The sequence below is a fragment of the Stegodyphus dumicola genome, chromosome X1, assembly GCF_044657685.1.
Source record: "Stegodyphus dumicola isolate Sdum_Otavi_A_Nest chromosome X1, ASM4465768v1".
NCBI classification, from domain to species: Eukaryota; Metazoa; Arthropoda; class Arachnida; order Araneae; family Eresidae; genus Stegodyphus; species Stegodyphus dumicola.
In genome coordinates this window covers 65,861,482-66,005,660 of record NC_140780.1, presented here as the reverse complement: position 1 = coordinate 66,005,660, position 144,179 = coordinate 65,861,482, and the positions used below count along the sequence as shown (strand labels likewise).

Here is a 144,179-nt window from a genome sequence, read left to right as displayed (position 1 = left end):
TGGAAAAAGCACACAGTCCCACAACATAAAAGAACCTACTGTTTTCCTTTGACATAATATTACAGGTGGCATTGTTGGTCCTCACGCTTTGCATATCGTCTTCAGTATTAATCACTTGCATGTTCTATAAAGATTTAAGCATAGTGCAAATTTCAAGTTTGTTGGAAGCTTTCTTCATAGATGGGGATTTGGGATGGTTAGCAGTGTATTAAAGAATTAAGTTTGTAATTAAGGGGGCCTATGTCCTACGAATTTGTCCTATGACTATACAGTAACTGACTGTAAATAAATGGATAGAAAATAACAGATTTTTAATACAAAGACCATTCGAAAGGATCAATAGTTTTTAAATTATTCAATATGGTACCGTTTTATGTTAATAATAATGTTATTTCTTATGAAAGGGTTAATTCAGTAACTTTCAGTACCATAATAAAATTTTGCTTCTTTGTATTTGAACGAATGAAACAGCTATGTTCTCTAACCATAACCATTCAAAGTTTTTTCGACTGAGTAAGAAAAGAATATTTTTCAAAGTGCAATTATTACATAATGAAAAGTGTAATAACCTACATTAAAATTTTCAGGGGGAAATTGTGTTGTAGCTAGGAGAATTTCCATTGCCATTCAAATTCATATCCCGTTTCAAATACATTTTTGTTAATAATGAGCTTATAAAATGCGTCCCATTTTGAATGCATGGAACTTAAAAGAAATTTAAATATTCATTAAAATAGAAGAATTCTGAAATCTCAATGCTAATTTTCTACAATCGTGAACCTATATATATATATATATATATATATATATATATATGAGATAAAAATATGTAAATCAAAATTAAAATTAAAATTAACTTCTTAACTCTCTCTCTCTCTCTATTCTGATAATCGTAATAACTTCTCTGGATTGCATATAGCATGGCTTGCGTAACGCTGATGACGTATCTCTTGGGAACTGACGCTTTTCTGACCTAAACCAAAACTTTTCTTTTAACAACTTGCCATATCGGATAAATGCGCTACTTTCAGCTTGAAGTTCTGGGATGCTTGGTTGCTCTTTTGTTGTGCTCGCTTCCTATCGCAGTAATATAAAAAATGTAAATGTCCTTAAATAGGCACGACTAGAGTGCCAAGTGAACTGTGGCCACAAATGTCAATTGAAAATAAAAATGGAATTAAAACTGCCTCGACTGCTAAGTTTGTTACATATTACGAAGTCAACACATTAGCATACTACGCGATCAGAATTCTGCCTCTTCAATATGGATCTACGATCTATCCTATCCTTTCTAGGTATATTACGCATCAACACTGCTCCATCTTTTTCTTGTTTTCGTTACACACACACACATATATATTTACTTCTCTTTCACAACACTTTTGCAGACCCAAACACTCATATAGTAGGTAAGTTAGAATTAAAACTTACTATTTACTTGCTTTAAGTATTTTTTTAAAAAATTTTTATGTAGTATCTAAGTATTTTCTAAATATGAAATTATATTTTTATATATATTTATTTTAAAAATTGTGAATTAGTTCTTTTTATTTCTTTTTGTTTTTTATTTCTTTTTTTTTTTATTTCTTATTGGTTTATATGGATTATATATAGTTCTTTTATAGTTTCTTTTTATTGATATGCATATTCGTGTAGGGGAAGTTTCTGTAGACAAGGATTTCTAAAATACATTGGTTTCTAGATTTTTTTATTATTTTATAAGAAATTACTTTTAAAAAAATTTAATTTTTTAAGAAAAAGTTTAATTCTTGACTTTACTTGCTTGTTTCTCAAAAGACTTAATCAGTAATTTTCCTTTTTGAACTTTAATTCTTAAATGTTAATTTCTAAGGGTACTACTTTATTGGAATTACTTTTGGTTTTGATTTTTACCCTTGCCTGCATGAATGACGAAACACGAATTGAATGATTGGAGAGTTAGGTTTGGAGGCAACTTCCCCTTGATAAGTCTGTCTCCTGCCTACTCTACGATCATTCACATATGCATTTTTTTAAAAAATTGTTTAATTTAATTTTAATTTATTAAATTAGTAGATTTATTTTCATGGATAGATTTTGCACTTGATTTGCTTATGCTTCTGAATTTAAATGGTATTGTAGATTAGTTCGAGAATTAAATCTTTTATATGTTTGCATATTTTTAAATTATTTTAAATTATTTTTAGGTAAATATGGAAAATTTCTATCTAAATTATTTTGATACTTCTTTAGGGAAGTGTGACAATAGCTACCGCGTCTAAAAGTACAAAAGTGAATACTAGATAATAAAAATTGAGTCTATTTTCAGAATTAATATTTTTTCGCTTTGTGCGTTCTTTCGCGTATAGCTATCATTCAGACAGCCTTATGGCCCAACAGCACCCGAGAGGTAAATTTGCTGATCACGAGTGGTTTGGTCCTAGGTTTGAATCCTGGCGAACGAACTAGCTATATGGGAGTTTTCGTTGTTTTCCCCCGTGTAACGTGTATACGGGTCAGTTTCCCTTAGAAAGTCCTTCTCTTAGGCGGATCAAATAAACTAAACCAAATAGCCACATGAATATAAAGCTTTAGAATTTTTTTGAAAATTCTATACGTTGCAAAATTGTTTAATTGGAGAGTCCATTTTTAACTTATAAAAATTTCTACAAATCGAAATAAGTTTTCTAAATTAGTTTTACAGTTTATTTGAATAATGAAAGATTCGTACATTTTTATTTGTGATAAAAATAATTATATAATTTCTCAAATACATCATTTATTTTTCCTTTACTGGAACTGTTTAATAATCTTCAAAGATTGTAGGATTTCATAATCGATATTATTCTTAAATCAGTACATTCTGTTTAACATAAAGCTTCATTTTTTGCCTCTGAAAAGCGGAAAAGCGCTCTATATTTTTACCTTTTTGCATATATGTTTAAAAGTATTAACACCATAAAACCTCGTATGCTTTTAAACTCTTCTACCTTGTTTCTCACATAAGTAGTATTCCTGTTTGAATAGACAATTTTGCCTGCTTCTGCATGGCACGCAAAAATAAGTAGAAGCGCACTGATTTAGAGAGCGCTAAAGGATGGTGTTTAATGTTTGTGAACAGCAGTGGAATCAGTCCACCATTAAGAAAAGAAAGTTGTCTGAATGCTTCTGAATTGCGGAATGCAATAAAGTTACTAGTCAAACGTGTAGAACATTTTGAGTTTTAATCTGAAATTAGGTGCCCGCTGTTGAAATGCCAAGTTCCAAGTAATAGTAAGGTTCTTAATAGTTTCATTCCTTAAATGTATTTCTTGACAGAGATAAGCTTTTACGAGTTCATGGGAGATTAAGTCTCTCCACTCTTTTAGATGTTCAGAAACATCAACTTCTTTTAGCAATAACAATAAAATAATAAAGTCTAATAATAAAGTTTAATAAAAAATCAATGAAGAGAATTTTGCTAAAGGTCACAAAAACAACAATTTTAACCTTCGAGGAGCTTTATACGTTGATTACAAAAATTGAAGCTTGCTTGATCTCTCAACCTCTATCACTTATTTCTGCTGATCCAAAGGATCTTCAGCCTTTGATTCCAGATCATTTTCTAATAGGAGCTCACTTTTGTCAATACCAGAATGAAATGATACTGTTGACAATCTAGATTATTTGTCCTTGTCCTCTAGGTGGACCTGAATATAAAAACTTAGAGCTAATTTCTGGAACCGTTGAAGTGTGAAATTTCTCAACCGTTTGCAGACCCGTTCAAAATGGAATCAACCGAAATCCAAACTCTAAGTAGGACAACTAGTTTCCCTGCAGAATAAAAAGGACTCCCATGAAGTAAACAACAGCTCGCATTGAGGACACCTTTCCAGGTTCGGATGGACTAGTACGAGTCTTGAGCGTCACAGTATCAGATGGAATCTTTCCTAGAGCCATTTCCAATATCAGTCTACCCCAGTACCTAAATGATGTTGGACAACCGTCCAACGGCCATCGAGATTTTTCGGTTTGAATAGACACTTTTCTCTGCCTCTGAATGGCAGCTCAAAAATCGGTACAAGCGGAAACTGGTTTCAAGAACTCTAACTCCCAACAGCGTGAACTTTAGAACTTGCTTTCGATTCGTTTGATGAAGCTCGAATGCTGCTGATGAGATGTTAAATAGATTCGAGATTAGATTCATTCGTTTGGTATTTTAATAAATTCTCTTATAAACAAGTTTGAATGTTGATTTACACTGAAAAGCCAAAGCATTATGACTACCTACTCAATAACCCTTTGTCATGCAAAACAGATGCAAATCACCTTGGCGTGGATGCCACAAGTTCTTGGTAGATACTGGAGACAGGTTATATTAAATGTCTAAGCAGCGAACACGCAAAGTCTAGATATTCCAACATGGTAGTGTTTGAGCCCTGAGCTGCAGCTCCATGCCATCCTAAATATGCTCTATCGGGTTAAGATTCTGCGAGTTCAGTGGCCAGGACATTAACTGGAATTCATTCTTATGCTCCTTGAACCATACTAACACAATCCGAGCCTTGTTCGGCCCATATCCCACGGCATTTGTTTCAAACGAGCAACTGCTTCGGACAATTTTTCTGCCTGGTTTACTATTGAAAGAAAGACGTGCGACTTTTTCCTTCCCTTCCAAAAAAATTTCAAGTTGTTCGTTTTCAAACAATTAGCTATCAGCTTGGAATACTATCAGCTTGTTTGTAATGGGGAACAAGTTTCTCCTGTGTTAACTTCCAAAGCGATCTATGGTGATTGGCTGTTGTGACAAAGCAGAAAAATTGTTCCAAACAGTTGTTCTTCCGAAACAAACCGACGTGTGATAGCAGCCTTACGGGACGTTTTCCTGCTGAAAGATTCCATTTCCAGATGGGAAGACAGCCACCATCTAAGGGTGCAACTGATCCGAATTATGTTCAGATAGTTCGCAGCTTTCATGGTCTGTTCTACTACAATTAAGGGTCCCACGACCGTCCATGAGAATGTCCCCCTGAGCATACTATCGCCACCACCAGCCTAGGTATGACCTGCTGTACAGCGCGGGAGTAACTGTTCGCCTGAAAGACGCCGTACCTTGACACGATCGTCTACGTGATGAAGGAGAAACCATGATTCATCCGACCAGGCAAATGTCTTCCGCTTATCCATGGTCCAGTCTCGATATTCCCGGGCTCACTGTAAGCGTAGTTGACATTGACGCTTGGTCAACAGAGGCAAACGAGTGAGACGTCTGCTGCACAGTCCCATATCCAACATTGTCTGCTGAATTGTGCATTCCAAAACACTTGTACTTTGACCTGCACTGTATTGGGCTGTCAACTGAGCCACAATCTGACGCCTATTTTGCCGTACCAAGCGCGAGAGTCTTCGACGTCTTTTTTTTTTTTTATAACGTGTGGACGCCCAACACCTTGACGTCTCCTGCTGGGTTCAATGTGATTTATCCACTTTGCATAAATACTAACAAGGCAGATCGTGAACAACCTACCAGTCATGCAGTTTCGGAGATACTCTTCCGAATCTTCGGGCCATTAGAATCTGTCCTCTATCAAATTCGCTTAGATCAGCAGCCTTTCTCATCATTCGCAAAAGTAAGTGCAAGAATAATTCCGTACCTTCTTCAGCAGCAGTTAAATACCATTCTCACTTTATCACATGCCCTTCACTTCATCTAAACTAGTTAATTGAAAAATGTGGGGATGGTGACATCCCCACATTTTGACTCGTCAGTGTAGACAGAAATGCCGCTGAAGCACACATGTAAAAATTTAGATTCGGCATCTAGATTTATTTTAGAACTTTGTTAGGTACGCTGCGCCATTTCTGTATTGAACATTTGGTTGCAGTGGCACGAAGTTTTACTCTCGATTCGGCGCTTACTTGTGTTTGGATTTGTGTTGGTTCCCTTCAAATGAGCTGAGACTAGCTGCATTTGAAATAAGTATTTACACTTCTTGTTCTATTTCATCTGAACTGCTATAGGTACCCCATATAGATCTATTGTACAAGTAACCCTGAAATCAGTAACAAGATTGAGACAACACTGCAGTCACCGTCCTGATGTGAAGATTACCGGAAATATCTTCAACAATTAATATTTTTACTTAAAAAAAAATTAGGAATCATTTCAAATGTCTTTACAAAGCTACTTACGTTTGAAACAAGTTAAGACGAAATGAGCTTTGCTTGATTATAAAGAAAAATTAGATGTTAACTAAAACTCAAAAATGTATTTGGAAACAAAGTTTTTCTATAACTTGTAATAATAATTTAAATTTATTGTTACTGAAGGTAAGGAATCTTTGGCGTGAATTTATTTTTAAATGCACTATAATATGATTAAGATCACTGAATTTTCAATGCTTTGAATCTATGAAAATGTGTTTTGCTAAAACTAATGTAAAAATGATAAAAGTAAAATATTTAAATTTTGCAAAGCCTGCTGTCGGGAGAAAAGGTTTAGTCTGATCTTAGAGTATTATTCTTTCATTTTTGAAAATTATCAATTGTAGATTAGATCGAACAACTGAACACTGGTAATTTCATCCGGCGTCGGGCTTCAGATGTCTTATACGTGTAAGAGTTTTCATTGCATGTTATCATCTAATGTAAATATGAAAAAGTTATTCTAGAAAAATGTTATGTAAAACATTTAATCCAACACAGACAAACTTCTTGTGTATTGACATTGTAAAGACATTAGGTGTTTTTGGAAGCAGGCAAGATGAAAAATTAGCAACGCCTTCGCCGGAAGTCTAACCGCGGACCTCTCAATTATGCGCTGAGTATGCTGACCACTACACCACGAAGGCTCGTTAAGAAGGCGGGAGAAATACCCTATAGCATTATCAATCACATTTCCCTCTCATATTTTAGTTTAAACCATACAATATACAATAAAAGGTACTTACAATCACCTTTGCTTTTTTTTACTTAAAGATACCCTTGCAATTCCTTCAAAATTACTTATGAAACTGATTCAAAAATTTACTGTTCAAAATTACTATTCATAATTTAAACAGCAATATTATCCATATTTAGGTTGAATGAATAAAGGTTTAAGCTTTGATCAGGACTTGATTCTATGACTTCAGCAGAAGACAGTATTTAATTGCTGCGTCTGTGATCAGTGATTAATTTTCTTCTCACGTCTACTTGAATATTAGTCAATTAGGTGAATTCTCACAAATGTCCGATGTTTTTACATGTTTTATTTTGTAGAGTCATTAGGATATTTTGAAGAAGGAGACTTGAAAAATGAGCAATGTCTTGACTCGAACCTGGACCTCTCGAATACGAGCCGAGGGTGCTACCATTGCACCACGAAAGTATGCTGGAAAAAGAAAGAAAATACCATATATACTCTCCCTTTTAAAGGGCGACTGGGGATTAGGAGATCCAGTCGCCAAATCCTGGGGGTGAAGAATTGTCATCCACCACCTTTTAATTCGGACGCCACTGTACAGTCATTAGAGTTTTTTGATACAGGAGACGTGAAAAAGCAGTGCCCTTTACGGCACTCGAACCTGAACCTCTCGAATACGCCCCGACAGTGCTAACCATTACACTCCGAAGCCATGCAAAAAGGAGGGAGAAAATATATACTCCTATTTTTTAAAGGGCGACTGGGATTAGGGGACCCAATCGCCAAATCTGGTGGTGGATCAATCTGGTCAAATCTCTTCATCCACCACCTTTTTAGTTCGGACGCCACTGTAGGGAAATTTAGAATATTTCGATGTTAGGAAACTGAAGGAATGAGCAATGCCTTCGCCGGGACTCAAACTTTGGACCTCTCAAATACGCGCCGAGTGTGCTACCACGAAGGCATGCTGGAAGGAAGGGGAAAATATCTTATAATTTTAATGCGCTCAAATACACAGTAAGAAAAATAGCTAAGAAATTTATATTCTTTCTTCAGAACACGGCTTAAGAATGTGTACCCAAAAGAGAAGAATATACGTTAGTGACCTGTAAAAGCTCATTAATGACGGTCTGCATCATTAGGTCCATTTCGGAGCAAGAAACATGAAAAATCATAAATGCTCTCCACGGGATTAACTCCGCAATATCCGAATGCTAGCCTGACATGCTTCCAATTACACTATAAAAGCACGCAATAAGGAAAGAGAAAATCCCTCACATTATCCCCCATTTAAAGGGCAAGCGGGAAGGAAGGGACCACATTTCCAAATCAAGATGGTGATGAATTATCCTCCAAACCCCATCTCTGTTCGGGCAACCTTTTAAGAGTCATTAGATTGATTTCAGAGCAGGAAACCTGAAAATCTGAAATCTTATCACCGGTATTCGAACTCCGGATCTCTCGATTGCAGCCGAACGTGCGTCCATATACAGATTGTTTCAAATTGTCGTTGCCAGACTTAACATGCTGGTGTGTCATACCATGACAAACAAGATTTACAGGAGCGTGTGCCCGAAAATGCAAACGGCGACTGCTAGAGGGCAATGTTCGCAGGCTTGTGGGAGATTGAGAAGATATGGGAGATTCGAAATAATAATCAAATTTTGGTATTGAATTGCAAAAGGAAACATGATCATAATTTATTATCTAATACGTCCAATGTGTCTACAGCGCCCGCGAAGCCACTCAGCCCTCTCAAAATTGAGAGTTGGAATTCTTGAATCTAGCTCACAAGAGCTCTTTTGTCCTAACTGTAGAAGATGCCTCTCCTGTGCATGAAAGAAACACCAAAGCAAATACCTCCCTTAAAACACCTAAACAAATACCTCCTTTAAAACACCAAAACGTCAAACATAAATCTCCGCCCCACAGCCACAGCATGTCTGCAAACTTTTAGAACTGAAATTTTTTACCTAACCCCAGCCAAATAAAAACTAGTGGCGGTGATTAAAAATGTAGCTGGATTTTTTTACAATTTTAAAACACAATCTCTTTGAAATTGCTTAATGGAGTTCTAATAAGATTTTTTTTAAATTTATGCAGCCTGTATCTGCTACCACAGATTTTATAAAGTATTTCTTAATGATTTGATTGAAATGGCAGACAATAATCCTTATTCGTTTAAGGAAGCAATCATAGCGACGGAAGGTGGTATTTTGTTGGTTACCTAGACACCTGAATGCTCAATCTATAGCATCTAGTTCAGGGAAACTTCGCTTGTAGAAGCTTCAAGTTAAATTCGGAGTAATAACTTGAGAAAAACTGTAAACTGTGTTACTGAGTTTTTTTTTTTTTATTGACAAAAGATTAATTCAAGAAAACTTTAATTATAGGGAAAGATTATAGAATATCGAGATATTTGACAAAGAAACAGCAGACTTGACTTCAAAATATAATAATCGTATTATGCAGAAGAGTTTCTGATAAGTTAACAATTTGTTTTTTACAATGCAGCTACTGCCAAGTTTTTGACTCCACAGGAAAAGGCAGTTTATGTTACTCAGCTTCTAATTTTCTACCTATAATATTTTGAAGACTACTTTTTCCACTAAAATGGAATCTTACTTTAAAGGATATAATTTTAAGAGTTTTTCAGAAATTCAGATGAACGTAGCAAGGAAATGAAACAGAATTCGAATAACTGGCATCTGCGTAAACATCCGAAAGTTCTATGAATATACCAAGAGAGGCATATCATTAGACGATGGAATGCACACTGGTGTCTGGAATTAAAGTTAAAAATATATTTTTTGCAATAATTCAAAACAGCTACCACTAAAAATTTAAAAATTGAGGCGGTATATAATTTTTGGAAGATTAAATATAATGTATGCGTCTAGGTGGTTGTTAAAACGCTAAAAAGTTACTTTGTAGAGTCATTAGTAGAGCACTTTGTAGAGTTTCGAAGGAGCAGACGTGAAAAATGTACATTACTTTCGCTGGAGTACAAACCCTGGACCTCTCGAATATGCGTTGAGTACGTTACCAATTACACCACGAAGCCATGCGGGAAGGATGGAGAAAATACATTATAGTGTATTTAGGAAAAACGTAAAAGTGACCTGATTCCTCTGTGTGAATCTCCTGTGCTTCTTGCAAAAAAAAAAAAAAAAAAAAAAAAAAAAAAAAAAAAACCCTCACAAGACTGACTTTATTTAAAATGATAATAATTTCATAATCTTTTTTATATGATGGATTGGTGGTTCTAGTTTAGACAATGAATTGAGGGGGTGAACCAATGATTGGCGTGAGGCTAGCGAACTTCAAGCGGATGTCACTCGATGGTTGTTAGGGTCTCGAATTGTGGTATCCAGATGGCGGCACGTATTACAAACCGTGGGCACTATAACCATTAAGTGCGTGACTCTAAAGATGGTGGAGTGTGTATTTAATTATGGCAAAGCACACTAGGGCTATCTGCCTAAGGGGAGGGATGCCTTCGTGGAGGACTTTCTAAGGGAAACTGGCTCGTATACACGTTATACATGGGGAAAACCACGAAAACGCCCATGCAGCCAGCCCGTTCGCGGGATTCGAACCTCGGACCGAACTGCCAGTGTTCAGCGACAGAGTCGAAGCGACGCGGTTTTTTGCATTTTGTTCAGAAATGTTCATAGTATATTCATAAAATGTAAAAATCTGAAAATCGACTTTTTGAAGATTTAAAGGTCCTGTGTCCCCCAGAGTCGTAGCTAGGGTTTTCAGCGCTCAGGGACAACTGAAGATTTCGCGCCCCCTACTGCTTGCCAAGGATGGAAAACATTTAATTCTAAAATGGCGTATCATCAGTTTGGCGCCCCTTGGATTCTGCGCCCGGGGACAGATGCACTCCCTTGCCCCCCCCCTCTGGCTACGCCCCTGTTCAGCGACTTTACCGCTCGGCCGCTGGTGGGCAAAGATGGTTCAAGACGAGGAAGCTGTCTCTGGAGCTCACTGAGTCTGGAAGAGCAATTTCGACTCAAGCTTTGTACACAGGCGCCTAGAAAGAAACGCCCTGTGTGAGTAAACCTCACAAACTGCAGAAAGAGCTTGTCTTCAGTGGAGCTAAATGACTACCATTCTTTTACACAGCAAGATTGAGGCCATATCTTCTTCAATGATAAGTACAGAGTCTTCATTTCGTCATACATTTCGACGAATCTTCATCTGGAGAGAGGGGAATGTCGTCCCTGCCAGGTCCTATAAAGGAATAAACCACTTTGGTGGAAGTAATCTTTGAGTAAAGACACATCCACCACTGCAGTCCAAGCACTGTGAGCTTTATAGAGAAGAGGTTCTTGAATTTTACGTGAGGCTTTTGGGGAAGCTGATGAAGAGGATTTTATTTGTGAGGACAATAACGAGAGCCCTTAGTTCAACCGGTGGAAGATTTTCTAGAGAAATAGTGGTACGATGTAACCAGGGAAACTTCCAAACCTAAATGTTATAGAAACATGCTTGAAGGTCTCTAGAAAACTATCTCACGTCATCAAAACCCTTACAGAATTCAAAAGACATTAATATCCTTGCTTTTAGCAGAACTAGCTTTGCTAATGATCAGCAATCTTATTTACACTGTGAGGCTATTTGGTGAGGCATGCAAAGCCGTGAGGGGTGGCCATTTTGATATGTTACTATTGGCTGTCTCAAAATATTGGGCTTTTGTATACAAAATTTTATAAAGTATTTCTGAAATATAATGGCAATTATCTTTCGGAACATGAAATGTTTTATATTCATAACCTTCGTTGAGTATATACAAAAGCTAAATAATGATGAAGTTGTTTTCGTCAAATATCACAGTTTTACGAATTCGGCCCCGAAATTTTGTATGTGTCCTAATAAAATTTATTTTGGTATACAAGTTGTTCAAAAATATAGTTACAGACTTCAGTTCTTTAAATCTTAGATTTCAATTACAATTTCAAATGCAGAGTTCCTTGCAAAAAAGTTTAAAAGAACTTTATGGAAATAGTTTCAAAACTGAGGGCAAGAGATTGCTGAAAAAATAAAGTTTTTCAGAAACCTTTTAGGAAGAATTTCACCTATTCTTAAATTGTAAAAACTCCTATTAGTACAGTAATCATTATGCTTGGATGAACTCGAAACAAAAGTATGCATACCATTGAAAATAAAATTCGCTTCTTTCAGTTATGCTTAATAAATATTTTCAAGGTGCCAGCTATAAATTTATTAAAAATATTTTTTTACTCAAATAACAAAATCAGTAAGCAGATTTTGCTTTGTAGCTGCTCCCTAACTTAATTCATGACAGTCTTGAATTAAATTGGTAATGGGTACGGGAAAATAGCCTAAATCGATTAATTCTTTCTCTAAGATACCCATGGATTTTATACTTTGTGGTATGGAACATTTTGTATTTAACTTTTTAGTAAATAGAATGCTTTCTCAATAGGATCCATACAAAAGATCAGTTCGTTAACAGAAATCTTCTTTCCATAGTATTACAACCTGTTTCATTAAATTTTCTATTTTTCTTCGAGAAGTCCTATTAATTTTATAATGACTAAGTTTAATATTTAAGGAACTACAGAATATAACCACTTTCTTTAAACAACCTGCATATTAATTTATCACATTAAGTGCGTTATAAAGTATTTCTGAAATATAATGGCAGTATATAAACTTCAGACACTCATCATCGGTTTCTTTAGAGGGTGAATATTTTTAAACCTTCTCGTATAGAGAAATTTATGGATAAGACTTAATATATATTCCGACAGCACAACTTAAATGCTGCATGTCTAAAAATACCAGAGATAATTTAGTACTCTTGACTTCCGTTTTACGCGTGGGGTTTCGGAAATGATTTGCCAAGGTGTTGAAATATATATAATTGGACATAAAGTACCTCTGAGAGAAGCGTGAAGTAACCCGAGTTTCAACATTTGCAGATTAATCTTTTAACCTTTCCAGAGAATCGTGAGTTTTTAAAAGGGGCATAAAATTAGATCTTTCATTAGTTGGATATACGATTGAGTTTCATAACGGTATGAGAAATAACACTTTCGACTAATTACTCGTTACTAAGCGTGAAGCATTATTAGCATATTCCTAGGACAAAACTGTATTTTGTGAAAGTACCAAACAAGTGATGATAACGATACTAATTATATGGACGTATATTTGCACCACTTTTCCTTGTTACGCAATACAAAATCTTCAATAGAATTATATACTATCTAAATAAAAAAAATATATTTGCATTAATCTGATTCCTCAATACATAATATGTGTTTGAATCCGATATATCTAAAATATAGACTCTCATTCAGCAGTATTTCTACATTTTCTTACGTTTGAAACATATCATTACACAATTATATGATAATTAGAGCTTCAAAAATCCATACCTTTACTTTCTCTCACCTTCTCAAAGATTTTATTCAGGTGTAATATTTTTAAATCTAAAGGAAACGTTGTAAAGCTATAAAAATTAAATATTTATCCGAAATTCTTCAGTATTTTATGAAATAAGTTCTGATTTATTCTTTATACAATGCAAATAACAGTATATACATTTTTCTCAATTGTAATAATTTGTTACGGCAATTTTACGCAGGAAATGTAATATCATACTATATTATCGAACCAAGAAACGGAAGTGTGAAATGAAACGGTTCTGTTATGAATGTAGTAAATCTGGGAATATAATTTTCGTTTTTTTAAAGTTTTCATTTTGATCGTAAAGAAGACATCTAATAGCTGAAGTATGTGTAAATTATCAGGCCTCTTCTTAAAAAATGTTGTATATTCAAAAATTAGGACGTTTGGAAATGTATTTTAATATAATGCAAGTTTCGAAAGCCCTCCCTTTGTTGCATTCCACGTTATGAATTCAATGATGAATTCATTTTGCTCTTTTGGGAAAAATTTCCACGTTGATAAAAATAAAATTATCAGTCTATAAAGAGATATAAATGTATCAAACTGGGGGAACTGATTCTTTGATTTCTGAATACACTATGTATAAGCAGGGGAAAAGCTGCCACTTTCCTGTAAGTCAATTATTTTCTTAAATGAATTTATAAAAACCGCAAACTAGTTTCACGATATTCATATTTTACAGTTTGAAAACCAGTGGAGCTGAAAAAATATTCCAGTGAATGGAGGAGGAGTGCAGTAAAATACATGTAAACGAGAATTCTAAAAAATTCTTCGTATATTTTCTCTCGCAACAACATAAGCGAATTGAAAAGTCTTGATCGATTTCGTCAAGTATGGCGATTGCAATCATTTTGATGCAGCAGACACATTAGAGTGCACATTTACGAACAGCAGCTGTCAACAAGTAAGCTTTTAAGTCCCCTCTTTAGATAAACGCCAAGCCCTTGGTCTTTGGCGGCCGCCGGGGGTGTGTTGTTCTAAGGAAAATTACGCCATTAAATTCAGTGAAGCGTCAAAGCGGCGGCCTGCACCCAACCATGAGAGTGGCAGGCAAGCTCTCATCCTTATTATCCATGAAACAATGGAGCTTGTGGCCCCAGCGCTGAGCGGGATTTATCTCCCCAGCTTCAGGCGCAGAGGAAGATAATATAATACTCACTCCATTCCGCTGCTAGTTTCCTTTTTGGTGTACTTTTGTCACTAACTTTTCATCTGTTAGGAATCGCGGCAACCGGAAAATTTGCTCGGGTTAAAAGCCGATAATTACGTATCTCTGAAAAGTAAAAGGGGTTTTCGATCGCGCATTGTGTTTAAGAGTATATAAAATAGGACTAGATTTTTTGCTCCCTCAACCCGTAATAAGCGTTGCTATTAATTCCACAAATACGCTTACGCTGGGCCGCTTTTTCTTCTTTGCTTGTGATACTAGGGGGTCGTTCTTTGTAAGCACCTCGGCACAGGAAGCTATTGTGTTTTCAAATTCTATTACTTGACGCTTCAATAAATGGTACAAATTATTCTTTTTATTTGCAGTCAATGAGTTTAATAATAAGTTAAAGAAACTGTTGAGCAACTCACATAATCTACCTCGTTGTTAAAGATAATATTCAATTTCTAGTGCCTGTTTTCTTACGTTTAGTCTAAGAAATAATCATTTTATTTACCTCTTTAAAATTCTCACTCTGATTCTTTCATTCCTCTGAATTTCTGTAGATTGTAATTACCTTTATACAGATCAATAAACGGTGTATTTATCCGCCAATAACATTAATTTAAGACATCTAATGTGGAAGGAATATCCGTACTGGGGAAAATCAATTCTAGTCAAAGTTTTAAAGGCCACATGTGGGCCACGATCACAGCCCACATGTGGTTCTTTAACATACAAAAGCCTCCTGCATATTGGTTTACTGAACTCCATGTCTAAAAAAATAAATGAAAAGTTTTCAAGCGTTCTAATTTTTTGTTGGTTTAAATTGGGAGTTCAGAGTTAGTTCAATGCTCGTGATGAATACTGACATTTGTGATTGGCGCAGCCAGTCATATTGCTGAATTTGCTGTACATATGTCAATAAGTTCCATTTTTAGGTTTGCAGTTCTGAATTTCCTCCCTAGATATAAAATTCCGTATTTCTCAGTGAGGAAAAACAGCATGTCTACAAAGTAGTAGGAAGCGCCTGGGTTCAAATCTCAGTCGGAGGCCAAATCTTTTCACAGCTAAAGATAATACATTTGAGTTTCAATATCATATATAAACACTTCGATGTAATGGGAACTACATTGAAATTCCTCTGACGAATGCAATTTGTATAACTTTTAGGCAAGCAGTTTTAGATCAGTTTTTGTGCCAGGAGTGACAACTGTGTTTGCGTAATATTGAATGATGAAGATGGGTCCGCTTTATAAGAGTGTCGCGGCATAAAGGAGTATGCACAAACTAAAGCTCAGTTTCTGTCTTGAAAAGTGATCACCGGCACTCTTATGTCATCAGACATTTTTCATAAAGGGGTACGCTTCTGTGTTCCGTTATAGAAATAGCTGGTCCCGCTTCTGAAAAAGCAGATTTCAAACACTGAGCTAGATCTATAGTTCCCGAAACATGGCTTGAGTAGCGAAATAATTTTCGTTGAGGAGTGAAAAGATATTTGAACATTTTTTGTTTTGATTTACGGTTATGTAGATTTATATAAATTATTAATTAATTTATAATTATTGACTTAATTTAATTGATTGTTAGTTATTATTCATATTTATTTCTTACTAATCCATTATGACATTATTTTCTTTTGGATTATTTTTTTCCCTTTCACAGAGAGCAGCTTTTCCTAGAGAATTTTTAGCAAGCAATATTCTTTTTCTTCTAGAGAGCTTTCAGATTGCAGGGGGCAGGGAGGGTTCCAGTTCCACTGCTAACAGTATGCTTTCTTATGCTTGAATATGTTGATAATAATTTGACCAGATGGGACAGTTAAACTATCAGATAGAACTTACGAAAAATTGAATATGTAATACAGCACTGAAGATTTAGTATAAGACATTTTATTAAATTTACGGTGTCTTTTCATTCCAAATCCTCAAAATAAAATGAATATTAAATGTATCCTTATCCCACTTTATGTCTATAGCAGTTCGCCATTTCATTAAAAATAAAGTTTTATGTGTTGAAATACCTGAATCCTCTTCCGAGAAGCACAATTTGAAAAATTATTCTGATTGAAGAAATCTTCAGCCCCCTTATCTCAATTCGGCGTTTGTCATAAAAGCGCGGACACTTACATGCCAATCCGCCGAGGTGCGGACAGCCTTGTAGCAATTCAGCGTTTTCACAAAGATGCCGAAGATTTATTTCATCACCTTCTTAATTAATTAATCAGTAACTGAAACAAAAATAGGACTTACATAAATGTGCGCAACGTTATGCTAAACGCCGGATTGCCATAAAGACCCTGACTCAAACGAGAAATTAATGTTGAGTTTGTGCACGCTTCCTTATACCCCGTCACAGTTGCGAAGATTACTGTCTTTTCGAATAGCGATCGACATGCATAAAGGTGTAGCTTCTCTATGCCGGGCGCCGTTATGGAAACATCCCGATGAAGTTTTGCTAGTGTTGGAGCTATTGCTGTTTATACTATCATAAAAATATTATTACTAAATACTATTGGTGTTGTTGTTTTTGTTATTATAGTTATTATTATGTTGTTGTTGCTTATGCTCACTTTTCTGACGTAGTCAGCCCAAGCCCACGATATTCGTCGTGGCAAGGAGCGCTAGATTACGCCTGCCGTTGGCAACAGCCTTGAGCACCATTCAGGTGACAGTGCGATTTAGCTCTGTTCCGCTCCCAATTTTGATGGAGAGCACCCCGGGGGTGGACGGGTCCCACGGGCTCCACCCGTCCACCCCTCTCCCCTTACACCAAACCATACGAGAGGACTTTCTTCTCTCCGAATACTTAGTGCCGCCATGCCGCACCGACACTATACATTTACAAACATCCGTGTCTTCTCCGGGATTCGAACCCGGGACCTTCGGCACAGCAGTCAACGACGCTAACCTCTCTACCGGTTGGGCGACAGTTATTATTATTTAAGCGTCTATTAAGCTTTGTGAAGAAAACTGCAGTTTATTAGATTACGAAAATGTGGCCAGAGTAAAAGTAAAGATATACCCACAGTGTGCCACTAAATTATTTCAAAATTTTGCAACAAAAAACCAAGAAACGAATTACTAGCATTTTTTGTTTACTTATTTACTAAAATTAAAAGTAAGCAGTAATAAATAAACCGTAATGAAAAGTATTACTCAATAGTCAGCAAACTTAGATAAATGTGCAGATAAAAAGGTGGAAGCTTATACTTGCAGCATCAAAAATTATTGCTCATGTCTTGCATCCACATTCAAGCAGCAAATTTGTTAAGAAGAAAATAATAGATCCCCCTCTTCGGTGACTTGACAAAAATCTTCAAATGCAAATAAACGTAGTGCCAATTTTTAATAGTACCTTACAAAAAAGTTTGCTTTAAATCAGTACTAATCCTGCAGATAAAGTGCAAAAGTTAAGTTTTCCGAAAATTTTGGAAGATAGAGAGCATTATAACAGCCAAATTAACTATCAATTATAAAATTATTGAATCATTTGAAGCCAAAGATAAAAAAGCAAATTTTTTTAGCATGTAGAATAGATACAGAAAAATAAAAGAGCTATTTAAGGCCTTTTTTTTATATTATTATTATGTGCATTACTACCTGAAAGAGCGAACATAGTTATCTAATAATTTTTAAGTCTTTCTTACTTCATTTAAAGTATTCATGAAATCTAAATCAATATATTTCTTGTTTATCACTATGAACTTTGAATGAAATCAAACTTTGCAGGATTTTATGTAGGTTTTTTTTTTTTTTTTGTCACTATTTTGTCATACTGAACGAATTTTTTAGTTATTACTTTAATTTCTCTAGTTTAAAATTCTTAATAATTAACATAATGAATTAAAATTTTGCAAAATGCTTAACACAGGATTTTAGCCTTTCAACATTATAGTAAGTATACAAATAAATATGCAATATTAATAATCTTATTAAATCTATTAGTCCCTTAATAAGATTATTAATGCAATATTAATAATCTTATTAAGTCTATTAGTCCCTTAATAAGATTATTAATGCAATATTAATAATCTTATTAAGGGACTAAATACATTTCAGTGTAATACTCTGGTGATAAATGAATAGAAGTATGATATAAGATGATGTATCATATAACTTATTTAACATCAACTCCTTCGTATGATTATAAGAAGGAGTTTCTTATGACGAAATAGAAAATTTCTAAAATCAGCGTTAAATTTTAAATCTAAAATCGGAATGAAATCGCTGTATACCGCCTTACTTTACTAGTATCATCTGTGCACGCCTTCTTTCTTTATCATAAATATTTAATGTTTCAATATTTTACTTCTTTACTCTTAATTGAAAAAGTTAAATTGTTAGTATGTTTTTATTTTCCACCATTTGTTTCCATTTCATACGTATGGGCTTAAAAGGAATAGCTTCGAAAAAATAACGCAGATTCTTTACACATTAAATATAATACTGTTGACAAAATTTTATCTCGATACGTTAGTTACAGCTGTAAGGATTAAGTAAGCTCTCAACTCCTTTTTCCTTCAGACATGCTTGGCACTTCTTCATTTTTATATTCTTTTGAATCATTCATTGAAGCATATTAACTATAACTGGAAATTGACGAACTCCATGAACAGGAGAATGATTTCGCAATTTTTCAGAGCTGATTCTGGTGTAATCATAGAGTAAGTTGTGCAAGCAGCTTGTTAGAAGTAGTTTAACTCTACGATTAAAATGCATTTATATTGAAATTTTGAATAAATTAATGATTGAATAGATAAGAGTAACTGAAATAAAATGTTTATAATTTATTATGGGTATCTTTGAGTAATATTATTACTTTGTTGTTTTTTAATTTTCCCCTCTTCTGCACGAAATAACATTCACGGGCCGCCTAGACGGTATAGTGGTTAGGGGAGGTAAACCGCTGAGTTGGCATCCGACCCAGGTATAGATATATCCATGCAGAATTGGTTACCAACTCGGCGGGAGTCAACCACTAGCTACCAGGCCGCAGCCCTGGGCAGCCCCGGCTGAGCAGACGACATTTATAAAATGCAAAAAAGAGCTATACATATGCATACAAGGCACTTGAAGAAGAGTACAACAATGTACAAAGAAATATATACATGTGCATACAAGGCACTTGAAGAAGAGTACAACAATGTACAAAGAAATGTATACATGTGCATACAAGGCACTTGAAAAAGGGTACAATCAAAATATATCTATATACATATAAATACAAACTCATATACAGATATATAGTACACACTTACATACATAGATATTCCGAAACAAATAAAAGTATACATACTCTCACTCATATTGATATATACACCCATACATATATATAATGATAGTTAAAATTTACAAGAAGCATGCCATTGAGGTACGCGTGATCCTTAGTATAAATTAGGTACCATAAATAAAAGATATAAACATGTACAGATACATTACAGCATTCAGATACAGTACGAGCTTTATGTATGAAAACCTGGCACAGCATAAATACAAAATTACTTATAGTGGTTAGGGAAGCCTGACTGCGATACCAAAGGGCCCGGGTTCGAATTCCGGAGAAGGCATGGATGTAAAATTGTCTATCCCTTCATAGGAAGGTAGCGGTGGTCGCCTATTAGGTGCCTCCACAATAAAATGGGACCGCTTCTGGCCTTAGTAGTGGCCAATGCCGTTATAGGCAAGTGCCCGCCATTTGTAAAAGAATAATAATAATAAAAAAAAATATGTACAAAAAAGGATAATCTTGAAAATTCTATATTACTTGTGATGGGCGAAAAGGAATATCTTTTATTTTTACAATAGTAATAGACAATAATTTACGGAGATATACTACGTTATTTAAATATTGCAGTGCCGCATACTAACATTTCGAAGTGAAATAGTATATACGTGGTTAGAAACACAACAAATAGTGGTATCTCAATTATGTGGATAGAAACGGTCATATAATACGTAACTGCCATTAACCGACAGACTTTTAATTAAATCTTGTAATATTTAAGCCCATTCTTCTAAAAGGATAAATTTGAGCTCCTAGAAGTTCAGAAGAGAGGATAGACATGTTGCGACTGGACGTCTTCAGACATCTCAAACATGTTCAGTAAGACTGAGTTTTTAGAGTGTATCAAGAGTTTTCAGACTAAGACGGCTTTGCAAAGCCTTTTTTTTTTTTTTTTTTTTTTTTTTTATATATATAATTAACGTTTTGTGTGTTTACTTTATTTACTGAACATCATATTCTTGGCGCTTACACCACATGAAGTTCGATTTAACAGCAAAACCACAATATATTTACAAACAGCGTATCTTTAGAATTTCCGACAGATAGTCTCGCGTGTAGGAGATAAAAATGCTTTATTCCGTACAGTGTTTCCGTACACTGTTCGCTTTGAAATTGTTGAGTTTGTTGATCAAAAATTTACCAAATATGAAACATATAATAAAACAAATTGGAAATTCAACATTCGGACTTTCAGGTACCCATGTTCGGGTGGAGGACTATGTTATTCGGAATTTTATGGCTCTAGCTACCGTTTTTTTTTTTTTTTTTTTCACAATGCGGGAAACATACATAAACTCTTGCAGATTCTTCATTATTTAATTTCTTCAAATATAATATCAATTTGAGATGTGATACAACGCATTTAAGTGTTTCGACTCAGAATGCCGTTTTTAAACTAATATCCTTTTCGGGATTAACGTCCTTTATGGGCTAAAAATTTGTGACAAGCTAACAAGTGCAAAAGCAGAAAAAAAAAAATGCTACTAAAATTTGGCCCTTTATATAGGACAAAAGTAGTTGCATGAGTTTCACCTCACTGGTCTAAATGACTCCCGCAAGTTATCTTTAGGAGTACCCAAATGCTGCTACTAATAAAATTACTGACAAAAATCTTGAAAACGTAATCGCATGCTAATACTTTGGAATTAATCAGTTGTCCTTCTCTTTACTTGCACGTTCTATGCGTTAGTACATGGTTTTCAAATTTAAACTAGCTTACACGTTTACTTCATACAATTTTTTGTTGATAACTATGTGTAAGCTAATGTGACAAGCTAGGAATTATTACAGTAATGTCAGTCTGATGATCAAATATCTGGTAAAGATATAATTATTTTACTTATGGTTCCATAAAATGATAATACAATTGATGTCCTGTGAATCCTAATCTGTTTCTAATTATGCCTTAATCAAAGTTCTTCACTAATTCTTTCCTTAATACGTAGCACAAGAAGTTTACTTTCCTTAAAATGCATAAGTGCTTCTTTGTTGACGTTAAAAATAAACAATCCATAATACTTTCCGATGCGGGAGTTAAAACTACATTTCTGGATCTGTTAATGACCTCAAATGTACTAGAAAGAAATAACAGCGTTTCGACTCTTTTAAACAATGCCTGTTCTTTAAAAGAAGCAAAGAATAAGCAGAGGAAGTCAAAGTATTTTAAATTAACAGAAATACCAATGTAGGAAAACCATAAAAATAGTGGACAGGGGTATTAATAGCAACGAAGTTTACCGAAATCCTTAAATTTTCGTTTTATTTCGCAAGTCCGATTTGGGATTATACGGGTACACATTGCAACAGGAAAAGGAAAGTACGCATAGCTGGAACTATAAATATTTTCCCCAATTTAAATATCAATACACCAATTACCAATTTAAATATCAATACATTGAAGTTTCACATCATTTAAACGTCAATGTACCTACATTTACTTAGAAAGCATTAAACGCTGCTACGTGGCCAGGATTCAAAATCTGAGGGGTGATATTAAATTCTAAGTGCATATCAGAAATTTATATGAACAAATATGCAGGGAGGGGAAGGAAAAATTATTTTCTTTTATGATAAAACCTTTGTTGACAAGCAATTTTTAAATTTTAACAATTAAAAAAATTCAGTCATCACAAAATGTCAGTAAGTTTGTAACGTCGTGTATTCTTAGCTATCATAAAATGCACGCGATGTTGAAGCCCGTTTAGTGAATTAACACCAAGTCTTTTATAGTAAAAAGTCAGGAGAAAGGTGTATAGATCCGTTTATCAAATTAAGTAAGTTTAACAGACGGCACCAACTCGTGGTTACAAAAGCCGACACCTTTCGCTTAAGTCAAAAGATAATGAATAACTTAAAAATTGATGAAGTTAAGTATAGCCTAACGGCTTAACATATTAACTGTCGCGCAAGCTGGCTCTGACTCGAAGCCGTCTTAAACAAGCCTAATGGCAAGAATAACTTAACTCCTTGGAATTCTAATCACTAGGGAATCAAAGTTAGCAACGTGGTCTTCAAGCAAGCAGAACACATTCTGATTTCCCCTTCGAAAACCTTCCTTTGAATACTTCCTTCTTCTTATATAATTTGAATATCGCGCATGCTGGAAATTTGCATTCTGGAAGGGAAATGAAATGATGTAGGATAAGAAAAACACTTAAAATAACTGATTAGAAAATTAAATGATATTCTACAAGTTTCGAATCGTTTACATTTTATCTGGATCACACGTGTTTTCAATGACAAGCTGAAGTTTGCAGTTATTCTTGGAGGCTTAAAACTGCAAACTGCGAAACAGACTAAGACTATTATGAATACCTGTGGTTATTGAACGATATAAAAAGGGTAGCTATAAATAAATCCCCGGGGCTCTTTGCTGCAAACAGCAGCTATGCATTGTTCCAGAAAATAATCTTTAGAGCAGTGAAAAAATCCCTACAGTTACAATCAGAAGTTTTATAATCAAAGTAAAACTGGAATGAAAATTTATCTACCATTACAGCAGCGTAACAGCATTCAATAAAATTTAATCTCTCAAAATGAGAACCTAACATTTTTTCACCCTTACTTTTCAGTGCCATTTAATTCTTAATGATGCTGGTGAAGTTTTAATCAATGCAAATTTTCTGAAGCTTAGTTAGTAGACATATTAACAATGCATAGCTTTACAATTATATAATGAATCGGAGTAAATTGCCCGTTTTTAACGCACAGAAGAGGCTTGTTCTTCTCTCCCTCTCTTTAGTAGCCCAAGATGAAAACGGCGCCAGTGTTAAAATTTGTCTGGTAACGACACATTTACATCGAACAGTCTAGGCCTTTCTAAGATTCCATCTACAATAGACGTCTTTCAGCGAATACGTTTTTCAATTATATTAATTGCAGTCGTCTATTAACAAAGTTGGAGGCACATCTAGCTGCCATAAAAAATTATAACTGGCAGCTCTCTGAAGTTCAGAAAGGGGAGAGGAAGAGGAAGAGCGAAGATGGGATGTAATCCGTAAAAGAAACTTCTTATAGTTTGGCATGGGGAGCTTTAACTCGTCTTCAATTTGTTAACGGGCGAGACCCGACTTTCAAAGAGCAATAAATCACGAAACGTGACAAATAGTAACCTCCGGAAAACACATATTATGAGGGCAGCGAAGAACCGAAAATAAACAGCGAAACGGGTGAGTTGCCAACTCTGGAAATTTTCCCGAAATGTAGGGAGATAAAGATTTCATCTCTGTTTGCTCCCCAAGGATTTTGTCGCCATTCTTTAAATATTTATGGAAATTTTTAACTTTATAAGTAATTGTTTGCATTTGCTTTTCATCTGTCCTTGCTTGCACAAGTAATTTTGGATGATTTGGAAAACAAATCCTAATTCCTGACGATTGACATGGAAGATAAATTTCCTTAAAATCGCTATATTTTCTTCTGTTGATACCGCCAAACAGCAAATTGTATTTTTGCAAATTCTAGACAATATAAAAAATATGGGTTTTATTAGCTCAGAATTTTCATCGTTTTTATACTTTATTATCACAACATAATTCTCCTTCTGCTTACTGGAGGAAATTTGGACCAATTTCATCTTTTATAATAGCCTAATATTGCATGGCAATGAAGACAGGAATGGATTAATGAGGAATTTATGCTATAATCAGAAGCAATCAATGCCTACTTTGTCATAATTATCAATCTGCTTAAGCGAAGGAATACCTTCGGAGATGTTATTCGAAAGAAAATCTTGTCTTATTTATGCTATGTTTATTCCGAAAACCAAGAGCACTCCATACAGTCAAATAGTTTAGTTACTGATAAGTGAAGCCAGAACAAACTGCCAGGTTTTCATACCTTAAAGCCACACGGCCCTTGGTATGCTTGTATAATAATGAGATATCATAATATTATAATTAAGGTTTCCAACCATCCTTTTCTAGAAAGGACAGTCCTTTATAAGTTTAGAAATAGTGCCAAATATCATTTAATCCAAAATTTAAAAACCTCTTGTGGCTCAGTGATGACATTTGGCGTACAATTTTTCTGTCAAGCTTCCTGTGTTTCATTTAGCACACGTTCTTATGTAAATATTCTCCTCAAGTTTCTTCTCATTTATTTAGTAATATTATATTTAGTGATCTTTATTCAATTAGCACCATAGTCAGAGAATGTACTGTACTGTAGAGTATGTTATGAAAAATTTGTGTTCTTTCATACGTTTAAAACTCTACACCACCTATCAGTTCACTCAGTTTCCATTCTTTTTTGATACCGACAGTTCAGGACTCTACGAAGGCAAGCCAACCTATTGAGGCCTAAATTTAATTAAGACAGAAAATGCCAACAGACAGAAATTAGCGAGTAAACTTAGCATCCAAGCCCAAAGTCGCTGCTTAACAGTCACATGGTCTTCTGTCTCAACCTCCGTGCAGAAAGTGCTTTGTTTATATTTCCTTGGTTCGTTCTAAAGTATTTACTGGTACTTCTAAAGTTTGGCTGTCTATATATAATATTCACTTTTGTAATCTGGCACTTTTTTGTTAAATTATTATTCGTATACCTTCTGTGTTAATCGTGTCACTTTTTATTAAGTGCTGTTATCCCCATAAATAAATTATGGAACCGACATGAGACAAAGCGATTATGTCCGCATAACAAAAATTGGGGAAAGATTATGAATGCTTAGTGGCAATTATTAATCCACACAAAACAAAATCTACTATATGTCAAAGTGTTTGTAAAATCGGGTGTATGGTTATTTAACAATAAGACAACATAAACGTTCAGACTGTCATAAAAATAAAAGCAGTGTATTATCATTTATCTCTTTAACTGAGAAGAGTTTACAGTTTTGAAGAAGATATAACATTTGCTTTGGATATTATTCATGTGTACTCTGTAGTTAAATACAATCATTCCTGTAACTCACTTGACTTGACTTCAGTTTGAAATTTAATTAAAAATATTAAGATTGCAAAGCAGGTCAAAAAATATTATGGTAGACCAAAATCTGAAGCAATGATTACAAATATGTTTGCTGAAAAGACCTTAGGAGTAGTTCTGAATGACATAACTTTTACTTTACATATTTAGAAGAGTACTTTGATGAAAATTCTACATTTGGCAAATTGTGAACTTCAAGTCCGTTAAATTATTCATTTCAAGCATACCGGAAATTTGTTGACATTATTGAGATTCGAAACTAAACGAAAAGCTGGATTTAAATATAGATAACATTTTTGATAAGGTAACATTAATCCAAAAAGCAAATTGCTCCATTCAAAATTTTCAACATTTTCCAAGATGCGAAATGTCAAATAGCCAATGGCACATTTAAAAAAGTGCTAATTATAAAAGTATGAATATTTTGTAAGCAGTTTCATATGCGTTTCCAATCCCTACAACTTCCATCATACTGTGAGAAAATTTTTAGCGTTACGCCAACTAAATGAAGAAACAGATATTCTGCTGAACTTACCAAATATATGCTTTAATTTGAATAAAAATTTCTGAAAAGTTAGAAAGTTATGCATATTTTCTAGTTTGCTAAAACTCAGAACAAATACAATTTTTATAATTAAAAGTTGACTTAGCTTTATTTTAAAAGTTTCAAATAGTTTCTATATATTTTTAAAATAACATTTCTTAAAATCCTAATACTTGTTCTAATAATGCATGTTTTGTCTTTAATGAGTCCGTATATTATTACCAAACTTATTAAAGTAAAACTTTTGAATATTAATTCAAATACTCTAATAATTTACAATAATAATATAAAAGGAAGTAATATAAATATTTCTGTAATATCGTTTATTGCAACTCGTTGGAAGAGATGGCTACAGAATTGACTCTAATTATAATACAGTAGTTACAGAATTACAGTTAGAAGTTTAATTAGTGAATGTTAGACCTCTGTTTTAGCTATGATGTAATTAAGGTACTAAAGAATAAATTTGAATGAATGTAAATTTCAGAAAAATTATCACTCTCAACCTTACAGACTGATCAATATTTTACTACTACATACTAATCACTAATAGTTCAACTTTGGGTAATCAAAGAGCTGTAATAAATTTTATTTTAAAATACTGGACTAAATCTTGAAAGTAACAGTTGCTAATCTTCCCTTTGAAAACCTTCCCAGATTTCAGCTTTGAACATTTTTCTTGAGATAAATTTATTTAAGAGATGATCCAAAAGTCAGTAAACATTAAAAAAAATTTAACTTCAATAAATTTTCAAAATTTTGATAGGGGAGAATTAGCAGATTTTTTAAATGTATAAAAAAAAACTCCACTCCCGTCTTTTTTTTAACCGTTCGAATTTATTTTTAATGGAATTATGATCACCAGATAATAGTTTGCCTTGGAATTCTAAATAAACTAAGTCGGTTTTTGAACTAGAACACTCTGCGCTTGAAATGTTACTGTCCAAAATACATATTTATACCGGTTTGTTGCGAAACAATGTTAAGTCTGTAATAAAGGCAAGCATTGAATTTTAGGACTAGCTCTTATTTTCAGTGTTTGGCTATAATGGAATATAAGCTGTCAGTTTCAGTATGAACAGTCATTGCAGATCTTAAGTTCTCAAAATCTAGTTATTGTTTCTTAATGTGCTATCTTTTAATCTTATCTTTTAGTCTATCTTTTAATCTTATCGAATGGGCTTTATAAGTCACGGGTTATACAGAGATGAAAAATGTCACTGGCAATATGGAAAGCTATTTTGCGACAGCCCATATCAGTGATTCCTACAGGAATACTGTTTCTGCTCCTCCTTTCGGCAGTGCTCAGAAATACGGATGCTGCACTCAGTGTTTATTATGAGATATTTTTTGTTCTTTTATCGTTGATCGCCATTAAGCGAGAACAACTATAAATAAAAAATTTCCATAATAACATTTTTCTTCAAATCCCCTGTGATATATATATATATATATATATATATATATATTTTTATTTCTGCATTAAAAGTATCACTATACCTAGAACCGTTACTGAAATTCGGCTTTCATTTATAGCCTTGACTTTTGAATTCTTTGATACTTTTGACAAATATCCTGCTGATTCTGATTCTGACTCGACAAGTTTTCAGGAGATGCAATTAAAGTTTACAATCATTCTTTTCTATGAAATTGAAAAAGAAATTAAAGTTTAAAAGTGCCTTCAATCTGAGTTATAATTCATTCATATTTAGAAGGTGTGTGATTTTAGAAAAGATGGTTGGTAAATAGCAAGAATAACTGAGTATTACTTTTGTTTATGTTACACATTTAATAACAGTGATGAGAAATTACAAAAATGAGAAAAGAACTGATCAACGCGTAACAAATACAACCGGACCATGGTATACCGCTTAAATAAAGTCTGTGTTTTTCATTCAAGAGAATTCATAACCATATTTCACAAAAGAGAAAAAAAAAATTTACTTTTGTTTCTTCGAAATAAACTGAAAAGACTTTCCTATACTTTATATGTATATATAAAGCTAATGTTTTGCACTTCCGTTAACTGACATTGTATTTTAATCATCAGGAATATTGTATATTAATTAAGACTTTATAACAAAATAAAAAGTTTGAACTAATAATTGGTTTGTGATTTCTCCTACGAAAAAGAATAAACGCAACTGGTTTCAGAAATTATTGTTCTAAAATACGAATATTCAAAGTATTATACGTCCCTCTCCCCCCCCCCCCCAATTTTTTTTTTTTTTTTTTTTTTTTTTTTTTTTTTAAGTGAATGCCTTCTCAATAGCTTCTCTTGATAAATGCAGTCAAATGCAAATTGCAAAGGGGCTTGCAAAATTTCTTTTTATAACATTTCTCTCTACATCAATAGAAGGTTGGGTTTATTTTGATTATGGCAAAGCACTCGAGGGCTATCGGCCTAAAGAGACGGATGCCTTCCCGGATGGATTTCTAATTAAAAGTGATTTGTATACACGTTGCACTGAGGGAGGGGAATAGAAAAAAGGCAATGAAGCCAGCCCGTTCACCGGGATTCGAACCCGGATCGTATTACCAGCGTTCAGCAACTTTACTGCTCGGCTACTGGTGGGCCTTTATTAGTGATGACCTAGATCTGTATAAGAATGTGCCTAAATTAAAATCAGCTGTAATATTGTTATATATTACTTGCAGTAAACTAATTTGACTGTATTTTCAGTAGCTATGATTTATTTAGGTTTAAACTTAGTGTTCATATTCACAAAGTGAAATCTCCTCGTATCTCATTCTTTAAATGCATACAATTAATCAAGACAGACCCATTCTAAGTTTTCTTTGATAGCATAAGAACCTAAACAGTGGGTGGATACGTAAATTTTCATCCCACATGTTCCAGCTACTCACTTTGATGATATCATAAAAATCATTTTCCATGTCTATTAGAATCAATAAAAGTATTAACTAAAATCTGAAGTTAAAAGAACGAATGCAGAAAGGCTTTTCCTATACAACTCCTTGCTATGCATATAAAACCAGCTTTTTAGCAGATAATAATTTATGAGCTATTTATCTGATAATAATTAAAATTATTTATTAACAGATAAATATTCAACCATTAAATTTTTAAGATGTTATATAAGATAATAAATGATAATAATAACTTAAGATATATAAATGTTAAAATCATTTCTTAGCTGAAACACCTTTTAGACAGCAAGAAATCACTTGTGTTTAGTTTAGAAAATTGTTGCATGCATATTGGTTCGTAATGGATTGAACGCACACAGAGCCGATGATAGCTTGATAATTTCTTTTTTTTCCCGAAAGAAACCCTTTACAATTCTGGAACTTTCCTCAAAATTACTCATAGAATTAGTCTCAGTACGACAGAGCACAATCAGTAGTCAACACTTCAAACTACTGAGAATGTTAAACGCAATGCAATGTAAAGCGCACTTAAAGAGCGAAGCTCGCAAGGAGATCTCTCAGTGCTCCGAAGTCAACTCTGAGCTAAAAACTGACAACTGATGTTTCCTCCGGTCAAAGAAAGTCTATGTAAAGAAGGAAAGGCTCCATAAACGTAATGTAAACCAGTTTGTCTTCTACGCCGCTAGAAAGAAGAGGGACTATTCGCAAAGGGATTTGGCGACGGAAGCTGTTGGCGAGAATTTTCCCCTTTGTGATGTTACCTGGCCGAGATTTTCCACCTCCGCCACGTGTACAGGAAATTTAGTAACACGGGCTAAGATGAATCGTTCTTTGACTTTTCGCGATAATTTAAACTCGAATTTTCGTGCTTTTTTGCTTTACTAGTTGAACTTGTATTATCCATATCGCAGTTTGATGTCTGATTTTATATCTCTCAATATGTAGGGAAAAAAATGGAGTCACACAGCTTTAAACTCTTGATAAACATGACCGTCGAATCTGTTCGAACTTCGACATCAGCTTCGAGCTTTGGCGCTTTTTGGCGACAGATATTTAACGCATACACAGTTGTATCCCTTTTCGTTCGGAGGGAGCCACTCCTGCTGCTGCGAAGCTTTCCTTCTTAACAATACATATTCTTTGCTCCGGTCTTATATAATTTTCCCTGGCGCTTCGAGAATTTTCCAATACTTTCTATTCTCAAAATTGCTGGATAGCATATACGGTTGAAGTTACATATAATTGCCGAATATGGTTACAGCTACATATAGGGATCAATAACAGTTACTGGTTGACAGTACCTTTACAGTTATACAGGTACCAGACCAAAAGACTGCTAACTGGCTATTTCTCGCCAAATTTGGCGATACCAATTTGTCGCCAAAGTACAAATGTCTTACTGACAAATTATTCCTCAAATTCGAAAGTAAAATTTATTCCAAAATATTTCTGTAAGCGTTATGATTTGCAGTTCGGATATCCAAACGAAGTTTACTAACGCGGTGAAGGGTTTAACTTCAAATCATAATTCTAAGAAAATACTTAATGCAGCCTCAGTAAAAATTTTGCTTTCAGTATTTTCTGTTCATGACCTCAATTTATCCTTATAACAGATATACATAAGACCTTGGTCCGAAAAAACTATCCTTTACCCTTTATTTTCGACACAGTTCTTATATCTTATCTAAGCATGTTTTTACCAGCTTTGAAGAAATATGAAATTTCAGAATGTATTATCTGCTACATGCAGGGTAAACCTGTAGAGTCATTAGGTTAATTGGAAGCAGAAAAGATGAAAAATATGCAACCGCCTTCGCCGGAAATCGAACCACGGACCTCTGGAATATCGGCCCAGCGTGCTACCGTTACACACCGAAGGCACGCTAGGGAAGTATGAGAAATACCTTATATACTCCCCTTTTTAAAGGGCGACTAGGGTTTTAGGGGACCTAGTCGCCTAATCCTGGGTGCAGAGAATCATCATCCACAACCCTTTTAGTTCGGGTGCCACTTGTAGAGTCATTAGGATTTTTTTTTTTTTTTTTTTTTTTTTTTTTTTGAAGCCGGAGAGATGAAAAATATACAACCTCCTTCGCCGGGAATCGAACCACGGACCTCTGGAATACCGGCCCAGCGTGCTACCGTTACACCACGAAGGCACGCTAGGGAAGTGGGAGAAATACCTTATAAACCTACCTAATTTCCTGCTATTAAGGATTATGATTGAAAAATGCATGTTTAGAGGTATGCTGGAGGCTGAGGGTTATTTGTTAAGGTATAAATAAATTTTGGATTTTATGGTAAAAGAAAGGCGGGCATTACATAACTAATATCATGAAACTTTTATTGCATTACGATTTTAGAACAAATTTATATAAAGGCATTTAAAAATGAAATCACTCGCACACTAAATATGTTCTTCTTCGAAGATAACTTGACGGTAAAGCATTTTTTAATTTCTGTGGCGCTAACACTCTGAGTGATGTCATCATTGTCATAGTTGTCGCTGAAATGTTTTTTCACCATATTATCTTTGCCATTCCTTAAGAAGTAATGAAACTCACTGTACAGTACTTGCTTTAATAATGTGAAAAATATATGTGTCGTATCTCGACATGAGAGTCAAAGTTAGGTAGGTACCTTTCATTTGGTTTTGGAAGACATCTTCATTTAGTACTGATTAAATTTTTTAGCTGATGTAATACGGTTATAATTTTCAAACACTTCTAAAACCTTATCTGTATTTCTTTTGTTAAATTTATTCTTGCCACTTTCAAAAATCTTTTCTTCTTAACAAAGTTTGGATACTTCTTTATGTCGCAGTGATCAAGCAGTGTTGCTAGTATTTACATAAGGGTACTTTTTCTTATTCTACATAGAGATTATAATGCTTTTAAATCTTCTAATTTATATATATATATATATATATATATATAATATCCTTTTCTACTAAGCTGAGTAGTCAGATGAAAAATATCAGATATTAGATATATGAATTTTAAAATTAATTATTGATTGTCATATATCTCTCTTCGATGTAATGTGCTCTTCTTTTATCACAACATTGATTTCACAAATGTATTTTTTAGAAAATGAAATTTACATTTTACGTATTTTAAAGCGCTGACTAGTTTTTATATGCCACATTCATCAGTAACTGTAAAAAATTAAATACATATATTTATTTGATAAAAAATAACTTGAATTTAAATTTCACACTTATGTAAATTATAATGGCAGTGCTTAATATGGAGCAGGTGTTAGAATAAAGTGACTAGACGCGAAAAGCGCATTCTGTATGTGAAGATAAACAAGTAATGTCTTTTGAAGACATATTTAGCAAAGCTAGTTTATTAACCACGGAACGTTTAAGATAAGTAGCAGGAGGATAATCACGTCAGCTACCCTCACCTTGTCGCTGAGTATCCTGAGACGAATTTCAGCATCTCTTGAGTGTCTCGATCCTTTTTTCTCGAATTCAGGTGACATGTTCGAGGACGTTGTCCAGAGGGTCTGCGACACTCAATACGGAAAGACAACTAGGGCTCGCGTTCGCTCATCAATAAGTTCAATGCCTGGAGACTTGTACTCTGTACATTTAACATTATATGTTCATAGGCACTTAGCTTATCTTCGAGCATAGAATACGCTGCCACTTGGTGAATTTTTTGGACATTCTGTACATTCGCATCCGTAAACTATCGTAATACATCGTTGTATGTATCGTAAATCGTAAACTCGCATTTCTTGCCTTTCATAGGATATTTTTTGCTTATCTTTAGAAAAGAATGCTCAGCCGATATTTGCCGACTTTGACACGCTGTATATGGAAGAGTTTCTATAAATAGGAATGGAAATACCAGCATTTTACATTCGAGACAGATATCCATTTCTTTAATTTGAATTTACCTAACTGTAATTATTTTAATTTTGAATTTTAATAAGATTACCCTTTACTAATTCAGAAGTCAAACAACAAAAATCAGCGTTATATTTTCAAAATTTTCGCAGGACTAGTTTCGATGGTTTTACCGAACCACCATCCTCAGCTGCAAAACCGCAAATGAACAAGATAGGAAATAATGATTAGATAAGATAAGAAAGTCTGTCGAAAATTTTTATAATTAAACATCATAAATGTTTCCGTATTATGCATAGCGATTTTATTACTGGAACACACCAGGAATGATACAAATTAAATAAAATATTAAATTCTAATGATTTTTTTCATGGTTGAAATCAAAAACTTATTGTACAGTTTTGGAATAATTAGGCATTCAGAAATTAATATAAATACATTACTATGAAACTTAAGGATTGTATAAAAACGGAGGGAAGGCGAAGTAGTTCGTTATAGTTCCTACTATGTGAGATATCAAACCATTCTTAAGAGCTAAACCATAATTTTCTTCCACAACTTTCCTTACGACATTTTCATGTGTCCTTACGACACTTTTTTGAAATACCCCGAATATACTAAGTAGTCCTTCAGTCATCTAATTTGTGAGTATTGTTATTACTTGCTATATTATATATTATATTTCGAGCATTATAATGACTTTTTTCGATGATGTTGATTGTGATTAAAAGAAGTCAGTTGGGGAAAATAATTACTTGTGCTATTAGCAATAGCAATAAAATCCAATATTATATCCACAGATTATGTTGAAAATTTTAGCGAGAACATTGTTCTGAATATTTAGCGAGAGTTCAGCTGTAATTCTGTCTATTAAAGTTTGATATATCAATTCCCCCCCTTCAGACTTTGGGTAATAAGAATTGAAGGTGAGTTATTTTTCACCTGAAGCATTATCTGACGCAATTTTCTTAACAGGAAAAGTGTTTATGTGATTGCCACTCAGTACTAACAGTTCTCTTTAATCAGCTACTGAAATAACTTTAAGTCACTAAAAAAAGGTTCAGTTTAATTACCGAAATTTTAGAACTGATTTTTCGAAAGCACTAGTTTGTTATTATATGCGTTTTTTTTGGGGGGGGAGGAGGGCGACAAGCTAAAAACTGGTAGCTACCTTTTAGTATTGAACGTTTTTATGAATGACACAATGTAATCTTTCGATCTACAGAGGACATAAAATCTAATAGTCACAAGATTTAATTCTAGCAACTCAGAAGTTTAAAGTTTACTACATAGAGAAGTTTCAAATTTTAAAGTTATATGCTCAAATACAATTATCGGATAATAATAATAATAATAATAATAATTTGAAAGAAAGAGGGGGAAGAAAATGCTAGAAAACTGCAAAATTATCAGACAGCTTAAAACTTATCCGCTTTATTACTTAAACTGTTAAACTCATTAAGCAACTTATAGATTTTCTTTTCCATTTTTGAATTGTTGCTACTAGTTAAAAAATATTTCCCCACTTCGCTTCCTTTTCGTTTAAATTTTATTTTATTTTAAATTGCAGTTAACTCTATAATTCATTTCAGATTGCATGGTAAACAAACGAATGACAAAGCCTTGCTTCTGAAACATTTCGCAATCTCGTTCAGAAATATGAAGGAATTTTCTCCGCGTCGCGCGTATTTTTCCCTGCCGTGAAAAAAGAGAGAAAAAAATAGCCCCTGCATCCTCACAGAAGCTCATCTGGACTCACGCCAGGCAGAGTCACTTCTCGCAGTGTGGGAGAGGAGTTAAAGGTGAAAAGAAGAGTCACGGATATCTAAATGTGACAGTCACGGGGAGGAAGGGGGAGTTAAAGCCAAGAGATTGCGGAATCCGGTTTCACTTAGGTGATCTTGACAGCGTAATTTTCGGCTTGACATTAGTCTAACAATCCAGTTGGACTTCTAAAGTTAGGGACGCTATGCCTCTGAACCATGCAATTAGTTGCTCGTGTCTGGGTTACTTGTCTGCCATGGAACCATCGGGAGTTGATAGAGATGTTCATTACTGAGAGGAGACAGATCTGTTTTTGCAACACTGGAAACCCAGATAATTCCCATGTCGAACTTTTTTTTTAAACTCTTTTCGTCTTTTTTTGCTTTTTATCTTCTGTCTTATCCGACATTTCCTCTCCAGCTTTTGACTTTTTTATTGCAGCTTCCCATTAGGAAAGATTAAATGTAAGAGATTTAATTTGTTATGCATTACGTGAGTTAGGCATTAATTAGAAGAAGTTTATTTTTTCTGCAGTAACGTAATATCATACTCTTTTATTAACAGAGATTCTCTTGCCGGATGTATTTCGAAAATTGTATGCGATAAGTACGGTTAACTTTAAAGATTCTCATATATTTCAAACTAAAGAATTTTTCACTAAAATCATATGCTTTCTACGAAAATCCTTGAAAGTGGAAATAATACATATTTAATTTTACATATGTAAACCAGTGTATGTGGATTGAATGCAAACAGATATAGTATTTCAATCGTAACTTCTAGCACTGTATTATAAAAGTAATGCTATAGAAACAGAGTAACAAAATTCTTTAATTTGTTAAATACAGATACAGCTAACTAAATTTTGACAAAATAATGAAATAATGCGAGGAATTGTAAAATCCGTTTACTTTAAATTTGAATTATTTTATTTCGTTTCATTATTATGAATGGATATTGAATGTGAACTCTAAATTTTCAATCTTTTACTTCTTACATTTAGCGCATCTAAACATTGCGTGAAGTATTCTGGGCATTTTTAGTGTGAAGTTGTTTTCAGGGTATTTTTAGTCTGCTAGAAACTTGCAAAAGAGAAATACGTATGGAAATTACACAATGCTCCTGTGCACAACAATAATAAACTGTTATCTAGAGTGGAAAAAATTACAGTTGCTCTGTTTCTATATATCCATTGATTAGCCTTCCATAAAATGTGAATTATCTATCCTAAATATTCCTACCTCTCGCTGGAATGACTCGTCGTCATCGTATGGATATACTTTTTTTCTTCCTTTTAGTCCAAAGGAGCTTTGTCCCTGAAGGACTATTGTTTTCGTTGAAATTAAATAATGAAAAGTCTGCATAAATGTATATATATATTTCTCGCATTGTGACAAAACAACGGTACATAGAGCCATCGAATTTTGCATGACGATATCTGAAACCTTTCAGTTTTTTTTTTTTTTTTTTTTTTTTTTTTTTTTTTTTTTAAGAGGACGAAAAATAGTGGTGTTACATTTAGACTGTTTAAAATTGTAAACAGCCAGTTTAGCAAGATTAGGACCCCAGAAAATTTATTTGTAAATCATAAGGTGGTGTTGCATGCTAGGTATCTGATGCTTGAACATTTACAGTGAAAATATTACACAGTTTCCCTTTCGAGTGCACGCTTAATGAAGAAGCCGCTTAATGCAGTTTATCATCTTTGAAAAATATTACAAAAAATCTTGTGAACTACTTTTCTATTCATCGTGTTTTTTTCTTGTAAGTAAACTTAATTGTAAAACATGGATTTGTTTTACATGGAACAACATGTAAATCTTTTTAATGAAATTGCATATTATGAATAGTAATTTTATATCGGAAATCTAAAATGCATTTATTGCTTTAGAAGTTTTCCTTTCTCTTTCTTTCACCCAGGCTACTTTAGATATCCCGTGTTGCTTAATGAATTATATTTGGTTTAAGAAGTTATAATAATATTGCTGCTGTTAATGTGACTTATTTCACTTGTTTGACAGTAATTTTAGAACAAGCCCAGGAATTTTATCATGGTGAGAAGCGCAGCATTGCGTCTGACATTGCATGGGCCTTGGGCACCTTATATGTATGACTTTGCCCTGCTTCGTACTTGTTTTAAGAGAGAACTCCTCAGAGGACGGATCCGAGAATGTCACACCCATCTTTCCCTATCGCAAACCACTTAAGATGTAATTTCTTTTTCTTTTCTTCCCCCTTTCTTTTTCTTTTTTTTTCTTTTCTTCCCCCCTTTCTTGTTCTTTTTTTTTGGGGGGGGGAGAGTGTGTGTGTGGTTAAATCTCAAGTAAACTCCTTTTCATTCTCTGCCATTCCTTATTTTTAGTTACGATGCGATTCTTTTCCACCAGGGTTTGCAAGATGTCCTCGTCGAGCTCTACAGATTTTCCAGGAGGAAGCTCATTTCCTAAGCAACAGTTTATGGCTTGGAATTCCGGGACGCCTCTGATATTGGCTTATGCTTACTATTCGATTCCTACATACTTATTCTTATTCATTATTATTAAGGCAAAATATGCCAGATATGCTCCTTTGTAACTTCCACATACTTTTTCCTATTCATTATTATTAAGGCAAAATATGCCAGATATGCTCCTTTGTAACTTCCACATACTTTTTCCTATTCATTATTATTAAGGCAAAATATGCCAGATATGCTCCTTTGTAACTTCCATTTAACAACGAAAAGTAAATGTTAGATCCAAATGCACTCCTCAAAAGTTTCCCTAAGAATAAGAATAAAGTAAAATTACTACCTGCTTTTATAAAAGGTTGATGCAAGTAGTTTATCCAGTCCACCTTCAAATTTTAGTTCAATTGAAAAAAACTATTACTGGATGACTCAACAAATTCTATACGAAAATGGAAGCTACTTTTCTAAAAATAAACAAGAAAAAAAGTTAAAATATATAAAATTTACAAACTTGTTTGCTGATGAAAACAAGGGCCAGTCACAGAGCCAGTGAAAACAATAAAATAGCACAAGAGGCAGAATTTAGGAAAGTTAAAATTTTTGTAGTATTGGAGCGGCAGAAAGCTTAGCGCCGCCTCTGAGAACAATAAGTAAAATTTATATTTTAAGGGAAAATAATGCATCTTAACCTTTACCCTTGCTTATAAAGATATGACTTAATATCATTCGCCAGACTGAATGCAAAATTTTACACTAGTTTAAAATATTCAAAGCTAATTTTTATTGCGCATATTTTTGTAACGTTTTAAATTATTGTTAAATTTCTATTTAGAACTTAAAATTAAGTAGGAAACTGCTTCAAAATTAAAGTATTTTGCTCAATCAAAGATGAAAGAAACTTAGTTTTACGAAAGGAAAGTTTACGAATATTCATTAAATGGTAATATTTCCCCCCCCCCTCGACACCAGGGGGAAAGTAATTTTAAGACCTCTGTCAAATAGTATACATAATCACTGGCCTTTGAGAAAACATGCTATTTACTTTAACCTCAACTAATGTTTGACAGGAGACTGAGGAGTATATAGGAGTAATTCTCGGTTCCTCTGAAAAAGCCAAAATTCAATTTTAGATCAAATATGCAATTTTAAAGAAAAGCTCTAATCATTTTAAAAGATTTAGCAAAAGTATCTGTAGATTAGTTAATTGATTACGACAGAACAACAGGAGAACTAAAAAGGGACTTCACAGGGAATCTTAATGGTTTTCGGAGTTACTCAAGGATAAAGCTACTCAAACCATATAAAGCAGGCCATTCTACCTGGAATAGAATGTTAACTGAGACATCAGTAAGCAACTGCTCACCACTGGAGAAGGAATAACTCAGTCATTTAACTCTTGTCACTGGTGAGTAAAACCACGGTTACACATGCCAGTTACACTCACCTATGCATGGAAAGAAACATTTCCAAGAATCTTCGCTTGCAGGATATCTAATTGGTTGACAGATCGGCGATGAAGGAAGATCGGCAGGAGAAACGTTTTCCCGGCTTAGCAAACTCCCCAGGTACGTACGCTCAATAAATTATCGAGTGCAACTGCTTCGACCAAAAATCGCTCAAACATGAGCTGGGAAAAACACCTTTATCGTAAAAGTTTCTTATAGCGTCGTCGCGTCGTATGTAATCTTCATTTACATTTTCCAGTCATATTTGAGTCGAAAGAAAACTTTAGTCACATTACTTAGTAATTGATAAAATATTAAAATTGTATTTTTTTATTATTTTAGATTTAACTTTATTTTACATTTAACATTTTCATTCAGTTTTTAATATCAATTTTCGCTCACCCTGATGAAATAAATTAATAAATTAATTTATTTCATCAGTGTTTGTTTTATTAGGGCTTCATCGTCATTCACTATGAATTAAAAACTCATTTTAAGTTTCTGATGACATGTTTAATAAACTATACATCAAATATAAGCTATTTACATCCACATGCGTTTATAAGTGAATGTAAATAATCTATATCTTATTCATTTTGTCATTGTTCCTTCAAAAAATAATTAAGTTTAATTTTAATTGAATTTCTGCTAAATGTTTAATAAACGTTTCACAGTTTACTGCTTAAATGGAGAGAAGTAGAAAGACGATTCTTTGTTAGAAAAGCAAGATCTCTTTCTTTGAAACATTAAAATAAATAAATAAATAAAAAATAGAAAAAAGAAGTCTTTATTGTTGGTAACTTGAGGATTGAATCTTGCCATAGTTTTAACGCAGGATTTTTATTTAATGTTCTTGCAAAGAAAGCATGAACTCCTAAGTATTCGGCTTGTTTTTATTTGTCATATATACTGAATTCTTCTTTTAATTCAATTTGCTTGTAATTGTTTATTAACATTATTCAGATAATATATTAAAATTAAGACTATACACAGTTACGTTTCTGAAAGATTCCTTGGGGAAGGGGAATGCTGGGGAATAATATCTTTTATCTATGACATTAAAATTCAAGATTTTGTAAAAAAACTTCTTTAATTATCTAATAAGATTCCAGCGAAATATAGTAAACTGAATATTAGGTGATAAAGAAGAGGTAGCTGACGTTTCTTTGCTTTAGCGATTTCAGATATCTTTTTTCGTATTAATGTTACTGGTAAAATATTTCATTTATACGATTCATAACTTTGGCTATATGTTATTTCTCCTTGACTCATTCATCGATTTTTATTTTCTCAGCTCAAAACGGTTCCAGAATTCCTTTTTTTTTTTTTTTTTTTTTTTTTTTTTTTTTTTCTCGCGGGGTGGGGAGTATTTGGAAGTTGTACGTGAAGATGTACGTGAAGGAGGGGATGAATATTTAAGATATTTCAGTCCTACGTAAGAGCTGAAATCCTCTTCTGTGGAGCGGTGTTTGCTACACCTGGGTGCCTGAGCTCAAGGCTCTACCCCATGTAGAATAAGTCAGAGATTAAACCATGAAATTCAGTTCAACAGCAATATCGCAAAATAATTTTAAAATGAGCATATCTTTAGAATTTCCGATACACAGTCTCGCGCCCTGGAGATAATTTTTTCCCCATGCAGTGTTGCCATTGCTCGCTTTTAAATCGTTGAGTTTGTTAACCAAAAAATTGCTAAAGTTTTACAAAATATGAAATAGATAATAAAACAAATTCCAAATCTGAGCCTCCAGATGCCCGTATTCAGGTGGAAACGTACGTTATTCAAAATCTGATGGCCTTTAAGTGCCGTCGTTTTATCACAATGCGAGAAACATACATACATTTATGCAGATTCTTCATTATTTAATTTCTTTAAATATAGGGCTCTAATATTTGGTGGAAACAATTTTAAAAGTAAACAGACATTTATGAAGAATGAACGCAAAATGTCAAATAGTCCTTCTGGGAAAAAAAAAAAAAAAAAAAAAAAAAAAAAAGAAGAGAAGACGAAACAGAAAGTCTGATTTTAATGAATCAATACACTAAATATCTGAAAAATAATAATAATAACGTTTATAGCGCCAACATTTATGAAAACAATGTAACTTTTAGATTTGATCAGATTCAATTTTTCAAATCGCCTGCAACACTGCTGCAGGAATCAATCAGAGAAAGATAAATATCTTGAAGCTATGAATATTTTAGGACTCAAAGACTCAAATAAAATCGGAAGTAATTAAAAATTATTTTATGACAGAGAGGTTTTCAAATCCAGAATTAGGTAAAAATGTCCAAAATCAGTGAAAGTGATGATTTTTTTTTTTTTTTTTTTTTTTTTTTTTTTTTTTTTAAATGAAGGAAATGAGGAATGAGTAAACTGTGATGCCAATAAAATAGTGTCAAAAATTATGCGAAGTTGAAAAACGGATTGATTTACGTTTAAATATTTAAGCAGCGCGAATGGAAGTAGGAAGTGAAGAAATCAGTTTAATTTTAAGATTTTGTTCATTACGTTGGTACGCTTAGAAATTTTTTTCTTTGTCATAATACTAATGAGAAAACAGTTAAAGAATTTAATTAAATTCATAGAGCTTTGCTTAAGGCTGAAAATCAAATGGCTCATCAGATATCACCTGAAGATTTTTTTTTCTTTAAAAGATTAAAATCTGTATCGATGTTAACATTTTTTTAGATAATAATGCTATTTATTCTTGAAGTAAAATATAGGTACAGTCTTTCCTATTTTCATTTTAAATGTTAATTGTAGTTGCATGCTTTTAAATCCTTACGATTTAAAAATGAAGTATTTTAAACATTTAAAATGCAGATAATACATTCAACAAACTAGAAGAAGAAGAATAAAGATAAATTTGTATAAAATTAAAAGTATATTAGTAGAATTAACATTTTCCTTCTAAAAATTCATTAAACTAAATTCAGTTATACGACTTTCTTATCCGTATATCTTTTTTGAAGAATCCTTTGCAAGACCAAACTGTATTGCTAGAAACGATGCCTAACTGTATTGCTAGAATATCGATATTTTTAAAAGAATTGGCTGTTTACTTCTAAACATAAATACATAATTAATGTTTTTTATTCTATTTTAAAAGAATTTGTTTTTGATGTAGCAATATTTGTAAAACATACTGATTCAGATTTTAAAAATCTAAATATAAATTATAGTTTTCAGTGATTTCCATCACATGACTGTCTGATATAAATCAAGAAGAGGAAGAAGAAAAGAAAAATATTTTAAGCCATTTATATGTTCCTTGTTTAAACTTGGAAACTTCTTGCATCGTTAATTAATACAAGCATATTTATTTTAATTAATATTATTATTATATATATATATTTATTTATTCTCACACACTAGTGTAAGTAACTATAAAAATTTTAAAAAAATCTAAGAAAATTTCAGTATTTTAGATGTTTCTGGGAATGTGATAAAAAAACAATTCTAAAAATCAATGTTTAAACGAGTTCGTGCTTTCAAGTATCCATTACGAAAATTATTTATCCTGACGTTTAAACGTATCTTATTTTCTTTTGATATAATTCCAAACTGTTAAGCCAGTTCACTTAGCATTTCGACCCTCTGACTCCTTTTTGAAGCTAATTAATTTTCCAGGGTTTAAAAAAGTGAAATAAAAAAATGGTATTGCTTTGTGAATGGAAGAGCTAACAAAAGCAGCAGATGGCTGGCGGGGACGTTGTTTTCCGATCAAACATAGATCCGGATGAGGATGATTACCCAATGGAAGGACAGACGACCCGTGAAAGACGCTGTCTAAACCATCCCTCACCCGCCAATTTTCTACTGAGTCTCAAACACCCGATAATGGACCAAATGAGCGGCCATAGCGGGTTGACCGGTCTCACTCTTTCCCCCGCAGCATCGCGCAGTAAAGCCTCGATGATTACCAGCTCAACAGATAGGATTTGCGGTCCACTGTCGACTTCCGGAGCTCCACCTCCATTGACGTCATGTCTGCCACTCACAGGGGTGGGAATTCAGAATTTGGACCAATGACGTATCCCGAACGAGAGAAGGCGTATCCCGAGCTCCCATCGCTTCTGCTTGTAGGGCCGACACGCGCCTAGTCCACATGGAGTTTAAGCAAAGGAAAGTCCCTGTTATTCACAAGCTAAACGAAACGCGGAATTTGCTAATTAGAGTAGCCTATTAAGTACTGAAAGACTGTATGTAAAATAAATAGCTGTCATCCTCCGAAAGGACTTTGATTATGGACTTCCCACAAGCATCTCACTGAGGCAATCCTCAAAGTGCAACATTACTGGTCGTATTGACCGTTTTGCCATGGATGGTGGTTCCCCGCCTGAGAGATCGAATCCAGAAGTGAGTTTAAGAGATTTCGATGCTTTGGGGAAAGGGAAGCGTGGGATGATGCCAGCTTTACAAGCGCAGACCTCCATGTCTCATACTTCGTTTTCCGTGGACGATATTCTCGACCCGACTAAGTTCACGGGATCCAAGTCCAGCCGGCTCCGAGAGAGCACGTGGCATCCTTGGCAGAAAGGGACGTTATCAGAGAGTGAATCCGAAAATGATCAAGACTCATTACGAGGTGAGTCATTTTATTTTCCTTTCGTTTAATCAACTTCAATTTGAGTAGTAAAATGCTCTTGAAATGATCTGATGTCAACGTACTCCTTTTTAATACTTTTTAAAAAATGAACAGCAGTTATGTATAGATTATGTTCATATAACCATCAAATATTTGTGACAGGAGCCAATTTATTTGGATAAAAATTCTTGCAAATATCAAATAATACCCGCATTTTATTATAAATACATTTTATGCTTCTAATATTTGTATAAAAGCTATGAATTTCTTACGTAGTTAGAGTGCATTACTGAATTTTATGCTAATTTTTCTGAATAAATTTTGCACAATGTGTTTGTTTCATTCTAAAACGAGTAAAAAGAAAAAATTAGTAATGCTATATTTTAATGACATGCATATGTTAAATCATATTTCATATTAATGTGACTTTTACAATAAATAATATAGAGTAATCTCTGACAGTTGCTTTTTATTGTGCAGAGGTTTAAGAACCTTACCTGAAGTTTTCGCTGTGAAGTATCGAAAAATAAGAAATAATTATAAATATGCACATTGTGTGTTGTTTTATAAAGAACTTCTTCGCTAATATCTGAGTATACAAATATAAGACTGTGCCTGAATGCCCAAACCCAGAGGGTACCAATGTCTAATGCCATCAGTTTCATACATTTGACTCAAAAAATGAAATTAAGCGTATTAAATAAATTTAAATAATAAATAAAATTATTTAAATAATAAATAAAATTATTTAAATAAGATAAAATACATTTATACTGTCATAATGATGCAATTTTTTGTTGTTTGATACGAGTCCCTGTTAGAATGTTTATTGCTAACAAATAATTAAATAAAAATAATATTCATAAAATTTTTCTTTATAGCAATAATAATAATAGTAATTAATACATAAATGAGTGAATCGGAGTAATAGATATAACTTATTACGTTTGAAAAATACCGTGCACAAATAGTATTGTTAATTTGCATCTGAATTCTTGTAAAAGTTTCTGAAAATAATTTTTGAATGAAACGTATTTATTCTTCCTTAAGATAACAATACTTTAATCATTTCTCCTATTTTGTAATTCTAAGAACTATGTTAAAAATTTTTTGGGATACGAAAGTAATAGCTTCTCAAATGTAAGTGTATTTTTGTAAATTATATTCAAGAATTTAAGTGAACACAGTGAAAAAAATATAAATTACCCTGTGCTTTGAGAATTAACATCTAATCTATACTACACTGAACATGATATGAGCATTAACATGCTATGAGAATTCATAATATTCAAATTTTCTTGCATTTAAACTCTTTTAATATCTTTTAAACCAGGCGGATTTATACGCTTGAGTAATGAATGCATTTTAACCTTGCTATGAGTATATATACCTTTCAGTCTGTTGCATCCTTGTATTTTAGATGCCTTGATTATTTAAAACATGGACAAACTTTGAACACACACAAATTTTAAATTCAAAAGTCGGGACGTCCAAGACGAATCTTGACATAATTGGGTTCTAAACTTTAGATGCAATTAGATATTTTAAATGTGTTATGTCTTTAAGCGTTGTTCATGGCCTTAAACTGGATTTAAATCCTTGAGGTTTATGTCTTTCAACATCTAATACTTAAGTAACTAGAAATAAAATATTTCTTAATTTGAATAAACACTTTTCATCCATCTATTTGAGTAAATTTTCAGAAAAGGTTATCTCCCTTAACTCTTTATAAAAAGTTTAATTTTGCGTAAACAGCACAAACAGTTTTGTTAAAAAACATGAAATTTAAGTGTAGTTGCCTTATCAATGAAGATATTAAAATGTGCGTACATTTATCAAAACCACCAACTGCAAGGGTTTTTTAAGCAAAGGTTTGGATCATTCATAAATTCTCTTTATGGATAATTGACAGATCCCAAGTTAAAAGACTCAAACATATTTTAAGCCAGTTAAGTCAGATGGCGGGGGAAAAATATCTCATGTTTAGTAAGCACCATTTAATGCTACTTTAATTTTATCACACTATGGATAAAATGAATATTGCATGAAGACCACAGCTTGTACTTAGAGAGTGCTTGCTCATTTTTTTCTTAATAATTTGACACAAACGTGACGAAGACTTAAGTCAGATTTTTAACTCAAATATTATTTATTTTATTATTCTTTATATCTAGAAATATTTTTGTATACATTTAAAATCACAAATTATTTTCTTACGTAAAAGATTTTATTTCAGTTACTGATGTTTCCTAACTCATTCGCGAAATTTATTCTGTTTTCATACTGTACAGTGATTCGAATCTTCATGAAATGAAAACAATAGCAATAAATCACTAATTAATGACGTTTAATTTAGCGAAGAGAGAAACTGAAGCAAATTTAAGAAGCAAAAGTTGTAAATAAATTATTTTAAAGAAGTTAAAATAACTTGAGTTTATAGCAGAAAGAAACTGATCTTGTTTCATTCCCACATGAGATTTTACAGTCATAAGACGATTAAAAGTCTCCCTTTTTAAACTGAACAGAAATGGCTCATTGTCCATCAGTTCTGAATTATAAAAGTACTTCTCACAAATTAGCAAGCAGTTTAAACTATTGAAATCCTTCGTTTTGCTGACCGAGAGAGCTGTATAAAATTCCGAGCTAAAACTCTTATATCCCCCCCAACCTAAGAACTTTTAATGGATTTAATTTCCGTAATGGTAGAACTAATTCGTTTAAGGTACAAGTGTTCATTCATATCAAAGGTACAGAAGGGTATAAAAAGGGAGGCTAAGAAAAGCAAATGAATGGAAAAATAAAGTATTGATTACTTTATTGCATGTCTTCCTAATAAAATTAAATTAATCTAAAGTTTTACGCGCAGAAGCTTAAGCGAAAACTTTAAATCCAAGTGCCATGGCATATTTGTTGACCTGTAAATTGACATCAGATGAAGTTGCAGTGAAAGAGAGTAACCTAGTAACCATTCTTTTTATATGATGTGTATAAAATCTTAAGGAGAAAAGGTTCAGATGTAGATAAGGTAGAGAAACGATGAAGTCAGTGCAAATGCATAAAATAGTTCTCTGTAGAAGAATACAGTTTATTGAAACTTGTTTATGAGAAAATTTTAATCCTTCAATGAAATAGTAATAAATATTCTGGTAATACATGCAAATTGTATAATTTATTGCATTAGTAGGTTTCTGTAGTTTAAAAAATAATAACACTTTGCATAAAAATATAAGTTGATAAATAAATTACAAAGTGGCATTATTCACATTAATACACATATCTGCTTTAGTATCTGAAAGTCAAATTTACCTTAAATGGCCCGAATCTATTGCGATTTTTGTTCAGGGGATGCCCATCTTGTTGCTATGGTTAAAAAACCTGAGCTCATTTCATTTAAGAACTGATAAAACTTTCGATCAGAAACATTAGTAATAAATCTTAATATGCAAATATTTCCAGACTATTACATCTTATTAAGGAATTTCATTTTAAAACTTCCAAAATAAGGTAGATTTTACAATTTCGTTTTAAAACTTCCAAAATAAGGTAGATTTTACAAAAGTAATATCGTGTGAGCTAGCTATAAATCTTTTTAGCAAAGTTAATAAGTTCATAAAAGCAGAAGAAAATTATGACCCCTTAAATACGTTTTCAATGATTCAGTTGCACATGCTTGCTATTTATGATACAGATAAGGTCAAATAAATTTTTGCAAGCCCTAAAAAACATTATCAGGATCTAATTTTATATGAAACTGCCAGAGATCTTCGCAAATTTTTCATTATATGATTTAGAAGATGTGAAATTTTGACAAGATAATTATATCTCGTAATTATTGAATAAAAAAGTTAATTTAACTGAGATTCATATTATTTATTAATTTTTGTATATATATATAATTATTAATCTGGTGTTTTCATTATTTGAATGCATTGTTTTGATTATAATTTAGGATGGCCAGGTAGTAATCGTAGTCTGGTAACAACAATTGAGGAGGAAATTTAGAACGACGTCATCTTTAGTTGCTTGGTCAGCTATGAATAATAGATTGGATCATACATCAGCATTCAAATTTTGCACGGTAAAATAAGACTTCTTATCTGAAATAACTTTTATATTAGATTACTTAAAAACTTTTAATTTCGGATAAATTAATCATATCTGTTTTTATATCAAGCTACTTTCCGTATTCCATTATCAGAAACTGTCTGCAATATTTTTTCGAAGAAATTACAGAAGTCATAATTTAAATTTAGTTTTCATTTTATCTGTTAAAGCGTGAATGAGCAACAGTCGAGCTTTGTTTACTTAGTGGTTGTTTGCCATATACAGTTATATGGTGTTATGCATATAATTACTCTTTCTAAGAATACAACAGTGCAGCGAAGTAGCTGCTCCTCCCACAAAATGAAAAGCTCTGTTAGTTTCCAAGCAACCAGAGGTGACGGTTAACGCTGAGGCTCATTTGCATACCTAATCTCCTAGAAATTAATTAGTCGTCTAGTGATTATAATTATGAGCGTCTCTTGCTGTGTCAATACACAGTTTAATTATCAGTATTTGTCCAATTTCTAAAGCGTTTTACTTAATTTAACACATTTTCTAATCTTTTCAATAAGAGCTGTCATTTAGCATGATACACTTCTAGAATTTCAATGGGAAAACTGCTCGCATCAATAAAATAAAATTATTAATAAAAACTTTGAAAAACAAAGAAATGCAATACATGTTATGGGGTAAAGTGTCTTTTTTACTTCCTTAAATGTAAAACATTATATAATAAATAATATAAACAATGTGGATCTTTAAGTTCTGATTGAAAGCAAAATTTGCGTAATCTTCATGGAAAAAAAATCATTTCGTTAATTTAGAACTATGTAAAAATTACATTCACCTTATTTAGACGATTTGCGCTAAATTTCTGCTACTATTTAGGTCGCAAAACTTTTCTTAGTATCTTAAAACCTTTAAAAGTTTAAATGCACAGTTTGGAAAATGTTCCTGACATTCTCCTGGAATATGCATTTACGAGTTTTCATTTATATTTTCATGTTTTCATATATTTGTTGTTATTTAGTTTCACATCTTCCAATCCCAAGAAATATTTTTTTATAAAAAAATACTCATTCTATATGGAACATTTTACTAATATTATTCCCTAGCTTTTTTGCAAAATAAACTGATTTTTCGTTTTTCTACAAGACTGTGTAACACCAGATCATTTTTGCAGCATTTTAATATCGAAAAAGTAGATTTCATTTTCCAATTTCGAATGTCATAAAGAGATAATGATTACGTATGTGATTTATGTCCCAATATTATTTGACGTATTAATCTTCTGGAAAATATACAAAATAAACGTGTCAAATGTAGTAGGATGTCAAGTACCTTGGGAGACTTTTGAAATAATAAGCATAAAAACATTTCCTTAACATTTTTATTAATTTCTTTGGCGATGCCCTTACTTTTCTCAAAATTTAAATTTACAACCAGTTTGCTAGATAATTACAGCTGAGAAGTGTATTCTTGGTTTGTGTTTACTGCTGATGTCATTTATTAGCTGAAATATGTTGTGGCTGATACTTTTTAGAACAAGCTGATTGATTTCATAGTTTTGTTTATTTTGAGCCATATGTGTGGTGTTCCATTTAACTACTAGGAATTTTAACTTCTTTTGAAAAATATCGCAAGCAAACATTCTGGTATGATTAAATGTCAGCTTTACAGTTTATGCTTTTTGAAGCCATTAGGATTCATTTCATGTGCATCATACCTGCGTGAAGAGAAATAGTATATCTTTAAATCTTTCGAAATAAAAACCATTCGCACTGTCAGTGGTAGGAAAATACCATCTTTAAAAAATGGTGAGTAATAAAACGCTATCATATATTTCATTAAATAGTCTGTCTCTCTCAGGCAGTCACAGATGACTGTCGCCTCTGTGAAACTTTACTCCGATAACTTGTGAAAGATGGAAAAAGAGAGGTAAGTCATTTTTATTTACAGTATAGGAAAAATGAATTTACTCTTAAAATTTTTAGACTGAATTAAAATTTATTTTTTTTTTAAATTTTTAAAGTATTAGATTATACTGCGCGTTTGACTTTTTCAGTATCTGAACTTGATACCAAAGCAGTTTATATTTGATGGTTGCTAAGGTTACAAACTTTCAGCTGCATTATTATTTGACACAGTAAAAGCGTTGCACTCTAACATATTCAGTAAATTTCAGTAAAATAACTTTAAATGAATAAAAATGAAACATTAAATTCAAAGTGAAATATTACATATAAATATATATAATCTCAGAAAAATGTAACTAGTACACGTTTGCATAATTTCAGAAGTATATTAAAATTGTATAATACTAAATTAGTATTTATCTCAGTTTACCTGTTGTACCGTTTTTAAGAACTTGAGTTGAGAGTGAATAGCAATTATTGTTAATTAAATATACTTACCAAATTAAATATATTTACAAATTTACCGTACCAAGTTCATTTTATAGTAAAAATAAATTTAAGACTTTGTCTTCAAAAACGATATTACTTTGTCTATATAAGTGAAAATAATATTTAAGAAAATTTCAGAATGAAACGACTAATTCTCCTTTTCAAATGTAAGTGCAAAATTTATTCCCAATAAAATAAAAGAACATCGCATTCCGGTTAAATATGTAAATCTAGTATTATGCAATATATTCATGCTTTTCCGTTTAAACAATATGTATTGTTATTGGATTAAGAGATGTAATTATAATTTTATTTGCGACGAAATTTCGAATATTTCGGCTATTCTCATCCAGTTAAGCGATTTATTTAATTTTTTAGTGTAATATTCCAAATTTGGTGAAGTTCATGGACAGTAAAGAGCTTTATAAAGAACAAACTCGAATCCTTACAACCACATATTAAGAAATGTCGTTTACAATAACGGAATTTATATTCTTCAGGTAAACGTCTTGATACTACACCTCTGTTTACAAAGCGTGACAACAAATTACAACTCTTTAATATATTTCACACTGATGTATTTCAATATTCGTACAGATAAATATTCTTCCTTGTATACGCTTACCACTTTTAACCAGCTTCCAGATAGATCTTATAAACAGGATATGTTAGGAAATTAAACTATTTTAATAATTTGCGTAATTGTATCAAAAATAGCCAAACTACTCCAGGTAAAAATGATACGACTCTTTCCCCAATGGCAAATCATATTGTTAAAAATGAAAAGCATATAAATAAATATTTTCCACTAATTACACTTTTAGGGCACATTCAGATGAATCTCAGACTCAGGAAATCACGAATTAAATTTATGAGAAATTTTCTTAACCTAAGAAGGTTGGTTTGGTTTCGAGAACCCTGTTCGACTAATTAATTTCTAGAAGGATATATAACTGATTGATTTGCTTTAAGTGATTACTGTATCTACTAAAAAATTCACACAACTGGCAGTTTCATGTACTTAAGACACCTTTTTCCTACAAAAGAACAATCTAATAAGGTCTGTTTACTTCGCAAAATGGGTAGCAAATTGAGTATTTTATGTGCAAAAATAAAAAAATGCGGATCTATTAAAACTTATGTTCGTTTCTGAATTTATTAGTGGACTAATCTCTTGCCATGAGAGCACTGTGGCATACACAGTGTAAATAGCGTATATTTTCGAATTAACCAACCACAAACTTACTTTAAGTATCAAATCCTTTAAGAATACCCAACACTTTTAATATAGCCTATTTTCTTGCAAATTTTATATCTTATTTGAAAGCAAATTTTCATAATGAAATCTGCCCAAATGCATTGAAACTGTTGTTAAATATTTCAAAGTATTTAACTGATTCACAGGAATATGTATTTGGATAAACCGTTTGGAAAAATGAAATGACAGAGAAAAATAATAATTGTGCTCTGTAAAATATTTGTTTAAAACAACAACAAATTAAACTGAGCTCAAATACTTTCGCTTTAACTGTTCTTTATTCATTTTGTGAAGATCCAAGAGATGAAAAGCAATTCAATACCCTGGAAATTGATTTTATGGCGCGAGTCATATCAAAGCTTTAAAATGAAAAGAATTTTGATCAGTCTGCTGATAAAAGTGACACAAGTAAATACATACTGATGGCTTTAAAATGCATCTTAACCTCTATTCTAAAATTTTATTCTGGCTGAAATGGTTTTTTACCTTTAGTATATAAGAATACTATTTTTTTTATTTATATGAGGCATAAAATACTAAATACTAATTGTAAAATACTAAATTGTATAACTGTAAAATACTAAATTCTATAACTGTAAAATACTAAACTGTAAGCAGAAATATAACAGCATATAATGTTTAAACCACCAACAAATGAATTTCAACTTATAGAAACCAACAAATGAAGTAGAAAATTATTAAATTAATGACCATGACAAGTAATGAACGATAACTGCGGTTTTGTATAACTTATAATTCTTGCGTTTGTAACGATCATACGCATAAAATTGATAAGAAATTAAAAAAATTGGAAGTAAAAAGTCAGTGTAACCAAAAAATATTAAATAATTACATTCGTATAAGGTGAAATAAACCATAACAACAGCAGAAATTTAAACTCGAAAATTTTTGCAAGCGAAGTCCTCTTGAAATATCGTATAAAATCATTCAGTCATTTCCCACAGGATTCACCTTTTCCTATGCTTTTACATACATTTCTAAAGGTAAGTACAAAAAAGGTTAAAACTACGGAAACACGAGGTAAGTAAACCTGCAATGTTTGAAACCTCAAAATGGATATCTGCGTTAAAAAACAAATGATGCAAAGCGTTTGGAGCAAGATAAAAGGCAAGTTATATAAATACTTTATAAGTTTTTTTATCAATTGTTGCAACAAAATTAGGAAAACTTATAAAAGTTTAATTGCTAATAAATATCTTTTGACAGTGAATATCACTTAGATGCTCGTGCTAATTTCTAAATTGAGAAGCCAGTTGCCCTGTATTTCGTTTATAGATTGCTCTCTGATTTCTTACTCTCAGTGTTCTTTTTTTCATTTAATGCAGTTTGTATTTAAGTTTCATAGTGATATTATAAATGAGCTTAGCATGAGTCTTTGGTCACGAGACTGATTTGTAGAGAATAATTGATAAGAAACGGTATAAATATAGAAAAAAAATTAGGACTTATTTTCTCTTCTGGTCTCCTTATCAGAAGTGATGAGTTTAGTTTAATGTCAACATACTTTATATCTCCATGATTTATTACATCAGTTAGGGAAAAGAAAATTTCTTGTTTGTGTAATTCCAAATACATACGTTTTATTTTTTAAATAATATTCAAATTAGATTTTGTGATTAAATCTTATATTAAAAATAAGTTAATTGTAGTTTAGTTGAAGCCTAAAGCAGGAACCGTTTCGGTTTCAACAGCAATATTAGGATGACGCCTAAATTTTCAGCTGTGTGTGCAGGGGAAAGGAAAGAGAATTACGGAGTTACGCAAACATTATTACTTTATATTGTTCTCAATATTGTCCGTCAATTGTCCGTCAATTTGCAGCAATACTTTTTTCATGAAATCTTTCAATTATCTTTATGCTTGTTAAATATTTTTAAACGTACTGAGAGGGTGTAGAGTATCTTGAAATAAGAAAATTGAAAAAATAAAGAAAGAAAGAAAATAAAAAATGTCTAATGTTTATACGAGATCGGCGCTAGGCGTTTTACCTCTCGATGCAATCTTAGCAAGTCCTAAATTCTACTGCTCGGTGCTTCCATTTTCCATTCTTAAAAGTTTATTTGCCCCTAAATTTTGCTGGCCAGTGCGTGCCCTAAATTCTAAAAATTTTGCCATCCCTAAATTTTGTTGCTTTATGCTTCTCTTAATTCTAAAATTTTTGCTGCCCCTAAGTACTGCCGCCCGGTGCGGTCGCACCAGTTGCACCGGCTCTGGCGCTGGTCCTCTTTATGTTGAAGTGCATTACGAAAATCTCAAAATTTTATGATTCTTTCTTAATATCAAAGACGTATTTAAAATGCTGAAAAATATTGAAATATATTCTTTTTCTTTCCAATGAAAATTGTTACACGTTAATTTTCATTAGCAATGAATTTTTTCGTGACAAAGGGAAAAATGATGGTATAAATGGATGACAATAATGTATTCTTATACTAAAATATATGTTGAATATTACTTTATATAAAAAGTAATTTGAATTTCTATTTCAAATTAACTTCCCTGTTCCATAATATTTGTCTAATTATAAAACACTTTTGACTATACAATCAAAAGGTTTAATTTTTCTTGCGTTACTACCATGGAATATTAAAATATTTTATTTTAATTAATAACTTTTAAATGTTAAAAAGGGCATTTTTGAACCCGATTTCTATATTTCAGATAATATGAATCAGAGATATTGATTTCTTTTCCTAAACTATGTCTAATTCTTAGCAGATTTCAATTTTGCGAGAAGAAAAGTTAAGATTTCAATTTCATTTTTATTAATAATTGGAAAACTATCCAACCAGTTATTATTTAAACTTGGAATTAAAAATTAAGGAATAAAAATTCTATAATTTGCTAAAGAAAATATTTTTATTCGTGTCAATTTATCTTAAGTATATTTTAAGTATGTCTATTATTGAATTCAATGTCTGTAACTGAGGAAAATTTGAATAATACAGAGCAGTTCATTTCAAAAGCCCTCGTAATTCAGAAGTCACTTATTTAATATCAATAAAAAAACAACTTAGTTTGTTTATTCCGTGCCAAACGTAATTTTATTCCCTCGCAGAATGAACTAACGAGTTTGAAGTTTAAAAAAAGTGAAATAAGATATAGCCGTAACTTGTAACAGAAAATTAAAATTGTTTTAATTATTTGGAGATTAAATGATTTCTTCGCGGTGTTTTATTGAAAATCTTTTATCGCATCTGCGTGACTCGAAGTTCAAACAACTGAAAAGTAATTGAAATAAATAAATAAAAGTGCTTTTATTCGTATGAGATTAAATTCATAGATTTTTTAGAAAATACTCAAGCAATCCCACGTGTATATTTTATCTGCTTAAATTTCCTACCTTCACTTTTGTTCTTATACACGAAGAAATATTTATTTTAAGACACGAGTTTGGTTTTATTTCAGGGTTTTTATTCGCTTCCTCAGAAAAAAAAAAAAAAAGAGAACAAAATCAACGAGTTTTTTTATACACATACATCTGTGAACTTCATATTTGCCGGCCTGTCTTCGAAATATTTCTGTATTTAATCTTTTAAGCTTTTCCCTTTTACAATACTAAGAATTTACTAACAGCACTTCAAGAATATTAACTTGAATTTCATGATACTTTTCCGCATGATAAGTATTCCATAGATTGCAGAATAAAGCTGATTCGAAATCTATAATCAGACTTTATCTGTAAGCTTAAAATGCATGAAATAAAGGGAATTTTCTGGATTTCAGGACAGCAATTGTAACAGAGTCATTTTATTCAGTGATGGTCTATTAAAATGTAGGTTAACTGCACAAATTGGGAGAGAATTTTACAATTCCTCGCTTGCGATGTGTTTGTTATTTCTTGAAGGTATTAACCATTAAAGCTGCAGTTTTAATGGCAGATTCTTATCGGTTTAATCGTAGAATCTTAGGAATCTGATTGACTCGAAGTCAGACGCAAATGGCTTTTAAAAGAAAGTAGGCGGTAATTCTACCAGCAGTATGCCATCGATAGCTTATGTATCGTTAATCCGTCTTAGCAATGCATTATTCTACTTTATCCTTTAGATAGATAAACCATTAAGTTATTGATGGGTTTACCAATGATATTAGCGTCTGTTAATTCTGTTTGATATTTTATTCATCTAAAGGTATGGTTTGGTTAATTAATTGTAGCATAATATTAAGATCTGTTTGCTTAAGGGGGAATTATTTTGTGAACAGCATTATCATACCTATATTTCTGACTCGACTTTGAATGCCACTTAAAAGAAATTGGGAAAATATGGACTGTAATTCACAAACTATGTGAAATAAGTATAAACAGTTTCTGTTTGATATTTTGCTTATTTTGAGACTAAATTTTATGTTTAATGACTATCTAGAATTATAAAAAATTCCTAAAATATTTTGACATTTTTTAAATTTTAGCTTGAGTTTCGTTGATGAGGAATTAGCGTTTAAATAATTATTCATTATTAATACGAAAACATTTGAGTGTGTGAACACCATATCATGACAATGACGGATAAATTATAAAAACATATAATTAGAAATATATTTAATATAAATGAGACAAAGAAAAGGATACGGTTAAAGTATTAATTAAAATAAACGAATTTTAAAAATCGATGATTACACTTATTCTCTTAGATGAAGGTCAAGAACTAGTGTGGGGTGAAACTATCTAACGGAAATAATTTTACCCAGTTTTATGAGTTACTTTAGTTTTAGTGATAGTAACTCATTCGAATGAAAGAGAATAATATGTAATCAGTTACATTTTTTTTTTAACCGTGTCAGTGAAGACCATCTATATAGAGAGATGGATAGATAAGTAATAAAAAGAAAGCTAAATCACAATACATTTTTTGAAATCTCATTCTCGTACACACAGACTTGCCAAAAATACCCAAAGAGAGTGAGACAGAACGGGAAATCGTACAAATTTTTAATTATAAATATATTGAACAAAAGGATAACGATAGTACTAACTGAGAGTTAAATACTTTTAATGATATCAAAAAGAGGGGAAATTTTTATTATTACAAGTGAGGTAGATTAATTTAATATGCTTCTTGATTTGGAACTATATTTGTAACATTTATAATTTGGATGATTTGTTGATCAACTAAATTTTCCTTTGTATTGATCTTAAGAATTTTAAGCCTTTCCATGACAGAATTTCAATTTGAATTTCAGGTCAGTTTCTCATTTCTGAAATAATTCATTATAATTTTCATATCAGGATGCATTTCTCTAATTACTGATTCAGTGCAAGTCGAATGACTATACAGACTGAATCTTAAATTTTTAGGAAATAAATCAACATTTTTTGTGAGGTTCTCATAATATTTTGTTCATCATTTGAGGCATTTTTTCCCCTTCGGATATTATTAAGCGACGCGAATTATCACAAACTCACGGATAATTATTTCAGATTCAACAGCCTTATTTCTTGATAAGTACTTAAAGTAAAGCCCTCGGTTTTTAAAAATAAAAATTTAAACTTCTGGATCCATAAAGTATTCCTTCCCTTTTCGGCCGGAAATGTAATCTAAACTTTATCTCTGTTTTACTTTTCATCTCGCTATCTCAAATCATTTTCCTTCCCCCAGTCCATGTTATATACCGAACTTCATCCCCCATAGAGGAGGTAGCAGGCTTCCAGTTCCTATATAGCTCACGTACGAGACTTCCGCAAGCCCTCACAAAACAATTTGATAAAGATTACAAAAATAAAAAAGTCAAAGCCTGGAAGAGAAGCAATTTTGATCGTCGTTAGCATTTAACTCGAGGTTCAGAATCGACATTTCCTGCTGAAGCGAAATATCTGGAGTGACTGCAAAAACAAACGATTCTTTTATTCTTTTTTCTCCTTTTGGCTTCATTTTATTTGCTCTGACTTCGGAGCTCGTTTATTCTGGCGAGTTTCCCACGCTACTGAAGATTATAGGAGGAAAAATCTGTAGGAATAAAACTGCTTAAGTCGTCTACTAACCGGAGGTCATCAGTTCCCTACTTACACAAGGGAAGGGAATTTATTTCTGTAAGTTGCGTTAACCTAATTTTCGATTGATGCTGGTCGTTGTTTGCAGTTTTAGTTCCAGAACATTCCTCATTTCCTCACAGTAATATTTTAAAAATGATTTATTAAGTATATTTTTCATTCTTGGAGTCAATATTTTCCTTTATCTGCCTTTTCTTTTTGCCTCTTGCTTTGTTTTGATCTCTACTTTTTTATTTTTAAAGGCGATCCATTTAAATTCTGTACATGTTCAAAGGCTTTCACTTTACAAAAGATTAATTACAAAGAAATGTAAATACAGTAAGACCCCGCTTAACGCGGGGGATACGTTCCATCAAAGTAGAGCGTAATGCGAAACAGCGCTAAGCGAGGCTATCTTTACATGTAAATATTGGGGTTAGGGGAAGATGGCTAGGAAATTGGTTAGGTATTAAATTTAAAAAGTATGTTTTTTTAATAAAAATAAAACCAAACATTTATTTCTTAAAGCCCAGATTAATACCACATTATTATTTCTTGCAAAAATAAAAACAAAATATAAATAACAAAACGAATATTCTTAAAAAAAAAAAAACAAATAAAATTTTAAGTCAGTCATATTTAGTTAGCCTTCCGCGTTTTCAGTGTTCTGCCTTTTTGTGACAAAAGCATCTAATGTTGTTTGCCTTTTTCTTTTGCGTTGTTCTCTTAAAAGTTCTTCATAAACGGATAGAGCATCTCTAACACCACGCCTTACTTTTGAGCTCCTGTCAAAATTCGGATCATTTTCAATGAATTGATCCATTATTTCAGTTATGGTAGACAAACTCCTTTTTACAAACGTCATCGAAAGTTCTTTTTGCTCTTCTTCTGAATCACTGCTGTCAACATTTTTGTTTTCTTCTTGTTCAGTTAATTCCTTGAGTTCCTCATTAGAAAGACTAGCCGCTGCTTCTTGAATTATTTCTTCGACATCTTCCACATTTACCCCTTCAAAATATGTCTGTACAATACCGCACCAAACAAGAAATACAAGTACACTCTTTCGGATATGTATTTGAAACCTATCGCTGCATAATATTTCGGGGAATCCCCGTATGCTGCGAGCGATTTCGTGGAATCCCAGGGTTGAAATAAAAGAGCGCTAAACCGAAACAGCGTTAAGCGGGGTCTTACTGTACGTAGCAGGTTATTTAGGAACTTAATTTGTTACATTAACAGAAAACTACTCTAATAAAAACAACACGGTTAGAGTAAAAACTTCTGACTTATAATACTCATAAACAGAGAGATAAAAGAAATCCAAATGATGAGGAAATGCTTTTACTTTTTTAATTTTAGATTGCTTTTTTACTCAGTACTTCGCATGACATCGGTTAAGAAACTATAATGGAAATACAAAACTGTTCCAATATGAAGCATTAGCCATTCTTTATGTTATTAAGTATTCGAATAACTTTTGTGCTATATTTTCTTCAAAGTTATGCTTAAGTAATTATTAAGAAATATAAATATTGTAATATTTGTAATAATATAAATATTAAGTAAATATTTTGCATTTAATATGCTATTTTAAACACACAGATCTATAATGACGAGCATACATTAAAATTATTAGGAATAAATACGAAATGTTTTAGCATTCACTTTCTAAAATGTACTTACTCTCCTACTTTTAAGATAAACTTTTAGTTAAACATCATAGCCTAAGTCTTTTATAAAACTTAAGTTAGAAATTTAATTATAAGATTTAATAATACTTAGAAATTAATTCATTTCTACTTCAAAGTGTTGTTAGCTGTAGTTAAATAGACATTGTACTAGTATGGTCAGACAAATCTCCCATATTACAGTAATCTATTCATACTTTTTACTTTATGACTTTTGTATTATAATTAAATGGATATATTTCTGAAATAAATAAAATATTTTTTACATGAAGTAAATATTTTTTACATGAAGTAAATATTTTTTACATGAAGTAAATATTTTTTACATGAAGTAAAAATTTTTCTTCTTCTTAATTACAATTATAGTACGCTTTAAATAGTCTTATAGCATCATTTAAAAATGCAAATTATTCGTCAAAAATCCAAGCCTCTCGAAACATTTATAAAGACACCTTATGAGCTAATATTTAGAGTAAAAGCTGTAAGAAAAAAACAGTAGTATTTCAGTAGACACAACATATGTATATATTCTTTTACTTGCATTACAGTAGCTTATTATTATAACAATATTTAAATGATGCAAGAACTATTATGGAGAAACATTTGGAATTCATTCTGCCCGCGATCTAAGATTCACTAGAAACCTTTCTAGAATTGTGAAAATTTTAAATAATAATTTACTGTTATTTAGGGATGGGAAATTACGGAGAAGTGTATCCGAAAATTACTTCTAGATTTTTTTTTTTTTTTTTTTTCAGAAGTTAATACTTTTATTCCCTTTTCATGTGCATTTCTCCTTGTTTTTCAACAAAGAGACAACTGAATTCTGGTAGTTTGACCTCGGTACGAGCCCAGACGAACGGTCCGAATACATAGTTATTTTTTTTCAAGTGTAACATGATTACAAGCCAGTTTCCCTAAGAAGTCCTGCACGACGGCAGATAGCTCTCACTTGTTTTTCTTATAATCAAATAACCTAACTTGAAAAAAAGAATATTTTAAAGCATTAAGTAAAACTTTGTGAAATTATAGAGAGAATTATCTGGAAAGTTACATTAATAAAATAATTAGAGGGATTTAGGATTATTATTTTATATGAAAATTTTCATCTAAAATTTAGCGAAACGTTTCAGTATATTTATTATAGGACATCAGTTTATAAATAAATTATAAATAAATCATATTAAAAATATTCCCTCCCTCTGTTTGTTGGGACCCCGATCATGTAATATTCGGATTGCTTAATTTTTCTCAAATAGTTCTCGCTTTAGTTCGTTTTTCTTTTTATTTAGCAACTCCAACATCTTCTCTAAAGCCATCGAAGAATATATAAATAAGTGGCTGTATAAACATGAGTTGAAAAAGAGCTGGTTAAGAAACACACTGAGGTTTTTTGTCGATAAGCTTCTTCATTTCTGGGGTTGTTGTGATGTGTTTGCTATATTTGAGAAGAATTATTTCGGTTGTTGATGAAGTCGCAGTTTGCTTGGTTCCGGGTAAATTGTAAAGCTCGCCTATTGGCAGCGTTTTTTAGGATGAACTTTTCGTCCTTTTAGATTTTGTGTTAATATTGAACATATAGTGGTTCCCAAATGTAATGGTATGTCTTCAAGTTTGCAGTAAATACCAGTAGCCCAACATTACTCTCGCATTTGCTGACTGAGTGAGGTTTGCTTTACTTGCGATTCAGAGCAGCAGACAGAATGGGAGAATGCTGTCAAATTTAAACACACCCGTTGTCCTCTTCCCACACATTTGCATGATCGTTTGGAGTTAAAAAGCTGCAATAACACGTTACCAGAGAGAATAGGATGAGTGCTAGAAGCAAGAAAGGAGAGACATGGCTATGGAAACCAAGATAGACCAAATACTCTCTGACCACTCATAGCCGAGCTTGAAAACCAGCATATTCGTGACCATCAAGATGAGATTTATTAAGCTCAGAATTTGAAGTGTTAAATTAGTGCTCAGAATTTGAAGTGTTTGAAGTGTTAAATTAAAGTTTTGTTTACAACAACAAGGGTCCAAAATATTAATAATGCTTTTAAGCTACTAGTGAATTATTAGTGCTAGGAAAAAGAATAATTCTTATTTCCATCATCCTTTGGAACATTATTGTTAGGTTGTACAGAATAAAAACTGTGTTTTGACACTTTTTGCGAATTTAGTTAAACTGTCAGAATCCTTTACTGTCATACAGATGCGAGAAGTATACTCTAGTATACAACGCATTGCGTCTAGTGTAAATTATTGTTATGTTGTACAGAATGGAAACTGTGTTTTTACATTTTCTGCAAATTACATTAAACTCACATAAACTTTTATAGTTATACATATGCGAGAAGTATGCCTAGTTTATAATGCATTGTGTCTTATATAGACCATTTTGCATTGCTTTATTTAGTAGTAAATCGTGTGCTGCTATGTAAATACTTTATTATTGCAGTCATTAATGTTACTAATATCTTAATTGCATAACTTTACAGTAAATCGTAACGTTAATTATGTATTATGCATAGAGATCCTGTTTTAATTACCGTTCTGTATTATTCGCGGTAAATCTCCGAACATACTACACTCAGAAATAGGAGTACTATTATATACAAATATTTCATGCAAACATTTTTTCATTAATTCAAATTTTTCTTTATCTTGCCTCTTACAAATCTGTATATGAAACTTATCCAAATAATAAATTAAAAAAAAAAACATTATTCAATAATCCCCCCCCTCTAAAAAAAGTCCACAAAGATACTGAGAAAAACTGCAAAAAGAGTCGAAAATGTTCAATTTCTAAAAAGTGTAGTACTTGCTGAGTCATCTTTTTGCTTTTATTACACATAGTTGATCCTGAGTGAACTAACTTTTTTATGATTACGACTTACTAATTTAATTATTCTTACTAATTTACTTATAGCTGTAAATTTTTATTTATTTATTTAATTTTTTCATCACTTTTCTAATTCAGCTTTTGATTGTAATGCCATGTTTTCTAATTTGTATTCAAAATTTTATCCATTTATTTGGAATGTACTCGTATTTAATGAACTCTTAAAAGAGACACGATTCTTGGCATTACCTTGTTGTTATTTATTGACATGCCAAATTTCTTTCTGTTACGATATTTTTATGCTGATATCTTCAGCTTTTTTTAAATACGTTCATATATTTTGCATGATTAATTGAAATATTAATAAGAACTCAGTTACATAGTTCTACTGCAAAGCTGCAACCCCATACTAAAATACCTTCGCCTTAATGCTTTACGTTAGGTGCCAAATGCTTTAGAGTTATTTAATTTTTTTTTTCACTGGAAAATAGTGTAATTATGCGAATAAAAGAATATTAAACTTACTCTCATCCACAAAAATGACATGATCTTAGCATGATATAAATCAATTTTTATTATTGATTTTGTAAATCAAATTCGAGTTGTTTATTTTTATATTTTAAGAATTTTGTTTCTTGCTAATTAAGGATTGCGATTTTACCAATTTTTCAATTACAGGGAATTCAGTAAAATTTCCAGTCAAAACCGATTGACTTGGAATTCATCAGTGTTCCCTGTTTCGAAAGAATTATTAAAAATATTAAGGTAAAAAGTGTATGAAAGTGTTGCATTACATTATATTATACTTGGTATACTACTATTTTTATTACAGAATCGAAAGTGTCCCAAAAGGTTTGAGAGCTTGTGTATATTAAGCTTTAGTAAATGTTCAAGTTTCAATTTTTAACTTCTGATAAATCTATGAGCTGTAATACTTCTGTTTGTTGCATTTGCTTTGTATTCAAAGTAAGGTTCTAACCTAGATAAATATATTTTATTTGCAAATTTCTGTGATTACTGAATATTGGTCTTACGCGATAACTCTCTATAAGAGAGAAATAAAGCATTTATGTAACAACAAGGATTGGCAGTTCCTTTGCAGTGTTACCTTTAGTTCTTTCAGCTAAAGGTGAATAGTCTTACTTTGATATAGCTGTGTAGCATTTTTTCATATTTCATTTATATGACATCTTTTTCTTTGTTTTTAGCATAAGAACTTACATGCTTTCAAAATTAAAGAGATTGTAATATGCGCTATAAAACTAGCCTTACCCGCGTTGACCGGGACTGTATCGGCTTCATGACATGATATCTGCGTCCCGGTCAGTTTGTCATTTTGTCCCGATTATTAAGCAAAATTTTAAAAGTGGCGAATATGCAAGAAGTAAAAACTGTGCAGCCTTAAATAAAATGGCAGTTTGAAACTAAAATATCCCATCTGTTGCACTCACTGTTGCCAATCTAAATATTTTGTATCTGAGTACTTTTAATGTTATCTAGATATTTCCACACAATTTACATAGTCTAATGAATTTAGAATTTCTGTTTTTTTATTTAGATAGCTGTTCATAGAATTTATAATAGCATGCAGCTAATGAGATCCAGATATTTTTATTTCTTTTTTTAGATATTTTATCTCAGTTAGAATTGGCAACACTGGAACTTACACTGGGTAAATCATTCTTGCTCATGTCCTTTCCTACCTGAGCTCAAATAACGATTTGTCGTTTGCAATTATTTTGTACTATACACTGGATTAAGGATTATCCGTTTCTGAGAATGGTTTGTTATCGTACTGACCATGTGAACTGTGTTTTGTTTTTCACAATTTTCATTAACTCATAGGGGATGTTCAGACATTAAAAATTTCCTGAAGGGCTCGAAACATAAGGCAAGCTTATAATCAAAAGCAAGAAGGTCCTCAAATATATTATATTTTAAACGTACAAATTTAAGTGACAGAGAGTTTTTGATAGTAACTAAAGAAGCAACGTTTCATATTTCTAAACAGAATCTCAACTTTAAGCCAGCCAATTGTGCATCTAAATTAATTTTGAAGCTCTTCGAAGCAAAATTTAGAATAGCCAAAACAAAATATGAAGTTCACCAATTGTTAATGAGATTGGCTCAAAATGGCTCAGTCACATTGTTAATGTAAATGAACCATTGTTGTTTTAGCAGCGTTGCAAAGATTTAAATAAAATGAATTTTGTTCAGCATGTAGCGTACAAAATATTATTGCATTTAACATTTCTTTCATTGAAAATATTTTATTTGAATTCGATAAAAATATCTGTAAGCGCCCAACTGCCCCCATCCGCTACTGAATATCTAATATTACGCTAACCTTAATATTCACAAAATAATTAGTTTTCAGAAATACTTTCCAGTAAATTACGAAATTGTTGATATATATTTGACTAACAGATGTTTTCTAAATTTATATCATATACCTGATTTTCAAAAATTTTGCGTGAGAGGCAAATCTATTACTAATGAAAAATAAATAATAGAATTTTTATTATTCAGAAACAACTTAGACATATTGTCTTCAATTAATTCTCATCTCGTAAGAAACAAAATATCATTTTACGAATGTGCAAATTCGGAGTACTCTAATTTAATATTTAAAAAATTGCAATTAAAAAAAATCTTTTAGCAGTTCAATAACCTTTTCTCTTATTAAGTGCAGTTACGTTTTAATAAGTAAAATTTAAAAAAAATTAATTCAAGTGAAACTTTGCAAAAATACCTGTTACTCCACAAATCAAGAAGTAAAATCCATAAAATGAGCTATAATTTTCTTGTGTATATATTAAACCAGTTTTATACTGAGGAGGGTGAGGGTCAGAAGAGAGAACAAATGAAAAAATATCAAAAAGTAAGCTTCAAACAAAAATATTTTGGTTATTTAGTATTGAGATAACGTTTGCAAATTTGAAAAATTTATTTCCTTAACATTAAAAATCTTAGGCTTTCAAATTTTTCAATCTACAGTTTTTCATTAGTGTAACAACTGACTATTTAAATATAATGTATTTCTTAATTACGTCTTGAAGTTTTCCAGTTATGATTAAAAAACACATTATATTTAAACAGTTTAACAGAATTATGTACTGTTGAAATCGTCCTTCCTGCTGTGATTACCTTGAAATTTGTGGTTGCTTTATAAACATTTACACCAACATCATAGTATCATTATAAATAATGATGCAAATGTTAATATCATATATCCCAACTACGGAATTTTTAATTTTATTGGCTTTGTTATGAGCAATAAAAACAAAACCTAATAATAATAATAAAATTCTGTCATAACATGCAGACTTTGATTCTTTTTTACTTTTTTAAGCTGTTTTTCGCTTTATAAATTGTGTGATAAAGGTTTTGTTTCGTTAGCTAGTAGTAATTAATATTCTTTTTTCTAAAGAAAGGAAAAAAGAATCTACGGAGGATTTCTTGTCAGTTAATGTTCCTGAAAACTGGTTCATAGAACTGTGAATGTTTAGAGTTCTTATTTGATCAGACTTTACATATTTATATATTTATATATATTCAGACAGTATATGATATTTATTACTGTTAAAAATTAATTTTGAAATTTTGACGGATTATTAGCTTCCAACTTTCAGAGTTCCCAAAAATTGTTTTCAAAATTGTTTTGACAAATTTCAGAGTTCCTTCTCAAACGTTTAAATTTCTATATTTTTATAATTATATTTTTAATGTATTTTATGAACATCGCTTGCTTATATTTTGAGTGGTTTTCTTTGAACTTAACAAGAAAGAGCAACGACTTAATATTATGTTAAGTAAGAAGTGCTAACTTTACGGTCTTTTACGAAAGGTACAGATATTTGGTAAACTAGTTTACCCACATTGTAGCACAGTTCTTGAGTCTTATAAAAAATGACAGCTTATATTTATAGATATCATGTCTGAACCTCTCCCCATTATCTTTTCTTAAAAAATAGTTCCTAAATTTTACTAAAATTCTAATTTCTTCAAATTTCTGTAAAAATATTGATTACCAATCTTTAAATTTCATAACAAAGTGCATAAAATAATTTAGAATTGAATGAAACTTAAGTTACTCTCCTATATTTGTTGAAATGGGACTTCTTTCTTCTAATATACGAGCTTACTAGCAACCTAATCGATAAAACCTCTAACCGCTGATAATTCTTTGACTCGAATTCGAATCCAGGCAAACAGACTGCCTGAGTGGGAGATTTTGTGGTTTTTCCCATGTCTAACGCGAGTACAATTTCTGTTAGAAAGGCCCTCCAAAGTCCCTTAAGTAGATAACCCTAGCTTGTTTTGACATAAAAAAGCAAATCTAAATTTGATATGTCATTTTAACATTTTCCGGGAACAGAGAAATATACTCTATTTTCTAGCTTCACAATTTTTGGGAAAGAATAAAATATTATAAAATTTTCACACACAGTCACACTTCACAATTTTGGACAAAGACTGCAATTATAAAATATTTCCGAATATGATAAAAAGTTATGACTGCCCTACCAATTATTCAAAAGCTACGTTTCATGAATGAATATATAGGTTCACATATATATAGGCATATGAATATATAGGCAGCGGTTCAGAACCCTTTTAACCTCTAGAGTTTCATTGGGAATACCAGTTCATGGTATTTAGAAGCGATACTATACGGAAGGGAATGCAAAGTCAAAAGATATATAAATAATTGCGCAGTGTCCTTTCAATTAAAATTAAATTTAAAAAACTTTGAAATTTGCTATAATATCTCAACTTATTCTTACCTACTACCAATACATATGGTTAGCAGCGGCCGAGTAGTAAAATTGTTGAACACTGGTAGTTCTCACACGGATTCAATTCTAGGTTAACGGGCTAGCTGCAGGGCGTTTTTCCCTGTGTAACGTATATATTAACTAATTTCTCTTAGAAAGTCCTCCACGAAGGCATCCCTCCCCTTTGGTAGATAACCCTTGTGTGCTGTGCCATAATCAACCTAACCAAACCAATACAAACTAATAAATATGGTATTGTCAAATCTTGAACATATATAAAAGCACTTCCAAAAAACCATTTCCGTTACAGCAGATTTTATATTATTGGCCAGAGCAGCAATAAAAGTTCTATGCAATCCAGTTACTTTAAATATTCCAACTTTATTTAGTAAACTAAAGCATGTTGTAGTGCAACAGTTGGTCTAAATTAAGACTTAATAACGTATAAGCATTTAATGGAATACCAGCGACTGCACATTTTTGCATGCTTTTCTGATTTCAGTAATTTTGGAGCTAATGACAGCAGAATGACCACATGCCATCTGCTAGAGAAGAGGCTAAATTAAACTTGCCAAAGTTTCATTGAGAACACAATTTCCAGCTTTTTTACGTTGATTTCACATTTTCTTTCTTATTATTCAGTTTTATTCAATTTTTATTTATTTTATTTTCCTGGAAAGGCTGCGGAGTTCCTACGAGGTGCACGTGGAGCAGAAGTTGCAAACTACTGGTCTAGGGTATTGGAAACAAATGTGTTTCGGCAAAATGTAAACTTCAGGGATTAATTTACTTCTAATAAAAGTATGTTACAAAATGATAAATTAATTCAATGTGTTTACAACTTTTCTTTTTTTTTCCTGCAGGGGAAAGAGGGGGAATTATTTTATAAATATCAAATGAACTGGGGGAAATGAAAAGGGAAGAAAAGGGCATTAATTCCTAAAGTTGAAGATATTTTGTTATATTTCTTTGATCTTCTGCCTTTTCTATCCAAAATGAGTTAAATAGCTTCTAAAAACTATTATTTCCCCACAAAGTATCTAATTTGCAATGATAAAATAATCCGCATCTTTGGATTACGAAATAAAATGCTTATTTTCATTTGACAAAAACTTCATGGTTATAAACAATGAAGAATAAATGCTTAGAATAATAATTCAAGCGGAAAGTTTGTGTGTTTGTATATTTTTTTTTCGAATAAATATCAAGTTAATTAGTGGATTAAAGTTAATTAATGGATTAAATACTAAGTTTAATTAACAGATTAGCATTTTAAAGAATACCCGCTGTAATACCACTAAGTATTTGTTGTCTGTATTTAATATCAAAAATGAAGTTATATCCAATTTAATAAAGATGCTACACCAGTGTTTATTTCAAAACATTTTGTGGAAAATTCCATTTCGTTTGTCAATGTATGTTATTCGTCTCTTGAAAGATAGCCAATGAATGAAATATAACTAATAAAACTACCTATATTTCATTTCGAATTTAATTTAGCTTGTAACATTTTATTCCATTATTATTATGTTGCTATATTTTTTGTCTAAACCTTGAACTTAATTTTCGATAACTTGAATTCAGTTACACTATATTTTGATGGAAGCAAGCATTCACAATAGATTCACGCATAATATAGAACATTCTTGATTAAATGATATAAATCAAGTATTGCTCTAAAATTTTCCTGGAAAAGCAAATTCAGGCTCCTTGCACTTAAAATAGAATTTCTGCTAATTACAGTTATTCATCTGAAAGGTGACCATCTCGAACATTAGTTTTTACGTTTTTAGGAATGTTTCGAAAAAAAGTATTGGGATTTCAAATTAATCAAAAATGTTAAAGAAAACGATTTTTTCCTACCAAGTTAATAAATATGCGTAATAAGCACTATTAATAAAAAAATAATAGTGCAAATGTTCATAAAAATTATTAATTGGATATATTATAATATATATCATTTAGGTATACTACTAAAATAAAATTTAGAAATTATCAAGCAGTACGTTTCTTGTTTTCAAATCTCTCAATTTGTTAAGCAACCTCAGTTATAAAATGAAACATAAATTTAAAAATTTGTACCTTGATTGATTGATTTGAGGGCCACCTAGTAAAATATATGTTTAAGTATAAGGTCGCTAAGGAGCCAGCTCTTGAGATAACAAGCAATGACCATCCATGCTCATTTATAACTCGGGAAAACTAGGGTGCAGCAAGAGTGTAACAAAAAAGGTAAAATAATGCACAAAACAAATCTAAAGGGATAAGCCCTTTAACCATTAGATGTAAACACATAACTCATAAGATCAACGCACATATCAATAAATAATATGATTTATAAACAACCGGTTTTAAACTAAATCGATAAAACAAAGATTTCCAGTCATACCTCAACCCCTACCACATGTCTGTTATTATTAATTGTTTTCACCATTTCAAGTGAAAAAGCAACCGCCTTCTCATAAGAGTTCGAGACTTTATTTTAATTAAAATCAGCGAATAAATTCCTTGCGTTATGCGTTAAGGAGCATGATTTAACGACGCGCCTGCTTTCTCCATCAGTATGGCACTTTCTACATGGATTTTACCTTTGAGGTAAAACCTATTTAAACATGTCTGGAAAGGTCCATGATGAGTAATAATTTGGTTTAAATCGGATCGTTATATAGTTCCATATTCTTATGAACTGCTACTCGGATGGCTCCCAGCACTGAACCCATTTTTCAATAATTCCTTTTATATTCGTGTAAAAGCTTTTATTTTTGAGTCCGGAATATAAGTTATAAATCATTAATTCCCAAGTGCCTGTGCAGGTGTATCTCAGCTCTCTCATTGCGTTAAAACGTAACATGAGCTTTAACCGAATCCAACTTTAAGATAATCATTTTGCTTAATTGCTTTATTTTTTATTGAACCTTATAAAGTAATTTATTTTGATGGCCTGAGCAGAAGAATGCCAGCAGTGTTGATAGCGCATCCATCTATGTATTTATTCTGTGTTTAACATTAAGAAAAGCAGAGATCCAATCACGAACATAATCTATTGGAGTCAGTTTAGCTTAGTGTACAGAGTTTGTTTTGTAATCTATTACATTTTTAAATCAATTCCCAATCTATAAAAATAAACTGCGAATGCACAGCCAGCACCTTCCTCATATCCTGAATATTCAGCATAAATATCAATTTCACCGGTTCCAAGAAATAATTTATCAAAATATATACAATATCCCTTTGACAGATAGCAGATGTTTTCTTCCATACTTTGAAATATTTCCTCATTGATCATAAATCAGTAAATTGAATGCTATTTTCATAACTCTTGGAAATCAAGAACTTCTTTAAAAATATTTAAATTTCAATGTAAGAGGTGGAACACCGGCCAGTATGCAAACAATATTTTGCACCTTGTTGAATGGCAACATTGAAAACTTGCTGTCTGCAACTCTTGGAAGTTAAATTGCACATCTCTTCGACTGGAAGCGATAACAAGGTGTAATGAATGATATATTCCAGGCAGTGTAACCAGACACAGATTCCAGGCAGGACCAGGTAGGTATAGGTTACACTGCCTGGAATATAGGCAGTGTAACCTATATTCCTGGCAAAGAATGTGGTTCCCCCTACAACTTGAAAAAAAAACTAGGAAAGCTTTGCTATAAGTTTTCTGAAATCAAATTTTTTTTCTAAAAATACTTCCATTTCTTGACCAACTTTTACTTATCACCAGCGTCTACCTTTTAGATTCTTCCATTCTTCGGGTTGGGTGTTGGTATTTTTTGCTAACAGAAATACGAAAATTTTAACAAACACTCATTATTTTCGCTTAATATTATCTTTTTTAATCAGGAAGTTGTTAAGTGTTTCGATTGGATTTCTTGTATCTTATGCGTTGAAACTCGCAGTACTCGGTTTACTTTAAATGCAACGTCAGTCCTTATTTGCGTCAAATTACTTTAAAATTCGGGAAATATAAGATGACAATAAAAATAATATTCCTTTTTTGTACTAAGCAATCAAAATATTTCTCATATTATATTTATTTATTTTAAGCTGAAACATGATTCTCTTTTTCATTTAGTTATTTTTCTCTTATCTTACACAAGATATTATTTCAAGATTATTAAAATGCTCTAATAAGCAATCGAAAATTTCCTTTATTTTTTTAATCAAAACATATCTTTCATAAATTCTGATCTTTAATCTCGTTTACTAAATACATATCAAATTATCTAAAAAATTACTTTCTGATTGAAAACTAGAGAAAATTCAACCGTAGGTTGGCATTGATTAACTGAAACCCGTGCCGATTTGCTGAAGTCAAGCAATGAAGGTCATTCTTTCTCGAAAAGCAGGAATACTACTTTAGAGTATTACTGAAATATAAAGTAATACTCAAAAGTTTGAAAAATTAAAAGGATCCTGAAAATACTTTTTGAGTATTTTACAGGATACTTTTGTCCTTTGAAGAAGAGTGAAGCTCGTTGTTTGACTCTTTCGATATCAATATAGTTTTCAATAAACCAATTCCAGTCTACATATGACTGCACTTAGCGGTGATATGACACGATCCTATGACAACGTCATCTGAGGAACAGCCGTGCTTAGGCAGAGATGATCGAAGATGATCCTAGTACAAAGCCGCGGTGTAAACGTGACCACTGAATTTCCTAAATCCAGAAATATGTAATGGAATATCGACATGTAACACACTCTCAGGCTGCTTCAGAAATGGGCATCAGTACTACTTCAATGGCACAAACAATGGTGAAAAGAAAACCTGGCACAAAATTCACCAGACCCGGTTCCAAGTGGGGTTCACCCACAAAACAGAAACAATACTTGCGGGGTTTTCGTTACGGCGACAATGAAGAAAGATAAATATACTGTTTGTGAATGACTTCAAGGCTCTGAAAAAACACCCCCCCTCCCCACGAAAGAAATGCTGAATGCACTAAAATCAAGGAAATCTCGTTAATGCATTTTGGCGTTTCATATTTTGACGCGTGCATTGAGTTTACAAATTATTAAAGGCTCCTTGTACATCACAAATTATTAATTGCTCCCCCTTCTGTCAAAACTTGAAAAAGTTCAAATATTTTATACCAGGCAAGAGTGATTAATTAAGTTAGTTATTGCTCAAATGAACTGAAAAGTTTTTATCTTAAATTTCAGGAAATTTATTACATAAAGTTAACATTTTTCTGAGTTAAGTAGCATGTCAAAACAAGCCCCTATCATTTTTAAAATACGGCCCACTTCTCTAGAATTTTTCACTAGTAGTATAGAAAAGCTTTCTGCAAACTGTCACACATGGCAGGTAAAGGAGAATATGAGCGTTTTTCGTATCCGTGTCTGTGTGTGTGCAAAGAGCTCAGAAAAGATGGCTACAAATCCCCCCCCCATTAAGTGTCATTACTAGACCTTTATATATTTCTAAGTACAATCCTTCATAAAATAAGAGGTAACAATTTTATGAAAACCGTTTCAGCTCTGCAGATGGAACATTTTGCAAATATAAAATTTATATTTTTATATAATCTCTCTAAATAAAAAAATCCAGTTATGATAATGTTCATTATGCTTTTATGTAATACAATAAGTATTCGTGGATATGTAGGTTTGTGCTATGCCTAAGTTCTTCCAGATTCTACTAGACTGAAAAGCGAGTTATCTCTTTAGTCTGAAAGCACTGACAATTTGCAAAGTCGTAAGAAGGTTAAAATATTTTTTTTTTTTTTTTCTGAAATTACGAGAAGACACCGCTTGCACTATAGATGAACCTCTGCTACTTGGGGGTACTTAAAATAGCATAAGGTAAAGTTAAATTCAAGTAACGCAGTGACAGACTACACGAAATGGACTATTTACGCTGGTTCAAGTAATTAACGCCGTGTATTTAACTTCGGCTAGCAAAGTGGCTAAAGCTTTGGCAGAGTTGGCGATAGTACATAACTGCAATGTGAGGCTTCCAGAAACACTGGCTCGAAAACTTTGACTTAAATAAACAGCAACTAATTAGCATTCTGTTAAGCACTAAGGAAAGAAGAAGTTTAAGTAAAGGTTCAAATCATGATAACTAGTTAATTAATCCAAATCCTACATACATATAACGGAAAGAGTTCATTGACTTAGATCAGGTTTCAACGACTAACACGGAGCAAACCAAAATATTAATTCAGATTTAAGCTGGAATTAATAAATAAAACTTGTTCGTTTTGGCGATTAGTAATTAAATATTGAGTAAAATAGCATTTGTTTTTAACTTTGTAGCTGACTCTCTGAAAATATAAATCACAAATATCTCAGCAAACTTTGCACTTAGATGTGTTAAAATCCTATTATTTATTTTCTTAAAGGGTGGTTAATACTTTACTAGTTTGACTTTATGGCATACAAAGACCATGTAGAATATTAAATTTGGTATACAAAGACCATGTAGAATATTAAATTTGGTATACAAAGACCATGTAGAATATTAAATTTGGTATTTGCAGATTTCTTGCATCCCCAATAATGAAACTACGTTCATAAAATTCTCTGCTTTAATTTGAAAGGCCTTTTTCTCTGCAAATACATATAGGATTAAAATTTAAGGAAATAAAAGCTATGCGCACTTTTTAATACTCTTTATATGCAAGCCTAATAAGTAGCCGGGTCTTAAAACCGCTAAGAAGTAAAAATATCTTCACACATTTCAAGTACGGGTAAGAAAAAGGCTTACTGCATGGGCGTCTTTTCTCCTTTGACCAAGTACAAATACAAACAAATTTTCTACGTTTACAAGGAAGGATCTCTTTTTACAATTAGCTCTGGTATACATTGCTCTAGTTAATTACCTATTTGCTCATACAGATTAGATACCTAGAGAAAAGGAGATTACTTCGCAAAAAATTGTTTTACGAAGATGCTATGTCTTATCTTGAACTTTGCAAGCATATTCAGTTATACTCAGATAGGAACTCGCATAAATTATGAAAGGAAAGATAAGCGTTGAACAAGTTCATGATCAAGAGCAACTCAGTAATTTTAGTAAAATAGGTTTCCAGTTTTCAACGGCAGTAACATATTCGGATGAATCAGCATATAGCAATTAGGTATCGCACTTCCTCATTTTTCAATGCGTTAAAAAAAAAAAAAAAAAAAAAAAAAAAGCATAAAAAGGAGATAAATGGGATTTCGTCCCAATTCTTAATTTCAGTCTCGAAAGGAGTATTTCACTTTCAAGAACTGTCAAATTAGGTTATACAAATTACAGTTTTATGTCACAACATATGTAGCTTACGTGGACTTACATTTTTACAAACACATGATAAATTTTGTTATGCCCCAATAGACGGCATAATATTGAACGAGGTAAGCTTATTAAATCCGCTATTTAAAGATTATTAAATAGGATATAATACATAATGTTTATTATATCCTGATAGGGCATATATTGCATATTATTAATAGAAACGTTTGGCGCAAAAACACTCTACATAGAAAGTTTGAGCAACCGAATGCATAGTGTGATCATACGATCTCTTACACTGATTAACATTGAGGCTATCAAACATCATCCCGGTTTTGACTAAAAGGGCTCTAGGGAACAATACTTGCGGGTCTCCTTGCACTAGAAGACTAGACTACACTAGAAGAGTTCAAGATAAATTTTGCATACATCTTCTCCACGTATACATGGTTATCTCCAGGTTCTGAACCCAGGCCCATTAGCCTCGGTAGGTGCTTCTGCTCTCCATTATAAAGATAGTATCAATATTATAAAAGTAATCAAGATGAATTTAGGCAAACTGAATTTCTCTAAAAAATAAAATTATCATTTCCTACAAAACTGAATTATGAAGTTTTATTTTTGTGCGCTTAAAATTCACTGTTAAGCAGCTATTGCCAGATATATAACGAGTTTTATGAACACAAATGATTCATTATGCACACATTGTGAATAACGATATAAAAAATAAATCTATACTTGCTCTTCATTGAATAATGTACATTCTAAAACTGAAGCTTTATTTGAAATGTTAAGATTACTTTTACAAGCAGTCATTTGTAGCCTCTGCCCCCTTTTTTTTTCTTTGAAAGGTAAGTTTAAGCCATTGCGCAGTGGTTGGTCAAAGGAAGCATATTTTTTTTTTTTTTTTTTTTTTTTTTTTTTTTCCGAAGGAGGTTATTCATCAAACTTTCTTTAAATTCAAAGCCCAGATGATTTCTTCTTTTATCGGATGAGGTGATTTCTATCTGGCTTTTAATTGGTTATCACCAAGAATACTGCCCTGGATACAATTCAGAGATGAAACGGTACTGCAACCGCAAGAAGAGAAAAATGAATGACACGTACAGACAAACAAACAAACAAAAAAAAACAAACAACGGTCTTCTCCGGAATTCAAACCCAGGCCCTTCGGTATTGCAGTCAGGTTTCCCTAACCACTATACCGTCTAGGTGGACAAGAAATGCAAATTGCTATTAGTAAAATTGCAAATGTTATATTTATTTGTATCCTATTATTGCAGCGGCTAAGGTTGTTTATACATTTTCTGGCATTGAAACAAACTAAAAATATAAATTTCTTTCCTATTTAAAAGGTAATTAAAAAAAATAACTTCTATCGTTATAACGGTTGGCATGCTTTACTGGAAAAGAAAAGAAGCTAATATGAAAATTAAAAAAAAAAAATGTTATTTGACGCTCAGTAGAGAGAAAAAAGTCCATCCCCTATTAGAAAGGTTAACACAATCAATTCTCTTTAAGCCTTCACCTAGATAACATGTCACTCTGTTTACCGCATCATTTTTTCAATTTTCTAAATAACATAATTGCTTATTCGTCTAACTTATTCTCTTTCCCGTTACTATTCGAGTGGAACTCAGTTTACTACTTCATTTTAGGCTTAGGGCTTTAATTCTATTATTGTTTCCTTTATATAAAAACTACTCAGTTTCGGAAACTAATTCTCTCACATATTTGTACAAATTACGAGACAATGTGAGAATCTTAATTCTCTTAATGTTCTCTTTTTTTCAGGTTATCCGAATTAAGTCTAGAAGGTTGCTCCTAGTTAAGTGCATTTTAAAGACTAAATCTAATTCTCTTTCTTCTTGGAATTGCTCTTTTATGGGATCCAGAATGCCTTATGTTTCGGTGTTATAATTAAAATGTTATAGACCAGATCAGTTGAGAAATAAGTTTGGTTTTGTAAACTTTAAAAGTATTTTGTGAATGATTCTTTCTTAGTATGGGATTCTGCTGAAGAAAAATTGATTAAATTATATTTGTTTTTTAAATTTTGTTTTAATGCCTCATCTAATACCGAGCAGATATATTTTCTCTGTTAAAGAAACAAAACGTTTAAAACTTAAGTTTAAAAAAAGAGAAAAATACAGTCAATTAAAGGAAAATCAGAGGTAATTAGCCTTTAATAAAATTATTGTTAATAAAAATTGTTTTTCATATGGTATTTTATTCAACATGAAAAGGAAAAAGGAATATTATTGGCTATCCTATTTTCTATGCAGTTGAAGAATGTAATGGCTTAAGCACGCAGGAAACAGAAATTTCTCATTTTTCGAAAAACTTTCTGAAAGTAATTCATATAGAGAAATTCTAATATACAGTTATTTTATAATAACGTAAAATATTATGTGAATATACAAAATCCTTACTTCTGTTTTTAGATTGAGTTTTGAGTGAACAAATCAATCTAAATTCTTTTATTACGTTTAGCATATCACTCTTTAAGATATACTGTAAAGGTTTGATAGTGCGTGCATCTATTCGTATTATAAATAATACGCAGCAACGTCCAAAATTCAAAAATAAAAAGCATATATATAATATTAGTACTACATGGATATTTAAGAATTAACAAAGAGTCCATTATCCCTCCTCAAAGTGTCACTGAAATCAAACGCACTAAATTATTTTGATAATTAGAGAAGCATCACTTAGCACGAGATGGTAAAGAAATACTCAGCCCTAGATATAGCCGATGCCAACAAATTGCTCACTTAAAGTTTCTGCTTGCTAATTATACTGATTATCATGTCTGAAACTGATAACCATGGTCAAAAATTGCCATCCAAATTTTTTTCCAAGATTTTTTTTACTTAATTTTTTTCTGCCCTGTATAGTTTTTCTCTTGCTCTTCTCTTCCGTCTCTGTCCCTAATTTATGTGCAAAAACAGTAAAAAAAGAGAAAAAAGTGTCCTCATTAAAAAAAAAAGATATTACTTGATCTGTTCATCAAAATTAAAGATGCTTAGATAATAAATAATTTTAATGCATTACAGCGTAATTTCTGGTATACCGAGAAAAAAGTATCATGTGGTTATTATTTTGTTCCTTTACATATAAAGCCTCTAAAAGCAAACTTTAAAAGTTTGCAACAGCAACTGTTTTTAAAGAAAACTTCCGACGAAAAGTTTGAATTATTAGGTAGGCTATTTGTTAGTCTGTTGAACCTAAATTATTGCTCTACATTTTTTTTTTTTTTTTTTTTTTTTTTTTTTTTTTTTTTTTGCGGGGGGGATTATTAATATATGCAAAAGAAAATTTCTTTAAAAAAATGAAGTAAACAGACATATGCGTAAATACTGATGTCAAACAGACATTTTGCCTCTTTTATAACGCCTTTTTAATAGTTTATCTCGTGTCTTTTTAATTCCACTTTTTGTGTATTTAAACCAACAGAAAAGTGAATGCATTCGCTTAAAAATAAAACCTATTGCTATTACCTATTGATTGTAAAAACTGTGATGCTAGACTTACATATAAACTGAATTATTTTTTATACATCTAACAAAAGTCGTCACATATGGAGAAACACTTGTACGAAGAATATTCGCTGGCTAATAGACACATAAGAGGATTCAACGATTTATTGTTTATTCATGCTTTAAAATTAATTCTATTGAAATTCTATTAAAAAAATTCCTTTTTTCCTTTTTGTTTTGTTTTGTTTTGTTTTGTTTTGTTTCATCCGCTCATTCCATACATAGAAAATCATTGCTGTAGAACATTGGTTTTTATTAAGACTTTTCTAACATAACTTTTTTTAAATTTATTTTTACCTATACGATAACAATAATTAAATAGCACATTGTATAATTTATTCATTTACGGCATTAACAACTAAGGAAGTAACTATAAAAAATATTTCTGATGTTTAAAAAACAGTTATAGAGACACTTAGTAGAAAAGCAAAGAAAGCTAAATAGGCCTCAGTGGTTTCATTCACAGTTATTAATGTGTAAACCCAAATTTTAAAGCATATCAGATATTTAGTCATGTATCACGTTTCCAGGAAACACCATCAAAAGGTAGCCTGATTTTACTTTCCGCAAAATAATCAGATATTATTAGATCACTTCATCAAAGAGATAACCAGCAACAGTAAAATTTACCTTGCTATTAAAATTAATCTCCTCTGAATTATACTGCAGCGGCTGTACTTGATCAAATTTAAAATCCTTATATTTTGTTAATTGTCCGGTTAGTGTATTTTCTGAGACATTTGTTTATTTGTGAAATCGATTATCTCAAAGCGCACGAGGGTTATCTGCAAAAGTAAGGAGAGGAATACCTTCTTAGAGGACTTCCTAAAGAAAAGTCGCTGCCTAGTATTCACATTATACATAGAGAAACCGTTTAATTACTCAATCGCATTTTCTCCGGGATTCCAGCCCAAGCTAAAGTAAGTCTAAGCTCATGAACTTTTGTTGTAATTTTTGTCTGCACATTAGTAATATACGTAATCTGACTAATCATTCAGTTTGTACTGCATTTTTTTAACATAAAAGGCCTGAGAATTCTGACCAAAAATTATAATATATGGGTTTATTGCTTCCGAGTAATTTGCTTAAACGATTATGTCATATGTTTTTGTTAGAATCTGTGGGGCCATTTTGTTCTTCTTTAATGTTCCCTATTCGGCTTTGATCAAAGACAAAATTTTTAATGCTTTGCATTATTTCATCTGGTGGGGAGCTGGTTTTCTATTGACCAAAAATCATTATACATTAGGACTTAAGGAACAAATGCAAGAATAGTAAATATGGGAAATATATGGGAATCTTCATTTTGGGGGTACGATGCAAAGAGTGTGTCTGCTATCTCATACAATGATTTTTTAAGCAGAGCCACAAAACTAGAAACATCCCGTCAACAGGAGTTACTAAGAAGAAAAAAGACGCCACAGAATAAAAAGGCATGACTTTGAGCAGACGTCGAAACGAGAAAAATGAATGAAACTCTTATTCTGAACATTATCGAAACAGCAAAATATCTTTGATACAGTTATTGCTCTTTATGTGTATAATAATTAATGTTCAGACGTGTAGCTGTTGAAACTTCATCGTAATAATATTAAGGTATCCCAAATGTAGTGCTTGGCACAATTTAGACCATTTGTAATTCAATTTAATCACCATATTTTGCTCTTAAACAGGAATTTTCTTGCTATTCCTTTCATTTTGCACCTAATTTCCTTTAAAACTTTTCGTTTTAAAAGAAATTTTATTCCTTGTTTTAAAGGATATTTTATTACCCTTTTATTCCCTATTTCATGACTGTAGTTACTTCCATCTTAGCACTTACAGCCGGGTTAACGGTAAACGCGCGAACGCAAAAGAGAAAATGAGTTTAGCTTTGAAGATAACCGCATTCACTTTCCCATGATCTTTTGTGACATTCACATATGTAGCATATACACGAAATGTCGACAGCGCTGTTTTGCGTTATTCTTCAAAACCCATTAATGGAACGATAGCGTAATTGAAGAAAGAAAAACTGCTGCGTTGTAGTGAATACTTCCGTATACTCACAGAAATTAAAAACAGACTTTTTGGTTTGGAGCTGCTCAATATGGAACAGAGTTTGCTTGTACAGTCATTAGGTTTACCGGAGTAGGAAATATAAAAAATGAGCAATGTTTTCACCATGATTCGAACTCCCTATTGCTAGCTGGACGTGCTTTTAAACATAGCACTAAAGTACCCAGTGAGGATGGAGAAAATACCTACCATGTTCAAAATTCCTTACATGCATTCACTTGCAAGAAATGACGAACTGCCATTAGAGGATGAAATTTTCTCATGTTACTTCTGTAGAAAAGAGTTGCTATAGACGTAGAGGTACAATCATCTTTACTCAAAATACGTATGATGCCTAAATAACTAAATTATGAATTTGTGAGCAATGGGAAATACAGCGTAATCCAATAGATTCTCTCGTTTTCAGTGAAGGTATTGATGAAAGTATTAAATGAAATGTAGGGATACCATAGCTAAACATTGAATATGTAATTATAAGCATATCACACTAATGCATTTTAATGTTTAAAATGAAAAAAAAAATAATTTTGCGTCTATAGTGTTCACCTATTTTGGTATCTTGTTACACTTTTCTTCTTCCCTAATTCCTTCTAAACTTTAGATCGTTTAAATTTATGATATTAATAAGGCACGTGATTATATAAATATACAACAAAGGAACAATTATTCATCGTGTACGTATGTATGATATTAGAATCATCTTTTAGCAATTGTACAATAACGCTATGAGTATTTTAATTTATGTCAGTGAGATATTTATTTAAAATATTAAATAAGCTTGTAAATTACAAAGAAATGTGTTTAGTCTTTTAAATCACGCAGTTTGCTAAGCATTATAGATAATTAAATTTGAAAGTTAAATCAAACGTCTTACCTTTCGGCAAATAGCAAAACCCAGGAGGGCCACTGGAATATAAAGATTTTACATTTTGCGCTATAGCAAGACATACTATGGCGAAGGGATGCTATATGCATGGTAGCGTAATATATCATAACAGACCAAAAAAATTTTAAACTCCACTAGAGATCTATCAGATATTACAGAAAATATGGAAAGTTTTTCATATTATGAATTATTGGTTTATATATATATATATATATATATACATATAATCTTACTGAAAATAGACGAGGTGGTACGCAGAGTATTTAACTAAGTTACGTTATTTAATATTATTTCCTATATATTCAAATCAAATAACAGCTTTTAGTATTATCACTTTAGCCTGCATAAATTTGTTTCTATTTATAAAAACTTTCAAGAAGATGTTCAATGGAATCGATGGGAATGAATGAATAGGCAAAAGCTAGGATTAAGAATTAAATTGAGCAGGAGCGCTTTCGCAGCTTCGGGTGCAATGTCTTCTTACGGCTGTTGCCAAATCAAATATACCCTACGGGACCTCATCCGTGGCAACAGGCGGAAAAATCAAAGGAGGCGTTTTGAGAAATTTCTTCTTCAACGGATAATACTACCTAAAAATTCGTAGCTCGCTTAATTAATTCATTTTCCCTTAATTTGCTGTTTTTATTAGAATTTTCTTTCTTTACTTTGCTATAAACTACTGAATTGATGTAATTTTTCACTTGAATTCAAGATTCTTTTCGCGAAGCTATTGCAATTCAAATAAATTTATTTTGGTTGTTTCAATTAAGTAGTTCATTGTGAAGAAAATTTTCAGTAATTAATCAGGGCAAAACCATAAACTCTACTTTGACTAAAGGAATGGGTAACTTCAGAGAGCTATTCTTAAGGACAAACTGTCTTTTCTTTGCTTTACAGACAGAGAAAGCTAAAATCTTTATGTGCAGTAAGCATCCTATCTCGTAGTGAATCGAAATCTGGACTAGTACTTTTTGATTTTAGCAGCTTATCATTTTTGTGAGCTTACAAATGCAAGACTGTTAATTTATTTCTTTAACTGATTATAGCACAGCGCATCTTTCTAAGGAAATGAATAGTTTCATACAGAACTTTCTAAAGAAAACTAGTTAGTACCTGCATTTAGTTACACGTGGGGAAAAAGCTCGGAAATATTTATGCGATCAGTCTGTTTGCCGGGATTCGAAATACGGTAGAGTTACCAATGGTCAACGAACTTGCATGTGCGATGAACTTTAGGAAAATCTTTTGCAAAATACGGTAAATTAAGTATCAAAATTTAGGATTGCATTATCTTAAATCAAAAATTTGACTTATACTATTGCAATATAAGCAAAATTTATCATTGTGTTATTAAATATAAGCAATAAATATTATAAGCAATAAATATTGTATCATTAAATATATATATCATTAAATAAAACTTGTTTGTAAAATTTTCTCATATTCACTTTGAGAGGTTCGAATCCCGCGAGCGGGCTGGCTGCATGGGTGTTTTCGTGGTTTTCCCCATGTGTAACGTGTATACGAGCCAGTTTCCCTTAGAAAGTCCTCCACGAAAGGCATCCCTCCCCTTAGGCAGATAGCCCTAGTGTGCTTTGCCATAATTAAATACACCACACTATATTCACTTTGAAAATACTCGTATTCCTTATTACCCAAGTATAAAGAAACCGCTTGGAAGTATTTATAAAATCTGCTTACTAAAGTATACTTTCGGAAGATTAAATACAATATGACATTTTAATTACTCCTTGAACTGGTTTCGTGAATTAAGAAATAAAATAAAACGTATTCATCTAGCCTCCATTTTAATTAAAAATATTAATAGGCTCTAAAAGTGAACATTAATTTCAGGAAACGTTTACATTTCTTCCCTTACAGCGCTTAAAGACCTTTTTGCTATCATTTATATTAGACTTCGTTACTGATGTTCATGATGATATGGGAACAAAATTTAAGCAAAATCCTGTATTTAATTAAGCATTTGCGGGAAAAATAACTTGCAAATAGGACTTAACCATAATATTAATCATACACAATTTGTTCTTAAAAAAATATACCCTAATAGGATTTTTCTTTAATCTTACCATCAAAAGTCATTTTAAGTCAAAAAACAATTATTCCTTAAGAAGATCGTATAGTTATAAGTTAAAATGTTAGAAAGTTATTTTCATTAAAAAGTTACAAAGTAAGGCGTTATATTTAACCTTTTATAATTACGTGCTTTCTTAAAGTATCTTTACATTCAGTTATAGCGAGGCAATAAAATAATGAAAATGAACCTCACCTCTGCGTTTCTGAGGAACTTAATGATATAGTTGAAGGCTTTAAGAAATCAGATGAGTTTTTTCTATATGCTTTGCAAACATTTTTAATATATTTCGTATACTTTTATCTAACGCAAATATTTTCAGTACTGGTGATTTACTGCATTGATTTTTATTATAGTAAGCAGACTATTATTTGCAATGCTTGTCTATTTAATACAATATACGGAAAATCATAGCAACAACTGCTCACAGAAAATATTGCAATGCTTGTCGTATTTAATACAATATATGGAAAATCGTAGCAACAACTGTTCACAGAAAATATTCCGAATTTTTCCATAAAACCTACACGTATGTATGTCATGAGTAAATCATGTAATAAATTCAAAATTCTTTTCAGTGCAACAAAACCGCATATATTATCCAGGAAACCTATGGTTGCTTGGTAGCATACTTGATAAACTTCACCTAAGATTTAAGCGTTTATAATTTGATGATGTTTCAGAAATTTTAAGTGATACGTTTATTCTAAGGAAAGTTGGCCCTAAAACTTATTTACAGTTAATTCTGTTCCGCAAAGATTTTCAAGCACTTCGTTTTTATTGATATTTTTTTCTAATCTGCTTTAATTAATTTATTTATTTTTATTTCTTTAAATTTAATATTGATAAGAGCTTTTCGAAATTCTTTTAATGATATGTTTAAAATCACTTTTACATTTCATGAATTTTCTCTCTTCTCAGCATTGAAAAATAACACTTCTCTTATTTTACTGCATAAGCTAGTCCAAGCACCTCAGGAGGTTTTCAACAGTTTGTTTTTGTTTTCATTCATATTTGACTTTTTCCCAATGATTAATTCCAGCGGTAAAGTCGCTGAACACTGGTAGTTCGGTCCGAGGTTCGAATCCCGCGAACGGGCTGGCTGCATGGGCGTTTTCGTGGTTTTCCCCATGTGTAACGTGTATACGAGCCAGTTTCCCTTAGAAAGTCCTCCACGAAAGGCAACCCTCCCCTTAGGTAGATAGCCCTCAAGGCTTTGCCATAATCACACATACATACACACCCAATGATTAATTTATTCATTTTTATTTTCGATTCAAAATTAATCATCATTGCAAAAATATTTTAAAATACATTCAAATTTAAAGAGTTCTATTTCCTCATTGCATTAAATGTAAGACTGAATATTTACAAAAAAAAAAAAAAAAAAAAAAGTTAAATATATTTATGTGTGTGTGTGTGTGCTTCTTTCGCGTTGTTAGTTTGAAAGCTATGTTCAGATACTTAATTTAATAACAAACTGAATAAATATATGCATTCAATTTTTTATAAATATGTATATTTAAAATGCTAAACAGTTTCCTATAGGATTTGTTAGATGTATTTATTTACATTTTATATTAAAAAGTATTTTATTACTATTAAAATAATTTATTTAAATAGTTTTAGAATAAAATTCTTTGTAAGAACTGAAGGATTATTTGCAAGTTCATATTTTGATGACTATTTGATGACAAGCGCTGAGGCCATGAGATTTATCTACTAGATTTAGGCACAGCTATATTACTAACAATAAAATTACAGCACAAGAAGGGATATATCCAATTACCTCAAAACTCCCAAATAAGCAGATTACAGAAAGGTATGCAAATGATTACCAGCGCAGCACCTATACTTCTGGATATAGTGTAGAATGAGATGAAAAGCCGCTAATTCAGCACTGAAATCGTATTTGCTCACTGTTCTTCCTCTTAGATAGTTGAAGTCAGTAATCTTCATACTTTGTCGACTCACGGAGCCCTTAGAACTATAAGGTTTTTCTGGGAAACCCCATCCTAAGTTTAGAAAAATATACCTTAAAATAATATTTAAAGTATCAATATGTCATAAGACATATAAAATCAATGTAATTTACTCATTATTAACATTGAATTTTGCTCCAGGTGTCACCTCAGCTTGCATTATATTTAGTGACGGGATGTGCTTACATTTTTTGCACACTATCGAAATCTGGCTCTATTAATGTTATCTGCAGTCACACTTAATATTCTGCATTTGATTTATTTTATTGCCATATACGTTGGGGAAGATTTTTCACTTAAATACGCTGTTCCGAATGACATTAAAATGTTTATAACTGTCTGAGATACACTTTTGCACAGTCACCGTCTGAAAAATAAAAAAACAGGAGCTACTCTCGCACGTACGTCACTGTGGACGTCGGCAGACCACACACGAAGCATCTGATTAATTTTCAAACGTAACTGAATGCATCTTTACATTTTTTAGTTAATAAACTTTGGTCAACAAGTGTGAGCGCTTTATACGTAATATTCTTATAGAATTTTTATTTTGACTCGGAGAGCCCAGAAGTTTCACTTGCGAAAACTCGAGTTCCGCGGAACACAGTTGGATGACCGCTGGTTTAAGTTATGCTTCACTGAAGGATGCGACAGCCATTACTGTTGGCAGCTGACGGGAGACGGAGATACCATCATTCTCCCAAGAGGTTAGGTGGTACTGTCTCGCTTGCTCGTATATCTACCATTAGGAGACATATCAAATAACATTGTAAGATATTGTTGCCGTTATGGCTCAGGACATAATTACATAATTTACGTAATTACTACATTATTTCAGATACTCAAATTAATTTACAGCAGAACATACACTTACAATAGTACACATTACAAATACACTTTACAAACTCTACAGAAATTTACAAACATATATTGTGGGACATCCACTTACAGGAGAAGTACAGAAAGTTAAACTTCTAGAAAGAAACTGTGAATACTGAATTCTTATTCGAGACAATGTTCCGTGCACACACATCCCTTCCAAAAATATGAAGTGGGAAATTTAAAAAAAATTACATAACGAGGCATAGGTCGGCTCCGAGTTTTTCAAGCTTGTCGATAATCTGAGTAATCCTTACCACCACATGATGTTATTTTACAGTAAATTTGCCGAAGGCTTGTGTATTGTTACTATGGGTTTTAAAGTAGTCTTCCTTGGTAAGTGGGCAAATGATAAGATAATGGTTTGGAGTACCAATTCCCTCATAGACGCATAGGTTGGTATTTCTGAAGCCATGTCTATTAAAAATATTCGTGAAAGGGACATGTCCTGTAATATATCTTATTACCTACGGGGAAGTGATGTTGCGTTTGTAGCGTACATGTGTGATGTAGAAATATATACTTCGGGCCTTAGTGGCCAATGTTTAATAGGCAAGTGCCCACCAGAAAGGTATCTGCAGTGACCTTGTTCACATTCATCCCTCTCTGTTTGTCATTTGATTTGTGCCTTGCGTTTTAGAAGTTTCTTCAAGTGTGAGCATGACCCAAGTATTGGTTGTGAATAATGAATATTTCCTGATGTTGTCCTCTTGGCTAATCTGTCAGCAATCTCGTTTCCCCTCAGCACACCATGCGCTTTCACTCAGGAAAGCAGGATACTATGATGCTGATGCCACCGTAAATCTGTGTGGATTTGCTTAGCAATAGAGGATGTGTGTTGATGGTTGAGTACTGACCTGCTGTCTATGTGGGTGGTGATGTCCTGCAGGTTTCGCTGAGTGATGTACTGGATAGCTGTGGAAACAGCTACTGCTTTTGCCTGAAACACGGTGTTATTATCATTTAGTCGCTGCTTCTATAGATGTAAGGTTTCTTCTCCATGCTGAAGAACCAGTGCGCTACCAACTTTGTCTTCCGTGAGTGAGCCATCCGCGTATACAGTCGGAGTTATGTTGCTGTGGATGCTATGATAGCGCTCTGATGTTTACACCTTGCCGTTTAAGTGTATGTTAAACATGTAGCAGCTTCGCTGGCATTTCATAAATTTTTTGAACTCTGAAGATGAAATACTGATTGGATTACTGCTTCTTGCTCAACATTAATACCTGCCAGGTAATTAAACGATGCAGCTGTTGTGCGAAATGCCATTGTGATTTTTAGCTCAAGTGGGCACTGGACGTTGAGAAGAGGTTTCTCATTTCTCTGTTGCATCGGTTGGGTCCAGATTGGAGCAGCATATATAACCATCCTTTCTGTGACAGTTGAGTAGACAGTCTTTTGAATATGCGAATTAGTCCCCAATTGTTTTCTTGAAAATACTGGAGGTTTTGCCAGTGTTGCTAGTTTGTTGCTTAAGTTCCTTAATGTGGGGAATATATATCAATCTTCGATTCCACATAAGGCCCAGGTCTTGTAATCCTTTAACGGTTTAAATCCTGTTAACTGCTGATGTTTATTCCTGGTCTAATGTTGCTCTTGACTTCCTTTTTGGAATTATAAGGGGCTTGGATTTGCCATCTGAGAGGGTCTCTTTCAAGGCATTACAGAGAGCATAGACTTGCTGAGAGAGTAGAATATGAATAGAATAGATCACAGAATTTTGAATTCCATGTACCTTCAGTCATTTCAAAACACATCATCTGCTTAAGCTACTACTTGTGTGCTCTTAGACCAGGTAGCAATTAATATGCTTATTGAATTCAGATTTCATAAGTTTGGACAGGCACATGATCCTTGTGAGCATCCTCATGTCTGTTTGCGTTGTATGATGCCACTGTTATGCGCGATGATCTGTTCGCGGCTCGAGAGATAGCTCGTGAAGGTTTGATGTATATTTGCTGGGCATCTTGCTTGTTTCAGTTATTAGCTGGCAACCACAAGGTATCGAAAGCACTCTTAATAATGAGGCTGAGGTTGGCTGTGTTGTAGCCATTGTGCCTGTTTTCCAGGATGTAGTTTTTCATAGTCAAGAGTGCATGTGTGGTAGATTTCTCTAAAGCCATACTGGTGTTCGACGACAATCAATTTCAGGATTTCAATTTTCATACAAAAAATTTTTATCGTTTATGAGATTGAACATTATCTTTCCAAGTATGAATTCACAATCATGAGAATCACAGAGTTACACCATAAATAACAGGCCAGATATTTGGTGAGCATGGTTATTACGAATCCTACTGCCCTTTACGCTCTTAAATGAAGAGAATATTAAAATTTGATTCTCGTTTTTCTTAATAATTCGAATCAAATCCATGGAACCAATCTGGTGGCAAAATTGGATAAAATATGTAAATGTTAACTTGCCCATGTACAATACCAAAAGGAACGCATAATATCTTCATCTGTGAAACGCGTATTTATTCATAACATTAACGTTGTTGTCTAAATTTAGATGCATAATTGGTCACAAGAAACCTAGATAACACCAGTCACATAATGACATTTGCAAGTTTATAGTAGAGGATCAGGAAATCGAAGGAAGAGAAATCTTGAAAGATCGCAAAAGTCACTAATTAAATTTCGACGTTATGCTTGCAGAATATTGTAGGATTTGGTAGGAATGAAAAATATCCAGCTATGTTTTAACAAAATGCGCTGCTTGATAGATCTCGCTTACACGTATGAAAATAAGCTATTATGTGCTGAAGAAAACTATTACGCAGAATCGATGTGGGGATGAAAAGTTACAAGTCTTGCGACCTTCATTCACGTGTGCGAGCGTAACACTGAAGAAGGAAGAGAAAGAGGGAACTTTAAAACAGATTTATTTATAGCCCTTTTAGCCAACTTATGTTGCCACAGTGGAAATGGACTTCGGAGTGAAAATGTGAAAAAATCTTGTCTTCCCAGTACCCTCTGGATAAAATATTATAGTTAATTTCACACGACTCCGTTTCCGTACGTATAGTTCGACGTAGTCCGCAGTAACGAGTAGTCTTATTACACAGGGGTAGCTGGGGGGGGGACAAATGGCTTGATATTGATTTTTTTAGACGAATCCTGCTATTTGTAACATCACGATGGTCGCATCTGTATCTGGTGGCACTTTGAGAACAGATTGAGTGACGTCTGCATGGTGCATCACCATACTCGTCCAGCATATCGAATTAGTATGATGGACGATACTTTGGATTCCAGTTCGTCTCGCGCCCATCACGTATACTAATATATCAAACAACTATTGGAGCGTGAGTGTTTACTGTTGTCCTAATTTAAAGCCGTTCTGAGGCTAGTTAGCTAAAAAAAATATGCACTCGCGTATGGTACACAATGTTAAAAATTTCTTAGATGGCTACCATGTTCCACTTCCTCTTTTACCAGTGCGGTTACGGAATCTCTAACCTACTAAACATTTCTCATCAGTAATTGTACAGTAATCGTACAACAACCGTACACTACAAACTAACTAAACGCAAAATAATATCGACTACTATAATCCAAACACCAACGCAGTTTATTTTTATATTCGAGCTACTGAAGAGAAGTTATTGCCACCCATGGAGGCAATACCGAAATACTGATTCTTTTTTCCTTCAAACGGAATAGGCTTGCAACTTTCATTATTTCACCTTTCGCAGAAAATTGTTTGAGTAATAATTATTTCTTTAATTGCTATTTCTTTCATAATGTATATAACCTCTTCTATGATCATCAGAACATTTGTCGAGCGTTGATGACTAGGCTGCACTTGATTCACAAGTGATAAACTTGTACTGCTTCGAGTTTAATAATTTTCTTTCAAAAGGGATGAAAAAAGCATTAAACGCTCGGAACTCTAAGCAACTAGGTTTCACTAGCTTTACTGTAATCGAAACCACTAAGAACAACGAGAGTTGATGTAAAATTTTACAATCAATCAATATCATGTACTAAAACATACTCGTTTTTCAAATGAATAAAAGTAACTGTTCGAAAGAGAGAAAAAAACTCGGATAAAAATATCTAATTTCTGAATTAATTATTTTATTTCAATTTTTTTCATAGTTCTTATTCCTCTAAACTGTGAAGTGTAATTGTATTTTTCCGTTAGCAGATTTCTCTGAATGTTTTCCGTGCAGTTTAGAGAAAGCATTATTTCCGTTTACTTTTGAATTGTTATATGATACTTTTAATTTTTTATTTTTGAATTATTTTTACTCTGTTCTGGCAGACCGGAATTTCGAGACTACTTACGAATGAGTGCATGTAAAATGATCCCTCTTATCCATTTCTCATTATTTTCATTCCCATTATATCGCTTTGATACCGCTCCACTTTGATTCTTTTAACGTTTTCTTCTTAAGGAGACCATTCAGTTCAAATTTTGGAATTTAAAAAATATTGCTGAATTTCATTAAAGTCTGAAAGAGAATTACAGATAGTAATAAAATGAAACTAGATAGTTTTAGGTTTATAACCTTAGTTCTTTGATAAACAAGATTGCTTATTTTAGTAAACTGGTACTAGATAAATGTGAGATGAAACCATTTATAATGATACAACAAATGTTATCCTAGATGCCTAGATTAAGAATTTTTATTTTTAGCTTAACTGCGTTCTAAGAGGACGTCGGTAGTATAAAAATGACAGTTCAGCAACAGGAAGTGCAAAAGCGAGCAGGCGAACTTCGCAGCCACAGCAAATTAATAAGGGAAGGATACCACGAGTAAGATAAGAAAGATAGGTTGTTTAGATGATGTCGCATTTTGATAAGAGATGAGATATTAGAAAATATTTTACTCGTTTTTTAGCGATTATTTTGGTAATAATTACCATGTAGGTATTTTGATGCAGGCAGCGGGTGTGAAAAATGTGCAGTGCCCTCGCCGAGACTTGAACGCTGGATCTCTAGAGTACTAGACAAGTGTGCTTCCATTTACATCACGTAGGAGTGCGGAAAGGAGGGAGAAAATACCTTATATAATCTCCCTTTTAAAAGGCGACCGGGGATTAAGGAACCCAAGTAGCCGAATCCTGGTGGTGGCGAATTATCGTCCACTACCTGTTTAGTTCGGACACTACTGCAGAGTCATTAGGTTAGTTTAAATCAGGAGACTCGCCGAGACTCGAACCCTGGGCCTCTCGAATACGCATCGAGTATGCTTCCAATTACACACGAAGGCATGCGGAAAGGAGGGATAAAATACCTTATTACTTGAATGAATTTTTTAGAACTTTTAACCTCTGTTACTTAAATATTTGTATGTTATATAAATCGAAATATATATACATATATGTATACATATATATGTATGCCTGTCTGTATGTATGCATATATATATATTCCGATTTTCGACTACTTCATCGTGTTATCCTGTCACTGCTTTATTCCTGTTCATATCTGCACCTTAGAGGCCCGGTGGCGCAGTGCAGTGGCTAGCGCATCGCGCAGCAGCACCACAGGTCCGGGGTCTGATTCCCGAGCTCAGCCTTTCATACCTTGAATTCCATCACTTGGGTCGATAAAATGAGTGCAAAGTTTGCTTGGGGACTAAACACTGGGGATCCTGCAACAAGCTGATCACTTGTTCAGGGCATATGCCTACGCACCCCGGGGCCCACTGTCAAGAAAGCAGATTTTCGGCCACTGCAGGCCTTGGCCCATTACGCCACTGAGTTTAGTAGTTTTAGTTTTATATCTGCACCTTACTTAACGCCTTCGCATTCTTATTTCAGACTTAAGCTCCTAATGTGCATGACTAATTTTAATAGTTATTTTAAATTTTTTCATTCTTTCTAAACTTTTATAATTTCCAGAATATTCTGAGTTTTAACTTACTTGTCATATATTCCAACTATAAATATCAAGTACATGACCTTTATTCTATTATTTTAATTTTGTAACTACTTTTTAACTTTTTTCGTATTTTTAACCATTGTAATTTTCTACATCTTCGTAGTTGTTACTTACTTCTTATATTTTACGATCATATTCGTAAATTGTATTTATAAAACTATTTAATTTTAATCTGTTTCTAACTTCTTTGGCATTTTATTCTGTCTAGTTCCCTATTCTTAATTCAATTTAAATTTAAAAAAAAAATATTTTTTAAAAACTTTTCTGGTCGTAAGGCCATATTTCGTTTCTATAATCTTAACCTTAATTTTGTTATTCTATTATTTTATTTAATTTTATTTGGAAACTTCATTTTACGCCTATAACTATTAGTTACTATTTTTTAAGCTATTCATTTAATCCTCCTTAGCCTATGTTTGATAGTTCTATTTTAAACAATTTTATGTGATATCATATGTCTCTTCAAATTAATTTAATTTTAGAAACCTTCTGTGCAATTTGAGGTGAGAAGCTTCATATTGTTTTAAATTATCAAGTTAAATAAATATATTTTAGCATAATCTACATTTAAAAGCAATTTTGCGAGTTTCCATATGCCTCTTTAAATCCCCTTACTTTGAAAAAATTCTTCTGAGCTGTTAAAACAACTTCTAAGATAAGCTTTCTTATATTTTTTAAAACATAAACTACATCTTAAGGTTCTTAAATGGGATTTCAGATGTCTATATATTCCTTGTTCTCTAAAAAAATTATAAACATATCCGGCAAGTAAAATTTGGATGATGAACTGCTTCATGAACTCTTAAATTATCAACATATGTGTTTCACTTTGAACAGATAACGCATCAAAAAGGTATAGCTTCATTATAAATTCTCATATACCTGCTTAATTCAATTCGCCGATTAAAGAAAATGTCACATTCTGCATAACGAAAAGCACTTTATCTTGAAAGAGTATTTAGGCGTTGATGTAAGTTCTTCTTTAAAGTGAACATTTTACGACAAGTGGAACACACCTAAGAGAAAACGAGAGAAACTCATAAATATTAGAATAACTTAAAATTATCCAATTATTATTATTATCTGATTAAATTTATCCAACTTTTAAATATACATTCGCATACCGAAAATATAATTTAATAGAATATTAATAATACCCTTTAATGTTTTTAAACTGCAATTGTAGCTTTCATCATAGCCGTCATAAATCTTAACATTAAGAAATTAACACATTTACGTTAAAATATTTTTCGCAAACTTATTTTCCACTATTGCTGTAATCATTATTAACATAAAGAGTGAAATATATTCTAAAAAATTCTTTATATGTCATCAACACTATCACTGAAAAAAATGCTTTGTATTTTGACTATAAAAAAGTGTCACAAAGAAAGGTACACAATCGCAAAGCTAATTTGCAAGTAAAATGTAAAGATGATTTAAGAAGATATAACTTTATAAATGTTACGCTGTGGATCAAGAAATCAATTTAACAATCAGATAATTGGGTTCAATAAGCGATATCGTTTAGCCAATTACAGAATGTACATATTTCATTAATTACTTGACGCACGATTACTTCCTGATATGTCACTCATCTGATAACATCTTGTTTTTCTAACAAGGATGATGCCAAAGTCACTTGGTGATTTTTAACCTTGTCAGAATTTTATAAAGCAATCGAGATTACATAAATAGGACTTAGGACAGAAAATATACAATTAGAGAAATAACAGTCCATCAGTCATAAATAAACAGATGCTGTATGTTGTTCTTTATTAAGCATTCAGAAAATAGTAATAAGGGGCACTATCGAAGACTGTGATAACTTATTTTGCCTTTATTCTTCCAAAATTCATCCATTAAATTCTTCATACTAATATTTTTTGGTATATATTGCTTTATGTAAATGAAAAAAATATTGGATTAATATCAAAAAATTTAAAATAGAATAACGTTTTCACCTCTTTGAAATATTTCATTGAAACACGTTTTTTTTTTCTGTGCAGAAAGGTAGGTTTTATTAAATTTCACATACTTATGCGATAAATGCCCACCATCTAGGAATTTAATTTTGTTAGAAGTAGAAGTTTAATGTGTTTCATTGAAACGTCTTTTTTTCTGTGCAGAACGTTAAGTTTTATTAAATTTTACGTACTTATGCGACAAATTCACACCATCTAGACATTTAATTCTGTTAGAAGTGGAAGTTTAACGCATCTTATAATTTCAGCTACAACTCCAAGCAGTCTGCTCCGAAAATCATACCAGATGCTTACATAAAATCATACTATCACATATATTTTTTCTAACTTTTGGCCAATTTAAGTTACTTGGGTCATCAATGGAATTCTCCATTCAAAAACGGATTATTTCCAGTAGAAAATGCCTAACAGACCATACTTTTACTACATTTATTGATTTGTCATTTAAATGATTTAAGGTTACTTGAACTAGCTAAAAAAATTTGTATTTTTCCTAAAATTTAGCACATTTGCGCACTTACTTAGTTTATAAAATAAGAAAAACTATAAGTAATAAGAGAAAAATATACTGTCATTTAAGAACTTGAGAATTTACGAAGGTGTTCTTATTAATGACAGTTAAAATAAATCGAATTTCATGCATGATTTTAATCGCTTCACCCAAAACTTTCCTTTTTCAAGTATTTAAATAATTTCAGATATCTTAGCTTAGTTTTATTAAGAGTGTTTACTGTATGATACTCTCTTCGAGAAGAAATCAAATATTTTTAATCTTTCTTGAAAACTTATAACCATTTACTATATGTCATAAAAGTTTGAGGACAGCACCAACAGCACCAACACATAAAAATATATTCAGAACCTCAAATTACTTTAGAAATTTTTAGATATGTTTGTGCTTCTTCCACAAATATACCCGTTCATGAGAGCATGATGACATGTCGACTAGCTAGATTTATTACATGAATTGAAACATTTCTTATATTTTTCGAAAATACAAGTTTATATTTTGCTTATGCAAACCTACTACATAAGGCTGCTCATATTTTATTACATTACTTAGCAGCTATTGTAAGTGCTTTGTTTAATCTTGCTATGCATTCTAAATATCTGTAAATTTCTCATGTCTCATCCTCGTTAGAAAATCACTGAAAATTATCTGCAGGGTAGTTACCCTGAAAAAAAAAATGCAGTTAGGTATTCATCATACTGTGGGAAATATATCAGCCAAACCACCAAAACTTCGTTTAGCTAGGCCCAGGACCGGCGCAAGAGCATGTGCAACAAACGCCGCCACACCTGGCGGCAGAATTTAGGTGCGGCAAAATTTGTAAAATTTAAGAAGTCACTAGGGGAGTGAATCTAGGAATCGCAGGAATGCATCGGAGGGCAAATAGCCTAGCACTGGCACTGGCTAGACTCAAAACGGCTTTTTTTCATGTACTTAAGACAAATGAACTGAAGCATTTTACATTTTTACATCGTTTCATCTCTGTCTCCATTCATAACTATTCAGATTAATAGCAAAATATGATTTTCGCTGTTCTTCAAACCTCGCTTGCTGCTAAAATGTCCAGAAAAGAAAGGAAATTTCAATAAAAAATAAAACTGAATCTATAAGAAAATTCAACAGCAGTACAGAACTGATAACAATAAAATTTTTGATAATGTTAGTTATTCTTATCTGAGTAATAATTTTTTTTTCCTGAAAAAGAAAAAAAAAAAAAAAAAAAAAAAAAAAAAAGAAAGAAAGAAAGAAAGAAAGAAAAGAAAATGGCAGTAACAGTCCGCAAAGATCTGCATAAAAAATGTTGCGTTATCAAGGCGAAAAATTGGAGAAGGATTAAATCATACTTTGCTGTAGTTTATTACGCATTACTATGCATCAAGTAATCGAGCGAAAAGGCCTGTACCAAAGGAAAAAGGAAAAGGCTAAACGCAACTAAACGTGAAAGCCGATTGTTTTTCAACTACATGGTTGCATAATGTAAATTATCCCACAGGTCTTTATATGATGTCATAAGCAAAAAAATATAAAGAGCACCAGCATGAAAGCATTATTTTCTTTATGTCTTTTTATGTTATTTCTTTTTCGAGTGCGAAAATATTAGCATTGAAAGGCGTTTGCTGTAATGGAGTAATGAAAAGTAAAGATGACATTACGGTTTACTCTCTGCTAATGCTGATAGAACCGGTGAGAGTGTTTCAAAAAAGTTAAATCATGTCATTATAGCATGAAGAGAAAAAAATGCTTGGATGGTGGCGGATATTTTTATAAAATAGCTCATGAAAATCGATGAGGCGATAAGAAAATCAAATCATAAAGTATTGCTTTTTAAATATTGAAAACCAAATCATAAAATAATGCTTTAAAATTTGATTCCTTACGATTTAAAAAAAATTAAATATTTTAATTTTTTTTTCTAAAATTTAGTTAATATTAAAAATAAGATAAAAAATTAAATCAGCACGATAATAGTAGTATATTTTTAGCCATAACTTTCTACAGCGTATCTAAACCTAAATGTATGTATTTTCTGGATTGTCCTTTGAAAGTTATATAAAAGAGGCTTTAGTGTACTATGTAAATAATAAATATATAAAGTTTGATTTAAACACAGCTTATACTGAAATCTGTTTTTAAAAGTATAAAACATAATGGTATTATTTTAAATGAAGAAACTGTTGAAAGTTCATATTGTTTTCGAGCAAAATAAGAAAAAAAAAATATTGAAAAGTTTCGTGTTGTTGCAGTTGTAGCTTTTCGAGCATTTTCTTTCTTCAGTTCTATGAACAAAGTTTAAATAAACAAAGAGCTATAGTTAGATTTCTTCTAGGGGTTCATCTTAGGGATAGAATTAATAGATTTATTTAGTTTATCGATTTTGAGATTATAATTTAATAAAACTGGGAATTAGTATTAATATTTAATCATATATGAATTGTTTTAATAAAAACATAAATTAATATTAATGTTGAATCACGACTCACATAATTTCAATGTGAATCATCCAGTTTTACGTAAGATAAATTCTCAAACTGACGCAATTTTTAAATACTTACATTTGGCGTTATCTTCTCTGCAACACTGAATAATGTTTGTTTTATGAAATGTTAAGTTGTCATATCCTTCTTCTTGGGCGTGTAGGTCCTGGATATATATTTAATTTCTACCGTAGACGTATCATAATGTGGGCATTGCATAAACCAGCCATTTTAACGGCAGGAAAACTTTATTAACATACAAACAAAATAATAAGAACAAACGATTAACACACAAGTATAACTGCGTATTTTTCATCCACGCTGGCACACAGCATGTTACTACCGTTACTTCGTTACCAACTACTAACTACTCTTCTCTAGTAAGTCACATGAGAGAGAGGCGTTTCAGGCCATTCGGCTAAACTGCGCGTGCGTGGTCATCACGTCATGACATAAGTAATGAATAATTTTTCGTTTTAAGAAAAATCTGCCTGAAATCTCGCTTCATGCTCTAACAAATTGTTTCTTTAGAATAATATTTTTAGTAGTATTATACATATAATATTATTATTATTGAGAATACACCTCTTGATGTTTGTTTTCCATTTACTCCAGAGGACTCGATGTCTCCACTCCCTGACGTCATCGAGGTGGCTGAAACGGACAACAGCAATAATAGAGAGGGCTCATCTGCCAGTCGCGGACATTTACCAAGATCATCGAATGGCCTCAGGTCGTCAGCAACGGACGAAGAATCGACTGACAAGGAGTCTAGTAAAGGACTTGGCAGCTCCTCTTACAAGAAGAAAAAATCCTCTGCTGCGGATAGCAAAGCCGGTAAACCGAGGCGAGCCAGGACAGCGTTTACTTATGAACAACTTGTTGCCCTTGAAAATAAATTCAAAACAACGCGATACCTTTCTGTATGTGAACGCCTGAACTTAGCATTATCCTTAAGGCTCACAGAGACTCAAGTCAAGATTTGGTTTCAAAACAGGAGAACTAAATGGAAGAAGCAAAATCCCGGACTTGATGCCAATAGTCCTACGTTACCTCCGTCTCAGGCATCAAGTTTGCCGAACTCTTACGCTGCTTCTCCATCTTACGCAGCAGGCTTGCTCTTCGGCAACCAACTGCCTTACCTCCCGGCGACAAGCGCCTTGCCGTACCCGGTGATAACTCCCGCACAGCACTTCGGGCACACAGCGGTGCACCCGTATCTCACCCACCTGGGACACTCGTAACCCCAAGCAGCGATATGCCTGAAATTCGCACTCACACATCAATAAGTATGTGCAGGCAGATAGAACTCGATGCCGGCTAGACATGGCTAGCGGAAATGTGTCTCGGGGAAAAGAGACAGAACTTGTGAATGCAGTTAAGCCTTCACGATCACCAAGAAATCGCAAAATCTGTTATGTAGAATTAATGACTTTATTATTATTTATTTCTCTAAATTTGAAATATATCATTTTCATTAATATTAATTTTAAATGTGTTCAGATTTAAAACAGAGTGCAATTTTGAAGCAGTCTGTTCCTTAATACTTTTTCCTCCTTGTACTTATACTTTATCAATTAGTTAAAAACAAAATGTAAATATTAAGGAATAATTTCAGAAGTAAACTTAATTAATTCGCTGTTTTTAAACTAACTAATCGATTGTTAAGTCTTTTACTAAACTCATTACAGCTGAATCGAGATAAAAATGCAAAAGTGTTATCAGTTATTCTTTTATGTTTCTTTCTGTTAGTATCATAGAGAACAGACATTTATTGGGACACTGTAGATGTCTCATTTACTGTCGAAGGCAATTACAACAAGCACGCATATAACAAGATCATATCCGTGATAAATAAAATTCATCATGACTTTTAAAATGATGAATTTATAAGTTCTTATAAAAAAGTGCATTTAATGTAATTTAAGTAATTAATTAAATTTATAAATAAATATCAGGAATGGCGAATTAAAAGCATATGTTCAACTGGAATAGTTTATTTAATTCATAACAACATTATCTGCAATAAAGATTCTCCAATAGCATCTGCGCAAAGCAGCCGCATATCGGAATTTCTTAAGGGCGGAGTCAAGTATCGTAGAAACTTTTGCCACAGCAACCACGATTCTTAACTTTCGATGCAGAACAGCGCCGTCTACCTGTTTCAGTTTCTCAGAAATAAGAGAACTAACTCAGTACATTTATATGAGATTTTTTTTTACTCTCAGATTTGCTTTTATTATCTTTCAATATTAGCTGCAATTATAGTTTTTAACGACTTAAATTATTAAAATTAAAAGCACAACTTAAATTTTATTTCCATAACTATTTTAAAAATCCAGGTAAAACCACTGAGAACTCTTGGCATGACCATCTGATAATTTTTCATCCTCGTGATCATTCTTAAAAGAAGTGTAGTACGTTTTATGTCTAATGCGGAAATAATCGTTACGTGAGAGTATGTAGAAAATCTGATTTTAAATCAATAAGGAAACATGATTTATTCAGCTGAATTTCAAGATCCATATAAGATCTACACATGGTGCATTATAAGAATGACATCCCATCCCAGCAGCCGATAACTTTAAGATTTCTGAAAAACCTGAATCTTCTACATTCAGTTATGCTCCAGATTTACAAACTATTTGCTTTATTTAAGTACGTTTGAAACGTTTGCTCTTAGTGTAAAAATTGTTATTTACACAATTAAAGGTAACAGTGTCATTTACAAATAGATATTAAATATTTTATAGTCGTAACTGCACTCAAAATAAGGAGTTTCATAAATAGTAAAAAATCAATTACTGGTAAATTAGTAAAATAAACATCGACGAATTTTTCGCATGCTCAGACACAGAAGAAAATTTCCAGTGTATTCCAGTGGAAAAATTCCACATATCCTCCCATTAGTAATTTTGATATTCATTGAGTAATTGTGCCACGCTAAATGTAACTGGACTGCTTCAAAATAATTATAAGTTTATGAAGTTTAATCAATTAACAAGAGTATTTTTTGTGTGTACATCCATTAGGTTAATTTACAAGCACTCTAGTTTTATTGCTAAAAATTGTGCTATTTTTTTAATAATACAGAAAATAAGATTTTTTTTACAACTTCATTGTATATTAAATATTGCCGGCAATTCTTGTGATCTATTTCTGAGAAGAAGCTACCTGCACATGAATTCACAACAACTGTAAGTGTACTGTTAACACTGTGCCAATTTATTTATATCTGTGCCAACAGCTGTGAATAAAACTTTCATAAAATGTTTGCTGAAAGGAATGTAAAATCATGGACTGCTAGAAAAAAGGAAGCAAACCTTGTGGCAATCATCACAAAATTAGAGCGTCTTCTGTCATGTTATGCCTTAGAAACCTTTGAAGAAGAGAAAAGAAACACTACAAAACAAAAATATCTAAAAAGAACCGTAGTTCCTTAAATTATTTTCTATTTTATTACATTTCCTGACGTTCGAAACAGCGCAACAAGTTCCCAGAGACTAATAAGGAAACGTTTTTGTTTTAATATACTTTTAACTTCGAAAGCGGAGACGAAAAAAGTATTAAAATACACTTCTGTGACTACGAGCTTACACACATCTGTACCAAAATACGACTTCTTTTAAAATTAAGTCACTCTCCGTTGTATTTACAAACCGAAGGTGAGAATTTATTCCAAACAGCATAGGAGATGTAAGGCTGCTTAAGAGATCATCGAAATGTTTTGTACAAAGTAAAAGGAGTATTAAAGAATAAATTCTCAGTTTTATTGACTTTTGATACATGTCTCTCTTTATATTGCATTGCTAAACTTCAGACTATCATTTTCACAATGTTGACGAGCTATGAAATGTGCGAAAATTTTGCTCCCTAAAAAGCGATAAAAATTTTAATTTTAAATTAATATTAAAAAAAAAGAAAAGTATCATGTCAGTGTGTTAAAAAATTTAAATTTAAATAATTCAAACAATTTTGTTCAAACTCAAACAATAAATGGTGCTATATACCACTGATTCAAATTCTTAACAGCAAAATATATCTTAAGTTTCTTAACACTAAAAATCTTGTGTTTGATGTTTGCTAATAACAACCCATACTAATTTGGATTTTTAATTTTATGACATACTTGCTGAATTACGTATTTATTTCTTATTTAAAGACAAAGTGATAATTAGCAAAATTATTGTTTTACAGATAAAGTGCGTAATTTCAATAAGTTTCAAGCGCATTATTAAATTTAGGTGTGCTAAGAAGGCATCTAAAATTTTCCCTTTGAAATTCAGATTATAAAATTTCAGGCTATGGACATTATATTTCCTTTTTACCGAAAAAGTTAACTATAAATAAGCAAAATATTTAACTTTGTACTCAATAAATGGTACTGGATGAAGCAGAAATAGACTATGAATTACATATTTAAATTATTCGATTTTTAGGTACTTACGTATTATCTCATTGACCATGAAAGTTGGCTACCATCGAACCATGAAATTAGGCAGAGATTCTACCAAAGTTGTGTCACCTATTCTTGCGGAATTCTAAAGGCTTTTTTTTTTAATAGACAAATCAATATTTGATAAGCTTCGTTCTGCAGCTCAGTAAAAATTCTTTGTCGATTTCTACAGTTTTGTTTTTGACCAGAAGCTCGGTAAACTTCTCGCAGGTAATTGTTCCAATCAATTACTGTGTTGTCGGTCATATTCAGCTGACCATATCATGCCCGTTAAACACGTTTTTTTAAAGGTAAAAAGAAGCGTGTAAAAAAGGCTTTCTCGTAACTTTGAAAGAAATCCATTGCTTTCTGTTCTGTGGAAGGATGGCCCCGAATTTTAATAATTTTTCCTAAATGGAAGGAAAAATACGGCAGTAGAAGTTAATTTGCATCTATGTTCATTAAAACAAAATGTGGCTTATCGAGACATTAAACAAAGGCTCAGATGTTAGGAGTGTGTTGTTAATGCCATGCTTGCCCATAACTGACGCTAAATTGCTCTGTTTGGCAGTAGTTTCACGGTCGATGGGAAAATGCATAAGTACCGATTTTTCTCTTTCATTTGCATGTTTGTGTATTTTTTATAGTTTAACTTGACTTTCAACAACTTTAATTTGCATAATATTTTTAAATAATTAATTAGTTGCCTTATGATATTCTTCCGGAATAATTAAATGTAGTCAATTTCATGTACGTTGAGGATTTACAATAATGTATAAATGCTTGGTGAAAACAAACCGTCTGGCGGTCTGAATCTAAATTATCTCATTTTGCTAATAATTATCCAGTTTCTCTTAACGAAGTTCTGAAATATTTTATTAACGAGTTTTTGCGGTATTAAATCCATACAAAAAGTTAGCATACTGTAATAAGGCAATAGTCATCTTTTCTTAATAACTGACATCGAAAGTACTCTGACTAAAGTTATTTGTTTACCTCCAACAACGAAAATCACAGACTATTCGTATCGCTATTAAAGCATGTAACAATACAATTTCTTTGAGTTATTAAAAGGATCAAAATTAATCTCAAATGAAAAAATTATTAAGTGCTGGGAAATCTGATTTAAGAACAGTTCATGGTAAAGATCATTTGTGCAGGATAACAATCCGATTTGTAGAGGAACGGAAAAAATTCAACAAATGAAATAAGAACATGAATATTTCAATATTTAACTTGGCTAGGTTTAAGTTGTTTGAATAACAAAGACACGACGAGTGTGTTCATAAGAAGAGGGATGCCTGCTTGGAGGCACCTTCTGAGGTAAATTGGGTCATGTCCATATTACACAAAAAGAAACCACGAAAGCGCTCCTGCAGACAACTCGTTCAGCTAGAATTGAACCTGGGTCGAATTGCCAGCATTTAGTGACCTTACCGATCGGCTGCTGGTGGGCCCAGAGTTTCTGCAGGAAACTGGCTAGTTGCACATGGTAAAAACCAAACATCCAGCCGGCTAGTTCGCCTGAGTTCGAACCCAAAGCAGGTGTTGTTGCTGTTACTTATGCTCACTTGTCTGACAAGCCCATGAAATTCCTCGTGGCAAGGAGCGCCAACTACGCCTATAGTTAGCAACAGCCTTGAGCAGTGACAGTACAATTCAGTTCAGTTCTGCCCCCAATTTTGATGGAGGAAGACGGGGTCGAGGGTCCTCCCACCCCTCTCACCTTCCAAACCACACGAGAGGACTTTCGGCTCGCCGCATATTTAGAGTGCCGCGATACCGCACCGACATTATACGTATACAAACACCCATGCCTTCTTCGGGATTCGAACCCGAGCTCTTCGGCACGGCAGTCAGAGACGCTAACCACTATACTGATTGAGCGGCCAAAGCAGGTGTAACTACCAATTCTCAGGGGTCTTCAACACTCGGCCACTGGTGGGGTTTTTAACCAGAATGAGGCTGAATAATTAATTAGTTTTCGTTTCCCTTCAAAGCCTTTTCATACGGGATTTGGAAGAAAATTGTTTCCATTCTCTTGCAACTTACATGGCAGAATGCAAAAATATGAAAATAATGTTTAATATATTATATGACAGTATGCAAAAACACGAGAAAGTAATATTCAGTATATAAAAATATACTTGAATTTCATAATACAATAGTCAAACAACTAGGTGAGAAACATTTTTTATTCTTTATTTTACTGTATTTTTACATTTTAAGCAAAGTTTTTTTAAATATATATATACAAGTTTTTTTAAATATATATATACAAGTTTTTTTAAATATATATATGTAATAAAACAGACTTAGATTGAATGATGTAAAAGAATTGAGTTCACAGATACGTGGAAATATTGATGACGTAGAAACGTAGATTGTTGATCCATATTGAAGAGTAATCTAGCAACCAAGGAAGGTTAAATATTCATCTTTATTTTAGAGCACATGTTGTAGCCACAAACAACTTGGCACACTACTTATGTCTATTTCAAAATGTTTACATTTTTTATAGCTTTGCAATAAGAAGACAGCAGCAGGCCACAGTCTATCTAGGCCGAAGTGTAGAAAACAAGTGCAAATGAGTTCAGGATGAAATCTTAATTCCAAATGAGTTACTTTCGGTTCTCAAAGCATTTGACTGGGTAATTAGTACTGCTGTAAAGTTATTATGAGCTGTTTGAGTTTTAGTTCCATCTACATCCCCAGTGTTATGTTAAGAGTCATATGACAAGAGTTAGTTTTGAAATGACGCACTACAGAAAGAGATTACTATTTTTTGGAATAGAGAAGGGGGGATACAAAATTAAGCATTAAGTGGCTATTGCTAGTTTAAATTATATTTTTTACTGTGTGCGCGTGTATGTGTATGCAAATTTAATTATTAATTTCCATTTTTGATTGTCTCCTAAGAAAGGAATAGTGAAACTATAGTAAACTGAAATTAAGAAATGTTAATTCTTAAAGTTATGTGAAAAAAGTATAAAAAAGCTTGTATAAACTTAAGCGAAGTTTAAAAATTGTTTTGGTAGGCATCGAAAACTTATTTTTTAAATAAAATAAAAAAAGGAATAGTACATATACAAGAAAGGTTGAGTAGTACTTTACATAAAATAATTACACGTCACAAAGATAACATTAGGTACACTAACAACAATTCCATTCCGCATTTTATTAAATCAAAATTTTGTTTTCTTATCGTTTCATAACCACAAATAAACAATTTTGTTTATCTGCAAGTCACATCTTCTTGTACTTAAATTACTATACCTCATACAATTTTGACTCAAAACCAAAGTATGTTCTTAAATAAAGGGTTAATTTCTAAATTTATGAATATGGTATAAGGTATTTCTTCCGCATTCTTAGCATGCCTTCGTGGTCAGCACGCTCGACGAGTATTAGAGAGGTCCGTGGTTCGAGTCCCGGCGAGGGCATTGCTCATTTTCCCTCACTCCTGCTTTCAAAAATCTCTAATTACTCTACAGTGGCGCCCGAACTAATAAAGGTGATAGATGGTGATTCTCCACCACCAGGATTTGGCGATTGGGTCCCCTAATTCCTAGTCGCCCTTTGAAAGGGAGTATATAAGGTATTTCTCCCGCCTTCTCAGCATGCCTTTGTGGTGTAGTGGTCAGCACGCTCGACGCCTATTCGAGAGGTTCCGGCGAGGGCATTGCTCATTTTTCATCTCTCCTGCTTCGAAATATCCTAATGACTCTACAATGGATTAAATAAACAAAGAGCAAACAGTTAATTTATAGCGTAAAGCAGAAAATAAAATGATTTACCAAATTTAACCTTCAAATTTGAATTAGGTTGGTAATTTTATTAAAATACTTTTAATTTATACATAACCGAAGTCAATTTTTAATGTTCACCAATTGTGTAATGGCAAGACTTCCAAAGCATTGAGAAAAAATGCAAATTAATGCAGTTTGGAAGCAGAAACTAAATATCATTTTTGGATTTGAGATTTGCCTACTAATTGGTACTTGACCAAATTCTTTCCTTTTGGCCAAACGCACAGCTTTTTGTCATACTTTCAAAAACGTTACTGTGAACCAAAAGTTATGTGAGATAATCTGTGTAACTTTGTGATTCAAGAAGACTTTGTAATTATCGCATTTAGCTAGATGCGATATAATAGTCTTCATAGTAATAGAAATGATTTTTTCCCTAGGCCAGCTGTATGTGTATGATATCTGGTGGTGAATCTTGGAAGATTTAGCTGTTTTTCTTCTTGTGTAATTGAAGATGGTGCTGGATAAATTAACTCCAGTACAATACAATGCGAGGTTTTGGAATTTCTGGTGAAAAAAGTTTTGAAAAAAGGTTCGAAATCTGCCAAATCTCATAGTCACCTATCATATGCACTTGGCGAAAATAGTGTAGCACTTTCATCAGTGTTGAAATGGTAAACAGTCCTCCGTCAAATCATGAAGTCATCGAGAATGATGCCGTTGAATTCCGTTTGAAATGCGTCATTACAGGTGAATCCATGAACAATGATGAGCAAGTAGTTTTGTCCGGTCAGCGAAATATTCTTACTTCGCGCGAAGTCGCGACAGCTACTAGCTTATGATGGAAATTTATCATAAACTAAGTTTTCTAAAGGTTTCCTATTGATGGTGTCAAATAACTACATTTTGGAAAAAAAAAAAAAAAAATGGCATTTTATGAGATTTATTGAGAATTGTTGGGTTGATATAAGCATGAAACTGATTATTTTTTACACTATACCATTACAATCAACGAGTCGTATATTCATTGCCTAACTTCAAAGTATCTTCCTAATGTTAACCTTCTAAATATCTTTTCAGAGAGAAACATATTTCGCATGATTGACGAAGGGATTTAGGCAGCTGTACAGTGGTTCTTGAAACAACTAATACTTCAGTGCCAGTGGGTAGCTTTTCAACGGAGTCTTACAAACAGTTCTATATCATCAGAACATTGATCAATTATTATTCCACGAGGCATAAAGGTCTTCCATTTATCATCCAAGATCTAGTAAATAGGTAATTTGCGTAGTTTTATATATCATTTTTATTCAACAAGTTACAGTGCAGGTTACAGTAAGTTTCTTGCTCAGTAAGTTTATCAAATAATAGATTTAAAATATACTGTTTTTTTTTTTTTTTTTTTTTTTTTTTTTTATGAAACTTGCGCTATGACTGAGATTGTCTAAAAGTAATAACTAATTGAAATAGACCTGTAAAGAATTAAACTGAGGACACTGAAGTGGTAAGAAATATTCACCTATTTGCTAGTTTACCTATTACATATGTAAGCTAACTGAAAAGTTTTTTTTTTTTTTTTTTTTAAATTCAACATCAGGTGATTATAAGAACTCTGAGTAGATTTCTTCAGACTGAATTAAAATTTTTCAGCAATTTATAAATTGTTGAAAAAATTGTAAATCAGAAACCTAAAACAGGCTGTTGTGTGATATTCAGCATTTTAAAATTATAGCCTTAACGTTTTCCAGTCTTCTCTTTCCGCTTAGTTATCTTTTCAATGTTGAAAACGCCCAGAAATCACATGGTGCTACATCCGGGTTATATGAAGCATATTTTAGTGTTGTCCCATTTATTTCTGATAGTACTTCCAATCCATCGCAGTAATTTGCGGCTATCCTGGCTTCAAATTGCAGCTTCTTGAGCAAATCAGATCTTTTCTTCCTCATGACTCTTGTAAATAATTTTATAGGTCACTCGTATCACAGTCACATTTCTCTATCGGGTTATTGGTTAGCAATATTCACATCCGTCACCGTGTTGTATGGCCTGTTACAACAAGTTTTTATGTGTCACTTGCGTATTTCGTCTCTGTAGTGCTTTCAACCTAGGATTACCGATGTACTGTTAAGTCTTTCACCACTATATTGCAAAATAAATATGCGCCAAAAAGGAATCAGTTATTAACACAAAAATTCAGTATTTTAGAGAAACATGATAAATAATGCTGTAATTCTACAACATAACGCAAAGATGTGATAAGTGTGAGTCGATATTAAAAAGAGCATTAAGATTAAAAATCATTTGGAGAATAAAGAATATAATCAGTGCCTAAGTACTGAAAATTTCTAGAAAAATTACTTTAGTAGCTCTTCAGAGTATAAGAATATTTTTTGCTGTTTAGATATTAATAATATTTAATATCTAAAATATTTTAATACATATGACTTTTTAAATATTTTTTTCTTTTTAAGTAGATTTCTGACTGTTGTTGGAACATTTATTAAATTTAAAGGAATTAGTAAATAATCACAAACAGCAGATAAACAGTAGATAACAAAATTGTATTCAGCTTTGCACAAAATAACACACTAATGAAACGCTACTTTCAGTATTTCACACCAAAATATTTAGTAACGGTTACTTCACATAAAATTAAGTAACAAAATTGAAGAAACTTTAATGTGTTTACACTAAAATTTCATTTTCAATGCATTTCTTTTTTATTATTTTGAATTTAAGATGATAGTCCAAATATGCGAATTTAAGTTTGTGTAAATTTTCAGTTTAGCCTAAAGTGATGAATAGAGTTTGGACTTGGAAAGGTTTAATTGTAGCAGGTAACAGAATTTTTAATAAACATTTAACCAGACACTTGGACAGAAACACTATATTTGAATTACTATTGAATTTTTTATAATGATGATATAGCAGACTGAGGAAGTATTACTGCATGATTCCAATTACATTATCCTTTGGCATGTTCTTTTAAAGTTTAAGAGAGAAGGAAATTATATCTTATTGGAATTACATGCAGGGTTGGCGACAGAGCCGGAGCAACCGATGTGGCTGCACCAGGTGACTAAATTTTTAGAACTTAGGGAGGCACTGAGAAACAGAATTTAAGGAGCCATTGAGATATCAGCTGGCGGAGAAAAGCAAATAGCTGGCTCTGATTACGTGACAAGGATTATTTGTAAGGGCCTGTGGCTTTTCAATATTTCAGAATTTAATTGGTTGATTACTAATCATAACTTTGTTAATTTTGTCCTAGAGATAAATTATTTTCTGGCTATGTATCTTAGTTTAGTAATTTTACTGTATGGAAGTGGGCCAGCAAACCTTGCACCTCAGGCGCGCGCCGCTTAAGGCTTAATGCTGTTAGTCCTTTCTCTTTTCATCCCCAGCTTTTCGTCCGCTGCATTCCCATATGGATTCTTTCTTTCCTGTTTCATTCACTTTACGATTACTTTATTTCAACAGTCACTTTACGACAAAGCGAATACCTCTTTTCGTCATACCGTTTTAAACGAGATGATCCTTACTACTTTCATCTGACTTAGCTTTTGGTTTCTAATACGAGTATTATTAAACATTTTATTTATTAAACATTTCCTTTAGACAAATTATTCTAAGCAGAATAATGAATTTCCAACACTGTCAAAAGATACGTATCTGAATCTAGTAACTTTTTTTGTTATACAGTGCGCATTTTATTAATTTCGCATACTTCTAAAGCAATAGAACCACGGTTCCACTGCTTTCAAATGAAATAAAAATGTAACAAATGCACAATGGGTAAAAAAGAAAGGACAGTTTTTTATCTTCCGTTCTACTGGGCCGATTGACGAAATTCAAAGTGCGTTTTTCATGCCTCGAAAGCCCAACTTGGGATATGTATTAGATTTATATATAGCATTTTTCTAATATAGGTATTTTGACACAAAATCGGACTTTATCTGAAATGACATGCCAGTTTTCTCCATATTTCGATTGTACGACTCAAATTATGCCTAAATATTAAATTTTGTAAAATTTGGTGTGAAATTTACGGAGAAATTTAAAAATTTATCTTGGCGTATTTTTTTCAGTTGCCGCCAAGGATAATTAATTCACTTGGCGAACTTCTTAATTTACAGCAACCTATTCTATTTCATTGTACACGAGTGGGAAAAAATGTCATGTTCAAAGTTCATTACTTTAAAATAATTTTAACAAAGTGTGTAAACGGCATTGGCTTTATTATAGCTTGTAACGAATATGCCAAATTTCCAAATATACCAATAAGTAAATTCACGTACATCTTAGCAAATTTTGAATAACAAAACTCTAATTTTTTGCAAGTGTGCCTAGAAATACATCCAAGATGATGTTAAAAATTTTATAGGTTATAATACAAAATATTTTTCGACAATTAAAAAAAATACTTAAAAATACAATTTTTAAAAAATAAATCAAAAATAAATGTGTGAATTATATTTGGATTAAGCCTAAGTTTCGAATTTTGGAAGAAGGAATCAAGTAAGTTTAATAAAAAAAAAAATCTGATGTGTACACCACATGACTTCCTTGTACGGAATATTAAATTATACGCATTTTTTCTTGCATTTTATTTAAACGTATTAGATTGAATTAAACCTACTTCGCCGACAGCGCATAAACCACAGTAGAATAAATGCATTCTTTAAAATTCACTTTGTTTACCATAGCGACACTCTGGCACTAGGTTTACTTAACAGTATTATATTTCATTCATATTGTAATTTAGAATGCACAAAATGTATATCATTTAAAGAATTATCTAATCGTTGCCACATGTTCTATTCAAATACTATAATAAAGCTAGAACTATGTATAAAAGAAATTAAGCAAACAAAACAAAACAGAAACAGTTTTTCACAGACGATTGAGTATTTCTCATTTAATTAATTCAGCTCTCACTTCGTGAGAAGGCAGAAATACATAAAAACTCAAAATATATATATTAAAAATTACGAAGTAAATCTCAAACGCTTATTTCCTCGAAAAAATTCCAGAAAGAATTAAGCATGATTTAATTGGCAATAATAAATGAATGCGTTATCTTTGTTGTTGCGAAGCTAAGTTTCTCTAGATTGGCAACAAATCCACTAGTCTCCTGTTTCAAATGTAAACACCAATGGCCACCATTAAAAACAGGCTTAGCGGTAATTAAACAACTTTAAAATTGCTGATAATTCTAAAAATATTGCACACAGATTTACTAAAGGCATAAAATCCTTAACCGGAAGATAAAAACAACATAATTCAATCATTTTTAAAGCAAAAAATGTACAATTTACAAACATATAAGAGTAAAGAACCTGAGATCACTGAGCCGGGTAATAGAGTGGATATATATATAAATATATTTATATACATTTGGTGCTGCCGATTGCAACCAAAATACGAGGTGCACATCTACATGTTATAGCAGTCCTATATACAAAATTTCAACGTTCTGAGGCTACTCGTTTTTGAGTTATGCGAGATACGTACGTACGCACGAACGTACGCACGTACGTACATACGTTCGTACAGACGCCACGAAAAATTCTCTTCAGAATTAATTTTAAAGCAGTTTTATAATTTTTTTGAAGGAAAAGAGTATTTTATTCTGTCCTTACGTACAGATATGACGCAAAAACATCGTTAAATTGCACTCGATAGCGGTCAAAATGGATATTTTCGTTGAAATATGCTGCCTGAAACTTTTCCCGATTACAATACTTCCTTTTTACTTCGCACAAGGAAGTAAAAAGAGATATTAGTAAATATATGTCAAATTCAATTAACACTGAGGAGCTAAAATTTTTAGAGCTGATTTTTTAAAATCTACTGGTGCGACTTTTACAGAACTTGGTAGTTTGGCATAATTTGAGTCGTAGAATCGAAATATGGGAAAAAATTGGCATGTCATTTCAGAAAAAGGCGATTTTGTGTCAAAATACTTATATTATTAGAACAATGCTATGTATAATGTCTAATGCATATACAAAGTTGCGCTTGTTAGACATGACAAACGAAAGTTGAATTTCGTCAATCGATCCAGTAGAAGCGACCCAGTAGACCCAGTAGAATCTGTCCCATTTTTTTTGCTCAGTTCAATTAAGATTAATGTACATGCTTTATTACAAGTACAGTAAATCCTCTTTAAACGCGGCCGGCCTTCCACGGTTTTAGAGGATTTTCCAGCTCTGTGGATGTTCTATTAGAAAGTTAATACTCGCTGTCAGTGTTTGATTAAATTCTCAAAAAAGCTCTTCACTTTCAGAAAGCGACCTCTTAGGGACGTAGACAATAGAGGAATCACTAGAATTATTTTTGAATAGAAAATGGAATTAGTTTAATTTAATGGCAATTAAAAAAACGGCTGTTTATTATAAGAGAGATGTAACAGCAATATAACAATAGTTTTTCTTTCACAATCAGCTGTTAACTGATAACGATACATGTGCACTCAACAAATATAAAACATATGAAAGAAAAATTATTAAAAAATTAAAATCTTAAATTTAAATAATAATTTTTGTATTATTATTCATAATACTACTTATGAATCATGAATTTATGTAATATTATGTATCTTTATTGCCTTTTATACCGACGTGCCCGAAAATCAAGCAATAAAGGTTCTGATATCCACTGCTCCTTAAATTTAGATATACATTTATGGTATCAACAACCAAGAGATTCTGCATGTTAGAAAAATTTTCCGAAGCTTTTAAAGCACTAAACGAGATATATATGATAAATTTCTTCTGACAAAGTTTAGGGATAAGTTCAAGAGCACAGTATATAGCAAATAATTTCAAGTTCAGGACTGAGCAGGCATGACTGTGTAATCTTCTCCTCAAACCACGGACCTCTGGAATACCTTCCCAGCGTGCAGAACCACTACACCACGAAGGCACGCTAGGAAGGAGGGAGAAATACCTTATAGGCTTTTACGGATGGTGGTTTGCAAAAGGAGCATGTTATCAACAATGACTCTTCCTTTTTCCGAAACCGCTTTGATAAGGTGAGGTGGTACAGTTTTTTTTTCCAAGTAGTAGACAAGGCGGCATTTTACCATTTTTACAAATAATTTGCAAATACAGCTCGTAAGTTTGCTAGGCCGATAGTATGAGGGATTTTGGGGGTCTTTTTTTTAACTTAGCTATAGGAACGACTAGAGCGTTTTACCACGTGCTGGAAAAGTATGCTCTTTCCAAACTTAATTATACAGAGCGAGAAGAACGGCCAATGATTTAAAGGAAAGATGCTTAAGTATTTCATGACTTATGCCATCTGGACCGAGGAAGATTTATGTGACTGTCGCAAGTCCTACCGAGAAGATGGGGGTAGAGGAAGATGAGTGGGAAACCCTTGGACAGCATTCCCGGGGTGTTCTTCCTCAAAAATGTTAAGAAAGCTTAACACTTACCTAAGTTCAGCAATACCTCAATTACCTGTCGTACTACAAAAGCTTCTACCTGTACCTGTAGCAAAGATCTCTTTAGCAAAAGCATTGAAAATTCAGTATTATATGGCTCTGATTTGGAAGGTTAGGTTAGGTTAGGTTATTTAATTACGGCAAAGCCTCGAGGGCGATCTGCCTAAGAGTAGGGATGCCTTCGTGGAGGACTTTTTAAGGGAAACTGGCTCGTATACACGTTACACATGGGGGAAAACCACGAAAACGCCCATTCAGCCAGCTCGTTCGCGGGATTCGAACCTCGGACCGAACTACCAGTGTTCAACGACTTTACCGCTCGGCCGCTGGTGGGCCCTGATTTGGAAGAGTTGAACGAAACGGGAATATTCTCTGTGGGACGCTTAACATAAAGAAACGCTGAAGAGTAATTCTTGTAATTGGAGATGGTTGCAAATTTCTCCCCAATTGTATTCGCTATTTCTTCTGTGGTTCTAATCACTTGACCATCTTTTTCCAAGAAAAAAAGTGAGTGGTCTCTATATAACCCGCATGCTTTTCTAACGCTCTCCCATACCCGCTCACTCGGCGAAAATGATATTATCCCAGACATATACGATATCCAAGAATTCCGGTGTCTTTGCTATCGTGCTCTTCGGGCATTTGTTTTAGCTTTTTTAAATAAGAAGATATTTGCAATATGGAGTAAACAAACGAAATTTATCCCAAGCTTTCGTCTGTTGCGATGAGTTTCTTAGCACTGTCGGTTCCACCATGATTTGGGATATAAATACAAGATTTAGCTGCCTGCATAATAACCTTAGTGATGGCTTCCATTGCATAGGCACATCGTTCACTATGTTTTTAATTACCTTTGAATTTGTGAAGAAAAAGGCTCAGCTACTTTCTTAAGAGTAAAACATGAAAGCTTGAAAAAGGGCATTATCTCTTAATCTATGAAAATAATAAGAAAATAATCACTCTTTGGTACATCCTTTCCGACAATAAATTTGCAGTGGAGGCAGAGATAGAGAACAGATGGAGAGGTCAGTACTGTGAAAGGTCCTCGTAGGCTGGCGAAAATGAATTCGCTCTGCTATAATAAGAATGATAATCGATATTTTTTTTTTAAATTTGCCTATCAGATAGGTTTTTATCTGTACTTTCCCAAAAAGGATTATGACCATTCAAATTCGCTAGGAGGATGAAAGGTTCAGGCAGTTGCTCTATTAAATCATCAAGTTCCTGTTGTTCAATACGATCTTGAGAGGCAGATATATGGAACGTAGCGAAATCAACTTTTGAATATTAACTTGTACTGCAATAGCTTGGAGGCATGTTGAGTAATAAAAGTTGCTTAACAGATAGGGAAGAGAAGGAAGGAGACTCACACCAACGCTAACACAATCATTAAATACCTTATCTTTCCTAACAAAAGAATATCTCCGAAGCTTACCGTTCCGAAGCTGCAAAGCTTACTACCGGCTGGTTCGATTTCAAAAATATTTCTTGTGTAGCAAAGCAGAGAGGATGACGTTTGCCACTCAGGTCCTTAACATGAACAAGAATGTTGTGAACAAATAGCTAAATTGTGTTCAGGATTTCAAGGCCCATACCTAATTGAAAGAATTAGAGAATAGGTAATTTATTTAAAAGATACAGATGGGGAACAGGCAGAGGCAAATGTGAATGAAATTAAGCCTTATTGTGACCGGACTAAAATACTCATTTTTAAAAACTAAAATACTCATTTTTTCCTGTAAAATTTTAAAGATATTTTGCAGGAAGATCAAGAAGAAAAAGCAGAACCAACGAAAGACAGTGGCAACCAGAATTAAGAAGGGACAGCTGACCAAGAAAGAAGACAATACGAAAGGAATCCAGGAGAACAGGCGAACCACCAAAGAATGTTCAGCATTATGCTAAGAAGGAAAATCCCAGCGCCAGTGCAAAAGCACAGACAGGAACCAACTCAAGAGTTTTAAAGAATAAACGGCCAATTGAACAATTTTCTACGATGCAAAATCGACAGCGGAAATTTCAGAATTCCGGGTTACCTGAAGTACCGAAGTACCTGAAGTACCGATCACAGTAAAGCTTTTGTTTTCCTTTTGCAATATGCGAGTTTAATACTGCCTCATTAATTATTTTCTGAATGTATTTAATTTAAATTCTGCTTCTCTTTTCTGCCAAAAAACAGTTTGTCCAAGGGGGTAATTGTTTTCCATCCCCAAAATATTTCTTCTGTCGTTTTCTGGTAGCGTCGTCTTTGGCTGTTCTTAGAACAAAAGTTAATTCGTTGACGCAGTCGGGTTTTTACATAGTTACGAATAATTTAAACTATATTCCTGTTTACGCGCCCTGTAATATTCGATTGTGGCCGATAATGAACCATCCTTAAATGGCGTATGCCAAGCGCTGCACATAGATCTTCGAAAATTTGGCTAATAAACATAGGACCGTTGTCTGATATAACCGCAAGTGGTGCAACCATATTTTAAGTTATATTAATTTAGCTGAGGTCCTTTTAAGGATCTATGTATATATATATCCACTTCGAAAAATGATCAATACTAACGAGTAAATATGTGTTCTTAATGGTTTCACTACATGGGTATGGAACTAAGAAATATCTTCCTATTAATTCATTTGGGAAAGTAGCTCTTATGCTATTTAGATACTCGGCCAAGTTATAATGTACATCGTTAACTAACTAGCACGTATGACAGAATCTAATATATTCCGCAACAAATTTTTGAAATTGCGGGAAAAAAACCACCTCGCTTGTTCTTTGCACAGTTTCTTCTGTTGCCAAGATGGACAGTATGCAATTCTTTCAAAATACTTAGCCCTAAACCGGCTGGGATGACGGGTCTTAAGTCACTATTCTCATTTGCTGTTTTAGCATAAAGTAAGGAGATTATCAGTTATCTCATAGTTTGATACTCTGTTTCTAAGGGCCACTATATCCGTATGTTCAAAATTTACCGGTTCTCTTAAACATGCAGAGATATTATAAAGTTGCATTCCTGTAATTTTAAGGACTATCTAATTAATCTTGGGGACAATTTTTTTCCGGAGTATAATCGACCAACAGCAGCATGATTCGAATATATAGTCACTGGTGCCTTGCCGAAACATACTCTATACTTCTGCACCGCTAAAATTACAGCCAACATTTCCCTCTCTGTAGCCGTGTAATTACACTGTATTTGGTTGGGAGATTTGCTGAAATAGGCGACGGTTTGATCGCTCTGTATCAAAACAGCGCCTACAGCGTAATCTGAGGCATCTGCTGAAATTTAAAGATTTTCACCCCCTTCAGTAAATTTTAATACCAGCGCTTGTATTAAAGCAGTTTTTAACTTCTCAAATGCCATGTTAGCCTCAGCTGACCAAGAAAACCGTGTTTTTTTTCTTTTTAATTTTAATAGAGGTTCCGTTATCTGTGCAAAATCCTCTATAAATGTTCGATAGCAAGAACACAGGCCCAAAAATGAGGTTCATTTCTTAGCTGTATTTGGCGTCCGGTAGTTTTTTATTACTATTTATTCGAGTAGTTTATTTTAAAATCTTTAGTTTGTATGCCTCTTAAGAAATTTTACATATGTACCCAAGCGTTTTTGCCACAAATTTGCATTCGTGTTTAAGCCTGTTTCTCGTAATAATGTGAAATCTTCATCTAAATCTTTATGCTCGTCGATATGTCACTAGCTACTATTACCTCGTCGAGATAAATAAAGTTGATTTTCCGAGGAAAAGTTTTACGATAATTCTGAGAAAGGCATAAGTGCCTTATTTTGTTACGAACGCGGTTTTTTGAACAACCTCCGGTTTCGTAGCTATTTGGAAATACCCTTAGGTCATTTATTTTGCTGATTTTACCTTCCTTATAATTTCTACAATTACAGGCAGTGGATAAACGGGATATTTGGTTAAACTATTTCGCTTTCTATAGTCAATAGCAAATCACCAAGCTTTGAAATTCATGTGAAGCAAATCATTCGTTTTTCGGCAGAACACTTCTGGACTAGCACACAGACTACTGATGGGGAATAATTTTTTTACTTTTTTAACATATCCTCAATATGTTTTTCAATTATCTCCTCTTTTACTTTATCCTATCTGTACAGTTTTTCTTTACAGGGAACCTCTATGCTTTAAGTCTATTTCATGTAGCCCAGTTTTGGTGATTCCCGGTTTATCAGAAAATAAATCAGAAATATTTCTTACCAAGTTGCCTAATTTCTCCTTGTCTTCAGGCTGCATATGGCCCAGTTCCAAAACCAATGGTTTCTCGGGCTTGGCTTGCATTTGTAATTTAAAAGTTTAGACTTGGAAGTTTATTTCTGCTTCGGCTGTTTTTAGGAATTCCATCCCTAAAACTACTGAGGCCTGCAGATTTCTGACAATAAAAAATATCTTTTTTTGTGACTCATTGTCAACTTGGATATTAAATGTTGCTTTACCTATACACGTGCAAAGTTTCCCTTGAGCGGCAATGACTTTGGTATATTCTACTTTAAATAGTCGGTATACAGTATTTTAAATTGTTTTCGAAAAAAATTTTTCAGGTACCTAAAAAAGCCTCTGTTGGCACATTATTTAGCAAAATCTGAATGACCGTCAAGGCCAAAATATTTATGACCACAGTGTTTAGCCGTAATTTAGAGGTATTTCTTATACGAGCGCGTAACTGCACCCTCCTTCTGTCAGTACCTCGGATTAGTTTAACTGCAGGCTTTCCGCCCTTCGTTTTTGTTATCTTGCGGTCCTTGGTGATCACCAAAACTTTTCTTTTTATCGTGAAAATTTTTCCCGACGTTAAATTTCTCCTACTTTCTGCTATCGGCCTGCAGAACTGTCCGTTCATTCTTTGGCCATAATCTGTTGTACGCGTACTTTCTGCCACCCTCCGAATTTAACCGCCAGCTCAAACAACTGTTCCAAAGTGCTGGGATTTCTCAATTTAATAAAGTCTTGTATCTGAGGCAATAGTCGGGGTAAAATAAAAAAATAATTTAATTATCCGGCCTTCTCCTGCTCAGTAAATTCATGATTTGACCGATATTCTTCCATTGACCGATATTCTCCCATCGAACATCGCAGCGGGCTTCGTGAAGGCTCGCATTGTTTCCACTACGAAGTCAAACCTTTCCATTGAGTTTACTGGAGCTGGTGGGGATCAGAGAGAAGGTGGGCTGATCTTAGTCCATTTTTACAGATTTATTCGGGCTCCAGTTGTAAGATCTAATTCGTTTAGCTGTCATAAAATGAAACTAGATCTAACTTAGTGTTAAATCTTGGACTTACGTGCTTGCAAAAATACCGACTACTTGCGGTGAGAACTTAAAAGATAATGTAACAAAGAAATAAAGAATGCCGTGTCGAAGGGCCTGGGTTCGAATCCAGGAGAAGGCATGGATGTGTAAAAGTATAGTGTCGATGCGGGATCGCGGCACTCTAAATATGCGGCGGGCCGAAAATCCTCTCGTGTGGTTTGGTGGAAGGGGAGAGCGGTGGGAGACCCTCGGATCCGTCCTCCCCCCCGGGGTGCTCTCCATCAAAATTGGGGCGAAACTGAGCTAAATCGCACTGTCACCTGACTGGTGCTCAAGGCTGTTGTCAATGGCAGGTGCATTCTAGCGCTCCTTGACGCGAGGAATTTCGTGGGCTTAGGCTGACTACGTCAGACAAGTAGGCATAAGTAACAACAACAACACCTACACCGGCAGAATAACTCGCCGGCAACAATACGTAGCCGATATTAAGGTAAACAACCGGATGAAAATAGCAACGTGGGCTCACAACAGCGAAATGACGCTCTGTGTAACCTTTTCGGTCAACAATTTGAATTCTCTCGTTCACCCTAACTCACTTACATCTTGGCGAGGAAACGCGAGGTGAGTAAAAGAAGGCAGGAAAGACTCACAAAGTAAAATAAGTATCAGTAAAAATAAATAAAATCATACAGACTAGAGAAATCTCCAAAAATATCTACGGAAATTTAAACCAGCATCAGTTCTACTACGTACTGAAAAATAAAAGCATGTAAATAAATTATCGAACAGTGGAATAAGTTAATCAACAATTTGTAATTTATTCAGAATTATTTAACCGCATAATGTTTTTATGAACTTTAAAGTAGATAATGTACCTGAAATAATCGGAAAGAAAATACATAAGTTGATCCAGAGATCGAACTTAGATCTTCCTGTATTCTTCGCTCTTCAACCCCTTCTATTACAGAGAACCCTGCTCTCTGACGTTAAATAGGCTGCTACGACCACTTGGGTCTTGCATATTACATATTTAATTTAATATATTTTCAATCCTTAACTATTAAACGCGATATTTTTAAGCAGTACAATAATATCTATCAGAAACAGCTTTAAAAGTAGAATTTCATTACAAACATATATTTTTGACCAGGTTTCGATACCAAATAGAAAGAAAAAGGTGTTTTCCTCCCTTACAGAAATAATATGCAGATGCGACAAAATATAATGTAGCAGTTGACTGTGATATACTACAGGGTTCTCTGGACCTGCAGCAGGGAATCGCAAAAGTTTTAGCAGTTTTGAAAGTTCTTTAACTTATTATAATGATTTTAATATTACCAAATATTTTTACACAATGTATCTGAAAATAGATAAAGTTAAGACAATAAAAACAAAGAAAAAACGAAAACGTTTCGATGCATTCTTATTATAATATAAACATTCATTTTCCTTACTTTGCACGTGACGCTGTCATTTCGTCTGTTAGTTATTTAAAACTTTCACATTGTTCTATGTCTTAAAATTAGAAATTAAAGTTGATGACCTAAAACTACATGAGTAAAGTGAAAAAATTGACAGTTTCACTCACGCTTGTGTGAGATTTGCGCACAATTTTTATGCAAATTTTCTCTTACATTGCTCACACATAGTTATTGTAACCTAGGCAAAGACGTAAAAAAAATATAGCAATTCACGGTAATCGAAAGGAGGAATGCACGAGTTTAGTCATTTAACAGCTCAAAGACTGACACATTTGTATGACGGAATCAGAGGAAAGTAGAGTGATTAATTTAGTTCCATTCACTTTAATGAGTTATTTCCTTTTCCCCAAGAAAATTATAGCATGGCATTACTATCATTTCCTTTAAGGGACATTTACAAGCGACTGGATAAAGGATTTAAATACTTCATTTATTCTTTTTTTATTAATACATATTCAGAAAACAATTTTAGTACATCTGGAATTTTATTAAACAACTCTTTAAAGGAAGAAATGAGGACCAGGAGTTAAAGAGAATGCAACTTCAAACTGCATCCTTTAAATTCCTGGTCTTCATTTCTTGCTTTAAAGGGCAGTGTAACTAAATACTTTAAAAGCTTAAAGGGCTTCTACTTGAGAATTTAAAGAGCTGTGTAGTAAAAATAAAGACATGCAACGCTGCACAACGTTTCCCACAAAACGAGCATTAAGGAATCTTCATGCTTTAAAATTAAAAAATTATGTATTATAGATATATGCGTGTAGCAAACTGACTTATTTTAAGGCTGCAGCATAAAGAATAATCTTCAGTCTTAAAACATTTACGAACTACGGCTCAGTGTCTGTATTTATGCCCTTTGAATTTGAAATGGAAATAAATGACCATCACGCAAACGGAAACTGATAAAAATCGAAGAAACAAATAGGACGCAATACACATTATCAATAAATTTAATATTGAGAAGTCACTTGAAGATCAATTATCACAACTGAATTTAATGACTGAAATCTTCTTTCTTGATGTTTATACATTTATGTGGTTTGTTTAGGTCAAAATATTTTTACATTTACTCTCCATAATTCTAAAGAATGAATGCTTCTAAATCTTGAATTTGGGGCTGCTTCAGTTAAATGCTAGTAAAAAGAGATTTACGAAAGCGAAGAATGAAAAACGTCGAGCGTGTACAGTTTAGTACTCGAAATAGTTATAAATAATGCGCAGAGTTTAAATGCCAAAAGTGATATTATTTACGTTTTTAATTTTTCATTTCAATTATTCTCGAGCTGTTTTGTGTCTGGAACATTTTCTTGCTATCGAGAATATTGGATTTCAGTTCTCAAAACTAAACGGAAATTGATTTCGCCCACTGAAATAGCATTCAAACACAGTGGGTCGTTCTCGAAATGTGAAACACGAGTGCAGATTGCAATTTTAATTTTATTCCCTGCAAAAAGCGAGATTGGTTTACCAACACAGAAATTTATTTCAGTATTGTAAATCTGCAACTGCAATTTAAAGTTTGTGAGATGACCTTTAATACTGAGAAACAAGTTGAATTTCTGCGATCCTGTAAGATAAGTAGAAAAAGTAAACAAAGTACAGTAATATTTGTAAAGAGAGTTGAAAGGTGTTTATTCCCATTGGGTGAATTTAAATAGCAGTAACGACGCAGAAGAGGGAAAAAATGGCAGCGGATTGCCTTTACATCATTTATTAAGGAGCGAACTGTGCAGAAAAAATTTACAAGCAGACATTTTTCACATTGCAATTCTGGTTATTATTATGCTACTTCATAGACCATTGAAGTAGCATAATAATATAGGTAGAAAAGTAGGTCTTGTAAGTCCGCTGATCAAATATTGATTTTCAACAGATAAAATTTCTGGGGGGGGTAGAAAGGTGTTGAAGCTTCCTAGAACAAAAGCAAACAGCCTTAGAAGCTTAATTCGCAGCAGGCGGCCGTTCTCCGTGAAAGAGAAGAAAATACATTCACGAGAAAATAACTTGTATACAATACATTAAACAGATAAAGCCTTCTCCAGCTACCTGCTTAATAATAGAACACTACTCTTAATAGAGGCTGCTAACATTCACTAGGAATAATCTCTCTACTATCTGCTATATCTATCACTACTACTCTTCTTTGTACCGTCTTTTCTCGTTCACTCTCTCTACTTCGCCTCTGTGCTTCGGATTTTTGTCCTAGAATTTTAAGGCGTTTCAAAGCAATGCCTTGCTGTCCTGTCACTCATGAGCCTCAGAGCAGTCCTCGACTGATGAGTTCATCCTTTTCGGAGATGTGTGCTCTGATGTTTACAAGAAAGGCTAAACTTCTTGAAATTCAAGTAAAGAACGGGAAACCAGACGCAAAATTAAAAGAAATAAATGAAATTTGATCTAAAAATATAAAATTAAAATTAAGTAAAAGTCATAAAAAAATCTGAAAGCTTTCAGATTTTACTTTACGCCCAAAGGGGCTTTTTTTAACAAAGTTTTTTTTTTTTTTTTTTTTTTTTTTTTGTGTGTGTGTGTGTGTGTGTGTGTTTTACCTCTATTCATTTAATATCATGTTCTTCGCACTTAAATTCAATTCAACTGCAATATCACAAAATATTATTTTTAATGAGCATATCTTTAGAGATTCCGATACACAGGCTCGCGCGAAGTAGATTTTTTTTTTTTTTTTTCCGTACAGTGTTGCAATTTCTTGCTTTGAAATCATTGAGTTTCTTAATCAAAAAAGTGTTACAAAATATGAAATTGCTAATAAAACAAATTCCAAATTCCAAAGTAGAGGCTTCCTACTTTCGGACCTATATTCGGGAGAGGATTACGTTATTCAAAATTGAATGGCTCTAGGAACCGTTGTTCTATCACAGTGCGAGAAACATACATACATACATGACATCATTCTTCATAACTTAATTTCTTTAAATATAAAACACTGCGATAATATTTGGTGGCAACAATTTGAAAAATGAAACGGACATTTAAAGTTTTCGATGCAAAATGCCAGAACAAGATTAATAGCCCTTCTGGGCTGTTGCCCTTTAGATTAAAAATAGAGGTGTAAGTTCTTTAAATCTGCAGCACATTCTGAATTTAGATAAAGCACTGCTGAAACTCAATAAAATAATTAGAAAAAACTTCTGTAACATTAAAAATGAATAATTTGAAAAAGGAAAAGCCTTGAACTACTTGAATTATAAAAGTTTAAAAAAAAAAAAATGCTAGTTTGAGTTCAAGTGAAGCATTAATTCGCTTCAGTTGAACGAATGGGAAAAGTGTTTAGTACCAAAATAAGTTTTTTAAAAAAACTGCAATATATCGTGGAAACATGTGTTGAAAATTTTAAAAAATGTGAAGAATAAATAAAATAAAATTTAAAACGGTGATGTAGTAAGGGATGTTCTAGTACACTGTAAGCAAATTTAGAGCATGCTATACAGGAATTCAGGGAAAAAATGTGATAAATTATGTGTAACCTGAGAGAGGATAAAAGCAGAAAAGGAAAGAAGTTGTCAAATATTACAGAATGTATAACTCACTCAAGCGGGCTTTCTTGGAAGCTGAAGTAGGCCCATTTTGTAAATAATAATAATAATAATAAAGTAGAATACTATTAAGCAGTCTAATCTAAATTAAAAGAAATGTTAGAGGAGTTTGGGCAAGAATGCCCCCCCTTCCAGTTGTATTAAGATCATCCAAACTATGCCGATATAATGGTTTAGATATAGCTTATTATGAAAAATAGCAGTTGGGAGGTGGAAGTAATTTTTATATTGACAACTGTGTAGAGTCATTAGGTTAATTCGAAGCAGAAAAGATGAAAAATATGCAACCGCCTTCGCCGGGAATCGAAACACGGACCTCTGGAATACCGGCCCAGCGTGCTACCGTTACACCACGAAGGGACGCTAGGGAAGTGGGAGAAATACCTTATAACTGTATTTTAGCTAGCTATTTTTTGATGAAATTGTGAAGAATTTTGTTATGTTTTAGCAATTTAATTAATAAACTAAGCTCTTTTATAAAATCATTGCTATTATTATAAATATTTTTTATTCTTTTTGTATTATAAATAATAGTGTTATCAGTAATTTTTCTGGAGATATTAGAATTCCAATTAATTAGTTTAATTGATTTGAAATTAAAAAGTCTTTTTTTATCAAATAGTATAATATTGTTCAGATTATTAAATTTTTATTATAGGTCAAGGTAATCTGCTTCGGGGTCTTCTTTGTTAGTTTTTATTAAGCTGAAAGCATTTAAGACAGATACCGCGTTTTTCAGTTTCATTATAATTACAAATGGAAATGATGTCATCAACTTTTTTTTGGAGGGGGGGGACGTTGATGGCCGCTATTAACCGTTCTAATAGATGGGCCACCGTTGGGACGTATGAAGAGACAGACAATTTACATCCATGTATTCTCCGGGATTCGAACCCGGGCCCTTCGGTACGGCAGTCAGAGAGATGTCATCAATGTAGCTGTAGGTAAGTTTAAAAATCTCTCTTTTATGGTGATTGTTAAAAATAAATATATATATGTGTGTGTGTGTGTGCATGCATGAAAATTGTATATATACATATATGCACATATATACATTTGTTGCATTGAAATTATAAATTATTTATTCATTCTTAATAAATGATATTTGCACATAAATATGCCACCAAAATTCCAATTCCTAATCCATGAAAATAGAATAACGACTGATAATATCATTTCATTGTCGGAAACAATAAAATATATAGCTGTTTTATAGTTGGCAATAGAAACGAACGGCAGCGTTATACTTGTGTCCTTAAAGCCACTTTTCAAGCTGCAGAAATTAAGAAAAAGTTAAGTCTTATACAGTTAATAGTATACTATTTGTTTTTAATCCTGAAAACCAGAGAGAGAGAGAAATAAAAGAAAGAGGCTTGATATGGGTGAGAGCGTTCATCAGTTTAATAACCATAGAAAAGAAAATGTTTTTAAATGAAAGCTGAACTTCAAGAGCTTTAGTTAAGTATTTGATGATTTGGATTTTCTTTTAGTTTAATTAAATATTTTTGGTGTCACGAAAGGCAAAATTATGGCAAGAAAAAGCACAAGACTGCAATTCTATTTTGAGACTGCCTTGCCATTTTTGAACCTTTATGAACAATTAATGATTCGACTAAACTTTCATATATGATTAGTGACTTTAAAGAAATTATGTTAACTTTTTTTTTTTTTTTCTTTTTACAGTTTGGCCTAGTGTACTTTTGAGTTACAGCATATAATTACAAACGCAAGCATGCATAGATAATTACGCACTATATGCCGATATGCAAGAAGAAATGATAGTGCAAATATACATATGATGAAGAATTGCGATTTGAAATATTATCTATCATTTTAGTTCAAATTTCCATTTACTCGAAAAAATAAGTGTTGATAATCCATTTCTATAAAATTCGACAAAATTAAGTCAAGCAACAGCTGCAACTTATCCCCCCTCCGAAAAAAATTACAGCTTTTAATTAATTTTTGCAATAAGTTGAGGAAATCTACCAAGTTTGTTTCCTCTTCATTACCATTAATAATCTTAATCTGCTCTCCTGCATTTATGAATCGATGTTTCCCTTCGATAATAATTAAGGATATATTATTAGACTATCTCGGCCTTTCACATCAGTCTGCTAACGTTTCTTTCCCCATTAAATTCCAGAAAATTTTCGAAAGTTTTAATCAAACTGTTCTATTCAGAAAAAAAGTTTCTGATTGAAATTCTCCCGTCTCTGAAAATTTTTTCAGGTCGCACCAAGATCGAAGAAGAATACATGATTAAACCTACATTTTCATAATTATCAGTCAATTTATCACTTCCGATCTCTCCAGCCAGCAACCAACCAAAATAAGAATTAATCTCGCTAATTTTTTCATTTAAGTTTAGTCTCTCGTCATAAACCACCTCCCGAAACAAATCAAATCCTATTAGATTTTCGATCTGACGGTCGCCCGAATATGAATCAGCCAAATGTGTTGCCTTTTCTTTCAAGGCATTGCAAACCGAGTCATATGGAATTTTCAAGGACAAATTAGTTATATATTCCATTACGAGTACATCTAATGCATAATACTGCGAATTTTCGTCCTTATTGCATAACGTCAATGAAATGATTCCGTATTTTTTCTCATGAGATATATTTTGTCCGAAAGCAAAACTAGTAGCATAGTAAACCGTTCGTAGCGTATTAGTTTTAATTTTAATTCTTTTACCAATAAAGGCGATAATAAGCTTCCGTGACTACCATTTTTTAAAATAAGAGCAGTTAAAACCGATCTCTTAACTGAACATTCTAAAAATGTAATACATGGTTATAAGAAATCTTTGTTTTTGATGCAAATATACTATACAGAAATTTTTGGCTCAAATATACTATACAGAAATTTTTGATGCAAATATACTATATTGAAGTATTCTTGGCATTTTTATTAAACCAAGAAAATGTGATTCATGCGAAATCCAGAAACATTCGAATGTCGAAATAATATTACTGGGAAAATTTGATTAGCAGTTCCAAAATCGATTTACTTCCAAATTCGAAATGTAATAAAACCCATTTTTTCTTGTTTCCTTCCCCAGTTTATATACAGATAAAACGCTTTTTTAATTGTAATGCATGCTCAGGAACTTAACTCCAAACTCTGATATAAGCGCGACTATTTAAATAAAATACTACAGGTAAATCGGAAGTTTACAAGATTTCTAAGATTTCTCTGGAGTGATGCTGACGCTTTTGGTTTAGAGCAGCCCTCCCATCCAGTACGTTTGATTTACCCAAATGCTTCCTGCGATTTGGGAATGCTTTGAGAATGGTCTTCCTTCCACTTTCGTTCAGTGTGGGGGTGGAGAAGAATGAGCATTAAGAACGAGATGGGTGGGAAGAGAGTAAGCTTTAAAAAATTGCTGATAATTTCCGTTGCTAAGAACGCCATCTTACCCCACCATTTCATTCTAACGCCTAGAAAAATGAAGCTCCCCAATTGGCCAAAAGCGGTACCCCTCCCCCGTACCTTATCAAGTTGCTTCATCCCGTTGGAAGAGCAGCCTCGGATTACATGCGCCCATTTGTCAAGCCTCACACATTCGTCTGACAAGGGCTGCTAAATGAGCAGCCGCTCTCCTCGCAGCTTTTCATTAGAAGGAATGGGGAGAGAGAGAAAAATAACAGAGGCCACAGCGTGGCTTATTTCGTAATTCCTTTTTCGCCCAGTTACTATTATGGTTGCTGTGATTATTTTGGCTTCATTTCATTTCCGTGACATTCATAAAACTGAATTTTTTTTTAATCAAAAGCTCCGTTTTCTTTGAATAATTTACCTCGGTTAGGAAATGTCCGCAAATGAAACTGTTTGTTTTTATTGCATAGGGATGTTAATTGCTCTAAGCGATTACGATATCGTACTTACTTAAATTGTTTAGCTTCTGAAGATAAAGTTTAGTTGAAAGTATGGGCATTAGAGTGGGATAACAAATCAAAGGTCCCTTGACATGTGAAAACGGAATATAATTTATTCATAGTATCGATACGTAAGAATATTGATGAATGAGATAATACTACCTAAAAGAAAGAGGAATATTTACGAATGTGCCTTATATAAACATCAAATACACTCCTCCTTATTTGAAGTTGGTTGTTTTATTCGTTCAGCCCATTTACCATCCCTATTTACTTAAATTCCATGTATTATTCAAAATATAAGACGTCCTTACTAAAAAAGTCTAAAAGCATAAATCTGAGTAACTTTTGATCAAGTTAGACAAATTAAATTTCACAGGATAATTTTTAACACAGATTTATTTTAATTTATGAGCACAAAATGACAAATGATACACGATATCATATGAAAACTGTTCGAGTTTTATTCGCATGCATTCTGAATGATTTTCTTCAGTTATATAAGTATCATCAAGCAGTTAATATAGATGATAAAATTCGTACCGTATTTGCTGCAGTTTGTCTTCAGCAAGAATAATACGATTTCTGAGATCAAGTGAGATTATGGGCGAAAGCGAAAACATCTTTAACTTGCCCATAGACAAAGGAGTCGCATGGCTTAAGATCCTTAAGGAGCCTTTCCTTAGGGTCAATAATATTTTACAACAGTTTAGTGAAAATCTAAAATTCGAAGATTTACATCTTCGTTTGATCCCCAATTAATCAATGTACCAAATGTACGATTAATCAGTATACCGGAGTTTTAGAAATGTATTTCGCTAATTAAAATAATAATGGAAATATTTATACACTGCTCGATATAGAAAATGCAACGCTGGGAAAAAACTGGGTGGAAGGTGATGTCAAGTGATGACCGACAGACATAGCCTTCATACGTAAACAAGTGGTGTTATTTATAGAAAGAATAAACTTATCCTGTAGTGACTTGTATAGAGAATCAGTAAGATGCATTACCACCTGTCGTGGCGATGAAGACTGCAACCCTACGAGGTATAGATTCAATTAATATGCGGATAGTATGCTCAGTGATGGCAGCTTGTATGCTCTGATCTCTTCTCCACAGTTCGTCCTCAGATAACGGTGGGGTAGAGCAGAAAAAACACGAGGAATTACATCCCAGCTATACTCGATAGGCGAAAGATCATGAGATATCCCAAGCCAAGGAAGCAATGGGACATGCTGTAAGACTTGTCGGCTAACAAATGCGGTGTGCAGCTTGGCGTTGCCCTGAGGGAAAGCATCGTTTTCCAGCCTCTGAAGGTAAGGTAGCACAACCGGCTACAACATCTCATCAAAGTATCATCGTTCCGTCAATGTGCCTCTGACGCGTAACAGGGGCGACTTGCTGTCATGATTCATGGCACCTTCAACTGTAATGACATGTTGACGAGCGGTGTGGCGTTCAGCAGTAATAGTCGGATTGGCTGCACCTTCCCGATGCCTCCAGACTCTTAACCGGTGACTAACCGGTGACTAACATCAAATAAAACCGAGATTCATCGCTGAATACCACATGAGAGCCGCTTCCAGGAAAACTGTTCTGCTAGATATCGAAACATAAAGTTCCCTGCACATTCCTCAAAATCTCCATTGTTGTCGATTGTGGGGCCGTTACCGCTTTTCTTATTAAGCGTCGATCTGTGCGATTTGTAGCACGTCTAAATGGACATTGAACTTTCGAGTATACCTCTACGTGCGTTTCAACAGCGATACGCCTTAAGACCAACCAGTCGTACATAAGCTTGCAATCTGACCTAAAATCGTCCTTTTGACGGAACTAACTGAGGTTCGTCATCCAGGTATCTCATCATTCCCACGTGTCTTTTGGAAACTTCTCGAAGTTCTGGATTTCCAAGCCAGCAGAGGGTAATGACTGTTGATTCATCCTCCGTTTCCTTCCCTTTTATCTCGCTCTATGATCAAGTGACCAACCCACATCTTAATCATCTGCATGAGTTGTTCCGATACGTATTCCGCGAAATTTGCATATTTATATGGTCAAATCTTCATGGTGTTGCATTTTCTATGTCGGGCAGTTCAAAAGCTATAATTGAAATACAAATCACATGAATATAATACTAACACATGAATATAATTCTATTACACAGTACTAAATTTGAGAGATAAAAATGTATGGAATTGTTTTAAAATTAAATGGATGAGCAAGAAATAAAAAATCTCGAGGTATATAACATATGGGGTTAGAAAGGTTTCATTAATTATGGTAATGCTGAAAATCTTCATAACAATCGATTGAGTCTATAATGAACGAAATGTATTTCAAATTACATTAATGAAATGAGTTGTTGAAAAAAATCAAATAAATATTTGAATTGCCAAGAAATACATTTATATTGCTTTCAAATCGTTCAGTTTTTTAAGCAGTAAATGGCACCATGCTAGAAACAATCTAGCAGGCCTCAGGGAAAATAAATTAATGTTATGTTCTCTAGAGTGGCAATATTTTTTGAGTTGAGTGAGTAGTATGAAACAGCCGGTTCACGGGCAGGCGGCGCAACGCGCAACAAGCCCGCAGGCGGTGTGCGGTTCAAGTCCATAGTCCGGAGGCGCAGCAGATAAGAAGGAGTGTTTCAAGATTCCTCATTTAGGCATAAGATGACGTCACAATTTGATAAGAGATTATCTTTGATTTTCCGGAGGTTTTTGTGAATCGATGTTTAGCCTTTGTATTTTTCTTCCTATTCCAGCTATTTTACTACTTGTATGATGGTTATTTTTAGGTGCCCTGAACGGCGCTTATTTTCGAATTTAATGATTTATTCAGGGGGCTTTAATTTCAGATGTAAATTAAAAAAATTTCCGTATATTTTTAGCATTATAATTTCCTATATACTCAGAATTTTACCCTATTTCTTAAATTTTCTGTTCATAATACCACATTTACTTTCCATAATCTTAATTACATTCCTCATTTTGATTACTAAATTCATTTTACCCAGAATTATTTTCATACCTATTGACCAATACTTTTAACTTACTTGCTGTATTTTAGAAGTGCAGTTACTAAAATAAGCGTTTTGCGTATTATATTATTAAATGTTGGATGTAATTTTGAACTTTTTTCGTACTCTTTAACGTTTTTAATCTTCAAAATATTCTGTATTTTAACTTATTTCATATATTTTCTGATCATACACATGACCTTTACTTAAGCTTAGATGTAACCTTTTCAGCTTGTTTTATACATTTTAACCTTCATAATATTCAACGTACCCTAATTTTTAACTAATTTATACTTTCACACGATATACACGACTTTTATTTGATTTATTTCACACGTTTTAACCTTCATAATTTCTAATATAGTCTTAATTTTAACATAATTCCTAGATTTTCAGATCATATACCTGACTTTTATTTAATTTTAGATGCAAATTTTAATTTCTTTTCTATTTTTTAACGTTTTTAGTTTTCAACATACTCTGAATTTTAACTAATTTGCTATATTTTCACACAATGTACATAATTTTCATTTTTGGATACTATTTTCAACATGTTTCGTACATTTCAAAACTTCGTTATTTTAAAAGTACTCTAATTTTGAACTTGTTTATTACATTTTCCTACCATATACATGAACTTTAATTAATCTTTGATGTAATTTTTATAATTTTCCGACACTTCTTTACTTTCTAGTTACCAACATACTCTAAATTTTAACTCTTTTTTATAATTTTCGACTGTAATCACGCTTTAGATTTTACTATTTCAGCTAATTTTACATGTTTAAATGTCTTAAACATAGAGAAAGTTTACAATTAAGCATATTATTTTGCAACCGATAACTATTATTCATATCCAATTCGTTGAATAGCCCTTACTTAGTCTATATTTTATAGTACTATTTTAGTTTCTAATTCTACAATTTACCACTGCAGTATTCTTACCACGACTGATTCTACTATTTGACTTTATTATTAACTTCATTTTAATTATCAAACTTTAAAAATTCCTGCATATTCTGGTATTTTCTTAAAGTTTTTACATCTTTTATAGCTGAATGCAGGCTTTTAAGCTCTTCAATGTGACCAATATTCAGTTTTGAATCTCGATTCTCATTAACTTAGTTTGATAGATTCCGAATTTTTAGAATGAAATTTCAACTTTCATTCATAATTTTAGAACCATTTTCGCTGCTTCGTGTACTCATACAATTTTTTTTAATATTGTTTTGAACCTTTAATACCGTTTAATTCAGTATTTTTTGCTAACTGACTGCACTTTAAATGTCACGACTATGCAAATTTAAAATTTATTACCTTTCTCCTACACTAAGTACGAATATTTCTGCCTTCATCGACAACTTTCATGTGAAATTAACGATTATTTATGGTACATATACAAAAGATAAACATTTCCAGTATCGAATCAGAGGTGAATGACCATTGATTTTATCCATTGGTTATCATCTCACCTCTTGAAATTTTGTTTAATTGATATAATTTTATATCTAGCGCGTAATGTTAACACATTTCTTCGAGCCAAGTTCAGTTGCAACTAATTTCCCTGGACAACTGCATGTATAGTCTATGATTTAATTGCTTATACTAGGATTTTCTTTCGTGAGTGTCAGTTTTCATTAATGTATTTACCAATTTATCTTCTTATGAACGAAATCTTGTGAAACACTACGATAACTTTAAACAACATATATCATTACCAACATACTTATATTAGCAGAACAAACCAAAGAAAGAAACAATAAAAGACATTTCACCAAAATTTCCGCTACATTTTCGAATATTTTAACTTTCATCCATCTCTAATACAGAAATTTATTCAGAAATACTCCTTCTCGTAGACAGACAATAGATCGACCGAAAAGAGGAACAAGAATAAATAAATAAAAATTTTAAAAAAGCCTGAAAGCTTCCAGATTTTATATTCCACCCAAAGGGGCCTTTTCTAACGTTTTGTGTGCTACCTTTAGTTATTAAATATCACGTTCTTCGCACTTAAACCATAAAATTCAATTCAACATCAATATCGCAAAATAATTTTAAAATGAGAATATCTTTAGAATTTCCGATACACAGTCTCGCACGCTAAAGATAATTTTTTTTTTTTTTTTTTTTTTAGTACAATGTTGCCATTGCTTGCTTTCAAATCGTTGTTACAAAATATGAAATCGATAATAAAACCAATTTCAAATTCCAAATTAGGGCTTCCAAATGCCTATATTCGGCGGAACATTACGTTATTCAAAATTTGATGACTCTAGGTACTGTTGTTTATCACAATGCGAGAAATATACATACATTTATGCAGATTCTTCATTATTTAATTTCTTTAAATATAACACAGGGCGATAATATTTATTTTCAATAATTTGAAAAGTGAATCAACTTTTACAGTGAATCGACGCAAATGCCAAAACGAAATTAATAGGCCTTCTGGACAAATAACCCCTTTGGACTAATAAACCATTAATAAATAAAATATTAAATAATTAGTCATTAAAATAATTAAATAACTGCAGTTTAATAAAATCTAAAGAACTAAATTAAAATTTAATAAGTGATTTTTAATATGATTTTATTGCTAAAAAATTTTATTGCTCAATTTTCATGACTCTTGCTTCCAAGAAATACCTAATGTCTCTACGAAGCTTACAAAATACACTTTTCTTTCCTCGGTAACTTAATACTTTTTAATATTAGACAGCATAGCCTCTTAATACTAGACCTTTAGAAAAATCAATGATTAGATGAAGTTGAAGGTTTCATTGACAGAAAGGTGTGTTAATGTTTAATAAATCTGTTTAATTTAACTTGGCTTAGAAAACATGTGAGATCGAAAAGCTAACATCTGGTGCAAAGATGTTGTTCTTTAAAGCGTATTTTTACCACGTAAAATAGTAATAAAAATACTAGCGTATAAAACAGAAAGTAATATTTATTAATAATATTTCTAGGAAAACTCCCCGTATCATCCTGGAATCTTCAGATATGGAGAAAATCTTCACAAACTAGGGCGAGAAATTCTGTCTTAAACAATTACTACCGAAGCAAGAGAAAAGCGCTCCATTTAAACTGCACCTTGAGAGAAAAAGAAAAATTCGATCCAAGCTCTTTCAGCCAAAGCATCCGCTGCTGATATCGGACACGGCCGCCGATTCACTTGTTGGGAAGGAAGAATCGGCCAGAAATCGCGGCCGCCGGAAATTGCAGGGAGAATCAGAGTCAAACCTTCATTACAAGTAATTGTGGGGGCATCTGGCCAATTACGAACTCGGGTGGCGTGCCTCTCTGGGGAAAGCGCCGTTTACGATAATCGCCACCATTTGTCACCTTCCCTGCTGCGGTCACTGTCCAAATGATGTCCCCCGACACCCTCCGAGCACCCGAGCGTAGCACCCAGTTCTATTCATTCGGCGGGGACAACGCTAGTATATTGTAGTTAGTGGCACGGGGTAAATACTGGCTCACAATGCAGGAGTTCCGAAGTGTTTTTTAAAGGGCCGCCTGTAGCCGACAGTGGTAAAAAAGAAAATGAATTACTGGCAGAAGAACCTCATTTTTAACATCTATGGGCTGTTTTACACATTAATAACTCAAAGAGAATACAGGGACAAGGACTAAAATTATGTTTCATAGAATCGCCATGATATTCTAGTTATGACGAATACGAGCCGTAAGTTAAAGTAAATTATATTTAAATTCTGAAATGAAACAAAATCTTTCGAAAAGAAAATAAAGTTGAAAAGAAATAGTTGCAATACATAGTTATATAGTCTAGGCATAGTTATATAACATATATACTATATATAGACCTATGCTGCTTGTCGTCTTGTTTATTTTGTTTATTTATTTTTTACCCTTTTTTGATTTCAATATAACTTACGGTTCCTTTGCTAAGTATTAATCCTTTAAGCTAACAGGTCCTGCCCATGAGTTATCGTATATTTTGACTAAAAGCATACCGCTATTTATTTATTTTTTCTGTACATCGGAATTGCTTTTCCATTTTTACACCTTAATGTGTCAATATATGCGGACACGTCGGGAAACTGGAACAGAGAATTGAGACTAAAGTTTTTTAGACATAGACATTTTTAGACAAAAATTACACGTCAGTAAAAATTGCACCCAAAAATACTGTATCTATCAATCATCTCATATTACTGTCCATTCGAAAGCACAGATAGAAGGTAAATGAGTCAATGTAGCAGATTAATTAAATATAATTAAAATCTTTATTGATAAAGTTTTGCCCTCGCAGTAGTAATAAAATACGGAGCATTTCAAAAAAATTTCACTACTAAATGCTATAATTTGGAAAAGGCTTATTCTTCAAGAAAGTTACATATGCAACCTTTTCATGTTGCTCAGTACCTAATATGCTTGACTGAAAATGGTCTTGCTTCTCCTGCTGCTCTCGTGTGATGCCCTTGTAGATGAAGCAAGCAATAAGTCAATTTGATTTACATCATCACTTAGATCCCCCAGGGAAAATACGAATAATCCGTAGAACTTTGGAAACATTGCACCTTAAATAGCGAGCAAGTACCATATATCTCCCTTAGGTTCTCCATGCTGCCGTATGATACAGATGGCGTTATTATTTACTTGCGGTCTTTTTTCAAATTCGCATTTCCAGTGGAGTTTTATGCTGTCTTCGTCTGAGGGCTCCCTCGAAAGAGGGTCCAGAGTTACTCCACAGCCTAGTAGTAGTGAGTGGTATGAACCCCAGGGTACCGGTCTCTATGAAAAGCAGCTACCGCACTTGCTGTTCACAAACAGAGTCCATGGCAGCACCGCTAGGATTTTCACAACCCCAGAACGGTATTATGTGCAGACCAATTACGAAATACGGAGCCGAACTGGCAGTTCAGCCCTGACGATGCAACTTCTTCGGACAGTGCTTCACCAAACGTTCAGGAGACAACTTATCAAGACGCTTACAGAATGAGGACACTTTCAAAGATGTGAGTATGCGGAAGAAGTGCAAGAAGAATAAGAGTGCTTGATCGCTCTAGAAGGACTTCTGTCACAGGAAAGTATTAGCAAATGACTCACCAAAAGCATTAAGAGATAGTTTGCGAACCTGTTGGAGTTAATAATGAAAATGAGCCGAACTAGACTCAAACGTGAAGGCCAGCTTGAACAAACCCAAAACGTAGAAGGGTATGTGCAAAAACTGATTGCCCGGGAAAATGAATCTTATGCCAGTATAACAAGCATCAGCCTATTTTCTAGATCACATTCACAATCGAGACTTTCAATATCGCGTTGAAGACAGCAGGGATAATAACACATTCTAATAATATATCCCAAACAGAAAATGCCGTCAGACGAGGTAAAAGACAAAAATAACAACGAACATAATCTCAGCAAATTTCATTGCGGGTATTAAAAAGTGTAACAATATTAATGAAGGAGAATATTAATCGAGATTGCAAAAGGGAATATTAATCGAAGTTGCAAAGAAAGATAACCTACACATACTTTACCAGGCAATCAAAGAAAATAAGAAACCTGAGGAGGAAGTAGAAACGCGACTTTCGCAAAAACTAAACCCGAAAATTATCATTTGCAATGTCAATAAAGATACAGATCAAGAATAGCTAAAAAAGCACATAAAGAGACTCTTTATAAAAGACAAAATGATTAATGTAGAGTGGACCCGAAACAGAGTAAGAGAAGACCTTAAGGTATCGAAATGCGCTAAATGTTTTTGCTAAAATCATTCGGCCAAAAATTATAACAAAAACGAGTAGTGTGCAGGCTGTCGTTCCGAAAACCACGAATGGAAGAACTAAGAAACAGACACAGGAGAAACTGAAAAGAAAGGACAGAAGTAAGGAGAGCAGAAAGGGCAGATCTAAGGACAGAAGAAACTAAAAGATGCGCAGATTGTATTTAAGCAAACCAAAAATTCAGATTAAATTATGACATTCAGGATGGCACCTGAGACAATAACTGCCGTTGCTATCAGCGAGAATTCAATATCTTACAAAATAGAATAAACTATGGATAGTTTCACAATTTTACAGATAAATCTTCGGCACTCAAGGAGTGCAACAGAGACACTAAAGATTACCTAAGGAGACACATAATAAAAATACAATCTGCACAGGAGCCGTATACAGTAAACAATAAACTATACGGCCTTCCAATTAGTTAAAGAAAACTCTGTCATTCGATAAACGTAAAAATCGCAATAATACTTTCGAATAGCCTCATCTTAGCCATAGGCCCACCAACGGCCGAGCGGTAAAGTCGCTGAACACTGGTAGTTCGGTCCGAGGTTAAAATCCCGCGAACGGGCTGGCTGCATGGGTGTTTTCGTGGTTTTCCACATGTGTAACGTGTATACGAGCCAGTTACCCTTAGAAAGTCTTCCACGATGGCATCCCTCCCCTTAGGGAGATAGCCCTAGTGTGCTTTGCCGTAATTAAATAAACCAAACCAAACCATCTTAGCCATAGAAGTTCTGAGCACTCTCAAAGTAACGGCCCTTAAGATAGGGTAGCGTGAAAATTTCTTCTAATAACGGTTTACTTCTCCTCATCCCAAGACATAGATAGGCTAATTAAAGACATTGGGGACATCCCCATCTTAGTGAATGGAGACTTTAATGCAAAAAAGCCCGCTTTGGGGCCCGGACACTACTGATCTATGAGGACATTAAGTGCGTGAATTGATAGCTTTAGTTAATTTCACTGTGATAAATGAAAGGAGTAATATTCCCACCTTTGCTGAAGCACGTGTGAACTCCTGTGTTGACTTTACTCTTTTTAAAAGTGCAGGAACAATGCAAATACAAATTTGGGATGTTTCAGGCGAGGAAAACGGAAGGGATCACAATAATATTACATATGAGGTCATTAATATTCCATGCGAAAAGAAGGCAAAGACTAAAATATGAATAAAAGATAAGATGGTTGCAATTCAAGCAAAGGACCTACCAAATGTACCTGGAAAAAATTAACCTAAACTCCCAAGAAGATATTGATAGTCACATTCGATAAACAACCAAAGAGTTTCAACAAGACTAAATCAACATTGCCGAAAAAAAAAAAAAAAAAAAAAAAAAAAAAAAAACACAGAAGAGCTATCACTGACTACTGAATTCACAGAGAAGAGACACAGAGTCAGAGCATTAAGACGTTCTCAAAAAACAATGGGGAAAGAAAGCAAGCTCTACAGACTACTATAAAATCGAAAGAGCAAAGTACAGGCATCAAATCTAAAAGTAAAAAGGCGCTTTTGGGAAGCCATGTAGGAAAGCATGAAAATCAGCTCACCATTCGGTACCCATTTTGACCTTGTAAAAGGAAAGAGCCTTGGTCCATTACAGTTAGGCACTGTCACCAAAACAGATGTTACTCTCACGAATTTGGCGGAAGATACAATAAAGAAATAATAGACTACCATTTTTCACAAGACGACACTTCTTTTGATACAGAATAACAGAGAGCTTTCAGAGCTTACTCGAGCGCAGCGTCCGACATGGATAATGATACACCGTTTTCTTGCTGAAAGCTTAAAATGTCAATACACACTATGAAACGGGGCAAGGCCCTAGGTCTAGATAATTTCACAATCAATATCATAGAGGATTTGAGAATTGTAAGTAGTGATAACATGGTAAATCTCTTTAATAAATGCCTAAAGATAAAGTACTTTCCATAAATGTGGATAGATGCAAAACCGCTCCTCATCTTCAAAGATGGCAAGAACAAAAAAAGCCCGGCTCATACAGGTCGATTTGCCCCCTATCAGCGTGGCGCAAAGTGATAAACGAAGAAATTGCTAGGAGACTTACTCCTTTCCTGAAAAGCAAACAGCTCCTCAGCATAGCCCAGTATAAGTTCATCAAAGGAAAGAGTACCACTGACGCATTAAAAACGTCCAAAAAATAGTACTTGATAACATAAGTAAAGGTTTGCATACGCTCAAAATTTCCCTTGAAGTAGCGTCGGCCTTCAACCAATTATGGTAAAATTGTCAAGGCCACATTGAAGGACCTAAGATGTCCGAAGAATCTCTTTCATATTATAAATAGCTAACTGGAGAAATAAAAAGAATAACCTATAAGACAGACACTCTTCCACATAACAAAAGACTACAGTAAGGCACAAATATGGGCCGACGATACGTTGTAATATTATAGCCTACGCAGCCCTGAGGATAGAGTTTGAGGACGATGCAGAAATCCAGGTTTATGGCGATAATTTTACCTTAATTATTAACGAAGGAAACCGCTCTGTCATAGAACGGAAGGCGAGAAAATCAGTAGAAAACCAAACGATCTGAAGCGACAAATACAAATAAAAATTTAGCGTAGAAAATACACAACTTTTAATGTTCTCCGAAAGGCAGAAAATCGAAGAGAACCCACGCAACATCAAATGGCGGGGATTTCCCTCAGGAAACAAGATACGAGGAAATATCTGGGCTTCGTCCTGGATAAATTGCTAACGCGAATTTCCCACTTACACAACATCTGGGAAAAAAACCAACAGCATCATCAACAGACTAAATAGTAGATAGTCCATAGCAAATTGGGTCTAAAAGGCAAACTGATAAAAGTGTTATACTTACATGCCATTTAATTAATGATTCTTTGCGGTTGTTCAGATTGGATGATGAACACCAGCAGAGTCTGCCAAAAATTGCAATAGATCCAAAGTTTTGCTTACTAAAAATAACATTGCCTTACTCAAAAGCCCCATTACAAGATAATCTTCCTCTGGACCTCAAAGCTCAAATACAGAAAACGCAGTATCGTGTCTTACATTATGGAACATTACATTATGGAAAAGATGCGAAACTTAATGGCCAAATGTTTCTTACGAAAATAAGTATCGAAAATAAGGGTAGTGAAAACCTACACAACGGACGCATTAAGGACAAAGGCCCAACCACTGAGAATCTATAGAGAAATCTTCACAGATGGGTCTAAGTTGGATAGTACAGCAGGTGCCGCTTTTGTAGAGAAGAAAGCAATTTATCACGATACGTACGTGCTCAGCGAACGTGCTACTGTGATGTCGTGTCACATGCTTTCAGAAAGACAGTTCTACAAAAGTAGGCGCATACAAAGCAAGGCCACACAACATTCCATACAGACAGTATGAGCGTCATATAAAAGCGTTACGAGAAGTATTAAGAAGAAAACGAAGTCGAAGAAGAAGGTCCCAGTATCTGAAGACGGCAGGCTGGCAGGAAAGATGGAGAGAAGGTGATACACTTACAATATCTTCCCAGATAACTACCCTCTCACGTATAAAGCACAACCACCTCTACATTTAAGCCTGCTCTAACCATGGCCATTTATTTACCTTCTTATAACACGCGCTTCTTGCGTCGTAATGTCAAATGCTCGTAATGCTAAATGCATTTGCGGATCCGAAGTAGGATCCGAAGGAGACATAATGCGTTATTTAAGAATTAACCAGAGACAAAAGAGCTTCGCGCAAAGTTATTCTCTACAGACCTTCCGAACATCACCTCTAAGCATTTGTTTACAGATTACTACTGCGTAAAGAGTATCTTGGCAATTGTGATAATAGTCAGCACAGGCGACTTCATCAAAGAAGTGGAAGATTCTGTGTAACAGGCGAAAATCTGGCAAAAACCGCGTACGTTAAACACCCACGCTTTGTAAATATTTGTAAATACCACAACTAAGTAAAAATATCTACTAACACCAATCTCAATATAATAATAAAAATCGTATTTGGTACTATGTAACTTGAATAAATAAAGGACACTAAGTCCAAAAAAAAAAAAAAAAGAGTTTAAACGGCGGCCTAACAGCCAAACAATTACTAATGCAACGACCGGGATGATATCCCAAACCTGTCGTGCTTGCCTTGAAAATGGCGGAAAACGTGAAATTTTGCATATAAGTATGCACAGACAATTAGGTTTTTTGAAGCATCAAACAAGGCAGATCAATTGTGCTCTTCCTGGGATTCGAACCATGAATTTTTTAAATTTTTTAACTGGAAGTGCTAATTCACCATGACATAATGACAGCTTGCATGGAGGAATACGGTATTTCCTACTAAGTATAAAGTCATCTTGGACAGGATCGCCAGCATTATAATACCCTGCTTTTCTCTCATTATCCGTTTTACATTACTATCCAAGAATGGTTATTCATGATAAAATCCCTAAATGTGTTTAGAGTTGGATTGTTTGCTGTCTTCATTAACTAGTGCTTCGAGAGAAGATTATTAATTCCGCTGTAATTAAAATTTATGGTTTTAGTTAAGAACCACTTAATCTTTAGGTTTGATGATGCCGGTGTCGATTGGGTTTTTAGCCAGTTTTGATATCTTGCTCTTCGAGTTACTGACAAGCACTGCGGAAAAGTTTAAATTTAGATACTTGGTTGCAGAAAATTTACCAAAACAGACTGCCAGCGGTACGATAGCTTCTGGTTGCTTCTGATTTACATGCTTTTCGGATTCAGTACACTTCAAATGAAAATATTACTGCATTAATGGTTGTGAAAATTGCAGCACTATGAAGGAATTATGCAAATTGAACCAAACATACAGGAAATTTAAAGTGAGGTTAGACATGCAAATAGAATGTCAAAACGATTGCGCATGCTTGGAATGAGAGCCGGTTGCTTGTTCGAACGAGGCCGCATCATCGGTATGCGAGGGGTGGACTTTCGTATCAAGCAATCGCACCCTGCACACAGCGTAATGCCACGCCAGTGATGCGTGTTTGGAAGAAATGAACTGAGGAGAACCAAACGAGGCGAAACCGTGACAGTGGGGCACGCAATAGCACAACAGCACAGGACGATAGACATCTCATTCGCATGACTGTGACGGGTCGTACAGCATCCTGTCGTGTGTTAGCACAACGTTGGAGCACGGCTACAGGTGCTGTATTGTCTAGGTGCCCATTTCTCATTGTTTATTGCAGCATGAACTGCGTGCAATGTTTCCTCTGCACAGGATTCCCCTGTCGCTGTATCACAAATGCCTCGGCAACACAATGCGTGGCTTGCGGTGTGGCCACAAGTTGTTTTCTCCGATGAATCTAGCTACAATTTGAAATAAAGTGATCGAAGAGTACGCGTCAGATGTTACAGAGGAGACCGTCTGCTCCTACACTGCGTTGTCCAGTATCATACCCCATATATGCCTGGCATCATGGTGTCGGGAGCTATTGGGTATAATTGTCGAACTTATCTAGTGCAGTCTGCGGGCAACCTCAACCATGATCGCTACATAAGGGAAATTGTGGAGACATAGGTCCTCCTCATTCTTCGCCGCATTCCGAGCGCTGTATTTCAGCAGGAAAATGCCCGTGCTCATGTTTCTCATACTGCACAAGCCTTCTTTAGGGCACAACAGGTTTCCCTTCTTTCCATGGCCTGCTTATTCCCCGGATATGTCGCCCATTGAGCATGGCTGGAATTTCAGCGTTAGACGACTTGCTCGTACAGCTGATGGGGGAACACACTAAGACTGAACTTTGGCGCCAAGTCGAAGCCATATGGAGTGCCATTCCCCAGGATTAAATTCAGAACCCCCGTATAATTCGGTGCCACGACGTGTACAGACTCTCATCGCTCAGCGTGACGGACACATAAAGTACTGATTTCCGACGTCCGTTTTGTTTTTTATCTTGTAAATCTGACCGCTTATTTATACCAGTATCAGTAACACACGGAATAAATTTTATTCATTTCTGGCAATTCCTTCATAATGTTGCAATTTTCACAAACATTAGTGTATTATTTGTTGAAGGTATTCGTGGTTCATTTTTGTTTACTGTTACAACTTCGCTAAATCGAGACGAGCAGATGAATAAAACAGAATTAAAGTTCTTACCTTAATAAAGTGTAATCCAAGATGCGGAGGTAAGGAACACGATCATTGTATTAGCAAACACAAAATAACATATTTATTAGGTATATGAAGAAAAAAAATATAGCGATGATTACAAGCGTTGTTTACTGTCCATTGCATAACGCGAGAAGTGAGTCATACAGGGAGAGAATGTTTCTCCTTTTTTTTTTTTTTTTTTTTTTGGATCAAGTCCAATCACAGTTAGCGGGGGTTAGGGGGGGAAACTAACGTCAGAGCTGTACAGCCTCATCGCCTCCGTTATGAATTGCTCCACAATCTCCCACTCGATGAGCTGTTATGTCTGAAGTAAGGCCGATTCCTTTTAATAAAAGTTCCAGCTGTTGTCTCGGCAAAGGTTTCGTGAACATGTCTGCATACATCATTTTACTGTTGCAGTGTATTAATTTAACAATCCCTTGATTTTGTAGATCACATACGTAGTGATATTTCACATCGATGTGTTTGGTGTAACTGATTCCTTTTTCTTTTCGAGAAAGATTTATGCATGATATATTGTCCTCGAATACGATGTTAGCTTCCTGTTGAGCGAAATCTAAATCTCCCATCAGTTGTCTAATCCATTGTAGCTCCTGCAATGTTAAGGCTAGAGCGATGTATTCGGCTTCTGTCGAAGATAGGGCGACACAATTTTGTTTCTTGCTTCCCCATGATACCGTACTGTTTCCTATTTGAAATATATATCCGGATGTGGATTTTCTGTCAGAGGTATCTCCTGCCCAATCAGCGTCACTGTAAGCTTTGATGACTGGTGCACCATTGAATTTTAGATGTAATTTGTAATTAATTGTCGCTCTCAAATATCGTATGATTTTAATGATACCGTTCCAGTCCGATGTTGATGGATTTTCTACTTTTCTGCTATTCCAACAGAATTTGCTATGTCAGGTCTTGATACTGTTGCTAAATATAAAAGTGCTCCCACTGCTTCCCTATACTTCCGATTATCGGGAAAAACGTCATCCTGGTTGTTTTGGTTCTTCGTAAAATTCGTAGTCATGGGTGTATAGCTTAGTTTCTTTGGCGACTCTCCGTCGAATTTTTCGATCATACTCTTAATCTTGTTAGCTTGATGAAGTTTAAAGCTTCCGTCTTTTTCTCTTTCGATTTCAATTCCTAGATATGTAGACACTTCTCCAAGATTTCGAATGTCGAAATATTCTTTGAGAATTCGTTCAACTTCTTGAATTGATTCACACTTGTCGCTCGCGACTAATATGTCATCAACGTAAACGATTATGTAAGTTCTTGCGTTTTTCTCGATTAGTGTGAAGGAACATGGATCAGCCTTTCCTTGAACGTATCCTTGTTTGCGCAGGATTTCAGCTATCTTGTGATTCCAGTTTCTGGCTGCCTGTTTTAGTCCGTAGATACTTTTATTCAGTTTACAGACTTTATTTGCTTCTGAAGCAGAGATGTAGCCTTCCGGTTGCTTCATATATATATTTTCTTTCAGATCTCCACATAGAAACGCTGTTTTTACATCGAAGTGATTTACGTGCATTTTCTTTTGAGCTGCTATTGCCAAAATAGTCCTTATTGTTGTATACTTTACGACTGGTGCGAATGTTTCGTCGTAGTCGTGCCCAAATTTTTGGCAATATCCTTTAGCTACTAAACGAGCTTTATATCTGATAATATTTCCTGAAGCGTCGGATTTTGTTTTAAATGTCCATTTGTTTCCAATTGCTTTCTTTCCTTTTGGAAGATCGACTAGTTCCCATGTTTTGTTCCTCTTCAGTGCTTCCATTTCTTCTTTCGTAGATTTTAGCCACAGTTCCTTTTCTTTGGTAGGAAAAGTTTGAAGTTCTTCCCAGTCTTTAGGAACTTTGATTTCTTCATTCTTAGCCATGTGTGAGAATCTGTTTGGTGGGATTCCTTTAGTCGTTCTGTGGGATCTTCTCGGTAATGGGGGAATTTCTTCTGTTTCAATTACTTTCTCTGTAATATCATTTGGACGTGGTTCTGTCAATTTATTTTCTTTAAAAGGCCATTCTATTTCCTCATGCTGATCATTTAATTGACAAGGCATTTCTTCTTTTTTGTTTTCATCGAATATTACGCTTCTTCTGATCACGACGTTGTTTGCATGTGGCATGTAAATTCTATATCCTTTAGTACGGTCACTATATCCAACAAGAATTCCTTTTTCTGCTCTTTCGTCTAGTTTGCTTCTTTTCTGCTTTGGAACTCGACAATAAGCTGTGCTGCCGAAAACTCTGATATGACTTAGATTCGGCTTCTTATTATTCCATAGTTCATACGGTGTTTTTTCAACTGATCTTGATGGTAGCCTGTTTTGTAGATAGGTGGCTGTCATTACGGCTTCACCCCAAAATTCTCTTTTGAGTCCTGAATCGAGTAGCAGGCATCTTGTCATTTCCATCAAGTAACGATTTTTTCTTTCTGCTCTACCGTTCTGTTGCGGTGAATATGCTACGGAGGTTTGATGTTCGATTCCCTCTTCCTTTAGATAGTCTTCAATCTCTTTGCTTGTATATTCTCCTCCATTGTCTGTTCTTAAGACTTTTGGCTTCTTTCCAAATTTGTTCTTCGTCATGGTTACAAATTGTTTTAATTTGGAGATAGCTTCATCTTTTGTAGCTAGCAGATAGATCGTTGGGTATTTCGAATGATCGTCGATGAATGTTATGAAGTATTTCTTTCCTCCTAGTGATGTCATACTGATTGGTCCACAAATATCTGAGTGTATCAAGTCTAGAACTGATTTCGCTCTATAGTTGTTTAGCTTGGGATACGGCAATTCAGTCATTTTTCCTCTGATACAGCATTCGCATTCTTTTTCCTTTTTGGCTTCTCCGTCAATTCTTATTCCGGTTGTCAGGTCATCATTCTTTAGCCTCTTGATTGCTTCATAATTTCTGTGTCCTAGCCTTCTATGCCAAAGATCTATACTATTTTCTCTTCTTTCTGCAGCTGCAATTTTGGCTTTTCTTCTTTGCGATTCAACTATGGTGTATAAATTTCCTTCTGCTTTAGCAATTCCTATGGTTTTATTTTTCTTCTTTATTCTGCAAATATCTTCTTCAAATTCAACTGTGAATCCTTTCTTTTGTAATTTTTCTTACGGATATCAATCCTCCTTCTAGGTCAGGAACGTACAGAACATCTACGAGTCTCACTTCTATTTCGTTACCTTCGGGCCCACCAGCGGCCGAGCGGTAAAGACACTGAACACTGGTAGTTCGGTCCGAGGTTCGAATCCCGCGAACGGGCTGGCTGCATGGGCGTTTTCGTGGTTTTCCCCATGTGTAACGTGTATACGAGCCAGTTTCCCTTAGAAAGTCCTCCACGAAGGCATCCCTCCCCCTTAGGCAGATAGCCCTCGTGTGCTTTGCCATAATTAAATACACCTACACCTACACCTACGTTATCTTCGTCGTCTGTACAGTATAAGTATCCTTCTCCTATACCTTCAGACTTCATCTGCGTGCCGTTAGCAATTGTTATCTGCTCAGTTTTGCTTCTATCCAATTTGGTGAAAAAGTTTATGTTATCGGTCATGTGACAAGTACCACCTGAGTCAACTGACCAGTTTGAGTTTTGAGATTTTCTTTCTCTGGTGACTTCGAACGTGTAATTGTCAGTCTTCTCATGATTCTTATTTTCGTTTTCATCTTCATGTGTATCCTCGTTTACAGCAATTTTCGTTTTCTGTTTATTTCCATAATTTCCTTT

The 144,179-nt window shown here is 33.2% G+C and overlaps 1 protein-coding gene across 1 annotated transcript; it reads left to right on the top strand.

Annotated features, from left to right (window-relative positions):
- Positions 1–42,736: 42,736 nt before the first annotated feature.
- LOC118187532 (NK1 transcription factor-related protein 2-like) lies at positions 42,737–99,510 on the top strand. The gene is made up of 2 exons (XM_035357772.2): positions 42,737–43,215; positions 96,359–99,510. The coding sequence occupies exons 1-2, from the start codon at positions 42,948–42,950 to the stop codon at positions 96,985–96,987; spliced, it is 897 nt and encodes a 298-aa protein (XP_035213663.1). The 5' UTR covers positions 42,737–42,947; the 3' UTR covers positions 96,988–99,510.
- Positions 99,511–144,179: the final 44,669 nt, after the last annotated feature.

Excerpts from the sequence above, each read along its gene's own strand:
- LOC118187532 (XM_035357772.2), top strand. The coding sequence starts at position 42,948 with ATGGATGGTGGTTCCCCGCCTGAGAGATCGAATCCAGAAGTGAGTTTA. Across the intron at positions 43,216-96,358 it reads TGATCAAGACTCATTACGAG|AGGACTCGATGTCTCCACTC; the intron begins GTGAGTCATTTT and ends CATTTACTCCAG.